A 140,102-nucleotide genomic window follows, 5' to 3' on the forward strand; every position below is an offset into this window, starting at 1 on the left:
TTTGCTCTTCCACATCTCCTATCTGGAGGACCAAGTTAGAGTTCCCATGGGACAGAAGAGGAAACTGAGGTAGGGGAGATGCTTGTGAAATCTTCCAGCACTTGGAGCACACTAACTGTATGAGGACATGGGCAAAGGAAGGATCTAGATCATAACCTGCAGCCCTGGCACTGCCAGGCCCCTGCCATCCCCTTACGCTCTTCACTTGCTCTGTATGTCTCTGTTGCTCTCTCCTTAGGTCAGGTATCAACTTGACTTGAGGTTTATGGAGAAACAGGTTCTCATCAAACCTATTTCCTCTTTTTAGCCACACAGTTAATTATACGACACATCAGACCCCCTGGCATCTGGGTAGGACCACATGGCTAGTTCTTGCCCATGGGATAGGAATGTGCCTTCTCCCTGCTGTCTGACTTTTACCTATCAACAGCAGCCTTGTAGACTGTGTTTGAAGAGGGTGGTGTCACATGATGGAAAGAGCCTGGGTTCCTGAATGACTGTGTGGAGCAGGGGTTTCTCTGCTGACCACATTGGATTGTAATGTTTTGCTACTGATACTTGGGAATTGTTTGTTATAGCAGTTAGCCTAACTCCAACTAATACCTGTGTATTACTAATTCAGTTATTCAATTAGTAATTACTAATACCTGTGTACCTCGATTCAAAAAAGAAGAGGGCTCTTCCCTTACCCAGTTGGGTCAGGGAAGCCAGCCAACAGGCTCTTACAATCTTCCAGACAAGAGGGAGCCATAGAGGTAGAAGTTTCGGAGGTCCTTTTTAGTTTTCATGTTCTGGGGTTTCTCCATTTCCATCTTAATCTCTCAGTGCCCAAGTATATCAACCCCTTGTGGCCACCCCAAACCGTTACTTGCCATTCCCTGGCAGAATGCTTGATTACCCTTTCTCATGCTTGTTGATCCTTTTCCTGGAACACCTGCCCCTCTTCATCACCTTTCAGACTTGACTCCCTTTCAAGTTGCAGCTCAAACACCACCTCCGCAATCACCCCGTGAGGCAGTGAGCCCTTGCTGCCGCTCCTCTCCGGGTAGCACTGCACAGCCGAGCAGATGGTCCTCATCCCCTCTTGAAGCGCCCGTGATCTTTTCATAAGGAGGTCTGAATCCTCTGTTAAATTATGAGGTTCTTAGCAATAACGACATGATCCTCACACTTCCTTGTTTCCTATGTAGGCCTTGCCTTAACACTGTGTTGTTTGTACTGGGCACTCAAGAAGGAAGAGAGGGAGTCAGGGAGGGAGGGAGGGAGTCAGGGACGGAGGGAGGGAGGACTGATTAATGAAATCACAAACAAATGAATGAGCTACTTAGTCAGATTTTCAAGGGCTTAGCACTGTGTTATATGTACCAGACACTCAGTAAATACTTGGTGAGAAGGAAGGAGGGAGGGAGGGAAGGAAGGAAGGAAAGAAGGACAGAGTAATGACATCACAAACGAACGATCTACTTGATTAGATTTTCAAGTGTTTCTGCCATCTGGGCTCATTCCATTTCTCTTCTACTACTTCCAACCACAAAACCCCCATTCCAAATGGGTTGTTCTGTCCACAGACTCATGGGCATGCTGGACTTTTCCTTTCCCCCACTCTCCACCCGCCGTCCCCTCACCCATCCCCCAGCCCTTCTCCACTCCTGTCACCCTTCAGGGTTCAGATGGAGCTCCACCTCCTTCAACAGTGTTAGTGGGCCGGGCGCGGTGGCTCAAGCCTGTAATCCCAGCACTTTGGGAGGCCGAGACGGACGGATCACGAGGTCAGGAGATCGAGACCATCCTGGCTAACCCGGTGAAACCCCGTCTCTACTAAAAATACAAAAAAACTAGCCGGGCGAGGTGGCGGGCGCCTGTAGTCCCAGCTACTAGGGAGGCTGAGGCAGGAGAACGGCGTAAACCCGGGAGGCGGAGCTTGCAGTGAGCTGAGATCCGGCCACTGCACTCCAGCCTGGGCGACAGAGCGAGACTCCGTCTCAAAAAAAAAAAAAAAAAAAAAAAAAAAAAAAAAAAACAGTGTTAGTGATGCCCCTGCTCTGAGCGAACATCTTCAACTGTAAATGATAGGGTTGATCGTCTGCCCCACACAGGTGATTCTCTGTCTCACTGGGTCCTGTCTTGCATGGTTTGTGTCAGTTCATGTGTGTTATTCTTGCCTCCCTAACTAGAATACAGGCTCCTCAAGAGCTGCATCTTCCCCGGCGTGAGCCAGGAGATGAGCAAGGAATAGCTGCTCAGTGTACTCTTGCTGACTGCCAGATTATTTAGAGCTTCCTCACTCTTTTTGCCATTTCAAGTAAACACAGATTGGAGACCAAAAACATACACACCACATCATCTCTTCTTTCCATGCCTTTCTCTTCTCCTGCTTCCCAGATTGGAGCAACTGGGTGGGCTCATTCAGTCTCTAAATTCAGTGAATTTCTGAATCTGCAGAGTCACATGCAAATTTTCAGATCACAGCAACCCCTCGGAGTCTGTTAGTCCAGTAAGAATGCACTAAAACCAGTAGACAACTTTGTTCCCCCCACTTTTTTTTTAAAACAACAAATTACTTTTTTTAGAGACATATTTAGGAGGAGATGGGAACATGCGCTGGGCCTCAAATGATTTGGAGGAGGAAGAAGACCTCATATATGAGGGGTGCCATGGGGTAAAGGAATAGCTGAGAGAGGGGGCATCACCTGGGCAGGAACTGCAGCCCCAGCCACAGGGAATAGTTGTGACACAGCTAATGACCTGGGTGGGCCAGTCCCCAAAGACTTGGATTCCAGCTGATCATCTCTGTGCCATCCTCAGGCAAGTCCCCTCACACGCAGAGCTGAGAAATGTGGAGAAATGAGAAACGAAGCAGGGGGCTTTGGACTTGGTTGATGTGGTTCCGGATTCTCAAGCAAGGAACTGGCCTGGAAAAGGCAGTATTTAGGGCTCTGTTTTGTCATTAGCAAATATTTAGTTTTAGGCTGACTCCCTTTTGTTACCCAACATGCTCTGACTCAACTCTCCCACCTTGGGCACACAGCATGCAAATAAATCACATCATTGCCTTGGCCAAACATACTTTGGGAAGTTACCCCGCTTAGAAACCCATAGAGTATATTCTAAAATTAAACAAAAGTTTTTTTTTTTTTTTTTATCCAGTCCATTCTTTCTTTTCATTAGTGTGGATTTTGGAGTGTGAATAGTAATTATCCATGAGAATAAAAAATTACTTAATTGTGCCTTGTATGAGATTCAAATAAAAGGACCACTTACTTCTCAGGTCTGGTGCCTGCCTTGCAGATACATGCAAATACTTTATTAGCCACTATTTCCACCCGAGCTCCCTGAAGGATTGTAGGAAATCAGTGAACTGTCCTTGTGGTATATGCTAGTCGCTCATAAATTGGAACTATCATACAGTGTGATCAGAATAAGCAAATGGAAAGGGTAATAAGGCACACCAATAATCACTGGTGACCTCAGCAATTTTATTAACAAATTTATTTCCCTAATTGGGTAACATATCTCAGTGCTTGACTCAAGGGCATTGTAATAGGTTTCCGTACTGCAGAAGAAGGAATTAATTAGAACTGTTTGTTCTTATTCCATATTTACACTTGTCCACCAGTCTTGTAAACATTGCCCCTGGTTTCCTCAGTCCTCCAGATTCTTCTGACTCCCCAACCCACCCCCAAAATAAATAAGTAGAAAGCAGAGAGTAGAGCTGGGCATCAGTGGTCCCTTCTTATGTGTGTTCACCCCCACTGCAAGCCGCGTCTCATGGTCAGAATGTGGCAGAATGGGGAACTCCAAAGTCTGTTAAGAGATTCCTCATTTTAAGAGATTTTGGGGAAAAAAAAAAAAAAGGAAAAAAAGTCTGTAAAGGGACCCTCCTTTCCACAGGCAAAAATGGAGAATCTGGGGCCTTGCTTTGCCAGAGCTCATGCCTGGGCTTGGCTCTGTCCACTTGGAAGCTGGGTGCAGAGCGGGTAAGATGGGCAGATCTGTTCCGCTTCATCCTGTCTCACCTAAAACTCTGCTTAGGAAGATAAGACGCATTCATGAGCTCTGCCTGCCCTTGCAGCATGCAGCCCATACAAAGAGAAAAACCATGAACTCATGAACTCACTCTTCAAGGCTGCTTCAAGTCAAGTTTTCTGCCTCACAGCTGGCAGCGGACTGCAGCATGGCAACGAGTAAACATTTTTAGATGCAAATATTCCAGAATGTCACAGCAATGCTGGCCTCTAACTTGGGCTGCCCCCTCCAGTGTACTCCAGAAGGTGCCACTTTATCCTGGCTGTCCGTTCTCCAATGAGCAGCATTAGAGCCTGATGCCAGGGGATGTGGAATCACCTCCGGAGCTGATTTATTCAGCAGCTGTTAACATAGTCTGCCATATATAGAGATGGTTTTTGACGGTAGATAGGACTATTATGAAGATATCTAAGGGGTGTCTGGACTACCCTAGCAATCAACAGGTCCCTTTTTGAGATCTATAGCCCAGAAAAATCCAGATAAGCCCAGGAAGTTTCATTCTCCCTCTTGGATATCCTGCAGGATCCTAATGAGGTTTTCCAGGCCAAAAATATAGCCAGGGTCTGGTCCATCGTAGGTGGTGTGCTCATTCCAGGAGCCCTTGTACGTGGTATGAGCAAAGTCAATCATGCGGACGTCAACCTTGGTGAGACCACCGGGAGAGCTGCCATGGGCTGCCTGGGGAACCTCCTGAGGATGTGGGCTGCCTGGGGCTCTTTCTGGCGGTTCCTGCCCATCATAGATGATGAGGAGAGAGCTAGAGTAGAAGCGGTATGAACTCTGGCTCCTAATAACGGAGAGGAGGGCCTGGAGCTGCTGCAGGATGGGCTCCAGGAGCTCCCTCCGGAGGTGGCTTCCATTATGTAGGAACTGATAGAGGGCTTGTCTGAACCCCTCCACTGAGAGTTTTCTTCCGTAGTACTTGTCTTTGCAGAGAAAGTACTTCTTATCTGTTTGGTAAACCTTATATCAAAAAGAAGAAAGAAAATGTGAAGATTGGAAATTTAAACAAATTGCATCTGGTATGGTTGCAGCATCACAAGCTAGGATAACATATGAACAGATTTTTAGGAGATGTAGGGCAAGAGTGACTGAAATGAGCAGAAGATGATCCTCCATCAAGTGCCAGGGTAGCTTTTACATTTTAAAATGCTTTCTATGCAAGTCTTTAGTAGTAATCCAAGGTCTAAAGATCCTTCACCCTACAGAGGTGACCCTCCACCCACGAGGAAAACGTTTGGATCTTCTTTCTTGTGAATTTCCAATGTCAACCTCCAAATCGTGATTTAAGCCCTGGCTTCTGGCCCTCTTCAATTCAAATATTAGCAAACCCAAGCTAGAAAGCTTTAATAGGAATCTGAAATCACAGCCAATGGCCTTGGAAAGCCAACTAGATTAAAATTTCCCCAACAAAGTTTATAAAGTCCTTTCTCCGCAGATTCCAAGGCAACAGTAATGCCTCTTGAGGTAGAGTGGAGTGAATTGTTTGAAGATAAAAAGATAGGCCTAGGTCAGGTGTGGACAGTTTCCAGGCAGCCAGTGCAGTTGAGGGGAGCCTGGTAGAGGAGGGAGGTTCATGGCAGCTCTATGGGGCTGGTGGCTCCTCTCCTTGGCACCATCTCTCCTCCCCTCCCCTGTTGTGTCTTGGCCACCAGAAGGGAGCAGATGGAAGAGAGATGCTGATGGGGGACAGTGGCAGCCACCCCCGTTTCATTCAGATGGCACAGGCAGCAGCCAAGGTTGAACCAAGGCCAGCAGTGGGCATGGCCGGGGGGCATTGGCACCCCTCTGCCTGGCACACCTAGAAGGGGCAGCCTGTGCCTGGCCAAGACAGTTTCTCACGTCATTCCTGCCCTCAGATTACATGATATGTTTATAGAAAACCAGTGTTGAAAAAAAGCAGAAAGATATGATAGACTTGGTGTTGCCTTTGGAGGGCTGTAGATTGGCTGCTAAATTAGCCGTCATAAATACATGACAGGCATCACTTTCTAAATAAATCAGATCAATTTCAGATGATTTGAGGTCCAGAGAGAGATTCCATTTACACCACAAATCATCACACTCCATTCTCTTGAGGACTGCATTCCCGGCTTTCCAAAGGACATCTGTGCAACAAATTTATAGACTCAACTTCCAGCTTCAAGGGGTGGTAGTTTCAATTAAGGAAAGCTATAACGTTTACCGTCAAATTGGTGTCTGGTTTTGCTTTGAGTAGACAGACTATAAGAGGGAACGAGTAGAGGAAGTTTATTTTCTCCTGTTCTCCCGCAGCCCCTGCCATAAGCCACATCAGAGCCCAAAAAAGAAGGCGTGGAGTCTGAGTTACAGAAAATAACCATTCCTTTGCAGGGTTAGCAGGTTATGACCTTCCCACTTTATTAACCAGAACTGGTAGCAAAAAGCAGCAGAAAAGGTGGATTAAGAAGGGGAAATGGCTAATAGAAATTCAAAGAGCTGACTGCCATACAGCATCTAAGAATGAGAGAATTCAGCTTTATCATTCAAGAGAAGGAGGACTCAGGAAGCCATGGGTTGCACCAAGAAGCCCTTTCTCTTAGTTCTTCCCCCAGCCCAGCCTCACACACTGCCATCAAAGGTCCGCTTGCACCATGAGCAGGAGCCACATGGCCACTGTGGAAAGTTTCAGCTGCCAAAGATTGTGAGACCAAGTTCAAATGTGATGGTTTTTGACATCACTATTCTGAAGGGTACTCTTGAAAAGATCCAGTGTGGGCTGAAGTGGTGGCTTATGCCTGTAATCCCAGCACTTTGGGAGGCAGAGGCAGGTGGATCACGAGGTCAGGAGATCGAGACCATCCTGGCTAACATGGTGAAACCCCGTCTCTACTAAAATTACAAAAAATTAGCCGGGCGAGGTGGCGGGCACCTGTAGTCCCAGCTACTTGGGAGGCTGAGGCAGAAGAATGGCGTGAACCCAGGAGGCGTAGGTTGCAGTGAGCTGGATCGTACCACTGCACTCCAGCCTGGGTGACAGAGCAAGACTCTGTCTCAAAAAAAAGAAAAAGAAAAAGAAATGATCAAGTGTGTCATAGACCAGGGTATGCATTTCTTCATTGGAAGACTGCCTCCTGGCCTCCTCTGTGGCTCCTCCAAAGTGAAGGGCTCTGCAGCGGGCAGTGACATCTGGATAGGAGACATCCCTACCCCACCGTGGACGTGCCGGGATGTTCCCCTACAGCGGCGGGCCCCATGCAACCTACCTGCATGCCACAGATGCGCACACCCAGGCAGGCTGAGGTGCTCTGTGCACACTTCCTCATGTGGCGGGCCTTCTTCTCCTCGGACGCATCATCGCCATGCTGCCGGGTCCCCATCTTCAGATCCAGGACACAGGGATGCGTGTACTGTGACACTACATTTTCCAGCAACAAGAACCCTAGTCACACTATGTTAAGGAAGACTCTGAGGACTTCAGAGCTACTGTTCCCCCACAGGCCGTTTGCATGCCTCAGAAACTGCCTGGAAATTCCCTATTCTGGGCACCATTCTTCACTCCTATTGCCTTCCTTACAGACAAGCTCATCCTTGCTATTAAGAATTCAAAGTATTAGCTTTGCAGGCTGCTTTAATAAGTCCATTTATTTAGGGGGAGTTTATGAGTATGTGAGCTTTCTTTCCTTTTCCATTTTGCTCTGAGGTTGAAATTTAAATGCAAGCGTGAAATCCCTGGCAGGCCATGCCCAATTTACATTTTACGGCAGAAAATCATAAGGCTAAAACCTCCAGTCCTGCTGAATGGACCAATACCTTTTGGGAGAAGTGGGTTGATGTTAGCTTTGGAGATGAGTTGCAGGAATATTAATTTCAGTGGAGTAATTATCCTGCAAAAGCTTCTTAGGGATTATGATTGCAGATGTGTCTTGGTAAATACTATGAAACCAGCCACCCATTTGCAGGAAGGAGCACAGCAGTGGTGACGAAGGGGCATTTCAAACCTAAATTTTCTCCCTGAAAAAGTAGGGGAGGGGCACTTCCCATAGTCCACCCCATGGACACTCCCCTAAGGGAGGAGCCACACTTCCCTCTCACTGTGTGGGCCCCATGGGAAGACACCTGCAGGTAGAATTTGGAGGGATGGAAGGGAGGTTGGGGCTGGAGACTCATCCAGCTCTCTGAGCCCCCTGATGCCCCCACCCAACATGGCATTCATCATTCCTGTCTGACCACAGACACTCGCATCCTAACCCATCTTTACTGCCAAGTGGCCAAGACACAGCCAGGGCCCCCCAAGGGCACTGCGCTCAGTGTAATTCCATCTGCCTTCCCCATACTGTCTAGTTGTTCTTTTGGAGGCACCTGATTTCTTCTAGGACCTGGGTTTGAGGGCTTGTGCCTTCCAGCTCTCCCTCACATCTGTCTCTCCCTGCCCACCCTCCGCTGGCCCCGTGTTTGTGTGTGTTTCCTCTCTCACCTCTGCCCCTCTGTGTCTCTCTATCCGCCCACCCTTGGGACTACACGTGAGGGGGATGGCAAGGATACGATGCCGCTTGTTCTCTGGGTACTCGGAGCACAGGCGGGTCAGGTGGGCCTGATGGCAGTGCAGGCCCCATGGGTTGAAGCTCTTCCTCTCGACCTGGTTCCCATTAGTGTCTTCTGTCAGCGAGGAGGCTGGAGCGTTGAGGTGGGTCTCGGACCTCAGGAGAGCCTTGGCCGGGCTGCGGCGGAGGGGAGCACAGGACAGTCAGAGCACAGGTCTGGGGAAGAGCGCTGCTGCCTGTGGCTGACTGGGCCCTCTGAGACGGGCTCTGACAGGGTGGTCCCAGCTGCTCTCCAGGGTGGCCCTCATCAGGCTGGGGCAACTTCCCTGCCCAACTCAGGTCCTGGGACCAGATTTCACCACACTGTAGCCCTCAAGTGGCTTCTCCAAACCCTGGAGAACTTACTAGAACATGTTGCCCCCCCTCAGAGGACTGAGGTGATTTGAACTCACTTGCAAGTGATCTGGATTATTAATGGTCTTACTATTGAGGTGACACACTAAGGGGCAGTGGCCCTAACCGGAATCACAAGCCTGGGGTTGGACTCTGATAATCCAGCAGGCAGGCCATCACCTCCCTGAGACCTCAGAAGGGCACAGGAGTGGGGTGGGGGCTGCGGGGAGTGCGGACTGTGGCAGGTCCTTTCCTCCTGCCCTCTGGGCATCTTGGCGTGGCCATCTGTGAAATGGAGATAATGGCCTGCTTCCTCACTCCAAGCCCAGAGGCTTAATGAGATCTGTGGCACTCCTTGGGAAGGGAGGCATTTTCATTGTATTAGCTCCCTTTTGTTTCCTATAAATGTTTTAAAAAGCCCCTGGGGAGCCTTTTCACCTGAGAAAGGTCAGCTGACATTGTCAAAGGTTTTGGTAGGGACCTCAGGCACCTGAGCCTCCTGCATCTCCGGGGACCCTCTGAGCATGACATTGACCTCCCTTCTGGCCCCTTCCAACTGCTAGGGAAAGATGATTTCTGAGAGCAATTAGCCACACTTTTCCTCTACATACACTATTCTAGGGTTTCTATTCTGTACATTTCCTCCCCAGAGACACTTCATAGTCTCAGTGAAACAGGTATTTAATTAAACAAATATGTACCGGATACCTACTCAGTAGAGAACTCTGCCTGTGCATCAACTTCTGAGATAAAATGCATCATAATCCTCCCTTCTAGGAGTGGCATAAAGAAAATCCATTCCTTTCTTTGGTGACATTGGTTATTCTAGACAGAGCATTCATCTGAATTTCTCAGTTTTCTCAGCACCAGCCCTAATGGGGAGTGGTTGGCCTTGGGCACAGGTGGGAGCAGTGCCGGTCCCTGCCGAGGGACAGGGTTTCTGTCATCCTGCCCAGTGGCCTCACCTCTCCTTGGGTGAGCGTGCCAGCTGGGGGTGCGGCCACTGGGCAAGGGCGCAGGCGCTGCCACTGCTGCTGCTGGTCTGCTGGAGCGTCTGCCAGATGGCCATTGCCGCCGACTCTGTGGAGACCTTGAAGGGCTCCCGGCTCTCCTTCACTGGGTTGGCAACCAAGCTGAGATGGCCTGTGCTGTCTTTCCAGAGGTGCACTGTGATGGTGCCTGCAAACACACAGGGAAGGGGAGGGGAGGAGCCAGGTGAGAGGGCCACCATGCGGATATGCAGGAGAGATGACAGGTTGGGAATTTAGCTTAATGGTCCAGGTCCACCTCCCCCGTTCCCCAGCTCCTCTCTCAAGGAAGAGCTCTGGGACTGGCCTGGTTTTGCCTGAACCGATGCTGTCCCAGAATGAGCCCCAGAGCTTGGAGAAAATAGCCTTGGGCTGATCTTGACACATCCTCTGCTTTATCGCACTTCCCTGCCCCTTTGCGCTTTAAACAAAGTCAACTCCTGCACATTTTGTCCTCGCATTCCAGTTCCTCTGTGCACAGTTGCACCTCCCAGGCACGCCACAGCCAAGCCAGCTCTGCCCGACCTGGGGGCCTTGGAGCTGGTCCTCTGTGAAGGGGCTTCCCACCTCAGAGTGCCAGTGAGGGAAGTTGGGCCCATCCCGTCCCTCCTCCGTGCCCTCTGCCTCCTGATGACCCTTCCTGTCCCTGCCATGTATCTTTATCGGACCTGCTTCTTCCAGGAAGCCTTCCTCTCACAGCCTTCCAGGGCTCGGGGCTCCCCGTCGCCCCTTCACTCGCCCTCCCTCCGTCTGTCTGCCCTTGAGCTGATGGCCGGCCATTTCCTCTGGTTAGATGCATCTGCATGTGAAGATTATTGGTGGAACATGGTTCTTTGATGAAACAAGCCTTGTGAGGTTTCCCCAACTGTGTTACATCCTACCATCGGTGTTGGTCATTGAGGCACAAAAAAACACTGGTTGTGAAAGTGAAGAGTGTCTGAAATACCTTTACCCTACACGCTAAGGGGCATCCTCCTGGGCATTGGCCAGGCGTGGGTAATTAGCTGTGGCAGGCACATTAGCAGCCCTGCAGCCACCCTTTAGTGTCCTCCCTCTGGTGGTGACAGAGCCCAGGCCTTCCTCCATGGAGTTTGGCTTCCAGTGGTGCCTGGCCTTGCCAGAGTCTTGGTAGTAGCACAGGAGATGGCCACCCTTGTGGTTTTGGGAGAAGCAGAGGTGACAATACATGTCCTCTCTCCTGCAGCTGATGCGCTCATCCTCTCTGCGCCTGCCCTCACCAGCACACTCTGTAACCCCTCTGTCCTGCTATATGCTGAAGGAATGACCTGATGGAGTATACCAGTGGCTCCCTTGTCCTCCATTTTCTCAGTGGATTTGCCAGTGGGGGGCACTGGCAGGAGATGGGAGGGTGGGAGGAGAAAGGTTGAGCATTTATTCCACTGGTTCCCACCCCTCTTCACTGTGTTCATAACCTGCTGTGTTCCTCTGTGGCCCTCCTGGCCTGGGGTGGTGACAGCTTTCCAGTGTTTCTGGTCTCTGGGTCCCCCCAGTTCCTGGTGATTCCCCTGAATCCTGCATATATTTCTGCAAACAGTTCTTTTTTTTTTTTTTTTTTTTTTTTGAGACGGAGTCTTGCTCTATCACCCATGCTAGAGTGCGGTGGTGCGATCTCGGCTCACTGCAACCTCCGCCTCCTGGGTTCACGCCATTCTCCTGCCTCAGCCTCCCGAGTAGCTGGGATTACAGGCACCAGCCACCATGCCTGGCTAATTTTTGTATTTTTAGTGGAGATGGGGTTTCACCATCTTGGCCAGGCTGGCCTCAAACTCCTGACTTTGTGATCCACCCACCCTGGCCTCCCAAAGTGCTGGGATTACAGATGTGAGCCACTGCACCCTGCCAAACGGTTCCTTTTTAAGGTTTTCTTCATTTAACCTCCTTTGAGTATGCCTTTTGTTTTCTGCTGGGCCCTGACCAAGAGAGGGTAGGCTGCATGTTTGTATGTCCTCCAAGGTATTTCTTTCTCCCCCCAGCCACGTGGTCACCTTCTCAGAGTAAGTGGCAATTTCTGCTGAGCCAGCCGTGAAGGCGGCTGATCTCCCAGCTTGCATCGCTGCCGGGCCCTCCTGGACTGGTCAGCGTGGACACTCATTTTCAGGGCTGCTCTATAATTCAGCAAGTCGCTCTCCAGAGCTGCCTGTGCCTAGCTTAGCGGTCTCCCTGGGCCAGTCCTGTCATCTCAGATTTCCAGTGCCCTAATTTTGCAGCCTGAGAGTGACATTCAGTCCTCTCCATCTCCTAAAAGGTGCTGCCTTTCCTCACGCCATCCCAGGCTCCCGTGTCCTGTGAAGTCGTCATGATGATAACCATAACGCTGTCCCTGAACCTGGCATTTTACCATTCACCTGCCACTAGCGTTCACCCCAGGCCAAGCCCACTGTCGCTGTCCTGCTCATGAGACAGGGGCTGGTGGCAGGTTGAGGAAGGAATCACAGATCGTCATAGCCATCCTGTCTTCCACCTGCTGGGTGGCCTGTTACTGCTTTTCCCTTGCTACCTGCTAAGTCACAGTACGCCTGTAAGAGTGTTGACAGTGGGCGCTAAGGCTCAGAGAAATGGGATAACCTGCCCAAGGGCACACGGTCGGTGTGGGATGGAGCTCTGGGAGGGCCATGACAGACGTGGGGATGGAGGAAGGGACAGGCTGTTCCGGAGGGTCTGGTGTTGTCACGCTATGTTTACCCTGAGTTTGCATTAGGGACACTCCTGCTGTGTCCCCCGTCATGTTTGTTCTGGTCATTCTGTTCCATAGGAGAGAACAGAGAGGCTGTGATTCCTCCCTGAGGGGAGGGTCATCAGCACTGAGAACTGGGAGCCCAGGCCAAACCAATGCCTGTCCCGAGCCCATCCTTCCAGGTGTGAGAAGAGGGGAGAGCTGCCAGCCTCGTGCAGGTCCTGGGGAGCCCCGAGGCCTCCCAGCTGCCTGGGGAGCCTGGTGTGCTGGTCCTTTGCAGAGCTCTTTTGGGTCTTGGAAAATTCACGCTGCCCTCCAGCACTCCCCTGGCCTTGCCACATGTGAGGCTATGGTGACAGGACTGCCAGAAACCATAGTCTTGGGAGCCCCAGGCCCAGGAGGCCTTCCTGGAGGGACAGGAAGCGTGACCTTCACCCGCTTCTCCAGGCTCCAGCCCTTGTCTGATCTCATCAGTTCTGAGTGTCTGAGTAAATGGAGGAGAGCAGAGGTGCAAATAACCCAAAACCAATAAAATCCAAAAGTCATTTCCATTTCTCATATTGTCAGAGTTACACAGCCAGGCTCTGCATCTCTGCCTCTCTGTCTTTCTGCGTGCCTCTGACGGGCTGTGTCTGTCTCCAGCTCTTGTCTGTCTTTCCCTCTCACACCCCTCTGTGGCTCAGCGCAGCCCTTCCCTCTGAAGTCGGGGACCCCAAGCAGATAACCCCCTTACAAACAGTCTCCAGTTGCCTGCCCTGGGCAGGAGGGCCTGCCCAGCCCTCCCCATGCATCTCGACCCGAGACCATGCCAGCTGGACAGACGAGAGAGCTTACTGCCACAACTGGCATGCCCAGAGCATCTCAGCAATTTTGGTTTGGCCTAGTAGCTTCCTGAGCCTCCATGAATATTCTATCGTGTATTTATTTTTAAGTTTATGAGAGCATTTACTTGCTGCCGTCTGTAGTATGAATCGGGTCAACCGGGTCAACTGTTAACCAACTGGACCTACGAGTACATCCTCATTGCCCAGTGCTGACCGGCAGCCTGGGAGGAGAGGGGTGCAGCTCCAGGGCACCATCACGCCTGCAGAGCCCAGCAAAGGTCCCGGGCAAGCTCTGACCCAAGAGACTGCCCTCTGGAGTGGCGTCCCTGCCCATCGTCCTCCCTGATGCCATCATGGTGCAGGGCGGTGAGAAGAGAGAACACGCACTCTGTGGCATGTGGTGGCCACTTCAGAAATGGCCCTTCTCAGTGAGGGCTGTTCCTATAGCGGAGAAAAGGGAGACCCTTGTGGCAGCCTTGTGGGGATTCAGGTGCCCCTGACCTGAGGCCCTCGCTGAATGACCCTGGGCAAGTCAGTCCCCCTCCTTCCTTGGGCTAGATGACCCCTGAGCACTGACACCCGAGTTCACCCCTTTAGTAACAGTGTAGCTGAGTGGAGCAGGCCAATGTGGCCAAGAGCCCACAGTCAGGAGCCAGACCTCAGGGCAGAGGAGGGGATGAGGACGACCTCCTGAAGGCCAGGCCAACCTCTCTGCCTCTCCCATTTAGCCTGCGGCTGCCCGGCATCCATCTCAGCCCCAGAGTTGTGTGGAGCAAGAGTGAAATGGTGCTGGCAGGAGGCCACCCTACACACGATCCTGCCACCCCTCTGCTGGGCTAAGTTTAGTTGTGAAGGAACAGACATTAATTCCAGTGTGTGCTCTGACAAGATGGGAAGTGACCCCACAACCAGCCAGGCAACACCAGCCTGCGGGCTGGGAAGACCCCAGGGAGAGGGAGGCCCACACAGGCGGCCCATGGACCATCTTCCCTTGTCTCTCTGTGTGTGACGCTGATCGGTCTTGTCTTAGACTCTCAGGAGTGGCAGGCCGGCCTGAAGTCTAGGCATGTGTGAAACAGTGCTTGGAAGCAATGCTCAAGGCTCCAGGCCCTGGTCCCCCTACCGGCATTAGGTCTGGACCATGCTAATTAAGAATTCCTGGCTGGGCGCAGTGGCTCACACCTGTGGTCCCAACACTTTGGAAGGCTGAGGTGGGTGGATCACCTGAGGTTGGGAGTTCGAGACCAACCTGACCACCATGGAGAAACCCCATAAATTAGCTGGGCATGGTGGCAGGTGCCTGTAATCCCAGCTACTCCGAAGGCTGAGGCAAGAGAATTGCTTGAACCTGGGAGGCGGAGGTTGCAATGAGCTGAGATCGCGCCACTGCACTCCAGCCTGGGCAACAAGACCAAAACTGTTCCAAAAAAAAAAAAAAAAGAGAGAGAATTCCTGACCCTTACCCCAAGACCCAGGGATTCTGATTCACATGTCTGGCATGGGGCGTGGGGACCTGTGCACCTTTGTGCACATACACACTGGATTCTGGTGAAGTTGGTTTCCCAGGCCAGATTGCACTTGAGAAACACCAGGCCCCATCCTTCCCAGTTATCTTGATCATTGAAATGCAAATGTGTGCGTGTGTTTTTTTGTTTTTTGAGACGGAGTCTCGGTCTGTGGCCCAGGCTGGAGTGCAGTGGCCGGATCTCAGTTCACTGCAAGCTCCGCCTCCCGGGTTTACGCCATTCTCCTGTCTCAGCCTCCCTAGTAGCTGGGACTACAGGCGCCCGCCACCTCGCCCGGCTAGTTTTTTGTATTTTTTAGTAGAGACGGGGTTTCACGGTGTTAGCCAGGATGGTTTCGATCTCCTGACCTTGTGATCCGCCCGTCTCGGCCTCCCAAAGTGCTGGGATTACAAGCTTGAGCCACCGCGCCCGGCCTGCAAATATGTTTTTGACTGACTTATTTGGATATTATTGTCACCTTCACCATCAACACTTTGACAAGGGCAGCAGCTTCCAGTCATGGGGTCTACAGTCCTCTAAAGAGGTTATTTCTCTGAGCAGTCACCTCACTGCTGGGGCTGACTACATGGCAGAGTGTGGCTGAGCCCTGTCAGGTTCACTTTCAGAAGGCTGAGTGTGGACAAATCACCCTGTCCTGGGGAGCCTGACCCCTGCCTGGAGGCAGCACCCTCCCCACCCACTTTCTTTCCCCAGAACCCACCTTGTGCTCAGATCGAGGACACATGCTGCCCCATGCAGAAGTTTCCCAGCTACACACAAGCAGCAACCCGTATCCCTGGCTTTGCCTCTTCCTGGGTGAGGGTGGCAGTTCTGGCTTCCCAAGCAAGCCACATCCCAGCATCCCCAAGCCCTGTCCCAGGACTGAGGGTCCTGCCATCCTCCTTGGCTTTCAAGGGGAGGTTAAGGAGGCCCCACTTTGCCCTGTGTTTACAGCCAGCATCAGATGGCTGGCTATGGCACCCGGAAGGCATAGACCAGAATGCCCTCTTGGAGACCGGGTGGGACCAGGGTGTTGTTTTATTTTCTCCATCCCTTGAAGCCTGGTGGCTTGAGCTAATTTATAAGGAAGCCAAACGGCATTACACTCTAGACCTGGAGGCTTGAAGAGTTCAGAGAAACTAGGACAGCGAAGGCCAGCCTTGCTGGGAGAGGGGCGCGTCTCCATGGCAACCCTTATACACACCCACGGCACAGGAGGATGCAGTGGGTGCATTGGATGAGCCGGCCCCCATGTGGCGGCACCCAGACGTGGCCTGGCTGCCCAGGCACTCACCTTTGTACTGTGGGGTGAACTGCTTCATGGCCAGCGGCAGGGATTCATAGAACCTCTGCTCCCGGGAGATGAGGGGCTTGCACACCGTATGCTCGTCGTACTTCATCACGCTCATGTGTCCCCCAACCTGGTGTAGGAAGGGCTCCAGCTGCACGCCTGCCCTCATGTCCCCGGCATCTGCGTTGTTTTGCACAACCATGGTGACACACGGTGGTGGTGGTGGGGTCCCTGCACAGTTTGCTAGAGGTAGGTGTGAAGTAGAACGGGCAGCTCCCAACAGCACACAGGCTGTCAGCGGTCCTCAACTTTCTCCTTCTTGGCCTTTATTGCTGTCATAGCATAGTTGTCCTCCTGTCTGTGGGTTCTCAGCGGGACCTCTGGAAAGTAGGGGAGGAAGGTGGAAGTTAGATGAGGGAGGTGGTGGCTGGGGCAGGGCAGTGCTTAGAAGAGCCCACACAGCCTTGACCCCAGAACAGGTTCCTCACTGGTACCTTAAACGTCTGTGAATATCCATCAATTACTTCTGGAATAATCTGTCATGAGAAACCAGTTACAGTGGTTGCCTCCATGGAGCAGGGATGAGAAGGAGACTTTATTTATTTATTTAAGATGAGGTCTTGCTCTGTCGCCCAGGCTGGAATGCAGTGGCGTGATCTTGGCTCACTGCAGCCTTGACCTCCTGGACTCTGCAGCCTTGACCTCCTGGGCTCAAGTGATCCTCCCTCCTCAGCCTCCAAGTAGCTGGGACTACAGGTGTGTGCCAGCATGCCCAACTAATTTTATACTTTCTGTAGAAATGGAGTCTCACCATGTTTCCCAGGCTGGTCTCAAACTCCTGAGCTCAAGTGATCCACCCACTTTGGCCTCCCAAGTGCTAGGATTATGGGCATGAGCCACTGTGCCCAGCCAGAGACTTTAAATAATGTTTTGTACTTTTTGAATTTAAATATTAAAACATTAAAAAAATTCAGGCAACACACTAAGCTTTGAGGGTGCAGAGACGGTATCTTAACTTCACCTGTCATGTTTCCTGCCTTCATTTGGGAACACTCATCCCAGGCCCAACAAGAAGCAAGCTGAGCCACTGCTACTGGGGCTCTCACTGTCTTGTAGGGGATTATGGGTACAGGAGTGCTTGCTTGCTTGCTTTATTTATTTATTTATTTATTTAGAGACAGAATCTCATTCTGTCGCCCAGGCTGGAGTCCAGTGGTGTGATCTCGGCTCACTGCAACTTTTGCCTCCCGGGTTCAAGCGATTCTCCTGCCTCAGCCTCCCGAGCAGCTGGGATTACAGGCGCCCACCACCACATCCGGCTAATTTTTGTATTTTTTAGTAGAGACAGGGTTTCACCATGTTGGCCAGGCTGGTCTCGAACTCCTGACCTCAGGTGATCCGCCCTCCTCGGCCTTCCAAAGTGCTGGGATCACAGGCGTGAGCCATCGCACCTGGTCAGGAGTGCTTTATTTTTGTACAGCATGGGTGTGCATCATTGATTTACATCATGGCACCGTGACATAATTGCTGTGGGACCTCGGACAAGTTACTGAACCTTTCTGGGCCTCAGTTTCTCCTTCTCGCTCTGTAGAACAGGATAATAATGATACCCACCTCATGGAGTTAGGGACATAGTTGAGATAAGGCCCGTGGAAAGGACAGCCCAGTACCCAGAGCAAAGCATTCAATAAATGTGATCATTATTTCTAGCATTATTGCCATGCTGGCCCTATTTTCCTCACAGCTCTGGGTTGTAGGACAGGCAGGCCACTTTGCAAATGAGGACAGTGAGGCCTACAGTACCATGTGCAGGGTTGCGGCTGGCCAGGAGAGTGGGAAGTAAAGCCAGGGCCTGCTCTTCTCTAGGCCTGGCCCCCTCCTCCCCCTCCTGTTCCTCTTACCCTCCCTGAGGGTGGGCCTATGGGTCTCAGGCAAAAGCTGGCACTCTGGGTTGGAAACACAGCCCCTAAAGATGTCCTGACTTTGTCTCAGGAGAGTGCCAAGGAGACACTGCAAGGGGAGGCTTTTCCAGCCCTGTTCATCCTGTCCTGAGAGCACATTCCCACAGCGGTGCCCGTCACCACCAAGTTATTAATACTCTCTCCCTCTGCTGGACTCCTGGTCATGGATGCCACCAGGCTGGGCAGTGCTGGGCAAGATTAATCCTCTAATTGACCTTCAGTCCAGGCCACAGGCACAGCCGGCTGGATTCATGCACAGCAGTGCCCATCAATCTGTCCAGGCCTCTGGCTCAGAGAGGCTCCTGCCAGCTGCCTGGACCTCTACCTCACTCCGGCATTGAAAACCTCAACACAGCCTGTTCATTCCCTAACACTGGGCCTCTTCTACATTGGCTACTGCCCTGCAGGCCAAAAGTGCCCCTATAGGAGGGAGAAGGAGTGTGGCTTCAGGCTGGTACGTAGGATGAGGGGTGAGGCTTCTGTGACTGGCTGCTGTGGCTGGAGTGACTGGGTGAACTGGGGCTGCTGGGGTGGGAGGATGGAGGCCTGATGGTGAGGGGCTGGGCCTGAGACTCCAGCCTAGGCATTCTTCAGCTCTGCTCTAGTGTGGCACAGAGGTGAGCCCCATCGGGAAGCTGTTTCAGGACCTGAGAAAAGAAGTTGGTGACAGGTATCTGGACACAGGAAAATTGACCCACAAAAAAGCTGCTAACTTCAGTTTGCTAACCCTTCGGTTATGGGACAGGATATACCAGTTGCTTGTAAACCCAATCCTACTTGCAAATTTGGAGAAGGCAAGAAGGAGTAGAGCAGAGAAGCTGAGGCAGCCTGATGCCTCCCCTCTCGCTGGGCTTGCTGGCATGTTGGCCTTTGCCAGCTGACCTGTCCCCAGGCAGAGGTACTTCTGGTGACCACAGGGACAGCTAGTCTGTAAAGTTCATTTATAGCCACTCCTGGAAGGAGCAAGGCTCCCGCCCTGCACACTTGTATCCCCAGGGCTGGCCCCTCACTAGCCAGGCCTGGCCTCAGCGGATACCAGCCCAGCTCCACAGCCTCATCCCAGCCAAATCACACCTGGGCCTCCTGCTGCTGCACTGGGAAGTCCACGCCCCTCATCTTTCCCCGGCTCACCTCCCCAAAGAGCTCTAAGGACGTGGACGTCACCGTGGCAAACTGTGGCAAGGAAATAATGGCAATAAATGTTTACATGCATATGGCGCTTGCTGTGGCCATGTTCTAGTGCTTTGTATAGAGTAACCCATTTAAGCCTTACAACCCATAGTAACCCTGTGAGGCAATTCATGTTACCAGCCCCGTTTTATCGATGAGAAAACGGAGGCACAGAGAGGTTAAGTAGCTTCCCTATCTGCACCTGGCTAGTATGGGAAGAGCAGGGATTTGAACCCAGGCATGGTAGCCCCAGAGTGTGCTCCCTGGCCACACTGCAGGGGGCTGAGGGTTGTTGTTTATAGACTCCAAACTTCAGGAAATTGAGCCACAAGAAGGCCGGGACTTGGCCAAAGTCACCTATAAGTCACTGGTGGTGCTGGGACAGGTTTTCCTGTCTCCCAGGCCTGGTGTACCCCCCTTGGCCCCCATCCCACTTGATGACATTCAGTTCATGTGCTAGGAGTGGGTGGGCTGGAGAGGGGAGCACATCTCTCTCCCACCTCTGCAGAAACCACCACAAGGGATCAGGCGGGAGGCCCACCTAGAGCAGGGGTTGGTATCGACCTTCCCACAGCCTCCTGGCTGGGGGTGTCAGTGAGACCTGAGAGGCGCTGTCATTCCCAGCAGGGAAATGGTTCCTGCTGCAATCTTCCCCTCTGATCTCAGATGTTCTCAGGAGCCCTGACTGTACCTCCTCAGAGAGCGCAGTGTGAGCAGGGAAGACCCCTGGGCCTTCAGCACAGCCTGTGGCACAGCAGTGCAAACTCCCCTGCCCTGGACCTGGACAGATTGGCAGCAATTGTCTACCAGGTAGCCAGCCTGTGAAAAAAAACCTGGACTTGGTGGCTGGGGAAACTGAGGCCCTTTCTCTTGAGGGTCAGCCTAGGATGTAGATTAGGTGACGTCTGCAGGGCCTCCTGCTCCTGAGCTGTGTGGTCTGCAATTCTGACACAGGTTGGTGGGAAGGGGCAGAAGGAGATAGGAGGAGCAGCGGCGTCTGCCCCTGGAGCTTCAGCTGGGGCTGGGCAGCGTAGGTTTCGCCGCTGCTCGGGAAGGCAGTCTGTGGCTTCCCCTTGGCACTGATGCTGACCTCACATTCCCAAGGAAGACTAGGGTTCTTTATCTGTTTCTGCCTTTGTGTGTAGCCTCCAGCTCTGTGGGATTGAGCTGGGAAGGCTCCTGTTTTTCCCATTCCTCACGGGCAAGTCCCAATTAAATCATTCAAGTTGGCAGGACCTTTCTCAGCCCAGACCTTCCTTTTGCCACATGCAGGCACTTCTGCCACAGCGCCCTGGGCCTGTTCTGTTTCCTAAGAGCCTTGGGCAAGGGTCAGAAGCCCAGGGTCTACTCCAGGCACCCCCGGAGCTTGCTGAGGCCTGAGATGAACCGGAGAAACGCTCTGAGGCTTGGCTTGTGGCCCTCTGCCACAGCCTTGTGATGCTCCGATGACAAAGTGCAGACACTCCTTTGTGGAGTCTTCCTTCCAAGCATTGCCACCACGCGGTGTCTGTCACTGCCTGGGTTATTCTCAGGACCGACTCCCATGAGTCAGCTTGGGTGCTGGATGGCAGGTGAAGCGCCTGCTGCCAAATATCCTTGGCTCTCTTTAGTGCTTTGAAGGGAGACAGTTGTCCTTCTCTCCAGCCCACATCTCCTCCCACATCCCTGCAGCTCAGACCCCTTGCCCAGCATCCTTCCCTAGGGCTCCTTGGGGGGGCACAGGGGGAGTAAGAGTGAGGCAGGGAAGAGGGTGAGATGCCCCTAGCCAGAAGAGCTCAACTTAAAGGTTGCCCAACCCCCTGCCACCACCAGGAAGTGGACAGATGGCCCCAGGTCTCTGTGTCCTCCTGCCCTGTCGTTGCATCATGTCCTGAATGAAGTAACGCTGGGCCTCACTCCAGGAGACTCAAGGGCTAATTTCTGCTGATGGGGCACAGCCACCAAGCTGGTTGTTAAATGAGGCCATGGGCTGTCTGTGCCAGTACAGACCCTGCTCCGCGGCCCCACGGGGCCTGAGTGACAGCCAGCCTGTGCTAGCCCGTGAGACACTCCCCAGTCTGAAAAGAGGGTCACTGATAGCAGGGCTGTGAGTGGGTTTGGCTTCCAGAATGGAGACAGATGACCAGTGATTCTAAGACCCCAAGACCTCACTGATGCCAGACACAATAACAGATGCCACCCATCAACCCGAGGCAGATAAGGGCATCATAACTTGTCACAACCCGTCGGCACAGTTTAATTTCCGGAGAGTCTTTGTACGTTATAAGCACTTTCCACATGCTAAATCTGAGTTCATTAACATTACAGAAGATGCATCTCTTTTAGGACTCACACTCCCATTTTAGGGAAGGTGGCAGACGAAACCACAAATCAAACTTGTAGGGGTTCAAAATAGGAATAGATTAGTCATGGACTATATCTTATCAAAGCTTGTTGGCTTCTTATATCTGCAAACAGACTGGCTGACTGTGGCCATTGTCAGGGCTGTTCACAACATTCTGTTTTTCCCTGTGGGAACGTGGTATGATTGCAGCTTTGAAGGTAAGCGTGGCCCACGTGATTTGCTTTCACCAGCATCACGTGGATGGGTGCCATGTGTTACTTCTGGGCGGGAACTTCAAGAGATGTTCTCCCCATTCTCTTTCCCTGGCCATGGTGATCTTGGAAGCACATGCTGAGGTGTGGCCTCTGTCAGCAGGGTCCCTAAGTGACTGTACATACTGGATATATAGCATTATGGAAATAAATCTTCACTCTGTGAAGTCACTGAGATTTGGGGGTGGCTTGTTATGCAGCAGGACCTAGTCCATCCTGCCTGATGCACTGACTCACAGCCAGGCACCCAGTGTGGAGCTCTTAAGTTGAAAGCAACTTCACTTCACCTGGCGCAGTGGCTCACACCTGTAATCCCAGTGCTATGGGAGGCCAAGGCGAGTGAATCACTTGAAGCCAGGAGTTCGAGACTAGCCTAGCCAACATGGTGAAACCCTGTCTCTACTAAAAATATTTTTAAAAGTAACTGGGTGTGGTGGCACGTGCCTGTAATCCTAGCTACTCAGGAGGCTGAGGCAGGGGAATTGCTTGAATCCAGGAGGTGGAGGTTGCAGTGAGCCAAGATCATGCCATTGGACTCCAGCCTGGGCAATAGAGTGAGACTCCATCTCAAAAAAAAAGAAAAAGCAACTTCATTTGAGTCAGGTACTCAAATCATTCCTTGCACAAACATATCCTATATCATTGCCACTCCTAAGGGTCAACTCTGGACCCCTGACTTTACAGTCACACCTCTGTTTCTCCAGATGAGAATTTTCAGATGGCGACACTGAGGGTCAGAATGGTTGCAGAGTTTTCCTGGGGTCCAGAGCTAGCAGGCACTAGTCCTGGGACTCGGCCGTGACGAGTCTTTCTCATTCTAAAGTCGATGCCCATTCTGACCATGTGCAGTCCCTTTGGATGGGGAGTGGCTGCTGAGTTGCTCTGGCTGTCTCTGGGAGTCTCAGAGACCCAGGACCAAGACCCAAGTCAGGCTCTTAGGGCCAGGGTGATGTCTGGGGCCCTCTTTATGCCGTTTGTCTCAGTAACCTGTGTCAGGATAGGCAGCCTTTCAGAAGCCGCCCCTGGCTGGGCAGCAAGGGCCGCACACCCAGGGGCATCATGCTGCTGGTGGCAGTGCCTAACGAAGCGCTTGGCAGTGTGGATTCTTAGGGCCCTGGGTGAGGGCTGTCACCCGGGGGCCCACCAAGACCTTACCCAAATCCTCACCACCAGTCTGCAGAGTAGGAAAGTAATCCCCTAGAGGCACGATAATTCTCAAATGTATGTAAATGTGTTGGTAATTAACAAAATACAAATTCAGTTAAAGGCATTATTGAATTCCTAGTAGTTTTTGTCATCATCACTTTTTCTCAATCAACAGATCCTAAGAGTGTAATGAGGACTGCATAGGGACTGGTAGGGAAAAAACTGTGTTGACAAATGGGTCCTAGAGAAGAGGTTAGGAGAGGTATTGCTCCTGGCTGAGATCACGGGTGGTTTGAGGGGTCTGAGAAGGAGTCCAGGAGGAGGGGAGATGTTGGCTCAGCCTTGGGGAGCTTGGGGGAGGGCCTGCTTCGGGGAGCGTGTGTACAAGGAGCAATAGGGAAGGGCAAAGACAGGGTGGGAGGTGATGGCTGGAGGGGAGGGTTGTGTGGAGGAGGAGGATGCGGGAGTGCTGGGCTGGCCTTGCCAGTGCTGCAGCACCAGGGCGCCTGCAGAGGCAGCCGGCATTGGAGGGGGACGGAGAGTGAGCCTAGCCTGGTCAACCAGAGGAGATGCTGGCCTGGGCCCCAGCTCAGTGCGGGGAGGTGGTCCCCTGAGATCACCAAGGTGCTGAAGCCTTCGGGACCACATCCCGATAAATCTTAGCCATGTGGTGGAGAGAGGGCTTTCTGGGTAGAAGATAATTAAGAAACAGCTTGTAGCAAAAGAAAACTATAATATAAAATGTGGCAGGCGGCAAAGCAGCATGGTTTATGGCCTGCCCTCTCACCTCTGAAGCTCTAACTTACATTTCACAGGCCTCTCAGAGCCAGAGGTTTGGTACAAGTACCATTCAATGTCTTCGTGATGCCCAAGGGAGCATTTTTTAATCTATTAGAGATGAGAGGACCCAAAAACCATTTAAAACCACTTAGGTTGTAATGGGCAGGAGAAATTTGGAGTTTCTCACATGGCTGAGGGGTCGTGCATCATCTGGGGCCATCCAGGTTGGAAGGTACAAGCTTATTTTCCAGGGGGAAAAATGGAGTTTTAAAATCCATTCTAAAAATGACTCAAGGGCTGTAGGATGGTGCGCCCTTCGTCCGTGTGGCTCCCCGGCTCGGGGGGATCAATACCTGGTGCTGGGGGACTTCACACATCACTTTCCCAGCCATGGCTGAAATATGTGGCTTAGGAGAGCATCTGTTTCCTGGGGAAGGCTTGGTTTCTAGAATCACAGAGCAATACTTCATATTCCTCAGTCATAGAAACTTATTTCTATGATTTTATCCTTTGAGAGGGTTTCTTCTTCTTTTTTCTTAACATTTAAAATCTCTCAATGTTTCTCCAGCTTGAGGACCAAATACGATTTTAATACAGCGATTATTAGTTTAGAAGCCCTTCGGCCACTGACAAATGTACTTAGCAGCACCAACAATGTTCTGATCTTGCTGTCAAGGTGGGAGAAATATGGGGGAAAGATGACTCACGAAGTCGAGTGCCACTGGAAGGGCTGCTCTGCGGGAGGCAGAGGCTGCAAGGGCTTCTCCCTCTTGGCCCCCTAATAGATCCTGAACCCTGGACATGCAGCTCCTCAGCCATGGTTAGCAACTGCTCTGACAGCCCCTCCCAGGCATGCTTTTCTCCTCCGGACTTTGCCTCTTCAAGCTGCACCCAGGATCTTGGATGTTGCTAAACACCCAGACCTGCCTACACATTTCCCAGCCTCCAACACCCTGCCCCACACCTGCCGCCTTCCTCTAAGTAATATGACCAGCCACCACCTGTCTTGTGCAAGAGGCCTGTGAGCCACAGACGCAAGGTGTTGCCAGCGGTTAGCATGGTGGTTTTATAGTTGCAAGATGGAACAGCTCTTTAAGGTCAAAACACAATAATGGGACGGAGTGTGTGTGCGTGTGTGTGTTTGCATGTTTGTGCGAGCACATGTGAATGCTTGTGCGTGTTTGGGAGTGTGTGGCTGAGGGAGAATGCAGGGAAGGTCTTTCCCCAGCAGAGGGCAGCAGCGCACACGTTGAGGCTCCAAATGCCTGAGAGGGATTAACAGAAAACTAAAGCCAGCACCCACCTCCTCGCCAAGCGACTGGGGGACACATTCTTGGAACTGCCCTAGGTTTGCCTGGCTTTGCCCAGACCTGTCCCAGAGAGCCCCAACAGCAGCTGAAGTTCTGCCTCCACCAGGCAGGGGGTTTTTGAAAAGCTCAGAAGCCATCATTGAGGTTGGATTCTCCCCGTAACGTTCTATAACATCTCCTCTTGCCCTCCCCTTCCGCTGCTTAACCAGGGTCAGGGGCTGAGGGGGAGGGGTGGGAATGGGCTGGGGGCGGTGGGGCACTTGAGAGCCCATCTGGGCAGAGCAGGACGGGGTCTCCAGCGATCTCCACCCCATTTGTCCATCTCACCCAGGCTGTGGCACCCTGGTGGGTGGGTGAGCCCTCTCAGCTGCCAGCTGGGCCTCCCAGCCCTGGATGAGTTGCAGTAACCAGTATTGAGGTAACACATTGCAACTGCAGCCCACGGGCCAGCACGCCCCTCCTGCTCCCGCTCCCACCCCTCACCTCCCCAGCCAGTCTGCAGGCTTCCTTCCCTGAAGGACCTGATGCTCATAAAGTTTATTGCTGTTCCCTGTGGCTGCTGGTGAACAAGATAGCAACCATCAGGGTTTCTGCCTGGGAAGGATTTGTTCAGTGCTCTGTGGAGGGCAGGAGAAAGCAGGAGATGCCGTTGTCCAGTGGGTGGGCTTGGCTTGGCCTGTGACCCCCAGAAGCAGCAGGGCAAAGACGGGGAGGGCCCCAGAGGCCACAGGAGCACTGAGGGGCAGGGATGCAGGGAAGTGGCCCAGGAGGGGACAGGAGACCTGGTTCTGCCTCAGGCTCCCTGTGCCTGCCTCTCTGGGCCTCAGCTTCCCTATCTGTACTGAGAGCTGTCTGACCCTGCCATGTTCTTACCCTCCTTTGGGACACCCCCCCCGCCTTCGATTCAGCCAGGCAAAGTGGTGGGGAAAAATAACCCATGGTGGCTGGTCGGGAGGTTGGCAGAGGTTCTTCCTAATTGAAAGAGATTTAAGAGACCTGCTGACCCAATGCCTTTTGACTGGATCCTCTTCTAACAAAACACTAACAGACATTTGGGCCAGCTGGGGAAAGGAGACTGTGGACAGGATGCAGACACTCATGGGTAGTTGCTCATTTGTTAGTGGACAGTGGGTTATGTGAGGACATACTGAGGGACTTTGTGGTGGGGGAGAGGCATGCTGTGATGTCAGAACACTCTAGCTGTAGCGTATTTGATGAAACAAATACGACAAAACTTGGGCCACTGCTGAAATCAGGCGCAGGATGTGCAGGTGTTCATGAGATCATTCCCTCTATTTTTTTCTGTATGCTTGAAGTTTTTCGTAATAAAAGGTTAAAAAATAAATGGTAGCTTTTTAAAAGTGTAGAAGCCTGAGTCCCTCTGCATGGGATCAGAATTTCTGGGGAAGAGGCCTGGCATGGGGGGTTTAAGGCCCCCAGGGCCCCCAAGGTCCCCAAGGCAAGCTCAGTTTTCAGGTTCACTAGGGTGCCTAGAAGAGTCATGGGTGGGGGCCAAGACTCCACCACTGCCCAGGGCATCAGGGACCACCGCTTAGTGGAGACATGCCTCCGACCCCCATGACTCCCATCCCATGGTCTACCGCCACCCTGCACCAGGCCCCAGGCCCCAGGCCCCAGGCAGCTGCTGTAGACGTTGACGTCATTGAACCTTGTGCCAGCCTCCTGCCCCCTCCCGTGGAAAGCTAGGGCTGCTGGGCTAGGACATGCCGTTCCGGGGCCCAGGGGATGCTGCTGCCCACGTTTCTTGGACACCTGCCTCTGTTAAGGGTTAACGCAGCCCCCTGTACTTGCCCCTCCCCCCAGCTGCCTCTGCAGTCCCAGTCCACCCTGAAGTGAGAGGACTCCAGGCACCCCTGGAAGGGGAGGGGTGGAATTCCCCTGGGAGAAGGGAGAGGGATGAAAGAGGAGCAGATGCCAGAATTCCTATACGCACTGAACTGTGCCAACACTCTACCCTACCCCCGCCGCACACAGATGGACAGACCTCCACGAAGACGCTGGCACCTCCGTGGGGCAGACTCCTGACCAGCCTGGAATGGAGATGAGACCCCAGGGTATAGACAGGCCCTGTGGACACAAGACCATCTCTCCCCTCAGTCAGGCCCTGTCAAAGGCTCAGCAAGGCTGGCCCTGCCCGTCCCTGCCCACAAGGCAGCACTCACCAGAGCTTCCTCTGAGATCATGGGGATTGTGTGGAAGGCAGGGCCCAGGAATCTTGTCTCTCAGTGCCCACCATGTACAGGCATCAGGCAACAGCCCATCCCAGCGTGGAGCATTCACTGTCCACCAGAGCCCTGGTGTGCGAGGTCTGCCCGGGAGGGCCGGGCTGACGTGGCCTGGGGAGGGAAGGGTCACCTGACCCTCTGGGGAAGGGCTGGTGAGGACTGGCATGTCCAGCTGTCAGCTGGGTGTTCTGCTGCTCTGGGGCAGGGCCAGAGGGGCTGGAAGGGAGGGGACAAAGAAGAGGAGAGAGAAGAGGGGAGGAGGAAAGGAGGAGTGGTCTAAGGCAGGGGAGAGTTCAGCTGAGCTGCCTGCATGGATGTCAGGACCTGGGCACCAAGGGCCGATCACCGCAAGGCCCTGGTTATTTTTTGATTCCTAATTCAAAAGAAAAGGGGTGAGTCTCGGGTTGGGGGTTCATGCTCTCCCTTCTGCTGGGCTTCTTGCCCCATCCTCTCTGCAGGAACCTCACTGCAGCTTACCCCAAGCTGTGGCTGCTAGAGAGAAGGAAAGTCAGGCGGCAAGACGTTCAGGCAACAGTCAGTTAGACTGAGGACAATCAGTCCATCAACAAGCATTTTTTGAGGCCCTCTGCTAGGGCTGACCAAGCACCCCCAATGTCAGGGGATTGCAGTTGGGGGCTCAGCAAGTCAGAGGGCAACTTCAGGCTAAGTGTCTGGTGAGAGAATAGAGGATAGAGGACTTTGCAGAGGGTGAGGAGGGCGTCCTGGAGGAGCTGACCGGCGGAGAGCTGAAGGAGAAACAGGGTCATTTGGTTGAGTTGGGAGGGTGGTGAGAAGGGGCTGTAGCTACAGGAGAGGCTATACAGAGGCCCAGAGACAGGCAGAAGGAGGGTCAGGGAGGTGGAAGCTACAGGGAGTGGGACTGGGGAGAGATGGGGTAGGGACAAGGTAGCCTCACCACCCTCTGTCCTCAGCCTCTGGGAGGAATTAAGGTGCTTTATGCCAGGAAGAGTTGGCTCAGGCTTGTGTCTGAAACTCTCAAAGGTGAGTAGACAGATGCTGTCCTCCAGGAAAGTCCTAGCCTGGTTGGGAGAGGGGGCAGTGTGGGGAAGGAGAGGGGGAGTTCCTGAGATGTTGAGGAATCAGGCTGGTGGACCGTGAGAGAGGGGGTGGGGGCAAAGGACAGGGTTCATCAGGGGACAGGCTTCAGGTCCAAGTAACCCTGGACCAGTATTAGGAAGATCAGGCTACCCTGGACATCTGGCTAAAGTTCCCCTGGGCACTGGTGCCCCACCTGCCTTTCCTGGGCCGCTCCATGTGTGGATGAGGGGCTCAGCCTCTTCTCTGGCCAGAGACACTGCCTGCTTCACTCAGGCCCAGGTTGCCCACTGGTCTGGTTCAGCCTCTCTCAGAGTCATCCCCCAGGACTCCCTTACCCATCTCCTGGTCCTCCTGGTCCCCCCAGATCTGTTGGTGCAGTACTTTCTCCATTTCCACGTGTCCATGGAGAACATGTTCCAGGACGGCCCCTTCTCCCTCACTGCTCATTTCACAGAGGCAAGATGGGGAAGGCGACTGGAACCCACTCTCCTGGCCCTCGCCCGCCAGCCATTGTCCATTCAGTGCCCCTTTGCTTGCTCCAATGCTTGGCACAGCAGGAGCCGCTCAGCAGATGTGTTAGCAGCAAGAGAACAAGGGGTGGCTGGGCACGGTGGCTCACGCCTGTAATCCTAGCATTTTGAGAGGCAGAGGCAGAGGCAGGAGGAATGCTTGAGCTCAGAAGTCATAATTGATCACGCCACTGCACTCCAGCCTGGGCACCACAGAGAGACCCTGTCTCCAAAAAAAAAAAAAAAAAAAAAATAAGAACAAGGGGTGATGGAGAGGCTGCAGCCCGTGTGGGGCTACCTACCTGCCCAGCTGCCCTTGGGTGGCTGAGCTCCTCTCCCATCTCCACTGTGTGGATGGATGTGGGCCTCCCCATGCCCAGAGAGGGCAGAGTCCCACAGATATAACAAGAATTCCTGGGGTGCCTTGAAGCCTGGTTTAAAGTGGGGTGGGGGTCCCATGCTCCCCTTCCTGCCCCATGACTCCCCCTGCAGGGTGACTGATCACATTTCACCAGGGAAGGCACATGGCCTCCTGCGTGCTCTGTCCCTCCCCCTGCCCAGCTGTGTGCTGGGCTCCGGTTACCTGGCCCTGGAAGAGGGTATGACCTCCTTTCCCCCCAGCCCTGCCCCATCTCCCCTCTCCCTATCAGGCTGGACTCACATCCCTATTCTGGGAACCCCAGAACCGCCACAGGGATGAGCAGGAGGCCCTTCAGGTTCTGGAGGGGGAAGGACTTCCTACTTGAGCAAGAGGGCCAGTGAGTGCTGTGGCCCCCAGGTCTCCAGGAGGGCCTGTCCACATTCCACCACCGGCTTTCTGTGTGTGTTTTGCTGCTGTTGTAAAGAGCAAGGTTCCATATTGACTTCTTATTCTTCTATTTATGTAACAACATTTTCGAGCCCCTAATATGTGACCTGAGACATACAGCAGTAAACACACACAGGGGCCCGCCGTCCAGAATCCGTTATCTGGTACTTTCCTTACGCAGTCATATAGGGCACTTTATTGCTGTTTTCCAACTTCAGCCAACTTCTCTCCATGGTCATTTCCCCAAAGCTCAACTTCCCTTCCAAGATGCCTGCTGCTCTACGCTTTCCATGGAGCCATGTCTGGGACCCACTTTGCTCCCTGCCTACCCTCTGGTCCTGGCTTCTGGAAATCAGTCCTGACCAGCATGGTGCTCGCTCTTCTGTGGACTAGGAGCATCCTAGGCCAGCCCTTAGATGCCACCATTTGGAGGCAGAAAACGCCTGGGGCTCATAGGCATGCACTCACTATTTGGTGGGCAGGTCTCTCTCTGACCAGCTCCCCCTTGGCCTCTCCCTCCCCAGCCTGGACTGACCTTTAAGGACTTCCCCCTTCACTGCTGCCTTCCCTGGCTGTTCATCTATCACTATGTCCTGTGGATTTCATGCCCCATACGTTTCTCGAATTGGTCCCCTTTTCTCCATCTCTGTGGCCCTGGCCTGGCCCACCTTGTGGTCATGGATGACTTCAGTAGCTCCTCATGTTCTCCCATATCTCTTTACAGCCTACTCCTACAAGCCATTCTCCCCAGAGTGATGTTTAGAAACAATTCAAGTCATGTCACTTTGCTGCTTAATACTCGTCAGTGGCTCCATCCTTAGAATAAAGTCCAAATTTCACCCCCAGTGTTCAGCCCTTGCCCACCTCCTCAGCCCCACCTCACACCTGGCTAACTCCTCTTCATCCTTCAGATGCCAGCTCCAGCTCCAGTGTCACCACCTCCGGGAAGTCCTCCCGGCCCTTTCTAAAACAGTCCACCACCTAGTCCCTTTTTTTAGAAGTGCTTATGCCAACTGTAGTTGCATATTTATGTGTGTGACTTGCTCCTTGCCTGTCTCTCCTCCTTGGGGAAAGTGACTTGGCTCATTTTGCTCAACACTATGTCCTCAGCATGTAACCCAGCGCCAGCCTTCCAATACTTGTTTGGTGAATGAATGAATGAGTGGATAAACACGTGGACACATTCTCGGTCTCTGGCTTTCCCTCCCGGGCTCGCCATGCTCTGGCTTGCACAACAGCGGTTTCCTTTCCTCTCCCTGACCTGTTGATGGGGGCCTTTGGCTCGGTTGCTGTGGCTCTGTGGCATCATCCCTCCTCAACAGCTGCCCCCATCCCTGCTCCCATGACCCAGTGTTCCTACCCTAGAGACAACAACCTCCACCTCATTCTAGGATATGTCATCACCCCTTCCCACAGTGTAAACATGGGTGGCGGCTACAGACCTGCCCAGGTTCCAGTAAAAGCCCCTCCTACCATGCTGGGCTCCCCTGTCACTGCACCTCAGCTTTTGGCATCTTCCCCTTCCTTCTCCTCCCCGCCGCCCCACTCCCTAGAAAGTGCAGGTTGGAGCATGCCCTGAGAGAGGTCAGTGTCCAGCCCTTCACAGCAAGGGGGACCTTGAGGCTGGGCGGCTTGTGGCTTCCCTAGCATCACATCCCTGCTGGCCTGACCTGGCCCCCAGCTCCCAGCCCCACCCGGGAGCTTCCAGCCTGGGTGTTGGATCCAGTTCAGGGCTCTGCATCAGAGCCTGCCCTGTCAGGCTCCCAAACAGCTGAAGAGACTGGGGTAGGAGGGCCGGCCCAGACCACTACAGCTGGGAATCTGGGAGGTGATAAACTCTCTGGAAGGCAGATGGCCCCACTGACTAGGAAGCAGCAGGGGTGTTACCACTCAGGTCTTCAGGGACAGACAACCTCTGCAGGCCGTGTGTGTGTGTGTGTGTGTGTGTGTGTGTGTGTGTGTGTGTGTGGCCCTGGGAATGGGAGGTGCTGAGGGGAGCCACCATGCCCCCGCTATGGCCATGATCAGTAGAAGCAGGTTAGGGGGCAGAGGGCCGGCCCTGCCCTGAGCTCTTCACACACTTTATCTCATTTGGTCCTCACAATAGCCCTGTGAGGGAGGGGCCATCATTCCCCTCATTTCACAGCGGAGGAAACAGAGTGGCCTAGCCGGGATTTGAATCTGGGGCCCCCACTCCTAACCCGGATTCATTATCAGGCAGCCCTCAGTCACACCTTGGTGCAAAGACACATCTCTACCCAACGGGGAAGGCACGGGTCACTCTTCCACTTCCCCAGCTAAGCCCAGGGCCATTATTTGGGCCTGGGGAAGGCTGGGAGGAGGGGAGGAGATGGCTGCACCTGCACGGGGCCACAGGCTTGGGATGTGGCACTGGGCTAGCTCTCCCAGCAGTGCTGGGTCATTCATCCACATCCCCCAGACCACACCACATCTGGCTGAGGCCCAGGGAGAAGATATCCCTGCTGAGGGCCACACGGGGAGCTGGGACCCAGAGGACCCAGGGCTGCCACCTCCCAGGCCAGGATTCAGGTTCTTGTGGACTTTTAATCCACGCAAGAGCCAATGTGTGACCTTGAGAAGCCAATTACACGCCATTGATGTGGCAGCCTGCATCTCCTTTGTCCCACAAACAATCTGCGTGTAATGTTTATGAGGCCTTCACGGTGGCTGACATCAAGGGCTGCAGGAGGAAGGTGGCCAGTCGGGGCCCCGCCCTGCCCACTGGTCCTTGGAGAAATTTTTGCTGCCCTCTCTAAGGTGGAGGGCTGCTTTCCTGAAGAGAACAGGCTGCCACCTGCCTTCCAGGCAGGAGGGGGAGACTGGGAGGACCCTGCCCTGGGCGTCTCCCCAGGGCATGCCTGAGCCTGCCACTCTTGTGGGTTTGACAGCTTTGTTGGCTCCACTCAGAGCAGTCCTTTAGAGAAAGAAAGAAAATCCTGGAACACCAGAGCTGGAGGGGCCTTAAGAGGCCACCTGATAATAGTCCTTTCATTTTCCAGGAGAGGAGAGACAAAGTTAGGCTGTAAAGAGGTGAGAGACTCTGCCTGGGGTTGCAGGATGCCTAGTGGATGAGCCAGAACTAAACCCCAGTCCCAGAGTGGCCAGTTCTTTCTGCTGCACAGAATCGAGGCTGGACTGTGGATGTGGATTCACCTGGGCTCTATTCTTTACTCTGCCATTTCCTGGTGGTGTGACTGTGGATGGGCATCTTAACCTCACTGGGCCTCAGTTTCCTTATCTGTAAAATGAGGATAATTTTCTTTGGATTGCTGTGATGTTTCAGTGATATAATGCAAGTAAAAAGCATTTAGCACAGTGTATCACACGAGGTTCCCCCAAATCTTGAATATTGTTATTTTTTAATTTTTTTATATTTTAGAGACAAGGTCATGTTCTGTTGCCCAGGGTGGATTGCAGTGGCGCAGTCGTGGCTCACTGCAGAGCTCAAGTGATCTTCCTGCCATCTAAGGAAATAAGACTACGGGTGTGCACCATTGTGGATTTTTTTGTAGAGTTGGGGGTATCACTGTGTTGCCTAGGCTGGTCTGGAACTCCTGGGCTCGAGGAATCCTCCTGCCCTGGCCTCCCAAAGTGCTGGAATTACAGGCATGAGCCACCATGCTTGGCCTATTATTTTTAATAACATGGGGCTTGGTCTCTGGAAGTGAAAATGATGTTGTCATACTGTCTAACTCTAATTTTACATTCATGTCTTGACATGGTTATGTTGTGGCTCAGAATATTTGAATCTGGCATTGTCCCCCAAATCCAGGACACACGTAAATTGCTGTGGGAGCAGAAGGTAGGAGAGATTAATCTACTTGCCATGGGGGTGAGGTGCAGGCCTCCTAGGAGAGAGGGCATCCAAGCTGGGCCTTGAAGGACTCCTGTAGTAATCTCCAAGCAGAGAAGTGAATGAAGGGAACAGCAAGGGGAACAGTATCCACAAAGGCCCAGAGGCCTGAAGAGCATGGCATTTCTGGAAGGCTTCAAGGTGGCTGGGGTGGAAGTGGGGATGCAGGCAGGTAGAAGGATACCTCATCTCTCCTCCCTCTCCAGGGGTGCCCGTTTCAACTGAAGCCAGGACTGCAGCCCCTTGCCAAGAAACACTTTATAGCTCACATGGACTTTTCCTCATTCCACATGGGATTGCCCTGCCCTGGCCTCCCAGAGTGCTGGGATTACAGGCATGAGCCACCATGCTTGGCCTATTATTTTTTGATACAGAGTCTTGCTCTGTCACCCAGGCTGGAGTGCAGTGGCGGGATCTTAGCTCACTGCAAGCTCCGCCTCCCAGGTTCATGCTATTCTCCTGCCTCAGCCTCCCGAGTAGACTACAGGCACCCGCCACCATGCCCGGCTAATTTTTTGTATTTTTTAGTAGAGACAGGGTTTCACCGTGTTAGCCAGGATGGTCTCGATCTCCTGACCTCGTGATCTACCCACCTCGGCCTCCCAAAGTGCTGGGATTACAGGCGTGAGCCACCATGCCTGGCAGCCTATTATTTTTAATAACAGGGATTCCACAGATGAGGACATGGAAGCCCCCAGAGGGAGTGGCCCCCCAGATACACCCAGCTGGGCAGGGGGAGAGCCAGGTGGGGACCCAGATGTGCAGACTCTCCTGCTGGGGGTTGGACTTTCAGACGTGGGTGGTGGGAGCTGGGGAGGATTAACTTGGGGAATGGGGAGGCGCAAGGCAGCATCTCTCTGCTGGAAGGAAGGTGCGGGGCTGGGGCTATGATTGCTGGGCACGGATGATAGCCTGGGGGGCGGCCACGTGTGTTATTTATGGCTGTTTATTTGAGAGTCCTTCAGGGCCGCTAAAGTAATTGAATAAGTGAGGGTGAGCAAATGCGGGCGATCATTTAATTGTGGCAGAAAATGAAGTTGGTTGCAGCTGGGGGCTGCCAGCCCATTACTGTCGGCCCTGGTTTCTGCTGAGCTGGGCTGGCGGGGCTGAAGCTGCTATCCATCCTTGGCCTGCCCACACACTGTGCCCTGGCAGCTGGCCCTGCAACTGGGCAGGTTGGTGGTCAGGGATTTTGTTCTCTGGGCATCCCACTCCCCGTGGCCCCATCTCTGCCCCAGGAAGTCCCCGGAGGCTGCTGTAGACAGTAGAGGGGACTGGGAAAACCCAGGAGGGCAGGGGATGCTTGGAGTCTGGTGGCAAGACCAGGGGTTCAGATCACAACATCTGTAACAGCAACGTCAGCAGACATATACAAAGCCCTTACTATGTGCCAGGCACTGTTATAACCATGAATATGTATCAACTCAAGTCAATCCTCCAGTGACTTTGTGGGGAAAGTGCCATTATTATCCCTTGATTGCACAGATGAGGAAACTGAGGCACAGGCTTCTGACTCCTCACACAGGGTTGAGAATCCCCTGGGAGGTTCTGCAATTCTGGGGAATCCCCCAGGAAGCTGCAGCAGCCATCGGGTGAGACATAGTGAGACCTGGAGCCATCAGGTGAGGCATAGTGAGACCTGGAGCCATCAGGTGAGACATTGTGAGACCTGGAGCCATCAGGTGAGACATAGTGAGACCTGGAGCCATCAGGTGAGACATAGTGAGACCTGGCCACGAGGGTCCCACAGGCTATGGGGCTCTCCTGAGCCCTGAGGACCCTTAAGGCCCTTCAAGCTTTCTCCCTCACACCTCTCTTATTTTAACCTAGCTGTGCCCCAACTGCCTGCACCCCTGGACAAGGCCAGGGCAGAAACCCAGACCCTAAGTTCTGAGGCCTGAGGAGGCCACTTGCAGGCATGGGCCTGCTCAGTCCCCAGAGCTCTTGTGCCCTTTCCAGCCCCTGCAGGTGCAGATAAAATTAGGCCTAGAAGGCGAGAAGCCTGTTCACTTTCCCAGACTGGGGCAGTGACAGTGTCCCCAAGGCAGTGCCAGGAAGGGCAGCCTCGAGCAGATGGGGAGCGTGGGGGCAGGGGTGGGAGGCTGGGTCTAGACTGAATTGTCTAGACTGAATTGGAGGTGACTGCAGGCAAGTCCCTAGAGCTAAGGTGGCCAGAGAGCAAATAGAAATACCAGACGCCCAGTCACATTTGAATTTAATCCTGTGCGACTCAACTTTCAGTGGGGTCCTGTGTTTTGTGTGGCAGCCCTCCCTGCAGCTCCAGGCCTGTTTCTTCACCTGTCAAGCTGGATGTACAGGCTGCCTGCCACACTCACTGGGGGGGATCCCCCCTCCCCCCACTGTGAGGCTCTGTGGAGACGTCACCACATTACTCATTCTGCACACCTGGCTGCACTCCCTCTCCGGGCCAGGCACAGATCTGGGTAGTGGAGTTAAGCAGGGAACAAAACCAATAAAAACCCTTGATGTTAACTGGCAGACAGCTAAAGATGTTTTATTTTTTATTATTTTATTTTATTTATTATTTGAGATGGAGTCTTGCTCTTTTCACCCAGGTTGGAGTGCAATGGCTCAATCCCAGCTCACTGCAACCTCCATCTCCTGGGTTCAAGCAATTCTCCTGCCTCAGCCTCTAGAGTAGCTGGGAATACAGGCATGTGCCATCATGCCTGGCTAATTTTGTGTTTTTAGTAGAGACAGGGTTTTGCCATGTTGGTCAGGCTGGTCTCGAACTCCAGACCTCAGGTAATCCACTTGCCCTGGCCTCTCAAAATGCTTGGATTACAGGCGTGAGCCACCACGCCCAGCCTAAATTTTTTTTTAAAAGTAAAACAAGTAGAAGGTAGATGGTAGTGTGGTAGAGAAAAAAATGCAGTGAATTAATGGTGGGGTGTATTGGGGGTTTCAGTGTTAAAGAAGCGGGTCAGGGAAGGCCTGGCCGAGCTGTCTTTTGAGCAGAGATTTGAGGAGGTAGGTTTGCCGGGGTGTAGATGTGAGAAGAGGAGGCCAGGAAGAGGCACTGCAAGTGCAAAGGCCCAGGGGCAGGAGCCAGGAGGGCAGTGTGGCTGGAGCAGAGGAAGCCAGGGGAGAGAGGTAGAGAAGAGGGTCAGGGGTGCGTGCATGTGTGTGTGTGTGTGTGTGTGTGTGTGTGAGAGAGAGAGACAGAGAGAGAGAGAGAGAGAAACTCTGGCTTCTCCTTTGAGTGGAGAGGGGTCAATCCTAATTTAAACAACCTGTGAAGCCCAGTGCAAAATGAAATCTTAGGGCCCTTCTGAGTGTGGAACTTATTTCGTGTATCATGAAGCCAACCTTGGGGTCAAGGAATGAAATGGGGCCAGTGAGGATGTTTTGCGTTTGTCAGGCTGGAGGTGACAGGGGTGCAGACTGTGGAGGTAGAGAGATGTGGCTAGACTGTCCCCATTTTATAGATGGAGAAACTGTGTAAGTCACTAACCTAAGAGCACAAAGCTAGTAAGTGACCAAACCAGGAAGAAAACCCAGTTCAAGGCGTGTCCCCTGCTGTGTTTGCAACACCATCTTGGTCTCCAGCCCCACCGCCCCCTGCGGGACACTTGTAGGCTCATGCTGGCTGCACTCTTCCCAGTAAGGGGGCCACAGTTACCTCTAGGTCTTCCTCTCCTAACTTCTCTGTCTTCACTGCACTGCTGCTCACCTGCTGCACGGTCCCTCCGGCCACTGCCTCAGCCTTCACCTCTCATGTGGAGGACACCCTTATCCTCTGCACACCTGGCCTCTCTGAGGCACAGCCTTCCTCGTGCTCCTACCCAGGCTGTGGCAGTTCCCCTAGTGATGGGGTGAGTCTGGCCTCAGTCTGAGAGCCCCTCCTCCTTCACCTCCCCACCTGCTCCCTGAACTTGGCTGCCCAGATATCCTTGTCCAGCGATTCCCTCCATCCACCTGTCTCCTCTTCTTGGCCTTCCCATGTTTTACCCTGATCAGCAGGCCATCTCCTCCAGGGAGCCCTCCCTGCTTGTGCAGCTGATGTACTTGCCCTCTGCTGAGTTCCAGAGGCGCCTTGGTGTCACAGCCACCTACGGCACCCGCCCCACACTGAGTTCTAGCAAGGTTTTCTGCACATTTGCTTTCCCTTCCCTCTAACCTGCATCCTCCACCCAACTGGGCCGTGAGCTTTTTGAGGGTAGAGGTTTGTCTCTTTGTCATTCCTTCATTTGTTTATTTATCCATCCATGCAGCGCCTGCTAGGTACCAGGCACTGTGCTAGGTCTCGTGGGATTTATAATAAGAAATCAGAGATGTGCTTCCAGTTAATCCCCACCGTGAACTAAACACTGTATCTGAGAACCCAACTAAATGATAGCAAAGGATGAAAAAGCGTGTGCCTGCAAGGACAGGGAGAATAAGCCAGAGAGGACTGTAGAGGAGAGAGCACAGCTCAGAGAGGTGAAGAGACAGACAGGTGGTAAATAGCTCCCATCCAGCTTTCTCCATTCTGGGGCGGGCCAGCCATCAAGGGGTCCAACAAGAAACAAGGTAAAAGTCTCTGAAACTGGAGGCCCCACATACATCTGCGGCAGGGGGATCAGCTGAAAGCTCTCAGATAATGCCCTCCACCAAAATGAGGACATAAGCCAAGAAAGAGAATGGCATGGCATCTGGGAGGCAGGGAGTCCAATTCTGGAGAGTGGTGGAGGCAAGTTGCAGGGCCTCAGGGCTCTGCAGGCCTTGGGAGCGCTCCAGGGAGGGAAGATGCCGCCAAAGGAACAACAGACTGATCAGATTGCCAGAGGTATGTGACTGCCTGGAAAGGAGGTTTAAAGTCTGGTCAGAGAGTTTGGGGATAAACTGATGAAGGTGCATAGAAAGCCCAGGGGCCAGGGCTTGGTGGCTCAGGACTGTAAATCCCAGCACTTTGGGAGGCCAAGGTGGGAGGGTCACTTGAGCCCAGGAGTTTAAGATAAGCCTGGGCGATTTAGGGAGACCGATCTCTTCAAAAAACGAACAAACAAACAAACAAAAACAAACAAAAAAAACTGGCCAGGTGTGGTGGCGCGTGCCTGTAGTCCCAGCTACTTGGGAGAATCTCTTGAGCCCGGGAGGTGGAGGTTGTAGTGAGCCATGATGGTGCCACTGCACTCCAGCCTGGGTGACAGAGTGAGACCCTGTCTCAAAAGCAAAAACAGAAACCTCAGGGAATAAACAACAACTAATAGGAAAATTAATTAACTTTAGGAACCAAAAAGTTTTGTTGTTGTTGTTGTTTTGTTTTTGAAATAGAGTCTCACTCTGTTCTCCAGGCTACAGTGCAGTAGCGCCATCTTGGCTCACCGCAACCTCCACCTTCCAGGTTCAAGCCATTCTCCTGCCTCAGGCTCTTGAGTAGCTGGGATTACAGGCACCCGCCACCACACTCGGCTTTTTGTGTTTTTAGTAGAGACGATGTTTCACCATGTTGGCCAGGCTGGTCTTGAACTCCTGACCTCAAGGGATCCACCTGCCTCGGCCTCCCAAAGTGCTGGGATTACAGGCGTGAGCCACTGTGCCCTGCCCAAAAAGTTTTACATTAAAGGAAATATAATCCTAATATGCCGTGTGGCTCAGCTAGACTAATGTTTAGTCTATTACATGTAAAATAACTATTACAATATTTACATGTTGTAACACTAATGTAAACATGGGATGCTGAGTGAAAAAAATTGTTAAGTATAGAGGCAGGATGGGGGAGGAGTGGACAATGGGCCAGTTAAATCCACCTGCCTCAGCCTCTTGAGTAGCTGGGATTACAGGCACCCGCCACCACACTCGGCTACTTTTTGTGTTTTTAGTAGACTAATGTTTAGTCTATTACATGTAAAATAACTATTACAATATTTGCATGTTATAACACTAATGTAAACATGGGATGCTGAGTTAAAAAAATTGTTAAGTATAGAGGCAGGATGGGGGAGGAGGAGTGGGCAATGGGCCAGTTAAATCCTTCTAATGGGAAGTTAAAATACAGTCTTTGCTAAGTCAATAGATAAAATCGAAAATAAAAGAACCATGAATTTATTGTGTATGCATATTACTTAGAACCAAGTTGGCCAACAGAGGTGGAAGTAGGCCTGGGGGTAGGGCAGGGACAGATGTTCTTTCTTCATAGCCATGAAGTCCTATTTTACTTTTAAAAATTATGTCCATGTCACTTTTTTCTTTTCTTTTTTTTTTTTTTTTTTTTTTTGAGACGGAGTCTCACTCTGTCGCCCAGGCTGGAGTGCAGTGGTGCGATCTTGGCTCACTGCAACCTCTGCCTCCCGCGGAGAGACTACAGGCATGCACCACCATGCCTGGCTAATTTTTTGTATACACGGGTTTTTGCCATGTTGACCTGGTCTCAAACTCCTGAGCTCAAGCAATCCACCCGCCTCGGCCTCCCAAAGCTTGGGGATTACAGGCATGAGTCACTGTGCCCAGCCATGTGTCACTTTTATAACAAACATATTTTTTAAAAAAAAAGAAGGGAGGGGAAGGCGGGGCGTGGTGGCTCACTCCTGTAATCCCAGCACTTTGGAAGGCTGAGGCGGGCGGATCATGAGGTCAGGAGATCGAGACCATCCTGCCTAACACGGTGAAACCCCGTCTCTACTAAAAATACAAAAAAAAAAAAAAAAAAAAAAAAATTAGCTGAGCGTGGCGGCGGGTGCCTGTAGTCCCAGCTACTCGGGAGGCTGAGGCAGGAGAATGGTGTGAACTCGGGAGGCGGAGGTTGCGGTGAGCCGAGATCGCGCCACTGCACTCCAGCCTGGGCGACAGAGCAAGACGCTGTCTCAAAAACAGGAAAAAAAAAAAGCCCCTAGTATATGAGTCCATGCACCAACGTGGACCCTCCACCTTGCCCTGCTGAAGCACCAAAGGATGTGCAGTGCAGGTGGATCAGCACAGGTGGCGTGGCTGAGGACTCAGAGAGGGACTGAGCCTGCGAGCCTGCGGGAGGTCGGAGACAGATGCCCATGTGAAAAACTAAGCCCCACTGAGGGGTTAATTGCTCCACCTCTCAGCTGTCACAGGGCTCTTCAGCAGCTTGCTGACGCTCCGTGTATATTCACTGGCTAGAAGCTTTGACTCTACATTAGAAAGCAACCCCTGGGTGGGATTTAGCTCACGGCAACCACCCCTGGAGAGGTGTTAGGAGTGCTCGGTGGAGACTGCACCCCTTCCCTTCCCCTATGGGTCAACTGGGCTCAGGGTCTTATGTTTCCCAGGTTCCATGTTGAATGCATGACCTGAGGGGTGAGGGCCCAGGTTTGCATATGTAGTTTCTCATATGCATGTGTGTGCACAGGTGGGCACATGTTGACATGCATGTGAGGGCATGTGCCTGTGTGAATGGTGTCTTCAGTGGAGGGGTGTGAATCTGTCCACTCCCTGCACACAGGAACAGAATGGGGAGACTCAGAGCCCCCCTCTCCTGTTTGTTTTGTTTTGTTTTGAGATGGAGTCTTGCTCTGTCGCCAGGCTGGAGAGCAATGGTGCCATCTCAGCTCACTGCAACCTCTGCCTTCTGGGTTCAAGCAATTCTCCTGCCTCAGCCTCCCGAGTAGTTGGGATTACAGGCACCCACCAAGATGCCCGGCTAATTTTTGTATTTTTAGTAGAGACGGGGTTTCGCCATGTTGGCCAGGATGGTCTCGATCTCCTGACCTCGTGATCTGCCCTCCTCGGCCTCCCAAAGTGCTGGGTTTAGAGGCATGAGCCATCGTGTCTGGCCTCCTGCAGATGTTTTTAGAGCTGGCCATTAGCCAGAGCTGTGTAGCCCGCAAAGGAAGTCCTGGGAGCCCCCAGCATTTTTCTTCACCACAAGGCTATGCATCCTCTCTCTTCTCTCCTTTGACAAACCTACTTGTAGGTGAGACTCTGAGAGGTTTGCATTTTTAAAAAGGACGAAGTGTTAAACTAAAGGAATGAATCTTTAATGGTGGAATTTCAGGCCTCTTCCTCTTAGGAGCGGTTTTGTTTGTTTTGGCTCTGGCTTGGTTTTAGCAGGGAACCTTCCCTGTGTCCCTGGAACCACCCTGAAGCCCTAAGATCCCTCCTGGACACTGTCAGCTGGGTCACTCTCCCCTTTCGACAGAGTGTTTCCTGGGGTGGGAGTGCAGGTGGGGGACATCATCTTCCTTAAGCTCCAAAGTAGCCCACCTGCCAGGGACCCATGCCCTCTCTGCTCAGTCTTCAGTCCGTCCCCTTCCCTCCTGCCTGCCCTGCTCTGATACAGCCTCCCCCAGGGGAGGCCAGGAAAGATGCACCCCCACTCCTGAGGAGCCTGGGCTGGCCAGGCCGCAGTGGGCAGAGGGCATCCCAGCCACCTCCGCATCTGACTCCACAGCTGTGAGACAGTGCCAGCTTTTACCTGGACTTAGCCCACCTCCATCCTTGGGGCTGCAGCTGCACTCTCTGAATGGGAGCCTCCAAGAGTCAGATGCAGAAATATGCCCCTCATCTTCTGCTGGGGCCCCCAGTGGTAGGCTCTGGGGGCTTTGTGTACCAGGGCAGGCTGCAGGGATGTATCAGGCTCTCCCCTCCTCTCCAGAGTGGGGGACAGCTTCATACTCTGCCTGCCACACCCACTTCTCTCCAGGGCAGCCCTGTCTCAGGCCCCATGCTCTGCAGGCCTGCAGGGCCAAAGAGGGAGAAGCCTGGGTGTCTCTGTCTGGCCGAGCCAGCTGGGATGAGGGTCTTCCTCATCCTTCCCAGGGCCCGGTCTCCTCATCCTCGGTCTCCTGGCCCCAGGAGGCCCCCAGTGGAGCTGAGCCGGCTCAGTGCTGGGGGTGGGGCTCGACAGACCCTGGCAGCCTGCTTTGTGGCACTCAGAAGGGGAAGAAGATCTCAGCCCTAGCACAGAGGTCTGGGAGGCTCAGGCACAGAGAGCCTGGTCAGCAGGCCCCATGTTGGCCACACGAGTGACCCTTCTGGGGGCCTGAACCCAGAGCTCTGTCTCCTGGGACGCCAGCAACCCTGCTGCAGCCCTGCAGCCTGCCCAGAGCCCCTGTGTGTTCAGCCTGAGGCTCCTCACTGGAGGCCTCAGAGCTCCCCTCTCCTGTGGCCCCAGCCCAGCCTGGCTGCTGTCTGTGCCCTGGCCTGACCCCTGCAAGACACTTGTGAGAAGCTCTCAGCCTGGGCTTAGGGCCAGTGGCTGAGGACTCTGCCCTGAAGCAAGGCAGCCTGACCCCAGTGTCACTCCTGTCCCCAGAACTGGTGGGGAGATTGGCCTTCCTCCCCTCCTGCTGCAATGCTGACCCCTGCTGGCCACCCTCGCACACCCTCCGCACACAGGCATTTCTCCACAAGGACCTGCTGCTTGAATGCTCCCAGCACAGGGAGCTCAGCACCTTGCACAGCCTGTTCCAGTAAGAGACACTTCTGCCTCTCTGAAAAGTTCTTTATCATTAGCTGAAGTCTGACTATTGGTTACTTCTATCTGTTATTCTTAGTTATACTGTCTGTAGTCACGTGTTTTCATAATAATGATAACAACAACAGATACTGTCTGTGTGCCAGGCGCCGTCCACTATGTCATTTAATCCATTCAGCAGCTGCGAGGTTGGTGCCTGTGTCATTCCCATTATACAGGTGGGAACGTGAGGCCCAGAGAAAGTGTGTCATTTAAGCCCGCCTAGCCAGGAAGTCAGGAAGCCACTGAATTTGGGATTGGAATCCAGGGCCCAGGCCTTGCCAGCTGTGCTGTGGACAGCACTGCCATCCCATGCCCACCATCTGCTTGTCCCTCTCTGGCTGGTTCTTATTTCCCCACCAGGCCCTGTGGCCCCACATGAACTCACTCCTCCTCCTCCAGACCTTGCAGCTGAATTGACTCTGCCTCCTGGAAGCCCTCCAGGGACAGCAAAGTGTGAGAAGTGAGCCACCTACCCCCTCCCTCCTTATCCTCTGACAGGGAGGGGAAAGGAGGGAAGGGGATAATGGGGTCATATCTGCATGTGGTGTGAGTGGGTCTTCAGTGGAGAGGGGTCTGATCCTACTGCTCCCCTCCCCTCCAGACCTGAGGTCCTTACTCAGAGCCTGGCAGGGCCCCAGGAGTCTGCATTTGGCAGGCTGGTCTGGGTCTGGTCTCACACTGACCCTTGGCAAGATGGCCATGGCTGCGGCAGTGGGGGTGACATCTTCCTACAGGTTTGTGCCCCAGCCCTGCCCAGCAGACACCAGGTTCTGTTGGGGTCTCAGTAGTGCTGAGAGGGCAGGGCTGGGGTACAGACTTCATTGCCCCTCAGAGGACAAGGAACAGGGAAGGGCGTGGAGGGGTTTCCTAGGCTCCAGCCTCCCTGGAGCACAAGGTCACATGCCAGGTGAGGAGTTGTGTGGGAGCATGATGGGTGGGACTCCAGGCAGTTCTGGTTCCCAGAGGTCTGGAGTCCCCCTTCCTTTTGTGACCCTTGGCCACACTCAGGGCCACAGGGCTCCAGTCATGCTTAGGAACCCTCAGTCCCGGCTGCTACCCCAAACTCCTTCCATTTCTCAATTTAACTACGGAGACCAGGCAAACGGCTTCCCGGGGAGAGGTACCACGTTCAGGAGGATTTGGATTCCTGTGGGTGAGAAACTCGGCCCAGCTTTCGTCAAAAGCTTGCATAGAATCACACCATCTTGGTGTAGGGCAAGACCTCAGTGCATGCATCCAGCTCTATCCGTCCATTCAGGGCTAGCATCCCTGCTGAGTGACCATGTAACTCTGCTTACATACCTTCAGTGACAGAAGCCTCACTACCTCTTGGGGCAGCCCAAGGCCTTCTTCCTCCTGTAGAGCTGGGGTTTGTTTTCAGAGGCTTTTGCTCACAAAGCCCAGCCCTGCCCCCTTAGGCGTCCTCAGAACCAGCCTAACCTTCCCTCCTACAATGTTTAGGAGAAATGACCATCTTCCTGCTGAACCTTCTTCCCAACCAGAGCCAAGAGAGAGAGCCAGTAAGAACGCCTTCGGAGAACTGGGAGGTGCCCTTCAGAAGGGAGAGAGGTATCTAACTCCCAACCCTCAGCTGCTGCTGAAACTCCAAGCCCGGCCCTCTCAGCTTTGGTGGGAGAGTGGAGAGAAAGTTCTTGCAAAACTGACCTGTTTTCCCTGCACTTTGGGGGATCTCAGAGGCCCAGGCCAGACTTGCAGGGAGTTGTGTAAAGAGAGACGGCTGGCGGTGCCCTGGCCACAGGGAAGGAGAGACAGGGTGTGGAGGAGGCTGTGTCCCTGCCCAGCAGATCCTGGGCTTCAAACCCAGGTGCCCTGACTGCTGAGCCCCCACTGCCCTCCCCAGCCTGGATGCTACACCTTTATTGATGCAGCCGCAGACCAATCCTGCCCCTGCCAGCCACTGTTGCCTATAGAACTGACCATCATCATTAAACCCCCAAGCCCACACCGACCCCAACCCCCCACCCCTCCCCATCTCAGGCCACCAACTGTGGCAGGCATTTCACTTTTTTCCTCCTGTGAGCCTCATTCTTCCCAATTCCTCAGCACGTGGAGGCAGGATACAAATAAATAAATAAGGTGAAATAAACATGTTTGTCCCTGTTAAGTTTCATCTCGTTAGATCTACCCCATCGCTCCGGCCTGTCAGCTTCTCTTTAGATCCCAGCTCTGTCATCTGGCGTATTTGCCATCATCCCCCCCAGCTGTGTGGCATCTGCAAATTTGATAAAGTACATGGAGCATTTTTGTCTCAGAGGAAACCCCTCCCCACACAGGCTGGCTGGAGCACAAGTGTGTGCGTGCGTGTCAGTGTGCCCACATGGGAACATACACACATGTGCACACACACACGCACTTCCCTCTCTCTGGCCTGGGCTCCTCGCTCCCGTCCAGTCACCTTCAAGATCCTGGTGGGGATTCTGGGCACCTGCTCCACACAGGGCCTGCACTGAGCAGCAGCATGCTGTGCACATGAGTCCCTGCGTGGGATGGGACGCTATGAGATGTCCACCCTAACTCACTTCCACTTCCACTGACTGACCTGGTTGGGCCCTACTGGCTTCTTCCACCAAGCTTTGGTCAAGGCTGACTGGCTGGCATGGGCCCTGGCTCTCCTGGGACTGCTGTGTGGCTCTGCCTCCACTGCTAACCTGCCTGTGCAGCACCCAAACGTGCAGCCTCATCCTCCTCTCTGCTGTGGCTCTGGCTGCTGCTGGTGGAGCTGGCATGGCTGCATGGCATGAGGACTCCTTGCCTGTGCACCTACTGCGTGCCGCTTCTTTCATTCTTCTCTTCAGGGGACTCCAGACCTTGTGTAGGTGGTAATTGCATAGCAGGGGTAGCCAGCTTGGAGGGATTGGCTGCAGTGCCTCACTACAGAGTCTGCCAGACACTGCCCTGGTCTCTGTACCAAGGCTTAGCAGAGCCAAAACATCCTAGGGCCTGAATAGGCCTTCCGGAGTTTTCACATCCATTCTCCACCTCCCAGGCACTGGATGCTGGAGGGTAGAGGACTCAGGTGTTCCCCCGCCTCCCCTACTGCAGTGTGAGTATGTGTCCTCCCCTCGGGGAAGATGGTGATAGCTAGTTACCTGTAGCAGCTAGCACAGGCCAGCGGATGCTGCAATAACAAACCCTTGATTTTTGGTGGCTTATGACAACATCACTTGGTTTCTTGATCACACGGTACATTGTGGGGGCAGCTAGAGCTCCTGCTCCCAGTCACTGTTGCTCTGGGACCCAGGCTGAGGGGCAGCCTCCAGCTGCAGCACCACACCCTGGCAGAGGAAAAGAAGGGGCTCTTAATGGTTCTGTCTTGAAGTGCCATTTGTCACTTCCATTCACATTTCATTGGCTAAAGCAAGTCATATAGCCATGCCTACTTTCAAAGGGGTGGGGAAGTCTAATCTTTTCTGGTGCCAGAATTTTGGCAAAAGGCCTCAGTGACTACTCTGCATATGAGCCATTCCTATCCCTCAGGGTTGCCCCCAGTTCCCACAATACCTCTTGGATATTCATTCTGGGTCCAGTGTGGAATGTCCTTCCCCTCCCACCTGGGGTCTGCATGCCCAGGGTTTGCCCTGGGTGCTTGCCTTTGCTCTGCAATGCATGGCTCCCCGCTCTTGTTCTGCTCCCAGTGTCCATCCCTTCCTTTGAGGGTTGCTCCTCTTCCCTGTGCCCTTGTGCTTCTGACCAGCCACCAAGCATGGTTCTGTGCCCTGACCCAGTGGAGGCACGGGTCTCGGTCCTTCCCCCACCCCTGCCCCACCGTGGTGCAGGGGGTGGGTCCCTTCTTCCTCTCAGATGTGTCCTCTAGAAGGGACCTCTAGAAAATGTGGCTCATGCCCAGGACCTGATACTTCCCCTGCCCCTGGGTGGAGCTGCTCTGAGGCCTGCCACCCTGCCTCTAGTGGATTGGTTTACATGAGCCAGCACATTCACCTTGTGCTGAAATTTGTCTGAGCTAGTGTTTCTGGGGGATCTTGTCCATTCTTGTATTAGTTATCTATTGGGAGTAACAGTCTACCCCCAAACTTAGTAGCTTCATGGTGTAACATTTCATTAAAAGTACACACACATACACAGGCACACACATACACACATACACAAAATTGATGAAACCCAAATACAGCCTGCACCTAAGTTAACAGGATTGTATCAAGGTCAGTTTCCTTGTTTTGATACTATGTTGTGGTTATGTGGGATATTATCACTGGGGGAAGCTGGGTGAAGGGTATACACAAACTCTCTGTACTATTTTTGCATCATCTTGTGAGTCTTAAACTATTTCAAGTTAAAAAGTTGTAATAATAGGAATTTGGTGGCATAAGGCAACCATCATTTACTCATGCTTCCACCCTTTGGGCAGTGTGTGGTGGGAACAGCTTATCTCTTCACATGGTGCAGCTGGCCTGGTACAAAGTGGCTGCACTTACGCATCTGGTGTGTCAGCTGGGATGCTGGAACGGTGGGGCTGGCCTGGCATCTCTCCCCACAAGGAGTCTCCAGCTGGGCAGCTGGACCTCTTTCTATGGAGACTCAGGGCCTAAGAGGGCAAAAGGGGAGGCAACGAGGCCTCCTGAGGCCTCAAAGCGGAGCTGGCCAGTGTCCTTCTCACCACATTCCACTGGTCAGTGCAGTCATGGGGCCAGCGCAGATTCAAGTGAGACAAAACAGACTCCACTTCTTGATGAAAGGAGTGGCAAGGAACGTGTGGCATCTTCAACCCACCACCATTACCAAGTATGTCAGGGACTTCTGAGTTTGTCAGCTCAGATCTAGTCCAACTTTCTCACTTGGGATGAGGAGATGGCAGCTGGAGACGGGGAGAGGGTCAGCCACATGGGAAGTGTCATGGACTCAGGGACAGAGCTGGACTTCCAGCCAGGGCTCATCCACCTCACCACGTTGAAGCCCTCAGCTCCACGGGTGGGGCGGCCTCACCAGCCTGGCATAGCTGCTGGATTCTGTTTTGCACATGTTGGTGTTTGCAATCAAAAAGTTCAGCGGTCCTTCCAGTGTGCTTAAATTAGTCCCCATGAAAACCAAATCATTTCATTTGCAGAGAAGGGCTTAATTGCAAGGGGAACGAGGCAAAGGGAATTCTGTTGCCTGTTTTCATTGAAGAAAATTACTGTACTTTCCTCTGTCTCCTTACTAAACAGAAGCAGCTTAGAAGTTGGGCTGTAATCATCAGTGATACCTCCTCTACCCTTTCTTCTCAGAGGTTGTTGTTCAGCTCTTTCCCTGTTCCGAGACTCTGCTCGGGACTGTTCCTGCTTATCTGCCCGGCCAGGGCAGCCCAGTCCTGGTCCCTTAGTGGGTAACACTTTCTTGGTTTGCAAAATAGCCATCCATCCCTGGAATCTCACCACACCTTTGCAATGCTGAGACAATCACCCTGACTTCATGGAGGAGCCTCAGTGATGAACTGGGCCACTCTCTTGGCAGGAAGAAACATCCCATCACTTTCTTTAGAAACCAAGTTAAACCTGCTTCAAGCTCTCACTTACAGGGCTGGTGAGAAGCCATGTTTTAGAGAGCCTCCCTGGCCAGTGTCTTATATAAATCCTGGGGTTTGTGTGGTTCCGTGCCCGGTCTCTAGACCATCTTCACCACGCTGTTTCTGTCATGTGGTGCTGGGGGCTAGGCACGTCCTCGGTGCTCCCCTGGCTGTTCCACTCAAGGAAATGCAAGTAAACACAGCTACTCCTGGCCGATTTGGCCGGTCTGGGAACCTCATCCCATCTCAGAAAGTCCAGCCTGGTCTCCTCTGTGGTCAGAACAAGGCTGCCTTCCCAGAGACAGCCTGCAGGGGGCGGGGTGCGTGCTGCAAGGCAGTGGGAGGGCTGGAACTGTGGCAGATCAGAGTCACTCAGATTGGAAAAAGAAACACGAACAAACAAAACCAGCCTGAAAGGAAACTGGAGGAATCCAGACCTTAGAAACTCAGTGCCAGGCTGGGCGCAGTGGCTCATGCCTGTAATTCCAGCACTTTGGGAGGCCAAGGCGGGAGGATTGCTTGAGCCCTGGAGTTTGAGACCAGCCTGGGCAACGTAGTGAAACCCCATCTCTACAAAAAGACAAAATTAGTCAGGCATGGTGGCATATGCCTGTGGTCTCAGCTGTGCCTGTGGTCCCAACTATCCGGGAGGCTGAGGTGGGAGGATTGCTTGAGCGACGGAGGCTGCAGTGAGCTGTGATTGCACCATTGCACTCCAGCCTGGGCAACAGAGCGAGTCTGTCTCAAAAACAAAACAAAAAAACCTCAGTGCCAGGCTGTCCTCCTTCTGAGATCAAGATTTCCGTTAATCTATTTCTTGAATATTTATTGAGTGCCTCCTGTGGGCCTGGCAATGTTCTGATTGCTGGGGACACAGCAGTGAATGAGCCAGACAGAGGCTTGTGTAGTAACTCGCCCAGATACAGGGATAAAGTGGTTTGCCCAAGATCCAAGCCACTGAAGGCCAGAGCTGGTCCTGAGGATGCTGAGCCCCGGGCCTCCACCCCCACCCGTGTGCAGCGTCACCCCTGGGAAAACATGAGAGTGCCAGGTGGCACGGTGCCCACGGGGTCCTCCCACCTGCCCTCATCCCCTGCCTCTCTGTCCCTGCACATCATGGGACCCTCTGTTCAGACTCTCTGCTTGTCTCTAGAACTTTCTCTGGGGATGGGTGGAGAGGCTGGCCTGGCTGCCTGGGGAGGACTGTTTTGGAACAGTTGGGTGACTTACTGTATAACCACTCTCCTGGGCCTTCCTTCTGGGGGAGGCCGACAGGATAATGGATTTGAGTCCACACACCTGCCTCAGCAAAGGGATTTTTTTTTTTTTTTTTTTTTTTTTAGGCTCAAAGTCAATGGTGTATTAATTAAGGGGGAACAGCTGCTACCGCAGTTCTTATGATAAGTCAGTGACAAATGGCCATGTTTACCGTCTTCTTGAGTCAAGACTCCGGAAGGTGGCCTGGAGCTCCTTGGTGGATGTCCATGGCTGAGATTTGTGGGGTACAGCCTCCCCTTCCCTGCCCCTGAAGCTTCTTTATCGGTGTCCACTGTGGCCCGAGAAGGCTGTTTGTCACCGAGAAAAGACAGGTCTGCAGCCCAGGGAGTGCTCAGAAGGGATTTGGGCAGAACAAGTAGGGCTTCTCAGCAATCACTCCAGCCCAAAGATACCCTCGGACACCCGCCTCAGACAAACCCACCGCCCCATACTGTCCCTTGTGAAATAAGAGCTGCTTGAAAGGGGACTTGGCCCTGAGAAGCTGAGGAAAGTAGAAAGCCTGCTTTGAAATGTCTGCAGCCTGAGTGAGGCCGAGGACGCACCTCGGGGCCTCTGTGCCAAGGCGCTCCGTGTTCCAGAAAGGAAGGAGCTGGGCTGGCAGGGGCCTTTTGTTATTTAGTTTATTTTGATCTCGCTCCTGCTCTCCAAACAGCTTCACAGAAATAGAGCCCTGCATTAGCTCCCTTCTCAGCTTAAAACAAAACGTGGCAGAGGGAGTCTTTCATGAGGAACAGAAAAGGGAGACAGGCTCATTTTTTCCCATGAGTTGTGTTTCCAGGTCCTTTGACTGTGGACCCAACTGTTTTAGTGACGAGGATAACAGGCTGGTGCTCACCGTGAACAGGAAAGGTGACAACAGCCTGCAAGCCCCATGGGGCACGGCAGGACTGGCTGCCTTCTTCTTGGGGTGACTGACTTTGGGGCCTCTGCAAAAGGAAGGACAGCAGTGGGATCCAGAAGCACACTCAGCAGCCCTGGCAAGGGAACCCCCATGTGCCTGCCAGACCGCATGGGTGGGCAATGAGTGGTCTTCCCTATGGTTGGGCCTCAGGAGACAAGAAGTCGGACTCATGAAGGGACGCTACCAGCTGCTGGGAAGCCCCATCCAACCTCACCCTGTTCTTTCTTCCTCCTCCTCCTGGGGCTGGTGCTGAGCACCGAGAGGAACCTCTGGGTCTTGAGGGGAGGCAGAAATGGAGCCAAAGGAAAAAGGCCCCATTGACCCCCACTTCTGACCACCCACTGGGACCAAGCAGCATGTTGCAATCCTCATAGCCACTCTGTAAGACAGGGTCATCACACCATGTTACAAATGTGTAAACTGAGGCTGTGAGAGTTATGCAGAACTGGTCACTGGTGGCAGAGGCCAGAGGTCTGGGAGGAACTGCAGAGCCCATGTCCTGCTGTCTCTCCCACCTTCCCTTCCAGCCACCTCCCAGAGCTGGTGCTAAAGAAGTCCACACATTGCCATTCCTTAGACATAGCTTTGGGGGGAAGGCAAAGAACCATGGGCAAGAAACATCCATTTTTAATAAATAGTTTATTCATCCAGCAGTTTCAGCCCTGATACTGAAGCCTGTTGCAGTGTTTATTTCTCTGGCTGGAGCCTGATTATGAGAACATGGCCTCACCACGGGGCCAGCGCTCAGATTCCTGCCCTGCCGATCATCCAGACATCAGAGGAAATGAGAGTATTGCTCAAATGAGGGAGACTGGAGCTTTATTGAGGAAACAAAAAATACCAATAAGACCAGAGAGAGGTGGTTAATGTTTCTGGAGGCAGCTGTGGCATCTCCTGTTTGCTCCCCCTCTCCTGCCTGCCGCCGATGAGGACACACCGGGAAAAGACTCGCTGGAGAGGCTTCTCGCACTTAATAAGGGCCCCCGTTGGGGTGTTTCTGGAGCCTGCCTCCCAGGGAGCTGGGCTGAGGAGCTGGCGGGAGAGCTGGTGGGCGGCGGCGCGGACGCTGCTCCCGTGTGGCCGGCAGGGGGCAGCCTGCGGCCACTGCGTCTCTCCCGCCGCCAGGAGCCGCGGCCGGGGTAACAGAAACGCCGGCTGCGCTGAAGTTCTGGTTAAACAGCCCCGGGTGGGGGCTGTGGTCACAGTAAAGCAAGGCGATCTTCGCACACAGCAAGTGCCAGGCTCTCGGCCCTGACACAGGGCTCCCAAGCTCCCGGAATCGGCGTTCTGGCTGCAGGCCTGGTCTAGAGTCGCGGCTTCTGTGAGAAGCAACGCTGAGGCAGGCCCACCCCGGGCTGCCCAACCCTCCTCTCTGCTCTCAGCCCGTCCTTACTTCGGGATCCTCCCAGGAGGCTGTACCAGCTGCTCACTCCTGACCTGAGGGCCCGTGTCAGGGCCTGGTTTCTAGACGGTCCCCCTGCAGTCACTTGTTCTAATTTCTAGCACCTTCCCCCTTCAGGATAAAGAGGCCCAGCCAGCCAGAGCACAGGCTTTCTTTCTTCACCCTTGAGCTCCCAGGTAACACCCCCCTGAAGGCACATGGACCAAGCTGCCCCCCATCCCACCACCCAAAACACCATCCCTGCCCCACCTCCCAGGCGTGGCCACGTCCCAGCCCACTGGCCCCATGCTTGTCTGCCGGGCCTGACAGCTGCTGCTCTTGTTTTCTATTCATGAAAACTAAACCCTTCTTCCCGTTTCTGCCAGCAAAACAGGACAGAGTCTGGGTCGTCACCCTGGCTTCTCCCCCTCCCTTTAAAGGAAGCCCAAGCCGAACCGAGCTCCTCTGAAGAGTCTGGCAGACCTTTGGAATCATGTCAGGACAAGGCTGAAAGTCAAGGCAAGTGTGAATTCAGCACCAGCAGGCCTGGTGACCCTCTCGTGCCCCTGGAGTGGGCTGTCCTGGGACAGGCTGACCGGGAACAAGTCCCTGCCTGGGGCTTATCGCTCTGAGTCGGAGAAGGAAGAGGGCTTAGTCCATCTCCACACCAGCATGTCCTCTCCCGCCACGCGGTGGGACTCCGTCTGGATCCGGGATTCATTGGAGGCCAGGAACTCCACAGCTCGGTCCCAGACACGCTTCATGCGTCTCCTGCAATGAGAGGGATGAGGCTCTGCCTGACACTGCTGAGGTGAGCCAGCCTGTGGATGCCCTTCCTATAGAGGGGACACATTTCCAAGCTCCAGCATGGACTTTACATAAGGGAGGAAAAGCTGGTAGGTACTAACATGACAACTGCAGAGGAGAAAAACGTCTCGGGCCATGGAGAAATGATTCCTCCACCTTTACTGATCCAAACACATTCAATTAAAGGGAGCTAAAGGGCCGAGGTGTCTGGAGCACCCCCAGGTCTCTAGGTGTGCAGGGCTGTGCTAGGCTAGCTGACTCTTGCTGGGACCTGTTGCCTGCAGCAGCCCTCGCCAAGCCAGTTCCAGTACCCCCGCCGACTGCACCTTGATGCTGCTCCGGGTGGGCTCATTAAAGAGTGAGCACTGGGCTGTTCCATCTAAGCTCCACAGCACTCCGGGGGATGGGATGAGCTAAGCATCAGACGGGGGAGGCCAAGAAGCTGGAGCTGCTCTAGGAAACCAGAGCCACAAGGGAGGGCCCCTTCAGTGGCCAGAGTCCCTTCTTTACTGGGTCTCTAGGGCCTTGCACCCCCCTGGACAGCCTCCCCTTCATCTCTTCTTTGCCCCTTCCAGACTGGACAAGAAAGTTCCAAAGCCATGGGGAGGGTCACTTTGATCTTTTTCCTCTGTGAACCCTGGTGCACAGCTCCCGGCCTTTTCTCATCACTGCAGACCACCTCCCCATGATCCCACACGTGGAGAGACAGTGAATTTGAGTGTATGCATGGGAGCAGAAGGGGAGGACAAACGGAGGTGGCCAGTGAGTCAGGAGGCAGGGAGGGGGCTAGGGCTTCCCCAGGGGTCAGGACCTGCCACCAACCAAACCGCATGGGCCTATTCAGCAGCCCACACTTGGTGGTCTGGCCAAGGCCACACATTCCCTGGGGACTGAGCTCTGAGGTGCTGGCTCCCTGAGCACGGCCAGTGCTGAGTGGGCAGTGCCTCACTCCAGTCCCTCCTTCCCAGGTCAGTTGCTCCTATCAGCTCCCCGCTTTTCCGACGGAACCAGCTCTTCCCATCTCCCTCAGTCTTTCCCAAGCAGGCCCTCATCTACAGGGCAGACCTGACTGGCTACCCAATGTCTCCTTGACGTAGGGAGCTTGGCCTGGACTGACTGGGTGGCTTGGGAGGTGAGTCAAGAGAGCAAATGGCATGGGCGTCTGGGGTTCACGGGGATCTGAGCCTGAGGGCTGGCTACCTGAGTGGCAGCAGCTCTAGGTGTCTATGCTAATGCACGACGGGTTGGGTGGTAGCTCCGGCTGCAGGCAAGCTGCAATGCCGTCTCATGCTCTCATTTAAGTGAACATGTGTGTGGAATATCATCTAAGCCCAAGGCATAATGGCTACCCTTGGATGATGCCCACGTGCTAGGCACTGACCTTTTTTTTTTTGAGATGGAGTCTCACTCTGTCACCCAGGCTGGAGTGCAGTGACGCGATCTCGGCTCACTACAACCTCCGTCTCCCAGGTTCAAGTGATTCTCCTGACTCAGCCTCCCGAGTAGCTGGGACTACAGGTGCCCGCTACCATGCCTGGCTAATTTTTGTATTTTTAGTAGAGATGGGGGTTTCACCATATTGGCCAGGCTGGTCTTGAACTCCTGACCTTGTGATCTGCCTGCCTTGGTCTCCTTTTTTTTTTTTTTTTTTTTTGAGACAGGGTCTCGCTCTGTCGCCCAGGCTGGAGTGCAGTGGCATGATCTCGGCTCACTGCAACCTCCACCTCTTGGGTTCAAGTGATTCTCATGCCTGAGTATGAGTAGCTGGGATTACAGGCGCATGCCACCATACCTGGCTAATTTTTGTATTTTTGGTAAAGACGGGTTTTCACTATGTTGCCCAGGCTGGTCTTGAACTCCTGACCTCAGGTGACCCACGCGCCTCAGCCTCCCAAAGTACTGGGATTACAGGCATGAGCCACCGTGCCAGGCTACTAGTCACTGACTTAATGAACCTTGAGGCCACCACACTGATACCAACCCCCCTTCCCTTAGGGCTTGTCACTACCTAGATCACATCTTTTCCTTATGCATCTTGTCATCTGTCTCATTCCTGAGAACAAATTCTCCAGCTGGGCAGGGATTTTTGTTTCGTCCACTTCCTGCTGTCTCCCAGTGACCCAGCAGAGTGTCTGGCATATAGTAGGTGCTCAATAAACATTTGTGGAGGAAGTGAATGAATGAATGAATGACAGTCTCTTCATCACAGCCCTCTGCAAGGCAGCGGGATCACTTGCATTTAAGGATAAAGAAACTGTGGTACAGGTTGACTGAGATGCTCAGGGCCAGGAATTAGGTGGGAGTTCAAGTACCCCAAGTGGCCTTCCCTGGGAGGTAGAGGGCCTCACGCTGAAACCAACAGCAAGCGCTTCTCAGAGCAAGCACAGCCTATGCTGCTGAGTCTGCTCACCCTCAACTTCCTGCCTGCCACCTTTCCAGGGGTGGGGTGAGCATGACAGGCACCAAGCATCTTCATGTTTAAGACGGACCTTTTTTTATTTTTTAAGAGACAAGGTCTTGGTCTGTTGTCCAGGCTGATGTGCAGTGGCATAGTTATAGCTCACTGTCGCCTTGACCTCTTGGGCTCAAGTGATCCTCCTGCCTCAGCCTCCTGAGTAGCTGGGACTACAGGCATATGTCACCAGGCTCCATTAATTGTGTATTTTTTGTAGAGATGGGGTTTCGCTATGTTGTCCAGGCTGGTCTTGAACTCCGGGGCTCAAGCAATCCTCCCACTTTGGCCTCCCAAAATGCTGGGATTACAGGTGTGAGCCAGTGTGCCTGACTTAAAGTGGACTGCTAAAGGCTCTATTTTTCTGATTCCTCTTGGGCTGCAGATAGGGATGATGCCGACAGTAGAGCATGGTGGTGAGAGCACAGAAATGCCACTAGCCATGGGACTCCTGAGCACAGTTTCCTTATGTGTAAAATGGGGCCACTTCTGTTGTGTGTGTGAGCCATGGTGAGGACCAAGTGAGTGAGTGTGCACCCGTGGAGAGCTCTGAGCAGAGCCCGGCTCCCAGCAAGCACTCAGCAAGGGTGAGCTCTCAGCATCACCCAGCAGCAGACAATAGCATCTGGCCAGAAACCATAGCAAGAGTCTGCTGGGGAGGGACCACAACCAGAGCCAACACGCAGGACGTCCTGCTGGCTGTCTCCTGGGACTCTGCCCTCCCCCAGCCCGGTTTTGTCAGGACCCCGGTATACAACTCTAGCAGTCACAGCCCACGTGGAAGGCACCTGCAGCTGCACATGACAGTGGCCCTGCCACCCCTTCCCATGAAGCTCTGTGCCCTGGGAGCTGACCCCATTCATGCTGTGAAACTTGGCTTTCAGTTACGTGTACATGCATGAGTGTGCACATGGGTGTGTGGGAATTGGACCATGATGTTGCAGGTAACAGGTGTTTTTGACTGCAGGTCATGGTTTAGAAAGTTTGAAAAACAGTCTCCTTTTCCTTGCCAGTGACTGATTCATAAACAGACTCGTAACAGATTCTGGTCAATAGAGCCTCCAGGAGTATGTCACTGGGGGCGACTGGGAACATGTTCTCTTGCTTCTGAGAGTAGTGGGAGGCCCACTTTCCCTGCTCTGTGACAAGGCGGACAGTGCCCCAGCTGCCGTTGGCCACTATCTGCAACCATGGGGGATCCCAGTCTGCTGCTAACATCCGTGGAGGAGTGTGGGACCATGAGAATCACAAGAGCAATGGAACCAGGAGACCTGACTGCTCTGTGCCTGGAGCCCATGCAGCTCTGAACTTCCACTTACAGAGACGGAGGAGACCCTTCACTACTTGTGCCCTGGGGGAGGGGGCTGCTGTTACTTGGAGCCCAAAGTCTCCCAACTGGTATCACCACTGCCAGCGTTCTCTCTACAGAGGTGTGGGACCGTGCTTTCATACGTCTTCTCTAGCTTATCCTGCTGTAAAGAGCCGAGCATGCTGGGGAGCAGCAGGAGGGGGAGCAGCACCACTCTTGGCCCTGGGGTCTGCACTGCCCTCGGCTGACATCAGATGCAAGGCTCCGGGCTTCCTTCTGTGGAGCTCAGTGGGGTTGGACCCCGTCTCACCCCACACCTAGCGCCCCAGCCAGGGACTCACCGGCTCTGTGGAGGGATCAAGCTGTCACGCACATGCAAGATGCCTACATATGGATAGCGCTCCATGTCCTGCTCCCAGTCCACGTAATGGTCCTGGACCACGTCTGCAGGAGAGAGCACACCGTTTAGGGCAAGGACCTTTCTGGCTGGTGTCGGCAACCCTTTTTTCACCAGGGGGCCACGCACCTATAATCTTCTTCACCATCTCATACATGGCCTGTTCTTCCTCTTCTAACTTTCGCCACCGATATTTTAGGAGAATTAGGAGCCCCCACAAAAAAGCCAAGCCTGTGAGGGAACAAAACACTGTTAATCCCTCACACTTCCTTTGGCAGTGGGTCTCACCATGGACAAGATGCTGTGATGGAGGTTGTGGGGGATCCGCCACATGGGTTTGGGTACCTACTACGTGTCAGGCTCAGGACCAGCATGTGAGAAACAAAAGATATAGAAATGCAGAGGGAGGACAGACTATTAAGTGATCATCTTCCTCCCGCCGGCTGTCACCACAGCGGCATCCCCAGCTGTGGTCCAGATCTCGGCTCCTCCCAACCTCATTCTGGGGCTTTCATCTCCTCCCTTGTGAACCAGAACACGGTGTTTCATACATATATACATGCCGGAGCCCTTTGTATTCCAAGATGCTGCTGCCGATAATGATTTCTGTGCCTGATGGCGTGGGGGAGGGAGCTGTGTGCACACTGAGGCGGTCTGTGATTTGTAGCTCCGACTATCTCTGGAGAGCCGTGGTTTCTGTGACTTGGCCTTTCGCCTTCAGAGACGCCCTGAGGTCTCTGCTCAAAGGCGGCCCCTGATGTCAGGAGGTAAGACTGGTGCCCTCCTTTCAGCGCAGCACCCTGAGTCCTTCTTGCTTTCATCAGGTATCTGCAGCTCTCCAGGAGATGTTTACATTTTTCAGGGAGTAAAATTAGGCCAAGCCCCTACTGTGCCTCCTGTTCGAAGCTGGGCCACACTGGGATCCCTGCAGAGCCCAGAAGGGGTGGGGCCCAGCTCCTGCTCAGGCCAGGCTCCCGCTTAGGAAATCTGCCCTGAATCAAGGACATTTTCTAGTTATCCTCACGTTCCTGCCACCAATCTCCAAAGGTAAAGACAACCCAGGGCAGAGGCTGACTTGTTCATCTCCTCTGTTTTATGAGACAGACCTCAGGTTCACTAGACAGAAATGAACCCTCCGGGCCTGGAATTTCTATAGCTCATCATTCATGCCTAGGAGTGCGCTTGACTGCACAGAAGGGGAGGGAAGGCGGCCGAGGACTTACACCAGAAGAAGATGAGCACGTTGGTGACAGCAGTGAGCAGGGCCCGGCTCAGGCGGCAGCCAACACCCATGCGGGGGCGGGCAGATTCCAGGCAGACCACCTTGTCCACGGTCGTCACCAATTCAGATTGGTCTTCTCCTTTCAACCTGAAACAGGACACAGGGCTCTAAACATGTTGGAAAGTTCCAAGGAGAGGCAGCACAAACCCCACTTCAAACATGAGGAAGCGAAGGAAGGAGGGGATGCAAGACCTCTACTTGCTCATAGAATAGGCTTGGTATCCTGGCTGCACTCTTTCCAGAAATTTCCCACACTGGCTACTTAGAATGAATAAAGCTTTAAAGACGGCAGCAGGCTTGAACCCCTAGTGCTAAAGCGACGTCCCCCTCTGTCAGGTCTTTGACAGCCTCTCTCAGCGTGCAGGAGATTAAACTGTAAATTGGATTCCCACCTCCCAGCACAGAGAAATGGAAATGTTTACTGAATCACTAGCTTTGCAATTGCATGGCAAGAACTGAAAGACAGAATCTGGGAGGTTGCACTTTTCCTCCGTGGCGAGGAGGCACATAAGCTGTTTAAGCTAAAGATCATGGGGCATCCGTGAGGCTCATGGGGAATGAAAACCACCAGGCTCCCCGAGGCCAGACCCCAGCCACAGCGCCTCCACCATGCTCTCTGGCCAGGAGGTGTCAGGACCTGCAGAGGTGTGGACACCGGAGCCTTCTTCCAGCTAGGTGACCCAGGGCGAGAATATCATGCTCTTGAGGCTGCACGCTGGAATGGCTGGCATCCCAAGTGTCCTGATTTCTCAGGACTCACTTTCAACATGGTCATCGCGAGCGGCTCTGCCACCCTCCAGGCTGCCTTCCCCAACAGAAAAGGCGAGTGTCATCATTCTTCTGTGTTAGCAGCTTCAGTGAGCGCTGCTGCTGAGGATAAAATCCGTATTCTCCTCCGCCTTTTCTAACACAGGAAAATTGCTCAGCTACTCGGGGCAGCTTTTTTTTTTTTTTTTTTAATTTAAGCCAACAAATTTTAATCGTGCCATGCATCCAGTTATCCAGCTTGAGGTTGAGCTGCCCGAGGGGCTTCTGCTGGATGCAGTGCTGATGGAATTAGTAATCTGGGTGGATTAGAGGGGAAGAGAACAAAACTCTAGAGGATGTTTTAATATCTTCTATAACCTGAACAGAGACCCCCACAAACACTGAGAGTGGGAAGCGGGTAGGTAATGCTGCTCTTCCAGCAGGGGACAGGTCTCTGAGGCTGCCTGGCTGTGACACGCCCCTCCCCCTGGGCTGAGCCTCCAGATACAGCCTTTCAGCCTCAAGAAAGGGTTTGCCATCTTTCCTAACAGCGTTCACCAGTGATTAAAATGAGGCAGAAACTGCCTGGTCAGAATAAAATCCAGTATTTCCTTATGCGATTTCCATAGTGAGTAAAACCAACATATAGAAAGAATAGTTTCATCTATAAATAAAAACTAGCTTCCGAGGAGAGAAAGTGCAGAAAAATGCCTTCCCCAATAAACCATGTGGTATTGATGAATGAGAAAGGCACAGACTGAGTTACTTGAGACAGGATTTAGCTGTAACACCAGGCTAACATCCTAACACCTGAATTTTGTGTCTCATCTTGAAGCTGCTCCTTACACTGCATTCCAAATGATTCTTGCTTCTGTTGCCCCACTTCCATCCTAGCCCACATGACTCAGCTGGGAGACCCAGCCTCCAGCTTCAGACCTGAGACAGCTCTGTCGGAGCATGGGTGTTAGTGATGAGCAAAGACAGTGGCTGCAGGCACCCATGCTGCGTCGCCACCCTGCCCACACTCACCAGATGCCCACGTCCTTGTTACTGCTCAGTATCCAGGTCAGTGCGGCTTCAAACTTGGCGGAGGAGCTGCTGGTCACATTCTGTGGGAGGGCGCAGGAGAAGATTAGTTCTGCATCTGGGTGGAGCAGCTGGAACAACATTCTGCTGCTGGATTAAGGAAGCCCTCTCCCGTGTCCTCCACAGCCCCAAAACCCCGCTCTGCTAAAAGCACAGCAAACTGGCAGGAAGGAAATTTGGGGTTGATGAAAGCCAAGGAAGAAGCTATAACCAGAGGAGGTGATGCGGAAGCACAAGCAGGAAAACAATGTGGGTCTGAGGCGGCCAAAAGAATATGACTCTCTTGAGGATGGAAGCATCCGGCCAGAGAGCTGGCAGCTCATCTTGGGGTAAAGCGAATAACAGCGTTGGGGCTGGCAGTGGGTGAGCCCAGTGGCCAGTGCAAGTGGTCTGGCCTCAGGCAAGTCCCTGACCCTCTCCAGGCCTGTTTCTTCATCTGTGAAATGCAAATGGAACCAGATGACCCCTAAGTTACTGGACAGGCAGGTGACCTGGAATGCCAGCTCCATAGTCTATATCTACCATCTTGAGGCCACACAGTAAATCAAATGGCCCCCTGGCAGTATGAATGGTAATCATAAGGGAGAGAAGGGACAGCATGTTTCTCCTGAAAGCTGAAGGCAAGAGGACCAAAGTGAACCAAGGGAGAAGCAGGTAACAGGCACACCTACAGTGCAGCAGGTCAGGAGAGAGCCGCCCCACTACACATGGCCTGGCTCTGGGGCAGTCACTACTATGGCTGCCTTAACTTAAGGAAGCCTAGCACAAAAAGCCATAAACCAAACCTTAACTTAAGGTAGCCTAGTACAAAAGCCACAAAGCAAACAAAAAAACAAAAACAAAAACCCCAACAGGGCTTGAAAGACCAATAGGAAAGCACCAGGCCCTCCCAGGAATGGATAAGCACCGAAGCCTACTTACCGCTATGTATTCCTGGGCTTCCATAACAGGAATGCATTTGCTTTTCAGATTCTCTGGATTTCCACACTCAAAATTACCTAGGAGAAAAAAAACCACACACTCAAACACAAAGAGGAAAAATCACTGTGAAACAGACTAAAACATGCAGCAAGAATCAAGCCATCAGCTCTAATAAGGAGCATGTGGCCCAGCAGCTCCTGGCTTCTGTGGGGCATCTTCACTCTGCAGCAAGATCAAAAGCCACTTAGCTTGGATCGATTCCAGATCATTAAAACCTGACCTGCAAAGCAGTGTGGCGATTTGCATTAAATGACTAAAAAGCTGCCCAAGACCAAGGTCTCTTTGCAATTGATCCCTAAAAGGATCAGACAGATAGCTTCGGAAGGTACCGGAATGGCACTATAAATAAACACAGCCTGAGAAAAAAGAAAGGCAGGGAGGCCATGGGCACCACGGGGATTCTGACTCATGACACAGGCAGGCGACCTGGAATGCCAGGTCTATTGTCTTGAGGGGCTCCTTGGAGGAAGAGGATGTCTGTGTGCTGGGCAGTGGGGCCTCAGCACGGCACGCCAAGGGGCAGCTCTCCCGAGTGGCTTTGGAGGCCTGCTCCCATAGGATAGAGCTGGCAGCCTCCCGCTTAGTCCCGCCCAACTTCCTGGGTCCAGCCCAGGGGCCATCTCCTCCGGGAAGCCCTCAGCCCCTGGGGGTCTTTCGTTTGATGAAATGGCCCCACATTTAGTGACCTGCCACAGCCCTTGGTCCTTATTCCTGTGCTGTGGTTTGCCTGACTCCCTGAGAGCAGGGAGGGTCCAGGGCCAGGCACGCACACGCTATTTATTTAACATGTGTGCATGGCCTGACTGCCCGGACCCAGCACAGCCTGGCGGACTTCGGGTGGCCAGTGTCTGTGTTTCTGCATGCTGGGGAAGGGAGTAGCTGAAGGTCATATTTTAAAATGTTGAAACTGAACTGAAGCCTGTCCCCCTCCCCCAACACAGCCAAATCCTCCTACTTCAAAGTTGATTTTGGCCCAAGGGGTCCCCTGAGATACAGGTGGCTTCTAGCATCCTCCCGTTCCCACCAGAACTCTTCCTGCCCTTGCCAGGCCTGCCTGGACCATGTAAATGGCCTCCCGATTCAGCTCCTCCTCTCCCCTTTCCAATCCAGTTGTTTTGTCAATACGCTTGAAAATGATTCTGCTTAAATGACACTGTGCTACTCAAGCTGCTGCCGCATTCGCCTTCCTGGCACCTGGCTCTCAGCATGATACTCCCTTGCTCAAAGCCTCTCTGGCCCTCACTGCCTGCCAGATTGAGCTCTGGTGGCCTGGCATCCAAGGCCATCTATGGTGGGGCCTAACCAACACTTCCAGACTTCACTCCCTCATCTTCCCCTTCCTCCATGAAGGTGCTGCTTCCCAACCGAGATATAACTTCTTGCCGCTTTGCCTTGTCCTTCCCCACATACGCATAACCAGTCTTATCTGGGCTTCAGGGCCTGGCACAGATGCCACCTCCCCTGTAACGCTCTCCTGACTGCTCCAGCTAAAAGGCATTGTGCCTCCCAGAACTTTTGACCTCTTGGTTCTTGTCTAATCACATTTTGTATCACCCAGTGGTCAGGGAGGTAGGTGGCCTGTCTCTTCTAGTAGACCCCAACCACCCTGCAGGCAGGATCTGGAGCTGAGTCATCTCATTGCAAGGCCCTGCACAGTGCCCAGCCCACAGCGGATCCCTAACAGGAGAGGTGGGGAGGGGTTGAGGACTACTAAGGAGCCTCTGTGAGGCACACTCCTGTCTCAGTGAGATATGTACCTTCAAGGCGGCCCCCCAGACTTGTCGGAGGGCAACAGATGCCAGGACCCTTGAGGGCATAAGGCAGGACCACATATGGAGGGTGGGATGGAGGAGAAATATCTACTAGGACCCAATTTCGAGCAGAGCTTCTCAACTTCAGGGTGCACTCAAATGCCCTGGGGATCTTAGGATACAGACTCTGATTCACTGAGTTTGGCATGAGACCTGAGATTCTGAATTTCTAGTGAGCTCCCACGTGATGCGGATGCTATGGGTCCTTGGACCACAATTGAGACACAAAGGTTTAGAACACCCTCTTAGGTCAGAATTGACATCCCAAGCACCTGGGCCATACAGAGGAATTCCTATGATGCTGTGAGCAGGAGCCCCAGTACCTGTTTCTCCTCCAAGTGCTCATGGATGCCTCCCCTACCCTCTCAATCTCTCACTTTCAAGAGGAAGGAGGCAGAAGAGCTGATGCTCATGAGATTGACCCTGAGGACTGAGGGCCCAGGAGAAGTCCACCTGACCCCAATTTCCTAGGGAAACCTTAGACAAGGGTTGACCTCACAATCCTAAGATCTGTCCTCTGACCCCACAGGTAAGAGGCGCCTCTTGAATGTCCTTTAAGATAGAACTGCTATGTCTGGTTCTTGTGTCCAGCATATTTAACACAAGGCGCATACTCTGGTATTCACCTATGTCACGTGCAAGTGATTTTGAGAGCCTCCTAGATGCCTGGCATCGGGGAGGACATAATAATGCAGGTGATATCTCTGGCCTCAAGGAATAACTTCACCAAATAAAACAGCAGGGGATGCATCTTCTGGATGCATTTCCAGGGGCATTTCACAGAGGAGCTGAGAATGCCCTCCTTTAGAGGACAGCACTTGACTCTCATTTGTAGAGAACAGATAGACCCAGGAGCCCTTGGTCGGACAGGGAGATGAAGACCCTGAGAGAATCAGGGACTTTGTCCGAGGTCCGACAAGCAGATGGTGATCAGGACCAGATGTGACACCAGGGCCCACCACACAGGCTGTCTGCACAGGCAAGAGGCCTCTCCCTGGCCCAGCCAACCATCTGGTTCAGAAGGTCCCTCTAGGGGGGAGGACATAGATTCTAACAACACCTGGGGCCTGGCCCCTTCCCATGCCAACACGGACCCCCAAAGCATTAGGTACTGGGCATCCCCAAGAAGGGAGAACAGCTGCAGGAAGGCCTGTGCACGGGCCAGGACCTCCCTTAAGAGGAGCAAGAATCAAATGTGTTTTGTTCAAACACAGGCTTATAAAAGATGTGCCTGAGTTGGGAGGCGAGAAGGTGAGACTTGGCTTCTGAATATGCCTTCTGGGAGACAACCAGGGAGGGTCTCGCCCGCCAGCCGCAGTGTAACTAACCAGCCTGATGAACTGGGTCAGCCGCCCATAGCTCTCACAAGAGGCATCTCAGGACTTACGTGACTTACTCACCAGCTTGGATGGCCAGGAAGTTGTAGAGTTCATGCAGCAGCTCCAACAAGGCTGCCTTCTGCTTGGCCTGACAGAACTGGAAAGGCACGGGACAAGTGGTCAGCAAGGAGGGGTGGGTGGGACGGGTCTGTCTGTCCATCTTTACCTCTCCAGCCACACTGTCAAATACTAAGCAGCAAGGAACATCTCATACTTTTACAAAATAGAAACAAATTCTGCCAAGTGCTGGGCCCAGGGAGAGAGTTGATAAATGTTGGGTTAACTGCCTGAGAAAGACCCTGGAGAAGCAGAGGCAGAGCTGAAAGCAGACACTGTAACCAAGGGGCTGCATCGGAGACTCCTGGCTCCTGCCTTTCCCTTGGAATGACAGCCAGTAAGAGGGCTGAGCAGAGGCGACGTGGTCGGGGGATGATGCAGTCGCTCAGCTTCCTCAGACGGAAGAGCAACTGCTGTCAGAGCTTGCAGAGCTGGGAGAGCTGGGAGAGCTTGCAGACAGGGCAGAATGTCAGCAGCTGCCACCTTGTCTCCCTTTAGGTGGAATCTCAGGGCCCTCATCTGAGTAAGGATTGTGGTAGGATTCGGTGCAAACTCACACACCACTCAGCAGAGGCTGCTACCACCTAAAGGAAACAGGAGGACAGACGGTACCAGACAACGAGACGGCCTGATTAAGACAACACACCCACTCCCAGCCTGTCCCCACGTTTTCGGCAGCACAAAGGCAGAAAGAAAAACACAAAGTGTCACTGTCTTCAATGGCCGAAAAGGGAAAGAACACGAATCTGAAATTCAAATGCCCGTCTGCGATCTCCGTGAGCCTGGAGCTATGCAAAGAATAAGACTTTCAGCAGGAGCCTCACCAAAGCCAAGAAACACATCCCCACCTGCTTATTCCTGTGTCCACCCTCCAGAAAGGCGAAGGGTACCCCATGAAATCTCAGCTCCACAAAGCCTACACTGAGATGGCCCAGCCCCTGCTTTCTGATGCTCTGATGAAGATCTGCATGGTTACACATAGGAATATCTGCATCTGAAGCCCTCGCTGGCAAGTGCTGAATGCTGTCTGTCCACAGAGCACATCTGTAGCAAGGACCTGGAGGGTACCTGTCTGGGCTCACTCAAGCGGGGCCTGAGTGTGTCCAGATCAGAGGCAGCCAGGGAACAAATGTGCCATTCACTTGTGGGTCTGATTAATTTAGAGACGTGAAGGACCAAGAAATAGAAACCATGGAACCATTTTCTAATTAAAAGACAAACAAAACTCATAGCACTGAGAAGTCTTACAGAATGTTATTTTTTCCTGTTTTTGTTTTAAGTCTTCAAATTCCAGTTTTCCCCTCTGGCTGCCTATGTTTCTGGGCCACTTCCTCTCATCATCAACTACAGTTTTTATGATAGAAGGCAGATTAAACTTACTGTGAATCTGCTTTTACAAAACAACTGGGAAGCAAAGATATTTGGTGGATGAATGCAATAAATGGATGTAATAAAACACCCCAAACCATGACACACCAGAAGCCAAAGAGAAATAAAAGTGGTTATCTGCACCAGGATGTCCCCTCATTTACATGGGTCAGTCAGTCAATGCAGGGGTGGCCAGAGGACCATGCGTCATTTTCTTTCCCAGCCCCTGAGCTACCAGAGATGTTAACTAAGGGCTCGGGAGGCCAGGCATTGCACACTTAATAATTAGACTACTAAGTCATGCCCTCTGGCAGCACATGACTGGTACAATTTATGACCTGAAAATGTACTGCCCCATATCTTCTCCAGACTGTCACCAGAACCAGCATCCCAGCTCCTTGATAATGCTGCCTTCATGATTCATAAATGGATGGGGCTGCTCATCCCCAAATATTATTTGTAGGAAATATTAGAGCTTCATAAAGCAAATCTAAATGTGGACTAAGAGGGCTAATTCCACTTAAGATGTGTTCCAAACAAACTCCCTATGTTTCAAATCAGAACAGCATTTTCAGAGCCACAGCTGCACCGCCAGAGAGAGAGAATGTGGAATTGAGAACTTGGCCTCCTGATGCTTAGAAACGCCAGCCCTTCCTCCCCGTGCCAGGGAGCTTGGGGGCGTCCTTCAACAACAACCTACTGTATCCCCCTAGATTGACTCAGGCAGAAGAAAATGCTACATTTGATGGGAAAGCGTCCATAACAAGCCCAGGGTTGGATTTTGGGAGGTCAATTCTATTTCAAGTATTCCTTCACTGCCACAATTGGGCCTGACACAAACATCACAGAACACAATGTGACTCTGGTACATTACAGGAAGCACTCCTTGAAAATGATCCTATTCTTTTTCTGGGGAAGTTTACCTCCTGATGGAGGCTAATATCCTCAGGAGGAATAATAAAAGCCAGAGAAACTCAAACTCACCTCATCTGTTTTTCTCTCACAGTCCACTGGCAATAACTTCACTGAGACCAAGAAAAGAAACACAGAGGAAATTAAGTGTGGGTTGAGAAAGGAAAACAAAGAGACTACTCACAACATTCGGGGGGAGTAAAGCATTACCAAGCCAAGGGTGGGGATTAGAAAGATGTCATCTAAGGAAGGCACTTTTAAAATGCAGACAGCAAAATGTAAGGGTATCCAAATCCTGGATTAGGAATTAAGATAGCTGGGTCCTCGTCCCAGCTGAAAATGATTAGCTCAAGGTTCTTGGGCAACTCAACCACTCTGAATCTCTGTTTCCTCATCTGTAAAATGGGATCAAATGGGCCTTCCCTGCTTAACTCAGGGAGTTAGGCCCCAACAAAACAAAGTACAGGACAGTTTTGTAAACTGAAAACAATGATATGTTAAACAGAGATTAACACCATAATAGGAGGGGAAGTCCAGGTAAATACCAGCATAGATTCTAGCACTGTTGTCTTAAAACATTTCAGCAGTGAGTACCAGTGTGATACTGTTTGACATCACCAGTGTAGTTATAGTACCATGACACTCCCAGGTCTGCTTAATTTCTCTAGCAGGTCGACAATCTATTCACATAGTTGATAAACTGCTCTCATAGTGGGGAAATCATTTGGGTGTCTGCACACAAGTCTGTTGATACCCTTGCCCACAGACTTGTACACTCCCAAACATCCATCTGCCACACCAGCTAAGACATAACTTTAGTTTTTTCCTGTATGTTGGCAGTTCCTGCTAGGCATGGAAGGATGTGGCCTTGGCTGGAAGCTGGGAACAGTATTAGTCACATTTGTGCTTTGTAAAGAGTATTAAAAGTTGGTGAACTACAGTGGCCCTTTATACCTAAATGTATAATGAAATGATCTCTGTTTCTTTTCAGGAAACACACAATTCTCAGCTATTCCGGATATATACTGTATTCTGAAGACCTCTCATTGGCATATCTAACCATGTAACTTAAGTGTGGCCAGAAGGATGGCTGTGAGCATCCTTGAGTTACAGTCGCTCAACACACTCCATGAGGGTGCTACAAGCAATAGTAAACGCCTCCCGTTGCTATCAGTTTAACCTGTCTGGCAAGCAAGGCTGGTAGATTCTCCTGTTGACAAAGCGGCGGCCCTGTGGTTCAAAGAAGTGGAGTGGACTTTTTGGTGCTGCAAAGCTGGGACCCCCAACCAGATCCTATCTGTGGGTCAGTGAAATCTGGAGTGCCTTCAAGCAGGCACTAAATGTGTGAGTAAGCCAGAGGTCAAACGGGAAGAACCCAAAGGGATGGGGTGAATCTGTTAGAAGAGCGTGTGGCTTCCTCTCCAGGGAGAAAACCAGAGGTTGGGGGAGCAGTGACTACAGCTTGTGATTCAAAGGGAGACGTTAGAAGGGAGGGCTGGGGCAGAAAAGGAGAACCGGAGAAAGTGAAGGCAGAAATTATTGCAGATGCAGGAGCCTTGGCCCTCTCTTCCTACAGCTGGAAGAAGGCAGGCCTGGAAATGAGAAGACAGTCAGAGGCTGCTGACAAGGCTGGAAGTGCGCGGCCTGGCGCCGACAGGAACGGGTGGTCGTCCGACAGACACACGCGCCCCCAGGGCCCTCCCCTGCGCCGGCCCAGGACGTACTGTTGTCCTCCGCCTCCTGCGGCGCTGAGGGCTTGCCCATCTTCACCCAGAGGATGCCCAGGAAGACGAGCAGTAGCCCCAGGCTGGCCCAGAGCAGGAGCCGAGACAGCCAGCGCTCCAGCCGGCGCCCCACCTCGGGCCGGGCCCGCGCCGCGCCAGTAGGGCCCGCTCGAGTCGCCCGCAGGCCTGGGCGCGGGTCGGGGCCGAGGAGGGCGGAAGGCAGCCGCGCCGGGGCGGGAGACGCTGCCCACCAGCGGCGGGCCGCGAGACCCGGGCCCTGCGTGGCCCTGTCGGGCGTCCGGGCGTCCTCGTCCTCCTCGGAGCTGCCCCGGACCGAGGCGCGGCGCCTGAGCTGCGCCGGGCGGGCAGGATAGGCGAGGCCGCGGCTCCCTACCCAGGAAGCCGCGGAGGGTCGGATATCGCCGTAGGCCCCAGGGGTCGCGTAGGCCGAGCCCGAGGCCGGCTGGGAGAGCCAGGGCTCCGCCCGCGGAGAGGCCGCGGCGGGCCGGGCGCGCAGCGGCGCATCCTCGCGTAGCCGGGCCTCTTCCCGTAACCGCTCCTCGCCCCGCGGCTGGGCCTCCTCCCGCGGCCGGGCCTCCTCCCGCAGCCGCTCCTCGTCGCGCAGCCGGGCCTCGCCCCGCAGGCGGCGCAGCTTGTTGCGGTAGACATCCCTGGTGGTGTCGGTGATGGGTCCTGGCTGGAAGCCCAGGGCCTGCAGCTCCCGCCGCAGTTCCAGGTCCGACAGGCCGGCCATGGCCAGGACGCCGCCCCCCGCCCGCCCCCGGCGCGCACCGCACCCGGAACTGCTCCCTCCCGCAGGCGCGGCGGAGCGGGCGGGGCCCCGCGCCATGATGGGAAGGTCGGTCGCCATGTTGGGAAGGTTTGCGCTCGGCATATGGGTCGGCCATGATGAGGAGGTCTGACGTGGTTCTTAGAGCCGCCATGGTGGGAAGGTCCAAGGGGGATTTAATTTTGTGTTTTGTTTTGTTTTGTTTTTCCCTCTCTCTCCGCTCTCCCACTTCCCTTTGTTTGTTAGATCAAACAGTATTAATCTTTTGAGTCCTCCAACCCTAGCTTTGCCTCTGGCACGTGGTAAGCATTCAGTAAAGTCAGTGTTGATTTAATGGATGAATTGGTTAATGGTGAACGAAGCCACTTCTGCGAATGGAGAGAGAGGATCATTTGTCTATCTGGGCTTGGGGACTGATGTGTGATCCGGTTTTATTTGGGCCGTATAGTACACGCCAGGCATGCTCCAAGACCCTGTCCCGACTTTGGGCTTGTTAACTGGGCACTGGGCGACACTGAGCACCAAGTAGGTGTGATCCCGGCCTTAGGACAGACACTGGCCCCAAAGGAGCGCCAGCCTGGAGAGGACGCAGTTTCCATAGTGGAGGCAGAGGAGCAAAATGCCCTTGGGCTCGAGTGAGCAATTGAGGCTTCTCTGCGGAGGGCCTGTGTCTGCGTAATGGGATTTTTACAAGGAGACATGAGTGGGAGAAGACTCCAGAGATACACGGTCCTGTAGCCTCACTGGTGGTTTAGGATGTGGGCTTTGGAGCCAGACAGTTCAGTTTCAAATCCCTACTCACAACTATTAGATGTGTGATCATATTCAATTAACGTTTTTAGCTTGTTTGCCAGTAAACCTCAATAGAGTTGCTGTGAGGATTAGAAGAGGTAGTTTGGCTAAGGTGCTTGGGACAGTGCGGGGCACACGCTCATGCGTGTTTATACTTAACCCACATCTTTGCAGTGTCAGTGCTGTGTAGAGTCTCCCACAGGGCAGGTGATTTGGTTACATGAAGGCTCTTAGCAGGAAACCCCTGAGGGAAGCAAGGGAATGTGGCAACTGAAAGTAGAGCCAGTTTATAATCTTCCTTCCACATCCCTCAACTCCCATTCCCAAACATTTATTGCTGGCCCAATAGGTTCCATCTATTTCTATCCCTGCTATTCCATTCTCCGCTTCCCCCAGGCCCCTTCTCCCTGGAATTGCCCCATATCTGTCCCAACAGACCCCTTACCCACTCCTCACTTTATTCCCTCCCCTCCCTGACACAGTGGGCAATGCTATGCTTCTCTGGGTTTTGCATTCCTGCCACTTGCTCCACCTCGGGGGTATTCAACCCTGGCCACAATTGCTGGGAAAATTACAGCCTCAACTTGGTCAGCTTCCACTGTTGGCCTCCCCATCTCCCCCGACTTAGCTGCTCCCATGTGGTGTGATTTCTCTCACCAAGTGTTGTTTTCCTTTTCTCTGTCTGTGTTTGCACGGAATGCCATGAATTTGATATAGTGATTGCCTAACACATATACCACATAATAGTATTTTATTTCTTTCTGAAGCACTGTTTGCATGACAAATGAGTTGGTAACATTTGTGCAGCTCCTTGCAGCTGTGCAGTTCAATATATAAAGAATGAGCCTTTCGGCATCAGTACTGGCCCCACGTATTCTAAGAGGGCTTGAAACTAATGCTTAAACAAAGTTATCGTTACAGCATTTCACAGAGTTATGGTCTATTTTATCACAATGGATCTCAGGGCGATTTAAAAATATGGACTGAACTGGAGCCACCCCCAGTGGTGGCACGCAGTGTGGGCTTTGTCAGCTTCCTTGTGTTTGAGGACACTGCTGCTATTCCACACACCTAGGGTCAAGTGGCCCACAGCCCCTCCCCCAGAACTCTGTTGTCTTCCCTCTGGTATAGAACCCACTGTGCTTGGAGTTGTGGCCTTCGGCCACCCATGGTCAGCCCTTCTACCTCCATGGTGGCTTCTGGCTGTCGATGGCCTTGTCTTGCAGGATCCTACAGGCAGGGCTTTGGGTGTGCACCAAGGGACACCCAGTGACCACTTAACAGCAAATTTGCTGATCAATGCTCCCCTTCCCCACCTCCTCTGAGACGGAACTTCACAAGTTAGTCAGGCGTTCCTCCCAGTTTTTGGGCCTTCCCTTTTCATCCTGGACTCCCAGCTCCAGTCACGTTCCTGCCCAGATTTATAGCCCTTCTTTGGTTTAGTGAAGTTGGCGTGTTCCTTTTTGCTTTCCTCCACACAACCATCCACACGCTCCCCTCCGCTTGGAAGGGCTCAACCTCTGCTCTTCTTTGCCACTGCTGCCCCTTTGGGAGCTGCCCACGAAGCCCACCAGGGCTTCTGGGAGCCAGCCTTTCTGTGCCTTCAGCCTGGCTCTCCTGCTGGGCCTGTCCACGGCAGGAAGGCATATTGTAAAGAAAAGGGCAATGTTGCAAAGTCAGAGGCTGCTCTGCATGCCCTCCTTTCTCATCACTGCTGTGTTTTTTTTTAAGGTGAGCAGCAGCTCAGGCTGTGGTCCGTCTTCCTGATGTATTAAAGGCAGAAGAGGAAAAACAAGCTCCAATATCTAAATCTACTTAGTAACCACATCCACACATTTGGCAGAGGTGAAGGGCTGCTCGGAGCATGCTCTGGATTCCCGGGGGGCTGCCACACTCCCTTCCGTCCCGCTGACCTCTCTCTGTCTTGGCAGAGCCTTATAATAATCACAGCCATAAATCTTTTAGTGGGTTCCATTCTCCTCCTCCTCCTACAAAAAGCCCTGCACACAGTTATCAGGTACTCAAAGATACTCAGGGACCACGGACTCGTCCTTGATCCCCCTCATGGAGGGCCTCAGCTATTCAGGGCTTCCCCACCTACGCCATAGGTGGCATTACAGTGGGGGCAGGGCACCGGGAGATTGTGGTTGAAATGTGGGGCCATTTGGGGCTCAGATTTTGACTGGAATGACCCCACGAACACCCAGCTTCCCGCTGCTCCATCTCAGTGCATTATGGAAGAGGAGGGCACTCTTTTTCTCTCTCTCTAGGTCTGAGGATGCATCGGCTCATGGGGAAAATGGAGTCACAGAGAAATGCCAGAATGGTATTTCATAATCTGTTGAAAATTAAACAAATCCCTCACTCTTTTGACTGCTCTCACACGTTGATATCCATGAGTAAGACTTCCTTCAAAGGCATGGAATATATTACCCAATGTCAATAACAAATTGTGTATGAAGAAAAATGTAATGCTTTGAGAATATTTTCTTTTGGGCTTTGTCCATGATTAGATTATACTAAATTACAGCATACAGATATCAGACAATTACTCTTTGCTTTTAACTATTCAATTTCATGGCAAATCCACATAGCTCAGTAATGCTAAGATCACACTGATGCGGTTACCAAGAAAATACCTCATCATCTCCATTTTGTGAAGCTAGGTTCAAGTTGCACTGTAATGACCTGTGGTCCTGTTAAGTGTAAAGTACATTCCAGATGAACACGGGGTAATCCGTGCCTCTCTGTAATTGCCAGATATCTGGAGAGATTCTTGCAGATGTTGCTGGATAAGCCTGGGTGACGTGTGAAGAGGAATGGTGTCTTTGCTCTCCTGCTTACTCCGGCTACCCTCCCTATCTCTGATCCTGGTTGGTCTCTGGTCCCACTCATTCTATTGCTTTAACCAGGAGCATGTCTCTTTTTCTTCTGTTTTGTGAAAGCATGGTCATTTTCTCTTCACTCAGCTCACAGAATCCTCCCCAACCTCCTCCCAATTTTAATTTCTTCCAAAGCTGTGGATGTCCCATAAGCAATCAAGCTGGCTGTCCTGGAAACTGGAGAAGCTTGTTAGTGAAAAAAGAATTATTTGAGCCGATTGTGAGAAATTGAACAGTGGCAGGAGGGGGAAAACGAGAGAAGAAAGGAGCCGACACATCTAAACAAGTGGCCAGGGCACTGTGCATACAGATGTAGGTGGTAGTTGGGTCCCTGTTGCAGCTCATTACCGAGAAGCACATCCGAGGCCGCGGGGTGAGGGTTGGGGCTGTCGGGCGGCAGCGCTGAGCTTTGAACAGGGCTTTTCTGCAGAACGCACCTTCTCACTTCCCCAGTGCTGTGGTTGCTGGACCAATTCCCACCTAAACAGGCAGACCGCCTGGGCAGAGTCTCCTGGGGACCCCATGTCCCTCCGTGGTGGGTGTCTATTTCAACTAGAGGCACTTCAACACCCAGAATCTCAGGGAAAATGCCCCAGCCAGTGCTGGGGCCCCGCCCCAGAAATGGGCACCCCCTGCTGGTGATGGGGGAAGGCGGTCTCGTTACAGGGGCAGATTCCAGCAGAGGATGAGGGAAGGACACAAAATGCATTTTCCACGGGGAAAGGGACCACCGTGAGCATCTCGTTTCTCTGCTTCTTGGAGTATGTTACAGAAAATGGGGTGAACTGGCTTGGTGGAGCTCGGAAGGGCAGGGAGGAGTCTTGGATCCAGATCTTCCCAGCAGCAGGCTTTATAGATTTCTGTGTCTCCCCCGCCGCCCCCCGCATGCCCTTCTGCCGCAGCCCTCTCTCTCTATTACCGGGCGTCTTGGCAGCATTTCCCAGGAACCTGCAGCTGCTCCGGGATTGATCGGTATATGCTGGAAATGCGTGTGAATGTGCAGCATGGCAGGGGTGGGAGCCCATGGGAGGTTTGAGTGTTTCTCAGGAGAATTCAGAGTACCTCCAACAAGGGTCCCTTGTTCAGCGTTGGAGTTCTTGTTCTGGTAACTACTTTCTGTGGCTAAGCCTGGGTGGAAATGCAGAAAGGACACTGTGTCTAATTGCTGGTAACCTATGGATGGAGGGAGCTGCAGTTCCGATGTGGCCCCAGTTTATAAATAAATGAACATTCATTAATGTAAAATTAAATTAGAATGAAATTTCCCATCCAGTTTTGTTTAGAAGGCAAAAATAAATGGGTTGGCTGTGTAATTCTGCTGCGGATGCTGGGGCTGATAGTCACAAGGTGATAATAGTAATTTGCTCTTTGCTTGTGCCTCCATCCCAGATCTCAAGGCAGATATTACCACCTTGGTTTTGCACAGGCTCATTGAGGTTAAAGGGCTGGTTGGAAGTTACTTGGCAAGGGGTTGAGTGCAGAGGCCCTAAAATTCTCTGGCCCATTAGACCTCCAGCATGTCAGTAAACTGAAAATGGACCGAGACCCGGGAGACCTGAATTCCAGTCCTCACTCTGTCACTGGCTCGGTGTGTGGGCAAAAAAATGATGAGTTTCCTCACCTATAATGGAAGGGCCAGTGAGTGGTACTCTTTTAGTTGTTTGGATCTGAGTTAATATTTGAACTTAGAACTCACAAAAGGCACACAATGTTAATGTAAGCATTATTTATGGCCAACTTTCTCTGAGCTTTACTTTTCCCGCCTTTTTCTTGCGACCTGAGTTTGCCCTTTGGGAATTAAAATATTAAATAAGAGTCATTTCTGTGTATTTCATGCTTTATTTGCTGGAGGGGGATTTGCTTTGGAAAGGGTGTTTTCCTTCCAGGCCCAGCTGGCAGGCTGTGCAAATTCCCAGGGCCTCACTTGCGCGGTAGAGTCCTCCCAAATCTGTCCACCTTCTCCCCAGCATGGCCGTCACTTGGCTGCTGGAGAAAAGCAGAGGTTTGCACTCAGTACCATCAGCAGGTCTGCTTATGAAACTGCCCTCTAAAACCTGCCTGTAGGTCGGAGGGAGGAGGGGGCACCAGGGCAGGCTGGGCGGGAAGGTGGGATGTTTTGCAAGGAGCCCGGAAGCTGTCTATAGCCTGGGGCAAGTCATTTAACCTCCCAGTTTCTCCATCACTAACAGCACTTTCTCGAGTCTCTTCTCTCCTCCTGGGGACTATGAGAAGTAATTAGTGGCTGTTTGTCAGAGGAGATGTAGCTTTGCTCAAGTAACTCAGGCAGACCTTGAACTGGGCAAGGCCAAATGGAGCTCAGGACTTTAATTTGCAGAATGAATGGGGAAGGGAAAGTGCATCAAGGTTTCCTTCGGAGCAACTACCCCGTGGTGATGTTGTGGGAGGGAATTAAAATATCTGGAGCAGGAGAGTGGGGTGGGTTGCTGGGAACCCAGTCTGAGACCCGCCTCCCTGGAGAACTGGGGCTCTGCAGCCACCAGCAGGTATCACAGCATAGCCCAGGGAGAAGACAGCTCCACATTCTCAAGTGCAAAGCCGCCAGACAAATTGCCACCCTGAAACCCTGCCTCTGGAGTATTAACGCCAGGGTGGGCGGAGGCTGGCCAAGCTGCAGAGACGCCTGCCCTCCCCGTACCGTGCTGGGGAAGCATCTCACTCAGCAGCCCTTCCAGAGCGGCCCGGTACTTTTCCAGCTGTCTGGAGTTCATCCTCATTCCAATTTCCAGAGGAGCAGTCAGCTGTGAAATAAGACAGCATTAATAATAAGGGAGAGGTGTGGAGAGGGCCCTTAACCCCTGGGTGCACTACAGGTGGCAGGAGGGACCCACGGGAGCCACATCACCCTGCAGACCCCACTAGAGCCTCTAGGGATGGCTGGGAATTCTGCCACCTTCCCCTAATTCTAACCAGAGGGCTGGATCCTGAAGGTCTCTGAGTCCTGCTGAGAGGATCAACACACCTTCCCTAATGGTGATGCTGGGACAGGAGGGGTGGGGTCAGCAGGAACCCCAGCAGGCTTTTCTCACGAGGAGGGAATTCACTCCCCCCTCAACAATAATAGCCAACATTGTGGAGCCTTACCCTTATTCTATGCTTTACACTTATTCTAAGTGCTCTATGTATATTAACCTCTTAATAGCTCTGTGGGGTAGGGACGGTTAACGTTCCCATTTTGCAAATGAGGAAACTGAGGACAATGAGATTGAGTAACTTGCTCAAGGCCACACAGGTGGTAAGGAGCAGAGGACGAAGATGTTACATCCAAGGGGCCTGGCTCCAGGGTCTGTGCCCACGATCACCAGGCTACCTTTCCTCTTGTTGTCTGGAGGCTCTCCACCAAAGCGGTAGTTGCAGCCTCGAGGCAGAGCCTAGGGCACTGATTGATCTCCCTGTCGCCCCCGCCCCCCCCTCCCCCGCCAGAGTTTCCTGGATCAATACTCTTGCTGCACAAACTAGCCAGCAGACTGGAAGACTCCTGGCCTCTGCCTCCCACTGGGCTCCCTGAGTTCTAGGAATGGGCCTCCTAGACCCTTGGGGGCTCAGGGTGCCTGAAGGGTGTCTGAAGGGCCCCAGTCCCGTCCTGCTTATGCCATTCCCGGCTGTGGTTATGCCTCTCCTTCTAGACCCTCTAGCAGGGTCCTTACTTGAACACGAGGAGGCTGGACTGGGCAATCCCAAAGGGCCCTCCCAGCTCTGTATGTCGTGGTTCTAGGAGATGGAAAGAGGTGAGAGGGGCCCCAACCAAGCCTTCCCAAGAAGGCTTCATGGACATACCATGTCCCTGGGCAACCTTGGAGTTAGTGCCTCAAACTCCGACTCAGGTGCATTTAGGAGGTGATTCTGAGTGTGTTCCTGCTCGCCAGCTGCTGGATTCCCTCCCAGCTCCCTCCTCAGAAGCCCAAGGAGTTCGGAGTGGATGTGGGGGGAAAGGAGCCCCACCTTGCTGAGTGCTGAGTGCGGCGACAGCACCCAGGTTGTTCTCTGGGCCCAACAGCACCGGGAAGGATCACTGGCCTGTGTCCAGTGGGAGGTGGGAGTCCAGCTGTGTTCTGCCCTGACTCCTGTGTGACCGTGACAAGGCCCCTGCTCTCTCTGGATGTCAGTCTTCTCGCCCCTCGGGCCCCTTTGTGTGGAAGTGACCCACACTCAGGCCTGGGTCTCTCCTTCTCCATCCATACCTGTCCCCTCAAATGGCTCACCCACACCTAGCTTGAAATTCCTTCTAACCACGGATGACTCCTACATGTGTGCCTCCAGCCCTCACATCTCTCCTGAACTCCAAACTTGTATGTCCACCTGCTCGGGCAATGTCTCTGCCTGGATGCCCAAGAGCATCTCATGGTTTTCAGGCCCAGTCTGACTTCCTGACCTTCCTCCTGCCATCCTGCAGGCAACCACAAACTACTCTCTCTGTGAGTGGCAAATCCCTCTTTAGTTGTTTTGGCCCAAACCCTTGAAGTCAATTTTCACTTTTTCTTAACATCCTATATCCATTCTTTCAGCAAATCCTGTGGGCTTCTACCTCCAAAATATTTAAAACATCCAACCTCCTTGCCCTGCCTCCACCAAGACCGCCTGAGGCTGAAGTCTCCTCTCTCTTTTTCTCTGTGTCTCATACTATAGCAGCCTCCTCAGCGGCTCCCTAACTCTGCCTTTGTCCAGTCCCTTCAGTCTGTTCTCAGCAGCTGGAGAGACCCCTTTAAAATGTAAATCAGATCCCGTCCCTCCTCTGCTCAAAACCCCCAAGGGCTCCACTTCAGCAGAGTGAATGGAAAGTCCAGTGGCCTGTGAACTCCACAGTCTGTGCCTGCCCCTCCACCAGTCTCTCTGGCCTCCTCACTCTTCCTGAATGCGCCAAGCCCTCTCCTGCCTCAGGAACTTTGCACTGGCTGTCCCTTCCGCCTGGAAGGCTCTTCCCCCAGAAATCCTTGTGGTTCATGCCTTGCTCTCTTCTGGTCTGTGTGCCCCTACCGTCTCCTAGGACACCTGCTGTTGCCCACTGAGATCCATAACCCACCACGGCTCCTTGTGGCTCTGTTTCCCTCCATAGCACATGTCATTTCCTGCCACACTGTTGAGTTTGCTTCCTGTCTTTACCTTGTTTGTGGTCTGTTTCAGTCGTCCTAGGATCTTGTTTCTTCTTCCCTATGGAGTGTGAGTTCCACAAGGGCGGAGATTTTGTCTGTTCGCCACCCTGTCCCCAGTGCCTGGGACAGTGCCTCAGACCTAGGAGGGGCTCATTTATTGATCACCCAAATAAACGAGTCTGTGAAATAAAAGAGCTCACGGGACAAGCTCAAGTTTCTCCCCAGCCCCAACAGTCGCCCTGGGTGTTGAGGCCTGTGGCTGGCTCCTGGGTTTCTGTCTGGGAGGGGAGGAATTGGCACCCTCGCCACCTCTCTCCGGAAGACTGCAGCACCTGCTGCCTGGCCTCCTGCCTCCACTCATGCTGCCCCAGCTCTAAGAGGGCTCCGGTGACTTCCCTGCTTTGAATCCTCAGTGGCGCTGCATGCAGGCCCTGCCTGGGCTGGCCATGCTGCCCTCTCGCCTACTCGGCTGGCGCCTGCCACAAGGGCCTGGCGCCCACCAGTGCTCCTCAGTCTTTGTGCTCACTGTTCCTTCTCCCAGGAGGTCCTTGCTCCAGCTCTTTGCACAGGTGGCTCCTTCCCTTCATTCAGGTTTCAAGTCAAATGTCACCTCCTCCAAGAGGCCTTCCTTGACCCATCTCAGGGACAAAGCAGTCCCCCAAACCCCACTCAGTCACTCTCCTACTTCCTTATCTGGTGCCTGAAATGGTTGATTTATCTCATTGTTGGAGTCGTCTCTCCCTACGAGGATGGAGCTCATTGCCTGGATGTCTTGCTCACTGCTGTATCCTAGGACACTCTGAGGCTCGCTGTGGTTTGTGGGCCCTGCCTCCAGGCCAGGCAGGGGAATGCATGCCCCGCTCTGAGTTTCTCTCCCTTGTCCCGGTTGTCTGCTCACCTTGATCATTTCATTTCCTTCTTCCTCGATGGACTCCGCAGGGTCTACAGGACCTTCCTCCCCAGACCTCTGCCATACACTCAGGGATTTCTTTTGCCCTTTACTCCGTTCCTTTTCCTAAGGGCAGAGCAGAAAATTGCACAAAACTGCCCTCCCTCAACCCACCTTGATGGCCCCTCGCCTGTCTCCATCTGCCCAGGATGCTACCTGCCCCCAGCTCCCTACAGACTGAAAGAACCCTCCCCGCAGGAGCCTTCTGCACGAGGAATCTCCGATACTAACTAGTGGCTCATGGATGGCCCTTGAGATTGCCCACCAAGAGATCAACTTGAAGAGGAATCCATTCCTTTGTAGTTAAAACATTGCACCCAGATTGTTACTGTTAATTAACTTAAAAAGCTGAAAATAATGGCTACCCTTCAAGCATATTAAGTGTGAAAATGTGTCTTTTTAAGCAGAGCGCCTATTAAAAAAGTAGCAAGTCAGCCTAGCCTGGGAGGGCGCCATGGGGTGGCCCAGGAACTCAGAGTCCCTGGGAGGTGATTTATAAGAGGCAAGACAGGAGATAAATTATGGAGGAGGGAGTTTGTAGCTTCTTCATAAAAATCCCGGTGCCTGGCAATTATGAGGAGAAAAGCCATGGAGAGATTAATGCAGTGTCTTTTGCTGGCCATTTTGCTAGTTTATGTTCCACTGGGTTTGACTATTCCTGTCCAGCTGCCAGTCTTGCCCGGCATGCTGCCGGCCAGGTCCCCGAGCACTGAGATCCTCATTCCTTTGCTTTCTCTAGTGACACTCTCGGGACTCCGCTGTTGGCCTGCCCTGAGACGTGGTGATTCTAGAACAAACGGTCATCCTGTGGGGAGCGTGCCAGCGTGGAAGACAGTGTGTTGGGGTCTGCTGTAGTACCTACCCAGTTCCCATGTCTGCTTGAAGAAGGGGATCTGGATTCGGCCTTGCCCCTCAAAAGAGCGCTGTTCACTGGGAATGTGGATCCCCACACACCTCCCCGCATAGAGTGGGCAGTTGCAGACAGGCTGTGCCCCACAGCCTCGAGACCTCCCTGGGCACTAACTCATGTATTCATCCCTATTGGAGTCTCAGTTTCAGACAGGGTGGAGCATGGAAGTCCCTTTCTTCATCTCCTGGGATTAAAGAGAACCAAACATCTGCATAGACACTCAGCATCCCCTGAAGTCTAAAGTAAAAGGCAGCCGGGAGGCAGAGCCAGCAGTTCCATTTTCCTTAGGCTCCACTGCCTGAGTTCCACAAGGCCTGCCTGGTTGTCTTCTGGGCCCTAAAGAGGAGGTTTTGGCCACTGCTACATGGACCACAGCCTTGTTTCCCGCCTCTGGGTGCTGGCTCCCATTGGTCCCTTGCTCCTGATCTCTCAAGGCCCCCAGCTGAGTTCCACCTTTTCCCTGCAGGCTTCCAAGCATGCTCCAGCCCTTGGTGATTCTCCCTCCTCTGAACCTGAGCACCACTGATGGGGCAATTCATCATGCCCTGCCTGTGACGTCTCTCTTTTGTCTGCGACTGTTAGTTAATTTTTCATATGTTCGTGTCTTGGCACCCCAGCCTGCTCCCTGGACATGGGGAGGTGCTGAGATTCTTTTGCATGCTCGGGCCCGTCGCCCAGGGTGGCCTCTTATACTGCAGAGCAGCTCAGTAAATATTTATTGGCTTGTTAATTAAAAATTTCCTCCAAAGGATAAGCAGGGGTGGGAAAGATATTGCTCATATGAGCCACTGACATGTCTGAGTGATGCCAGTGAAGGCGCAAAGGTGGCCAGAGAGGCGGCTGGGACTGGGGGTTATCTTGGGTCCTGGTCCTTCACACTTTCCTTGGTATCGCTGGCATAGGTCATAGTGACCTCAGCCTTGCTAGCAAGGCAGCAGGAGGTTCTTACCTGCATCCTCTGGAGTTCGCCGTAGGTGAAGATGGGGACGAAGGCTTCCGTCTGGGAGGCCAGCATGGCAGCTGCATGCACCACCAGCAGAGCAGCCACAGCCTTACGGGATACCATCTTGGAGCTGGACAATGACAAGGAGCTCTTGTCACCAAGTTTGGGGTATAGTGGCAGACTGCTGTGTCCGAGGCAGTGGCCCTCAGTTCTGGCCCATGCCCCAGCTCTCGCTGTGTGATCTTCAGCCAGAGCTCAGCCTCTCTGGATTTGGGCCTGGCATCAGAGCTTTAGCAGATGAGCTCTCAGCACCTTTCTGCCCCAGAGCTGTGGCAGCTGGCCAAGCTCCTGGGAAAGGCCGTCGAGCCCCTTGCCACACACCAGGGAGGAATCATTTCACTTGTCTGTTCTTCTGTTTTGTTACAGGTGAGGTCTTCTGGGGTCGGCTGGGCTCATAAGGCAGGAGGACCTCATCTTTCAGAGAAGGACTGCCTAGATTATCAACAGACCTGTGCCCCAAGACCGCGGGAAACCTCCCTGCCCCAGTGCCTATTAGAATGGCAAAAGGGGTGGACCCAAGCCCAGATGACCAGGGCTCTGCCTGGAAGTGCCAGGCCAGGACCCTGGGTCTGTAGAACCTCTGTCATTGCAAAGGATGAGCCAGATGGAAAAATTCAGCATGGAGCTGTATCCCTGAGCCAAGAGGGCACCCCCTCCCCTGTTGGGGGAGCGATGGCTTGGGAACAAGCCCCCTGCCCCATGCTCCAGTGCATCTAGCTGCCTTTGGCCACCATCCTGAAACAGCAGGGAGCGGGCCTCCTCTTTCCTCACACCCTGGAACCCAGTGATTGCTGACCAGGAAGCAGGTATGTGTAGAATAACTGGCAGGACATTGGGCTGTGGTGGGCTTTTGGAGCTCCGGTCCTGGCGGGGAGCAGTTAGGCATGGTGACTGCAGGGGTGCAGAGCCTTAAGAAAGCGTCCACTGGGCGACTTTGGGCAGGGACAGGGTGGTCCTGGGGTGGGGGTGGGCGGCCTAGCTGAATGCCAGCCGTGGTTGACTCGTTCAAAGGCAGCAGGGGCTGGAACCTTGGCCTTCTGAGGCCCAGTGCTTTTCCCAATACCCCATTCCACGTTGCCTCTGCCCATAGCAGGTGGAAGAAGGCACAGGGGGCAGGCCTGTTGAATGCATCTTGGGCACCACTGTTCCTGTGCTGGGTGGACTACTGAGTGCAGGGAGGGGAGGCCGAGACAGCAGTAGGGGTAGGGTGGAGGTAGTTACAAGGTTTCAGATAAAGTGCTCCTCCAGTCCTTAGGCAGCCTGGATTCTGTCAGCAGGAGAGGGTCTGCCCTGGAAAGGCCTCGGGGCTCCTCTGCAGGTCTCAACGTGGCTCCCCCTTTGAACAGAACTTTCCAAGGCTGCAGGCTTGCATCCTGCCTCTCAGTCAAGACCTGTCTCCTCAGTCATCTGAAGCCACCCTGCCAAGCCAGACGCTCCCTCTGCCTTCTTACTGTTCCAGCTCTCTCTTCTTCCCACTTCCTATTTTCCCTTCATTTTGTTCAGACTCCATGAACAAGAACAAGAGAGCTCAGACAGCGAAAGCCGCCCCATCCCAGCTGTATGCAAATTCCCAGCAGGCTGAAAGGACCACCTGCCCACTCAAGACCACCTCCCAGGAAGCCGAGGCCCTGTGCGGAGCCTCAGAGGAGCTTGAGCTGAAGGGAGACTGGGTTGAGGTGGGTGGGACCCATCACTGTTGCTCCCGTCTCATTCCTGTGCTTTCCCTGAAGAGTCTCTGGGGCCTGCTTTTCCCCCAAGCAGAGATGGATGTGTCACATTTATAGCGTCCCATTTCCTTCTCAGAGAAGCTATAGATCCTGTTTCATTCTGGTGTATTTAATTCACTCCATAGGAATCAATAAAAACTTTAAATAAAAAAAGGCAAAATCCAATTGCTGCTCATTTTCTTGATCCAACTGACAGTCGGCATGTCACCTAAGTTCATGTGTTCTGGCGAGCTGGAAGTGGAAGAGGGAGCTTTTCATTGTACAGTGAGGCACTAACTTTCCTTTCCCATCATCAGAGATGGGGGGCTTCAGCCTTCAAGTGCCCAGCTCTGCATGACGGAGGTGACTGTCTGCCCTCCCCTGCAGCACTCCTGGCCGGGCCAGCCTTGCCTCCCCGTGTGCTCTCCCCTGGGGTCAACTTCTTCTTTTCTTTTCGTTCTTTCTTTTCTCTCTCTCTTTCTTTCTTTCTTTCTTTCTTTCTTTCTTTCTTTCTTTCTTTCTTTCTTTCTTTCTTTCTTTCTTTCTTTCTTTCTCTTTCTTTCCCTTTCGTTCTTTCCTTTTCTTTCCTTCCTCCTTCCTTCCTCTTTCTTTCTTTTTCTTTCTTTCTTTCTTTTTCCTTCTTTCTTTCCTTTCCTTCTTTCTTTCTTTCTCTTTCTTTCCCTTTCTTTCTTTCCTTTTCTTTCCTTCCTTCCTTCCTTCCTTCCTTCCTTCCTTCCTTCCTTCCTTCCTTCCTTCTTTCCTTCTTTCTTTCTTTTTCTTTTTTTTTTTTGAGATGGAGTCTTGCTCTGTCTCCCAGGCTGGAGTGCAGTGGTGCCATCTCAGCTCACTGCAACCTCCACCTCCCAGGTTCAAGCAATTCTTCTGCCTCAGCCTCCTGAGTAGCTGGGACTACAGGCGCCCACCACCATGCCCAGCTAATTTTTGTATTTTTAGTAGAGACAGGGTGTCACCATATTGGCCTGGCTGGTCTCAAACTCCTGACCTCGTGATCCGCCCACCTCGGCCTCCCAAAATGCTGGGATTACAGGCATGAGTCATCGCAGGGCCAGCTTTTCCTTACCTTTCCAGAGCAAAGCCACCATGCCAAGAGGAGCCCTGCATCCATGATGAGCTCTGGCTTGGGTTCCCGGCCCACCGTGGATGTGCCAGACCCACCCACAACAGACTCTGCTTTGCCAGGAGGTGCACCCACCTGCTTCCCTCCAACCTCTGTGCCTCAGCCCTGCCTCTGCTCACTAATGCCTTGGGAATCAGCTCGGGCACTCAGTGTGAAGGCCGGCTGGGCACTGGACGTAGGTGGCAGAGGGCCCTGGACCAGGCTGGCTCTGGCTTGCACCACCGTTCTGCTTTAGGGCTCATGCCGACCACTCCCCACCCACTTTCTCCGAGGGCTACTTACAGCGTGCGTGTGGTCTGAGTGGGTCTGGAGGAGTCTCTCTGCTTGTCTTCTGGTGTCCCACTGATCTGATGGGTTCTTATATACCTCCCAACTCTGGGAGCTGCCCTTGGAGCCCATTAACCTTTGACCACAGCTTTGGGGGCCCTCAGTGGGGGAGCCTGGATTCTTGAAACTCGTGGAAACCCCGGGCAGGGCTAGCTACGCTATGGGCTTCCAGGGCTTTCCTGGAAGGAACAGCGACAGTCAGATGACACCCAGATGGCATTCTCCCGTCCACTGAAAACTCGGCTGCCTCTCAGAGGTCATTTTAACAAAAGCCTTTTCTTTTTTTTTGTTCCTTAAATATGTGACATTGGTGAGCGTCTGCAGTCCAACGCTCTAGTGATCAGATTTTCTGTTGACCTGTCAGAGTGCTGTATTAGAAAGATAACTTCTCTTCAGTCTTCCCCCTGAAGCCCCTCATGAAAGAAAGTGTTCAGGAGTTTGTGACAGCATTTCAGTGGATTAATGAAAAGAAAATGACTGAGTCCAGATCCAGGGCTGTGTGGGGCCAGATGCCGCAAAGGAGCCAAGGAAATGCAGAGGAGTGGCAGTGTGGGAGGTCTGCATGCCGCAGCCTAAATGGGGAGACGGACACCTACCTGGGCAATGTTTCATGGTAATCATGCAATTCAAACAGTATGTGTAAAGATTCAAAGAGAGAAGAGGGAAGAGGTGAATGTGATCTGGAGTCAGACCTGGGTTGCTGTTGCTGGGGCTGGGTGGGGCCATTTCCAGAGCACAGCATTACTCAGGAAATGCTTGACACGAACATTCTGATTAAACACAGCAACCCCGTAAGGTAGGTGCGTTTTTTTCCCCCATCTGATAGATAAGGAAACAGAGGCACTGCTAAACAGCTCATCTGTGACTCCCCTGCAGGGTCTCTTTATATGAGGGTGAAGGCCAGACGTGGCCAGGTGCAGCAGAGGGCAGGAGTGAGGGCTTCTGGGGATTTAGGGCACACACAGGCTTAGAATGGTGTGGTTGTGTCACAGGAGGTCCCCTGTGTGGTCTGGGAGCCGCTCAGTCGGGTCTGAGTGTGCGGACCCTTAGCAACCAAGCAGAAGGATTTAGATTTGATGGAGGAAATGGAATATTGAGCATCCTCATGATACCTTGAAGGGGATGTTAGGGCAAAAACATCGCTCTGGAAGATCTCTAGTTTTCTGGGTACCTGTGATGGACCAGGCAGAGACCGAGGTGGGGTACAATCAGGATGTGGAATCCTGAGGGTCTGGGTGGGCAGTGGCCATTTTCCCAGGAGACCTACATTGGCTAGTAGCACCTTCCAGAGAGGCTGCCCCACACATCCAGAGGGGCACTACTTCTTACCCAGGAGACCCTGCCCAGCCAGTCCTTGGGTCTGCTCTGGCCCTTCCACTCAGAAACAAATGTTTGCAGTGCTTCAAACCCAGCGCAAATAACTTCTGCCTTCCCCGCTCAGCAACGCTTAATGAAAACAGATGGCAGCTCGGTGTCCTCGCTTCCTGCCAGCGGGGTCTCTGTGTACAGCACTCCACTCTGCACCCACGGTTAGAACTCCAGCACACTTGGCCGGGCGCGGTGGCTCAAGCCTGTAATCCCAGCACTTTGGGAGGCCGAGACGGGCGGATCACGAGGTCAGGAGATCGAGACCATCCTGGCTAACACGGTGAAACCCCGTCTCTACTAAAAATACAAAAAAAAACCTAGCCGGGCGAGGTGGCGGGCGCCTGTAGTCCCAGCTACTCTGGAGGCTGAGGCAGGAGAATGGCGTAAAACCCGGGAGGCGGAGCTTGCAGCGAGCTGATATCCGGCCACTGTACTCTAGCCTGGGTGACAGAGTGAGACTCCGTCTCAAAAAAAAAAAAGAACTCCAGCACACTGGACCAGCGGCTGTTGTGAGATGTGTGGTGTGGCTCTGAGGTCTGAGACTTATCTCAGGAATTAGAGCTCCAAATGCCAGGATTTGCAGCAGAGTTGTCATTCCTTAACCTTGGGCCTCATTGGAGTCTTACTGTCCCTGTTTCAACAGGGGCTTTTAGGAAAAGGTCGCTAGGCTGGGCAAGGTGGCTCACACCTGTAATCCCAGCTTTTGGGAGGCTGAGGCAAGAGGATTGCTTGAGGCCCAGGAGTTCAAGACCAACTTGGGAAACATAGCAAGACCTCATCTCTACAAAAAATGAAAACAATTGGCTGCATATGATGGCATGCCACTGTGGTCTCAGCTACGCAGCAGGCTGAGGTGGAAGGGTCATTTGAGCCTGGGAGATGGAGGATAGAGTGAGCCATGATCATGCCACTGTACTCCAGCCTGGGCAACGGAGTGAGACCCTGTCTCTTTTTTTTTTTTGAGACAGAGTCTCGCTCTGTGGCCCAGGCTGGAGTGCAGTGGTGCAATCTCGGCTCACTGCAAGCTCCGCCTCCCGGGTTTATGCCATTCTCCTGCCTCAGCCTCCCGAGTACTGGGACTACAGGCGCCCGCCACCTCGCCTGGCTAGTTTTTTGTATTTTTTTAGTAGAGACGGGGTTTCACCATGTTCGCCAGGATGGTCTCGATCTCTTGACCTCGTGATCCGCCCGTCTCGGCCTCCCAAAGTGCTGGGATTACAGGCTTGAGCCACCACACCCGGCTGAGACCTTGTCTCTTAAAAAAAAAAAAAAAAAGACAAAGTCACAGACCTTGGTGGGGGCAAAGTAGTCCCTTGAGAGTCAGGAAGTAGTCTCTCAGCTTCTCAGGCTGGGGGATGCTCTGGAGAGCTCCATCCATAAGCATGGGCTGCTGTGATGGGGCACATCACATCTGCATCTCTAGGACCTAGACCAGGACAGGCAAAATGGGCCAAACCAGCCTGCCACTTTTTTTTTTTTTACAGCCTGTGAGCTAAAAACAGTTTTCACACTTTTTAAATAATTAAAATATCAAAAGAATATTTAGTGACATGCGAATTTAATTTCCATGTTTATAAATACAGTTATATTGGAACAGATCCACTCATTCATTTATGTGTTACCTATGGCTGCTTTGGGGCTGTAACAGCAGAGTCTAAGTAGCTGTGGCAGAGACCTGTGGCTTACAAAGCTGAACATATTTATTACATGGACCTTTGTAGAAAATGTTTGCTGGTCCCTGACCTCAACGGTGTCTGGAGCATGTGATAAATAACAGCCAGATGTTACATGCGTCTGCTTTTTATTTAATTAATTAATTAATTAATTTATTTATTTTTTGAGACGGAGTCTCGCTCTATCGCCTAGGCTGGAGTGCAGTGGCGTGATCTCGGCTCGCTGCAAGCTCCGCCTCCCAGGTTTACGCCATTCTCCTGCCTCAGCCTCCCGAGTAGCTGGGACTACAGGCGCCCACCACCTTGCCTGGCTAGTTTTTTTGTATTTTTTAGTATAGACAGGGTTTCACCAGGTTAGCCAGGATGGTCTCGATCTCCTGACCTCGTGATCCGCCCGTCTTGGCCTCCCAAAGTGCTGGGATTATAGGCTTGAGCCACTGTGCCCAGCCTGCGTCTGCTTTTTAGAACCTCACAATAGCCCTGAGGTTCATGTGGTTATTATCCCAACTTACATGTGAGGAAACTGAAGTGGAACAATGGACCCAAGGTCACACAGCTATTCAGATGGCCAGGCCAGGGAGTCTGGTTTCAGAATCAGTTTTTATTTATTTATTTATTTATTTAATAACTCTGTTCTTCTGCCCCTGATTGTTTGGTGAGTGTGCATAGGGATGTTTATAGCTGGGGAAGACACAAAACAATGGCCTGGTTCTATAAACCTGCCACTCTATAAACCTGCCACTGTCTCCTTAAGCCATCCCCCATGAGGTCCCTGAGCATGAGGCAGCCTGAGCTGAGCAACCGGAACAAGTGCCGCTTGTGCTGTGTGTCCTTAGGCTTGGAGAGGCCAGGCTTGGCCTGGGAGGAGGACTGCAGATGGCAGACCAGGCCTGTCCACTGAGCACAAGGAGACATCTGAGGCCACTTTCTCAGGGCCCCTCCATACTAGAGCTCTGAGATCCGTGCCCTACCTCTGCTGGGCCAGTCTGGGCTCTGGTCCAGAGAAGCCTCCAAGACACTCTGTCTGAGAAATGATTAGGAGCCTCCAAGCCCAAGACAGGCCTGTAGTGAGAGATGGGGAGAAGGGAAGTGCGGGAAACAGTAAATAACCCGGGATCAATTCTCTGGGCGTGAATAGCACTAACCTGGATCGCTCCCATGATTCAGTGTTTCTGACCCAAGTAATTTGCAGTATTACAGTGTGACATCTGCAGTTTGGTGTGGAAGGAAGGCAAACCAGGGTTCACAATGAGCTGTGCCTGCTAATGCAAAAGGGGAATGTAGACTCACAGGGGGCTCCAGGTCTGCTTTGGGGTCACAAGCTGCTGAGATGCAGTGGCCTCCGCTCACACCCCTCTGGGCTGCAGGCCGTGTGGGCCAGCCCTTTGGGAACTGTCTCACCAGGAATACGTCTTCTCTACCTTGTTTGTGCCTTGGTCCTCGCTGGGCATTTTCCACTGCCACGGTTAGTGCTTTAGAAATGGAGCTGGGTAGATAACAAGCCTAATAACCACTACTTTGTCTTTGCCATGTACCTTGGCTCTCCCTATAAATGCTCAATTAGTGGCTGTTTCTCTCCTGCTAGAAACTGGACAAAAATAAAAGGAAGGCGTAATCTGATGTTCTTCATTTTCCAAGTGGGAATTGCCACGGATATGCAGCAGCCGAGGCAGAGGGGAGGCGTAGAAACCTAACCAAAGTCTGGGAAAGGAAGTTGACAAAACTCAGAGGAAATGGCTCAAACCACATGTGAGCACTTGACTGCCTCTTTCTCCCACAGCAGGCAGAGGTATTAGCAGCTTAGCTCTCCTTTCCTCATGACCTTGAAAATATTGTTTGCTGGGTACTGCCATAACATCTTCATTAATGGTCTGGAACAGGGAGGCAACGGCATGTTAATTAAATTTGCAGATGATACTAAATTGGGAGATGTAGCAAACATCAGGGAGGACAGAGATCTAATACAAGAAGATGTCAGGAGTTAGAACTGCGTGCTGGAAATGGCCAGGTAGGCTGCTGGACATATGTCACCAAGGCCCTGAGGACACAGGATGGAGGATATGGGTGAGAGGGAGGGACCAGCCAAAAAGAAAAGGTGCAACTGGGGGCTCCCGGGGGCCGGGCAGCTTGAACACTGCCCTGTTCTCCAGACGAGTTCCTCAAAGAGCCAGAGGGTGGCGACCAGACGAAGGCAGAGTTCAGAGGAACCAAAACAGCCTAAGGATTGCAGGAGTGCCAAAGCTGAAGGAATAATAATGAAAAATGAAAGGTTTCAAAAGGTTGGCTTGTCCAGAACGCTGGTAAGAATTAAATGTGCATCACTCATGGTGAGCAAAGGCCAAGGCAAGGCAACCCAGGTGCAGGAGGGAGGGCAGGAGGAGAGAGAGTTGTTGCCGAGACCTCGCGTCTAAAGTCTTTGATGTCCCTTACAGAGACAGAGGTGTGAGACCGGACTCATAAGCAAAAATATGAGTTGATGGTGACAACGCTTACAACTGGGTCAAGCAAAGCTCTGAGAGATGTATTTTGGGCAACAACTGTGCCCTGGCCCAGGGGACACAGGCTTTGGTGACCTGTGGAGTATTTTTATTCTTTTCCTTCTATGACTCAGGATCTTTTTTCAGAACTCACAAATGATTTGCTGAGAAATGATACACAGCAGAAACCATATGCCAAGAGCCCCATGATACAGGCACAGTGCAAGTGGAGAGGAAAACACTGACACAGAGAGGGTCCGGCCAGGATTAATTTCCAATTTGCCGAGCTTCTTGTTTGTGTGTTACATCTGCTACTTGAATTAACATTCCTGCATCTCCAATTTCCTGTTGAGTCCATTCAATGTGCAGTGACAACCTGGACCCGAAACAATCCAATAAAATGCTTTTCTTTTTGGTTCAGCCTCATGGATTATTGACAGTGTGCATACAACCTGGGGACTTGGCTGAGTTTTACAATAACATCCCTGCCGATTTCCTGGTCAATATTTCCCCGGGGGGTTAAAATACTCCTAGAAATGTCCCTGTCACCAACTTGCTTCTGGATTTCCTTTCTATTTACGGGGGTTTATTGCCAAAGCTGCTGCTATAAAACTTCAAGAAGAGATCACATAACTTTTTTTCCAAGGACGGGCTGTGGGTGCTAAGAGCAGGGTCTATGCACTGGACTTGTATGGGATTTGTTTTTTTCCTGTTTCTTCTGGGAATTGAGCTTGTGGTACCAGAGCTCCTTTTAATCAAGTTTTAAATATGTATACTTATATTTTTATGGCAATGATGGATGTGTGTGAAGAGAAAGCAGATTGCTTTGGAAGTGATGAATTAATTCTAAGGAAAGGTTGGCCTCTTGTAAGCCAAAGCTGCTTCTTTCTCTTCAACCCCTTCAGGGCAGGCAGAGCTCCTGGCTCCCCGAGCTGAGGTCACCAGACACTAGAACAGGAGGCAGGGACAGCTAACACATTCTCATAAATGATTAAGGAAGTCTGAAGTCTGTGGTTGAGAAAAGTTTGCACTTTCATGCTTAAGAAGGAAAGAAGTCTTGGTAGAGGTTTTATGCCATGAGGATGGGAGCCAAAGTTGCTTCAAATGTCAGCCTTATCCAGGGTGGATTCAGGTAGAAGACGCAAGCTGTCCAAATTTTTTCTCTTCCATTGCATCAGCAAACCTCAGCTGTTGACTTCCCCACATCTACTGGGCTGATGGCTTTTGGATTTGGGGGCTGCCAGCCGCTACAAATGGAAACAGCGGGCCACACGCAGCCTCTGCCATTGACAGCTGTGGGTCTCCTTCCACTAGCCCACTCTGGAGTGGCAGGAGAAAGGGGAGGATTCTGTTTCCTCTTGCGTCCAGGGATAGGGCTGGGTCGCTGGGTGAGATCTGGGGAAGTGTGAGACACTGGTGGAAGAGGGTGAGTTCACCCAGGAATTGAGTGTGAAATTGTTTGCTGGTCAGGTCTGGTGTAAGGGGCCAGTCACACCTTCCATTTTCTGGGGACCTCAGGCCCCAACCCCTTCACAGATGTCTGGCTAAGTAGAGACCAGATCCGCCACCATAAATGACCACAATCCTCTGTTCCTAATCCTTGTAGTCTGTTGTGTGCCACATCTAACTATGCACCAAATGGGCAGGTCCCAAAATCTCAGGTAGGATAGTAGGGTGAACCAGAGTCATGATCTTGTGTTCACACTGCAGTGTCCAGGACGCAGGCAGGATGAATTTGGAGATAGCAGTTTAGATAGTGGCAAGCCTCAGCTCCTCTTACCTAGAACTAAAACAAGGAAGAACTGCCCAAGGCACTTCTGAAGACAGGGGGCATTAGAGTTCGCCCTTCCCTCCCCTGACACCATCCATCCCTTTTCTTCCTTCTCCACCTCTTAGAATAAGATTTTCCTTGAAAGAGCGACCAAGTTATTAGGAAATTACAGCCAAAAACACTGCAGGACCTTGAGAGAATATCCCCAGCTCTCAAGCAAGACTCTATCACAGAGATCATTCATTTAATCATTATTCACCCAGGGCCCACCTCATGAATGTTGAACTGTCAGAACTGAAATCCATTGCAAAGTAAAGCTCTCCTCAGAGAAGATTTGAGTTGTTCTTTGTAAAAAGGAGATAAAAAAGGGGGAGTTTATTTAAAATAGACACGTGTAAGCCCTCGAGGGACAGAAGGCATAAATTGCAAGAACAGCTCCAATCAAACCCGAATCCTCCCGCTTTCAGGTTTTACCAAGGAGGATGGAAAATGAAAGGGAATGGAGTATCCCCACTCACTTCCAAGTCACATCAAGGCAGTCAGCTTGTGACAGACAGATTACCTGCAGGAGGGCTTTATTTGATGTGAAAAGGGTTAACATCATCTTAGTAGATTAGGAATTCTCTGGCTGTCTTAGGAGGGAGAAGTGAATCAGAGCTTTTACATGAAGGAATGTGCATGAACCCTTTTTAGACACTGGAAATGAAAGGGGGAAATGCCCTTACTCGCTTTGCATTTAACACACAGACTTGTGAGGACCACAAGTTTTATTATTTTCATTTGGGGGATGGCCTTGCTGGGTTGCAGAGAGGTAATGCAGAGTAGGGTAGGACTGTGTTCAGTTCAGGGGCAGTATGTAGAAGGTACAGCAAGAGACCCACTGGTAAGCGGTGAATAATTGCTACCTAGTATTGAGCTCTGTGCTTGGCACCGGGTGGGGGTGTGCACACGGATGTTGTAAGCACAGCCTAGCCCTGCAGGAGCACTTGTTCTGCTCGAGAAGGAAAGATGAACAGCCGGGAATCAATGCTGAATACCAGAAGACGGCACTTAGCACGGGCAGCCAGCTCTGAAGGACTCCAGAGAAGAGAATATCCTTAAGGCCGGAGTCATCAGAAAAGGCTCTTAAGAGGGGGTGGGTGAGCGGACTTCAGCTGGGTGGTGGGAAGGTGTGCAGCCTCAGGAACCTCCATGCCCATGCCATCCTCTTCTCTCCTTCTAGCTTTCTCTTCCCTCGCTGTCGCATCCCTCTGCCCTCAGCATCTCCCACACCCCACCTACACCCTCCCCAGAGACTGGGGACACATTTCAGGCCAGCCGTGTTATTGGATTTTAAATGATGCGATGGCTTTTTAATTCTTGCCTTAATTGCCTTTCCATGCAGGGCACTGAGAATGGTTGATTACCAGGCAACTGGGCCCGGCAGTGACATTCCTTATCCAATGTCCCTTCAAGCTGCAGTCAAAGGGACATGCTCTCAGGGCCTGGAGAGTGAGGTTTTCTTAGGCCTAGAATCCATCTCCTCCCTAGCTTCCAGCCTGCGGGCACCTGGTGGCCTCTTGGGCCCGCGTGCGCTGTCCGTGGTGCTGATGGCTCTGGCCACCCTTCACGCAGCTTTGAAACCTGGAGGGTTGAATAATTTAAACAAATAGACTTGGACATATTTCCCTTTTCCCTAAGGGCAGCCACACATCTCCTGCTGAGTCTCTGGAATGATTACCCCTCATTCAAGGGTACTCAGGAAAACAAGAGATTCAGGAAGCTGGAGAGAGGCGTGTGGGCGGGCTCAGCCTCCCGCTGGGCGGGGGGGGCTTGCTATTAGCTCCCAAGGGAGGGGGCCGATGAAATGGCGAGTACAGCCCTCCCCTCAGCCACTGGCCTTGTCAGGTTGTTACAGGGGTTCAGTTTGTCCCCTCAGTGTTTTTCCAAAAAGCTCATGATGACAGGGCCAAGGACTCCTAAAAGACTCCCAGCCGGCTTAGTGTGTGGAGGCTCCCACAGAGGCCAGCTCCACACAGAACCACATGGACCGATGCTGCATGGGGAGGACATGGCTCGTTAGAGGACAAAACAGCCTGGGCATGGCGATAACCACATGGAGGGGTTTCCCTTCACCCGCCCACCCCCAAGCTGCCATCCCTGAGGTCCCGCATGCCCTCTTCAGGCCTAGGCCCAGCTCAAGTACCAGGGAGGGGCCCTGGCCTCCTCTTCCTCCCACTGCCCCGCTCCGTCTTGAGGCTGCCTCCCTGGTTGCTGTTCTCCTCTCCAAGTATCGTTTGGTCTCCTTCACACCCCATCCCACAGCCTAGCACTGAGTGGCTACCCCCGATGGGCCCTCTTCACAGGCCCCAGCCACCTTTTCCTTCCTCACTGCCCCTGTGTGCTTCACTCGGATCCCTCTAGTGTCCAGCAGGTCCAAAGTCATAAGGTGCTGACCAGGGCACTGAGCATCGGTGGATGCCCAGGAAACAGGAATGCAGTCCTCTCCTCAAGGGCTAACTCGCTCGGGGGTATGGAAGGCAGCAGGGCCACTTTCTCTCAGGAGGTTCAGCCCGAGGGGCCAATCCTGGGTGGCCAAGGAGGCCAAACTCACTGAGGCCACCAGGAGGGAGCGCTCTCCTCCACGGTAGGTGGGGCAGGGGACTTAAGTATAATTTGGTGATGGGAGGGGCTGAAGCAAGAGATTTCTCCCTAAATCACACTGTACTGCTGGGTGGGGAGGGACTATGAGAGCCCAGGGGCCAGAGAGAGCCAAAGGGGAGCCACGGGGTATGAACTCTGGGGCCTCAGCCTGGTGCCGCTGGAGGCCCCTTCCCCAGCTATGCCCCATCCCATCACCACCCACCTGCTGGCCCGGGTGTGACAGGCTCCACCGGCCATCCTGCTTTCATGTCGGCATTTCAATTCGCTGATTTAACATTTCCTCAGAAGGCAGGATTGGATTTTTCCCCCACTTGATTTCCTAGGGTTTGTCTCCTCATTGTTTTTCTTCTTAAAAGAACAAAGGCAAAGACAAGCACCTGTCTTTTATGCTCTCGGCTGAAATTCTGCAGCTGTTGGTGGTAAAGGAGGTTGGGGGAGGCGGGAGAGGATGTGTTTGGGAGATGGGACACAGAGAGGCAGAGTTTCCACAGCCAGTGAGGCAAGCCCTGCCTCTGGGAGAAGCGCCCCAACCACAGATCCCAGGCCTTGGGGGAAGGTGGCCGGCACCAGAGGACGCTCCCTTGAGGGGAGCAGCCAGAGCCCTAAGCTGCCCTGACAACACTGAGGGTTCACACATGCGCTGGCCCAAAGGCTGGATTAGGGTCACCCCACACAGCCAACTGCAGCAAGACCTGGCCCTCCCACCCTCCCTACTGCTCCCTCCAGCAGGGACAGTGGAATGAGCAAGAGGACTACGGACAGCTAGGGCCATGGGCACCACTCCTCTGCCAGGAGCAGCCCTGCCGGGAAACTGTACAGGCAGGGAAGAGTTTGGCTGTGTTCTAGAAACTGACATTCCACATGGTGTGGAGTGGGCCTGGTGGTGTGGTGGGGTGGGTGGATGAGCTGTGGGGAGGAGGAGAGAGAAGCCATCCCACAAGGCCCCAAGGGCCACGTAAGGACACTTACCATTCCCCGATCATCAGCAACCACCTTCCTCCCATCTGGGGGCAGAGGGAGAGAGCCAGAGGGGCTGGACTCATCCTTTCTCTCTCTCCCTTTCAGCTAGGATTTGCCACATAACGTGGCTTGACTTGACTGCTCACTTCTGCCTGGACTTTGAGTCTCAAGTGGCCAAAGATGGGGAAAAAGTCAGGCTTTCTCTCAGTGGTAATGGGAGAGGCTTTGGGGGTGTTCTGCTTAGGCTGTTCCCGCCAACAGATGCCTCTTACCTGTTTTCCAGATCTGCTGTCATCACTTCTGAGCCCCCATTTCTTTTCTTAAGATAGCCAGAAGCAGGGGGTGTTCCACAGGGGCCACACATCCTGATTGACCCTGGATAGTTTGAAGGGGGTGCCACTGAGGGACGTTAGACTGGGGGGAGAAGACATGGTGTGGGTCGGGGTACCATGTGGAAAGAAGATTGTGGGAGGAAATGAGAAGCAGGGACCCCAGTCGGGAGGTTGCAGGCCAGGGGAGGGAGGATGGTGATGATGGAAACCCAAGATTCAGAATATATACTTGGAAGCAGATTTGGTGATGAAAGAATCAAGGGTGATGTTTAGATTTCTGACCTGAGTGTGGTGTGGACGGCAGTGGTATTTACTGAGCTGGAGAAAACTGAGGAAGGAAGAGATATGTGTTAGGCCAGGTGGCATCAACAGTTCTGTGTTGAATATTTTAATGGTGAGAAGCTCTATCAGTGACGGTCCAAGCAGGAAAACAGAGCTTTGCCAGGCAGTTCAATCAGGGAATATAATATGCAAAAAAATTACAGAAGTGCTGGAGGAGCTGAGCAGGAGATGGGGAAAGAAAGACCCGAAGATTGCTAATGGCAGGAATCTGCTCCACCCTAGGTCAGGAATAGGGACAGCCCAGGAGCCAGGCTGCCCAGCGGGAGCTGGGACGCAGAGAAGGGGCTACCCAGGGCCCTTCCAGGCTGGAACTGGAACCGGAATTGTGGAGGGACAAACTCTGGAAGCCAATAAACAGCCACTAGCAGAGACACCCCAGATCAGAGGAGTGGGAAGAAATACCCGGGCTTCTCCTTTTCTCCCTCCTACCAGCCTCCAGCCAGTGGCTGCTATTGGTCTAACCTGACAGGAAACCAGCAGGCAGGGAGCCTGGGAAATGTAGTTTGTGGGGGCAGTCCACTGTGATCCATTGCAGAGCAGGGGAAGGGGGCAAGCACACAGGATCCTCACAGACGCCACCAAAAATCACTCTGAGTTTGACAAGTCTCCCTCCAGGAGTACCTGTATTATTTTTATTTTTATTTTTTTATTTTCATTTTTGAGACAGAGTCCAGCTCTGTCAACCAGGCTGGAGTGCACTGGCACAATCTCAGCTCACTGCAACCTCCGGCTCCCGGGTTCAAGTGATACTTCTGCCTCAGTCTCCCGAGCAGCTGGGACTACAGGTGTGTGCCACCACACCCGGCTAGTTCTTGTATTTTTAGTGAAGATGGGGTTTCACCATGTTGGCCAGGCTGGTTTTGAACTCCTGACCTCAGGTGATCTGCCTGCCTCAGCCTCCCAAAGTGCTGGGATTACAGGCATGAATCACTGTGCCTGGCCCAGGAGTATCTGTATTTCTAACAAGTCCTATTCAAAAGGATAAATCTATAATGAGGAGATTCAGGTACCAGGGACAGGTAAGTTTGGGTACCATGGGGTCGTGAGGGTCCCTCCTACTTTCTCTGCAGAATGTGATCTTTGTTCCATCCAGGCTGAGTCTGCCTTGGAAGTCAGAGCTGGACTTGTTCATATTCTAAGAAAGCCACCCCAGATCTATCACTTCCATCCTCACCTTCCCAGGCTCTATCTTCAACATCCTTCTCCTTTTTTTTTTTCTTTTTTTTCTGCAGGGAATGGAAACAGGACTTGTCAGAAACCTGCCTCCAGGATAAAGAGAAGAAGGGGAATGTGATTAGGAGAGTTGTGAAGTGGTGATGACAGCAGCTGCTTACTATGGAAAAAGGAATCTTAATTATTGCTTGGACAGGCAGGAAGTAAAAAGTCAATCAGAGCCAAGGTGGAGGGCAGACACACATGTCAGGGCGGGCTGCCACCCTAAGAACTCCATGCCTTCTTGAGGTAAAGGGGCCTCTGAGAGGCAAGGAGATGGTGACCAAGGGAACGGGGCCAACCAGCCGCTCAGCCTGGGGGAAACAGGTTCTCCTGAGGAACTGTCAGTGCTGAGGCAGGAGAGCTGCATTCTTATTCCAACCAGAAGAGCAGGGGCTTTGGGAGATGCTGGGCAATGCATCTGGCCTCAGGGGCCTCAGTTTTTTCATCGGTCGTGACCCAGATGTGTCCGACTTCTCCAGTCTATGGGGTCTGCGATTTTCAGCTTGACGATACTCTGAACCCCTCCCATTCCCGCCATGTGGCAAGTCCAGTCTTTTCCAGGTTTCCCTCCCAGGCAATTCTGGGGATCCCCAAGGAATTCTTGCACATCTCCCAAAATCCGTGGTGGCAGCTCTGCCAGCATCTCGCTCCCACTGACAGCTGTTCCTGGTCTCTGCCTGCCACCTCTTCACTGTGGGCATTTTCAGGTCAATTTCTTCCTCCTCAACCCCTTCCTTCCAAGCTGGGACACAGCCTAATTCCCTTAATTTGCAAAGTCTGGCAAAGACCAGGCTCTGGGGTTTAAACAAGCTTTACTTAGGGCTTAGCCAGTGTAAAGAAAAGTTGGCTGGCAGGTGCCCTGATCCTGCCTCCACAGGCACCTCTCCAACCCTTCTCCCGCTGGGTGGCTCTCACCTTAGGTTGGACTGATACCAAGGGGCCACTTAGACCTTTAGTGAAAGTGCCTTTGGCCCTAACCCTGTGACCCAGGCTCCAGATCCCCAACCTCTGCTGAGCTGAGAGAGAGAGGCCACATTGCCTCCAAAATCATGTGCTTCTCATCAAATCCACTCTTTCCAGTCCAGAAGAGTTTAGCTGCACTTTTACACAAAAAAAATTTGCTAAATTATTTTTCTCAGAACAGAAGAGCTGTCTTTCCACAAGAATCAGAGAAGTGCTGACAGCTTTGATACAGAAGTTTGTTCCCATTTCTGGCCAATGAGGTTGCAAAAATGTTGGGGCTTGGCTTGGCTGGAGCCCCTTTTCATGTAGATCATGGGGTCAAGGTCTGCCTTGCTGGGGCGGGGTAAGCATTAAATAGACAATGGATGCCAAGAGCATGGTGTGTCTGGTAGGTGCTCAATCCATGCTGAGGCGTTTTCCCATCTTGACTCGGTTACCTCAACTGTAATATTAATGTAACGAAGGGGGTAGGCCATGCTGGGGGCTTTGGAGGCCTCTCCCAACTCTCTTAGCACTGCACACAGGGAGGAGGGAGTTTTCTGGGTGATGACAAAGTGCTTGGGGGTGGGACCAGACCAAGCATTGTGCACGTGGGGTCTCCTAGAGGCTGGCTGCGTGGACCCTGAAATGTGTTGAAGCTGGATTCAGGTCCAGGCACTCTGAATCCCTGCTGTGCTATGTGCCTCTTGGGCAAAGCACAACCACTCTGTGTTTCACTTTCATCTACTGATAACTGGGAATGTTTGTCTTGTCCAATCCTTCACTTCCTGGGTGACCTGAGAATTGAATGAGACATGGATGTGAAAATCTTTCTTCAACTTAAATGTCATCTCCACCAAGGATGGGACCACCTGTCTGATTCAGGTTTGCGTTGCCAACACCTGGAGGTGAAGGAGAGCCAGGCCAGGGATTATGTGAACCCAGGGGTTGCAGGACCTAACCCACGTGTGGAGGGTTTGGAGAAGACGCCTGCACCCATACATACCTACACATGCATGATGCTGTTCGCGTCATTGCACCCCTGCCGGCCTCACTGTTAGTGGAGTGACTGCCTACCCCTGCACCTGGGACACAGTGGTGCTTACTAAGAGCTTGCAAAATAAATGGATTTGTGTGTGAGAAGCTCTGGCTTAAAAAGGAAGAAAATGATCAAAGGGGTAGAGAAAATCAATAAGGATGGAAATATCTCAGCAAGGAAGGCACATCTCCAGGTAGAAATATGGTCTGCTGTTTGTTCAGCTGTAAGCAGTTGCTGAGAGCTTTCCATGGGGGATGTGGAGATAGACTAGGTACTGTCCCTGCCCTTCAGGGTCTCACAGCTACATCGAAGGGGAAGCAAATGATTCAACCGCAGTAAAGGGTGGGCCAGGCAAAGTCCAGAGGACACAGAGGATAAAGGTAAGTGGGCCTTTTGTGGTAGATGGGCTCCAGGAGGGCTCCCTGGAGGAGGTGGCATTTAGATGCAGAGCAGAGAGGAGGGTGCTTACGCACAGCTTTTCACAGGACCTGATGGAGTGGCACAGAGGTCAGGCAGATAAGACCCTTTAGCAGAATAGTTGGGGCTGTGGGCTCTATTCTGGATACCTAGAGGGGGAAGCTGACTGCCCCCACCCCCGTGCTGGACCTGGACCCTGTCCCTGTGTGTCTGCTCCTGCTGGGGGTGGGATGCCCACTGCTTTTCACTACGCTCTGAGCTGAGGGCGATCTACACCTGTGTTGCAGCATCAGCAGTGCAACTCAATTTGACTGAATACGTGTTTATGGTACAGCCACTGTGGAGCCCACAGCAGCGGCCCTGACTCGCTTCTCCTCTGGGGGTTTGGAAGGGAAGAGGATTCTGACTCGGTTTCTGGCCCAAGATTGTTCTTACCTGCCACGATGGGGAGGAGGTTGGGTGAGGAATAAAAGGCAGGCACAGTTATGACCAAACGAGAGGGACACACAGGCCAGTGGATCCCACCTTTTCAAGCATGAAGATCCATGGTTGACAAAAAAGTCTCAACTGCTTTGAACACTGACTGGATGTGGAAGAATTACCATTAAGCTTTTATCTTTAAGTGCAATAATGGTGTTTTGATTCTGTTTAAAAAGAAAGTCCTTATCTTTTAGTGATCTATAGTAAAAGATTGAAATAGGAAAAGATACAGTGTCCGGGGTTTGCTTCAAAATAACTGGGCAGGGGACGTGGCTGGGATGTAGATGCAATGAGACCAGCCAGGAGCTGAGGGCTGCTGATGCTAGGGAAGGGGTATCTGGGGCTCCCCACGTCTCTCTGCTTGTATGTGTGCATGTGTGTGTTTAAATTCTCCAGAATAAAAAAGTTAAAAAGAAAATCAAAAAAGAATAAAACCCAGCATCACTTTGAAAATAAAAACTTTCGGCTGGGCGCGGTGGCTCAAGTCTGTAATCCCAGCACTTTGGGAGGCCGAGGTGGGTGGATCACGAGGTCAGGAGATCGAGACCCTCCTGGCTAACACGGTGAAACCCCGTCTCTACTAAAAATACAAAAAACTAGCCGGGCGCCGTGGCGGGCGCCTGTAGTCCCAGCTACTCGGAGGCTGAGGCGGGAGAATGGCGGGAACCCGGGAGGCGGAGCTTGCAGTGAGCCGAGATCGCGCCACTGCACTCCAGCCTGGGCGACACAGCGAGACTCCGTCTCAAAAAAAAAAAAAAAAAAAAAAAAAGAAAAAAAAAAAGAAAATAAAAACTTTCAACTGAGCTTTCAGTACCAGTCACTGTGTAGGAAATTCACAATGACAAAAATCCACTATGGGTTCAGCAACGTTTTGGATGCATTTGCGTTTTATTAATCACAAGAGCATCATTAGACATCTGAAAAATGGCAGTGCAAGTGTGTGGGACAGTACATTCAGGCTGCAGTGTGAGATGTAGGAGATCTTTGACAGTTCTCAAGCCAGCTGGGGCTGGGTGTGCCGGCTGAGAGCACCCCTTGGGGAATGAACAGCAGTGGCCTCAGGCTCCCCAGGAGGGGGACAGTGGGGTGACAGGGATCGTGGGCCAGTTCCTGCCTCAGACCTGCCACATCTGGTTGCTGTGCGTGGTGGGGAGTGGCTTCATTGACACTTTGTAACCCCATTCCACCTGCTGTGCCTCACTAGGCAGGTGACACATATTCTTCAGGCTCAAGGGAGAGCCAGGGATGTGGAGGAAGATGGCTCTCCCAGGTCCCTGCCCCTGCCAGAGTGGGGCTCTGGGCACTTCTGGGGTTGAAATTTGGGGTCGGCCCAGTTTTCCCCCTGACTGTCCCCTCTCCTCCCTGTGGGCAGGCGCTGGCGCTTTCTCCACTTCCCAGACTCCCCTTTGTTTTTTCTGGCTTCTTCTCCTGTCATTGCAGTCCCAAGGCAGGGCTCAGGAGGCCAAACAGGGAGAACAGAGGGAGATGTTCCTCATCCCACCTTTTCTGTTCTCATTTGTGTCCTTCCATGGAAGTCACTGAAACAACCTGAGGACTTCCCTGGGGGATTTACAAAGAGGACACAGGGGAGGGCAATGCTCAACCCAGAGGAATAACAGCCGTGGAGGAGGAGGGAGGGGCAGGGAAGCAGGGGAACTGAGGGAGGTGTGAGAGAGACGGGAGGAAGAGAAAAGGAAGGATGGAGTGTGTGGAGGGAGGGAGAATTGGTACAGAGCAAGGCAGGAAACAGAGGAAGTGGAGTTTCCTGCTGTCGCCCAGGCCCTGAGTGGGCTTGGTCCTGACCTGGGGAGACTCCAGTCGCCGGGGCATCTGTGTCCTCTTCTGCTGCAGCATGCTGCCATCCATTTGCATCCCAGTGGATCAGACTAGGTCCCTGTCACTGCTGTGACTTCCACTGTAACACGGCAGTGGCTGCCTGCCACCAAGGAGCGGTCTACAGGCATCTGGGCTGGCCCACCAGAGCCTCTTTTCTCTCTGCTTTCCCTCTCTTCCCCATGTGGCGGGCAGCTCGTGGCTGGCACTGTGGAAGGAGGGCTTAGAGAACCCCACCACCCACCCCCAGGCCAGATGGGAGGCAGCTGGAAGTGGGAGCAGGAAGGCATTTGTCTGAGGCTGTGAGACTATGGTGCTGCTAACCTCCTGCCCCCCACCCCAGGCTGGAGCTGAAGGAGTTTCTAGGAGTGGGTGCACCAGGCATGCAGGGCTTCTCAGACTCAGTACCCACGGAAGTCTACACGGGGCTCCAAGTCAGCATTTCTGGGCCAGTCCGCTATGTCCCATATAGGTTGGGAGATTTTGCCACATGGAGGTCTGCCCAGCCTGGCTACCTCCCCAGGAGAAAGAGGCCTGAATTTGGGGTCCTGCGGGACCACTAACTGGCTGTGTGACCTGAGGTGAGTTGCTGCCTGCTGTGGTTTGAGTATGTCCCCCATAGGTCACGTGTTGGAAAGTTAATCCCTGATGCAGCAGTGTTGAAAGGCGGGACCTTTAAGAGGAGCTGAGGCCATGAAGGCTCCACCCTCGTGAATGGATTAATGTAATTATCAAAGGAGTGGGTTAGTTATTTTGGGAGTGGGCTTGTTAGAAAGGCTGGTTCAGCCCCCTCTTACCCTTGCTCTCTTGTGCCCTCTTGCCCTTCCATCTTTGGCCATGGGATGACACAGCATGGAGGCCCTCACCAGATGCCAGCACCTTGATATTGGACTTCTTGCCCTCTAGAACAGTGAACCATATAAACTTTTATTGTTTATCAATTACTCTGTCTGTGGTATTCTGTTATAGCAACACACAATGAACTAAGATACTGCTCTCCCTGGGCTCATTTCCCCATCTGCTGAGAGGCCACACACTCCCTACCAGAGCTACTCTTGGGACCCCAGGCTAGAGAGGTGAGGAGGAGGGAGTTGGAGCCCCTTTCCAGAGGTGCTGGGCTGCACTGGGGCTCCTCCCCAAGAGGGCTGGAGAGGAAGAGATGGACTTTGAGGGCCTGCCTGCTCCCTTCATGGCTTCTGCTTTTCCTTCTGCCTATCCAAATCCAGCTGTCTTCTCTAGGAGGTCCTCCTGGATTGCACCAGCTCTTTCTGCCCTCCTTTCCTCCGACTACCAGGCTGAGTCCCCAGTCCTGTGCTGGGAACAAGAGGGTGCAGGTATCAAGGCTGAGGCCTTAGTTATATATATTTTGCAAAGAATCCTCTAGAGCGGGTCTCTGGCAGAATCTCAGTGCTGCCCCCCTCATCCCTGGATTCATCACCTAATTGGATCAGGTGCCTGGACATGGACAAACCAACTGTGGCTGGGGAAATAGGGCAGGACCACATGATACAGGTCCTGGAGCTGGCATACCCCTGTGGCTGAGCTGGGAACTTCAGGGCGTATCCACCCCTCCCTCTCCCTCCTCTTCCCTCAGGCCTGGAGTCAACAATATCTGTTCCCAGTGCTGCTGCTCTACTGTCCCCAACCCAGGACCCCATCACCCCTCTCCGGGATATCCGCACCTGCTTTCTCCCTGGTCTCCAGCCTCTCTTCTCCTCCTCCTGCCAGCCCATTCACCCTCAGCCTTGTTTCTGAATGCCTGACGGCACCTCTTTCTGCTTCAGGACTTTGAGAGCTTTCTGTGAAGTCACAGCCACTTATGGACTTTCAGCACCTGCCCGCCACCTGCTTTTTCTGGCCCACCTCCAGTGTCTTCCAACCCCCATATCTGAGGCCACCCAGCACCCCAGGCTTTTGGTCCAGTTCCTTAAAAATGCAGATCCTGCCTTCTCTAGGCTATGTTCATGCTGTTCTCCTTGGCTGGGGTCCTTCAAGTCTGAGTGAAAATGCTACCTTTCCTCTGGCTGCTTTTCCTGACTCTTCAGGTGGAATTAATTGCCACCTGTGTCCCCATTGTATCTGTGAACACCTCTAGCCTGGTTCCTCCTCCTTTCTATTAATGCTGTTTTATCTGTCTCACTCCCCCTCATGGCTCTGTGTCTAGACAATGGGGACTGCCTCTTATTCATTTAAAATTTTGGCCTGCACACAGTAGGCACATAATAAATGCTTGTTAGGTTGAATAGATAATTGCCATTCACACCATGCATGAATTGTTCGTTTTCTTTTAAAACTTTGAAAATAAGTTTTAATAAGAAATAATCTCTACAGGTCTTTAAATGTTCATAACAATGCCTAAGTGGATAAATAAAAAGCAAAGGCCCCTCATACAGCCTAGTTCCCAGTCCATTTCCCCAGTGTGAGCCTAGGAAGAGCTGGGAGTGTTTTGTCTAAGCCAGTGGTTCTCAAAGCTGGTCTTCCTCCCGGCAGCATGAGCGTGTGTTAGGAATGCAGATTCCTACTCAACCCCATGCTCGGGGCCCAGGAGGTAGTGCTCTCACAAGGCTCCAGGTGAGAGCGCGGGCCCAGGTGGTCTGGTTTCCAGCCTGAGAACCAGCTCTATTTGTGCAGAGCCTCCTGGGCCTGGGACCTTCCCCAGAGCCCCAGCTCCAGTTTTGGATCAAAACTCCAAAGTCAGCCCCTTTTCTGGTCTTTTGCCTCTCTCAGCCTCAGTGGGTGGCAGAGAGAGCCAGTGTGGGCATGGCCAGTGCCCTGGCCTGGCGCCTGCGGTGGCTCTGGCTGGGCCACTGACTTGCTGAGTGGTGACACTGTGGGAGTCACTGCACTTCTCTCCTCTCAAAAAGGCAGGGTGTTCTCTGAATGTTCTCCAAAAGAGATGTGAGCAAAAAATATTTGTTCTTGGAGCTCTCTGAGGGCTTATGCTCTGGATAAAGAGAATTCTATGGAGAGAGGCTACCATTTTCCAGATTTTCTAGGAAAAGGGGCGAGACCTCAAAGTGGTATGAAAGACCTCCCTTCTGCCCTGCGCTTTCCAGTGCAGAACAAATCACCTCTCCTCGGTTGCTGCGTGTGTGTGGATCAAGGCAAGAAAAACTTCTACTGCATAATTCACTCTGTAAAGAGCTGGGTTTAACAAACATTCACTAAGCACCTACTCTGTGCTGGGCACCGTTCAGATGCTGGGGATACAGCAGAGAAGAAAACAGACAAAAACAGTCACCCTGACGGAGTTTACATTCTAATCAGGAGAAATAGACAATAAACCAAAAAAGAGCTCAAATGTGTAGAGCCAGTGGCGCTAAGGGCCGTGAAGGGGAATGAGGCAGCCGCTCTCCGTGCTTAGGGCCGGGAGGCTGGGTGCGGAGCGCTGGGTTGTGAGGCTCCTCCTGTGAAACAGGAAGAGGGAGTTGCCAAAGGCTCTTCACAGGAGCCAGGACGAGGGCCGCTCTGCCCTTAAGGAACTCCCAGTGTGTTTGGAGAAAGAGGGCAGGCCAGCCCCAGGGCGTGGTGGGTTTCTTGAAGGACAGGATGTCGTTTCTGAGCTGGCTTTGGGCAGCGCAGGGAAGGTGGGGGACCTAGCCCGGAAGGCTCAGAGTAGGCTCTGGAGAGGAGGTGGCATCTGTACCGGGCCTTGAGAAATGAGTAAAGTCACAACTGCTCGGGAGGGAGAGGGCACTCCATGTCAAGGTACAGTGTGCACCAAGGGTGGCAGGGGCTGCTCCCCCTTGGAGGAGGGCATGGGCCACCCCAACCCCAACCCCTGGGCTGAGCTCCGCAGGCACTGCCGCCTTTGGGCCGTTATGAATTACACCTTGTGTAACACTGCACGCTCACTGCCACAGCGCCTTGTAAAGGCCCGTGATGACAGCCTCTACCCTTGGCAGCATATTGACATAATTCCTCTGTTTCCTGCAAGGACCCCTGTCTCCCTCCCACTGCCACCAGCCTCTCCTCTCTGTCCCCTCGTAGTCGTAGACAACAAAGAACTGTTTCGGACAAAAATCAAAAGAGAACGTTTTCACTGGGGGAGTGGGTTATAGGAAGGCACAGAGAGCCATTTCTCTTTTCTTCTAGGAGGCCCAAGGTCAACTCTGGTCCCAGGAAGCCCCTGAATGGGTGGGGAAAGCCAGTACAAATGAGTGGGTCTGGTGGTCCAGAAAGGGGTGGAGAAGTCTCCTGTGCCTCAGTGTCCCTTCTCGGGGCTGTGTTGTGGAGCTGGGTGGAACCAGGGCCAGGCTTGCCAGAGAGATGCCCGGTGGTGGGGGTTTTACCTCCACTCTGCAACTCGTTGCAGGACTGTGGGCATGTCTGGGCCGCAGGGACCCCGGGTTAAATATGGCCCTGTGGAGGAAGGCTTGCAGGTGCTGAGCCTGCTGAAGGTGGTCGGCCATTACATAACCATCCTGATGGGCTTTGCACTCCCAGTGGAGACATTTTTGCCGCAATTGCCAAAAAAAAAAAAAAAAAATTAAATGAAAATATAAAAATAATAATAATGTGGTGGCATCTCCTCCAGTCATTTTTACTTATTCCCCATAAATGAAAAGGCAGGATGTTTCCCAGAAGTGTTGCAGCTAGAATCTCATTTCTCCCTGGCACCTGAGAGCCTGGGATGAAGGGAGAGCACTGCATGCCCCTCGGGCCCACCCTCCCTGCCCACCTCCTCCGTGACACCCAGGCTGTCCCTGGTCCCCAGCCCCAGACTCTTCCTCACTTTCTCCTTCTCCCACCATCCCACAGTTATGACTCTGGCTGAGTGCCCTTCTCTTCAAGGTTCCCTGACTGCCTCTCTTCGCCCTGCCCTCTCCTCCCTTGCCTTCTCTTTCTGCCCCTCCTCCTTTCACCTCTCCTTTTCAGTGCTCCCCCCCAGGTCTCCTGCACAATATTCTTCCCCATCCCTCCACTCCCCTTTCTCCCGACCCTTCCTTCTCTCCCGCTTTCCAGGCTTCTTTCCATTTTGCAGATGAGCAAAGAGACCCAGAGAGACAAAGGAGCTTGCCCAAGGTCACAGAGCCCATCCACCTGTGTGTTCTCGCTCCAGAGCCCAGCTGGTGATGGTGGCATTGTAGGTGCTTGGCGTGCCACAGCTGCTGTCCATCTCATCTGTGAGATGAGGGGCTGGACAATGGTCCCTCTAGCCAGGCTGGCTGTGTTGCAGTCACCTGGGGTGTCCACCCGGGAAGCCGCAGGTCTGGCTAGACCAGCCTCTTGCCCTGTGGCCCAGAAGCGTTGGCATCACCTGGGGACTTGGTAGAAACGCAGAACCTTTGATTCAGTTTCAGTGTTTTAAGGACACACCCCAGGACATTCATGGGCACACGAGAGTTTGTGCTAGACTCTTTTCTTCAGGGTGGGGAGTCCATATTCTGCTATTCTTGCCTGTAGGAGGGAGATATACAACTTTCAGCCATCCCAGATGTGTGTGCAGGGTGATGGACCAGGCTGGGTGGAGCTGTGTGCTCACAGTCACGGGCAGCAACCCCTCTCCTGGCCTTCTTCTGTGTCAGGAAAAGCACGTCAGAGTTCCCCACCCAGGCTGCCTGGCTCAGAGTGGGGCCGCAGTGGACAGGTGATCAGCTGATTGCCTCTGGGTCTCCTGATCCCTGGCCATGCCCTGAGAGATAAAGGCTTGGAAACCAGAACCTGGCATTCATGGGCAGGGCCTGTCCACCTTTGTCCTGAGTGTGGGTAGGACACATGGGTGGCTCTGGCCCAGAGGCAGAGGCAGGATACCAAGGGGAAGGGCTGCAGACCAGGCTCCTGCTCTGTGGTGCCTCCCAGCCAGCCACCCCAGCCCTGTCTCAGGGCTCCCACCCGAGGTTCTAAGAGTAGCTCCTGGGAGGAGGAGACATTCGTCTCTTGGACCCCATAAGGAAGCTGCTGCCCGCCCTGTTGCTAGTGTCCCAGGGCTGGAAGAGACAACTGTCTTCCCATTCAGACCCTTTGTTTGACAGGAAGAAATAAGACCTGTGAGGGAGGGGGCTTGGACAAGGCCCACAGCTCGGCCTCTGGAGGGTAAGGTGAGCGAGAAGCAGTTGCCTCACTGGTGGCATACACCAGGAGGTAAGTGGCTCAGGCCAAGAATCCTGGAGTCACCCTCGCCTCACCTCTTTCACACTGTGTGGCAGAGTAATGATGGCCATAAGTTCTTTGTTCTCCCCGCTGAGAGATGGTGGGGTCTAATTCCTCTCCCGTTGATCAGGGCTAGCCTTGGTGACTCACTTGACCAATAGAAGGCAGTAGGAAGTGATGTTCTGGGATTTCCGAGGCTAGATGGTAAGAAGCCCTGCAGGTTTTGCCTTGGATTCCTGAGATGCTTGCTCTTGGAACCCAGGAGCCCTGGGAGAGGCCCACATGAGGAGGGGCTGAGACCTCGGGTGGATGGGCCAGGCCAAGCCCTAGTTGCAGCCATCAGCCTGCACCCACCAGCCATGTGAGACTCACCCTGCAAGTGGCTCCGCAGCTTCCCAGGCCATCCTGCTGACATCATGTCATGCAGAGAGGAGCCTTCCTCACTGAGTCCTGCCCGCATTTTGCAGATTCATAAGCAAAATAAATGCCTGTGGTCGTTTTAAGCCACCAAGCATCGGGGGTGGTTTGTTGTATAGCAATAGATAACTGGAACACATCCCGAATCCAATCTGTCAGCAAATCTCGTCAGCTCTGCCGTCTAAATATATCCACAATCCAGCCACTGTCATCTTCTGCTTGGAGATTACAATGGCTTTCTAATGCGTCCCTGCTGCCTGCCCTTTGCCCCTGCTGTCTGTTATCCTGTTAAAACCAAAGTCAGGTCACCCCTTTCTGCTCAAACCCTCTGTAGACTCCCCTTCCACTCAGAGTGGAAGCCGAAGTCCTTTCCATGGCCCAGAAAGCCCTGTGGGGTTGGAGGCCACTTCCCTCCCCGCACCTACCTCCCTCTCGCTCACTGTCTCCTTCCACTCCAGCCCTGATCTGCTTGTTAGTCTGGGACCATCCGAGTCCCACCCTGGCGGGGCCTTTGCACCACTGCTTGGCGTGCTGAGTGGAAGGAAGCTTCCCGTAGGTGCCCCCAAGGCTCCCGCCCTCATTTCACTTAGGTCTCTCGTCACATCTGTGCAGAGGGATTTCCCTGCCCACGTGATAGAAAGCGGTATTCCTGTTCATTCCAACCTCCTCATTCTGTTATATTTTTCTCTGTGGCGCTTAGCACCAATGTCATTCTATGTTTATTTTGTTTAATGTATTTCTTCCCTCACTAGAACGTAGACTCCTTCAGAGGAGTCTGTTTTGCCTGTTTGCTTCACTACTCAGCAGGTGTTTATGGGGCAGAGGAATGAATGAAGCTGGCTTGGGTTGGCCAGGCGTCCTGCAGGGCTTGGGCTCCAGGGCCCTGCTCTCCTGGCCTTCTCCTGCAAACCAGGCTTCCCAGAGCCCCTTGCTTCCGCTCAGGTTGGAGGGGGTGAGGAGGGAGCATAGTGTCTTGTACAGTGGGGCTCTCAAGCTATACTGCCAAGCAGGTCCTTCAGCCTCCTCTCTGCCTGGAGTCTCCCTCTGGAGATGCTGGCTCACACCTGCTCGCACCCCTGACCCTGTGGCCAAAGTAGCTTTCTCCTGTCTCTGCTGTTTGTTGAAAGAGGCATGGATCTCAGTATCATCCCCCTGCCACCTGCCCCACAGGAGTCTGCTGAGATGGCCATCTGGGAGCTCAGCAAGCCTCTAGGGGAGCGATGAGAGCCAGCATCTGAGTGCAGTGTCAGGGGCTCCCTGCTGCTTGTGCCAGACGAGGCCCATAACATGCTTCTCCTCCACTCAGCTCAGCATCCGGAACCTCCCATCTTGCCTCTCCTCCAGGGCAGCATTTTCTTTCTAAATTCCCAGGCTTTTTACATTTGGCTGCCCCATGGGGCTAATTCTCTCACCTCCAGATGGTGCCCATTAACACTTCAACAGTCCTCACCTGGAGCTGCAGCCCCAAGCCCTCTTCCCTGGAACATCTGCACCCACGTTCACATGGCTGTCATCGCCCCAGCTGCTGAGGCTGGACTAGCTTCAGCTACTTTTATTTAGGCTTCAGAAGGAGGACCTTGGCCGCCAGCAGCTGAGGTCTGCAGGGCACTAGAGGTAAACTTCTGCCCTGAGTCTCCAAAAATAATTTTCTGTTTGGCTCCAAAACATGGTTCTGCTCTTCATCTGCCTGCAGGAGGCCTTGGGAGGGCCCAGATCCTGAAGCTGCCCAGTGAAAGCCTGATGCAGGGAATGCTGAAAGCAGCCCAGCCTCTGGTCCCCTCCCTTCCCCTCCCTCACTCCCTGGGTGCTGAAAGCAGCCCAGCTTCTTGTCCCCTCCCCTCCCCTCCCCTCCCTCATCTCCCTGGGTGCTGAAAGCAGCCCAGCCTCTGGTCCCCTCCCCTCCCCTCCCTCACCTCCCTGGCTGCTGAAAGCAGCCCAGCCTCTAGTCCCATCCCTCTCCTCCCTCACCTCCCTGGGTGCTGAAAGCTGCCCAGTCTCTTTTCCCCTCCCCTCCCCTCCCCTCCCCTCCCTCACCTCCCTGGATGCTGAAAGCAGCCCAGCCTCTAGTCCCTCCCTTCCCTCACCTCCCTGGATGCTGAAAGCAGCCCAGCCTCTAGTCCCTCCCCTCCCTCACCTCCCTGGGTGCTGAAAGCAGCCCAGCCTCTGGTCCCTCCCCTCCCCTCCCTCACCTCCGTGGGTGCTGAAAGCAGCCCAGCCTCCGGTCTCCTTCCCTCGCCTCCCTCATCTCCCTGGGTGGAGAGGTTGGTATTGCCTCCCAGGTGAATGCAAAGTACCAGTCTCATCAAATCTAGGATACCAGTGATTTTTAAAGGAACCATTATTTTACCATGAAGGGGGAAAATGCTGCTGATTAAACTAGGATATGCCACCAACTGTTAGACAGATTTCAATTTCAGGGACATTAAAGTGTGAAACAAATGTGTTCCTTAGGACAGATGAAATAGAGTCTAGGGGGAACAGCCCCTTCGTCTCGAAGTCAGCACTCTCTAGCTCACACTTTCCCTGGAGAAGAAGAAATGAAGTGTGCTTCAAATCCAAAGGATTTCAGCTCTCACTCCTGCCAGCGCTGTGTGTGTGAGAGTAAACAGGGGTGGTGGGGACATCAACAGAGGACTGAGGTAAGAGGGGATCCTGTCATTCTGCCACCCACAGAGCCTGCTGAATGATAGTCACAAGCCCCCACCGCTGTCTTGTCAGCCCAGAGCAAATCAGACTCCGCCCCTGTCCCACTGCTCTGAGTCACGAAGGACCTGCAGTCAGAGGGGGTGTCCCACTGCTGAGTCACGAAGGACCTGCAGTCAGAGGGCGTGTCCTTGTCGCTTCGCCCATGACTCAGCACCTCTGTGTTCAGAGGTGACTTCGGGCCTCAGGAGGGGCAAGAGAGAGGGTGCTGGAGGGAGCCTCACCCTCTGGCTTCCTGCGAGGGAATCTGAAACCTGCAATATGGAGCCATCCACGCCAGCTTAAGGCAATGGTTTGAAGCAGGAGGGACAGACAGGGGAGCAGGGCTCAGAAAGACTCAAGAGAGGGGACTTCAACTGCAGCAGGAGGGACGTGAGTGAGGCCTACAGCAGGAGGGGGTCAGGCGCCTCATCCTTTGGAGACTATAGTGGCCACCTAGGTGCTGCCCACATACTTCCCTTCAGGACCCCAGTGCCCATTCTCCAGCCATGGGGGACGTGGACAGCTGACTGCGCCAAGCCGAGCTCCTCTTCCTTGTGGTTACCCTTGGCCTCTTCCTTTGAGGTTGCAGCGTTTTCTGGGGATAGCCAGGATCCAGCTGCTGGTAAATGCACCAGTGTGAAGGCAGATCCCCTTGCCCCATGTGGGATAGGCTATAGGGCCTCCTCCCCTCCTCTGTCCTCCCTGGGGTGGCTGAGGCCTCTGCTGTGACCACAGAGCAGCCCAGTCCCTCTGTCTGCCCAGTCCTGCTTGTGTCACTCTCTACAGGTGTTCTTCTCAGAAAACTTCCTGCATGTAATCTTCCTCTGAATTGTCTTCGAAAGAACCTGACCTGTCAGAGACCTTGAGAGGAAAGGAGGGAGGCAGCAAGTGGCTGCCAAGGGAAGGAACATCCTGCTCCGAGGCTGGGCAGTGGCCCAGACAAGCCCTGGAGACCTCTCCCTAGCCTGTGGGTAGCTCTACGAAGTTCCCCTAGGAGTGTCCTCCTGGCCAGCCCCAGCTCTCTGCCCACCCACAGAGCCAGGGAGAAGGCAGCAGGTACACCAGGGGCAGGACCATGGCAGGGGCAGGGATGCCAACAGAGCCCAGGCAGGGGGGCTCAGGAACTTTTAACAGGCAATACAGCTGCTGGGGGCCCCAAGCATGGCTGGGGGCAGTGCAGGCCCCCATACCTATGGGCAGAGCAGAGCACACAGAGCATATCTGAACTTCATACAAAGCCTGGTCCTGGCCAGCGTGTAGGTCTGTCTACGACTGCATGTATAGGTGTATGTGCATCAATGCATGTGTGTATGTTCATGTGTGTGCATGTATGATGGTAAGAGAAGACCCATGTGTCCTTATGCCTGGTATGTCAGCTTGTGTTTCTGAGTGCATGGTTTTGCATGTACGCATAGGTGTAAGTGTGTGCACACAGGCCTGGATGTTTGTGTGTGCCTGTGTGTGGGTACAGGCAGCTCATAGAGGAAATGCGCCCTGTGTCTTTTCTCCCTCACCCGCTGCAGCTTCTGTCTCTTGCCACAAACCCTCTGCCTAAGCTGTCTTGAGATTGCCTCCTTCTCCGCCTCCTCCAGGAAGCCTTTCTTGGTGAAGCCAACATACACTCCAAGCCACCCTTTCTTGTTCTCACCAAAGCAATTTACTTGTAGGCTTGGCCATCTGTATTTGCCTGTGTCTGCATCTCACTGGGAGTTTCCTGAGGGCAGGGTTGTGTCTCCATCCTCACACTGAGAAGTCCCCGAGCATGGGAAAGACCTCTGCCATCAGGCCAGGATCTCCTGGGGACTGGGACTCTGATTCTGTCTTCCAGACTGAGCTGCATAAGCCCCACTACTAATGCCCTGAGAGGGGGTGGAGAACTGAGGACCGCACTCCCAGCCCTGCACTCAGCCCTTTTCCTGGACGCTGAGCTGTGGGCTGGCTGCCGGGGGGCCTGGGTTCCAGTCCTGGCTCTGAATGTGACCTGGGAAAGCTTTTTGGCCTCAGGGCACCTCAGTGCCCTGTGTTTGCCTACAGACCTCTAGTGAAGTTCAGTCTCCAGAGTCCTCTGTGGCCCCTTGCTGTTCCCCATGACTGTTGCCCCCCTCCCACCCCCATTTTAAGCTTGTGGGTGGACGTGGCTGCCAGCGGTACCCTCCCCCTTAGCCATGTGGGGGGAATGACGAGTTCAGCGGGCCACATGTCCTGGGTAATTACATTAAATAAGCTGACAAAAGCCATCAGAAGATATATCGTTTAATAGGAGATTAAAAACCAACAAGAGCGGCTGGGGTTCTGACCTGAAGTCTCTGTGTTTTTAATTTAATTTCGTTTGCTGCTCCAATCACAACATTCTAAAATGATAAAAGTAGCTGTGTTTGCTCAAGGGTTTTATCATTAATTGATTTGGCTGAAGTTTTCCCAAAAGTCACATCTTTTGGAACATGCTTCTTATTTTAGGCCTCTGACTCAGTGGGAAGGGGCCGTTCGAAGCCCACGGGGGTAGGAGCGAGCGGCGAGGGATGCCCTTGGCCAGCGCCTCCCCACAGGTGAGCAGGCCCAGGCCCTGTGCGGAAGTCCTGCTGGGAATTGGTCAGTGTTGCTGCTTCGGCCTCAGGAACAGGCTTCTTTGCAGCACTGGATTTAAAGGGTCAGAGCCAGGGTCTTCCCCAGCCCTGGGCACATCAGGGCCTGGTGGGTGCCCTGCAGAAGGTTGGCAACCCTTGATGGTAGGGGCAGGTCTCTGGCCGGGCCTCATCCCCCCAGTCTGTGCGAGTCAGTGGAGCTCAGAGCCGCGGCTGTCTGGACACGTGTGGTAGGTCTGGCTGCCTACACGCCCTCTCCGTTTTCACTCCCTTCCTCTCTCCCTTGGTATTTGTTTCTTGGTCGCAGGCTGTTCGTCTCTATGAGGCAGGATTACTGGCCTCAGTCCTCACATTTTCATGATCGACCAGGAAAGAATTGCTCTCCTCCTCCAGTTAAAAAGCCCAGAGAAGGGCTCTGATTGGTCTGACTGGGTCACGTGCCTAACCCTGGACCAATCCCTGTGACCTGTGGGTCGGGATCAGGTGAGAGTTGGGCTCCAATCTGGACCACACGGCCGGAGCAGGTGGGAAGCTGAGGGGATGTTTTCCAGACAGGGGACGCTGATAGGGCCACCACAAACGAAGTGTCCTATTACTATAAAAGAGAAATAAAAAATGTTAAGACACTGTTGACATTTGAGTGTAATTCGTGTGAATATGTTTTCCGTTCAAAAGACAAATACCTCAGTAGAGTGGTCAAAAGCATTGAACAGAAGAGGAAACTGAAGGGGACATGAATGTATGGCAAGTGTATGGAGAGCCCTGTAAAAAGGGAAATGTACATCAAACCACATGGCGAGATACAATTTCCTACCCGTTGGATTGTCAAAAACGTCTCCCTGTTGAGGATGTGGAAAATGGAAACTACTCACCTTTTTTGGGGGGGAGGGGCGGGGAGAGGGGATGCAGTCTTACTCTGTCGCCCAGGCTGGAGTGCAGTGACGCGATCTCGGGTTAGTAGCCTCTACCTCCTGGGTTCAAGCAATTCTCCAGCCTCAGCCTCCTGAGTAGCCAGGACTACAGGCACGTGCCACCACACCCGGCTAATTTTTGTAATTTTTGCATTTTTAGTAAAGACAGGATTTCCCCATGTTGGCTAGGATGATCTTGATTTCCTGACCTCGTGATCCGCCCTCACTGGCCTCCCAAAGTGCTGGGATTACAGGCGTGAGCCACTGTGTCCCGCCAACTACTCACTCTAAATACCACTCCTTAGGAGCACAATTCAGCTGCACCTTGTAGGGAAGAAGACACACACGTCCTGCACCCGCTACTGCGCTTGGGGTGTAAACCTCTGGGGACAATCTCATGCGTGTACACAAGGAACCATAAGAGCTGCAGCATTTTAGAGTAAGAAGTATTGCCAATGAGCTCAGCGTTTATTAACCAGAGAAAGGATATGTAAAGTGTGGGACACTCAGAAAAGGAATTCTTGACAGCAGCTAAAATTAATGAACATGTTATCAAGATGGACTGAAAGCAAAACATATGGTTGGTGGAGAAGAGACAAATTGCAGGAAGCCTCATCCTACAGATTAAAATGTAGAGATGTGCAAATATGATGCATTACTTATGGATACATATATAAGCACTAAGTATTTAAAATCATACATGGGGATGATACCAACTTAGATAAGGTAGCTACCTTTGGAGAGGGAAGGAGTCTATGTAAGAAATTGAGGGGAGGTACACAAAGGATTTCAACTGCATGTGTAATGCTTTGTTGCCTTAAAAATTATCTCAAGCAATCATACCACTGCACTCCAGCCTGGTTGACAGAGCAAGACTCTGTCTCAAAAAAAAAAAAAAAAAAAAAAAAAAAAATTATCTCAAGCAAAATTTTTTAAAATGGAGTTTCTTTTTATATATAAATATACAAATCCATGTTTATGTGTGTGCATGAATTTCTTATTGCTGTCCTGCCTTTCACTTATTTTATAATAAGCATGAAAATATAGTTTTAATAGTTACATAATATCCCCCCATAATTTATGAACACATGTCCTGTGGTTGCATATATAGGTTGTTTCTATTTTTTCACACTGCTGTGACTGTCCTTATAAAGATTATTTTCTTAGGGCAGAAAGCTGGGATCACTGGGTCAAAGATTTGAGCTATTTTTAAAGTTCATAATAATTACTGGGTGAGAATGTTAGTCAGAACACTTTGGGCTGCAAGTGACAGAAAACCAGTTCAAACTGGCTTAAGTAAAAGGGGAAACATGTTGGCTTATGTTGCAGAAAAGGCTAGGGAGGGAAGGCTGCCTGCAGGGTGACCCAGTGTCCTCAGGGCTCTCCCCAGCCCCCTGCACCCCTCTCCACCCCTCAGCTCTGCTTTCTTCTGGATCTGCTTCAGGCTTCCCACATCCTCTCCACATGGCACAAAATGACTCCTACAGCTCCAGCACTCACCATCTGTATTCATTTCTGGGGAGGCTATAACAAATTATAAGAAACTTGGTGGCTTCAAACAATAGAAATTTATTCTCTCACAGTTTTGGAGGCCACAAGTCTGAAATCAAGTTGTCTGCAGGGCCATGTGCCTTCTGAGGACTCCAGGGAAGACGCTGTGCCTTGCCTCTCTCAGCATCTGGTGCTGTCAGCATGTCTTGACTTGTGGCCACATCCCTCTTTGCTCAGTTTTCACATTGCCTTCTCCTTTGTGTCTAACTTCTCCTCTCTGTGTGTAAAGGACACTTGTCATGGCATTCAGGGCCAACCCAAATTATCCAGGATAAGCTTCTCCTCCCAAGATCCTTAACTTAATTACATCTTTTGCCATATAAGGCAATATTCGCTTTTTTGGCAGGTAAGGTAATATTTGCAGGTTCCAAGTATTAAGAAGTACATATATCTTTGGGAGAGAGGTATTTTCTTCACTCTACCACACCGTCCTTACAGCTCAAATACCAGAGGACCAGTTCAGGCAAAAGTCTCAGGACAGGGCTCTAATTAGCCAGCTTCCATCATGTGGCCACTATTAGAGAATTGATGCATAATATAGCTTGGCAAGAATGTGGGTGTGTGTGGGAGATAGCCTGGAGCGGTTTGCTGGGGGTGAGCCTCAGAAAGCCTCTGAGATAAGGCTGAGGCACTGGGGCTCCATTTAGCCGGTCATGGGGGGATGGGAGGTGTCCAGGGGTGTTCAGCAGGGGGACCTTCCAGGGACAGGAGAGAGGGGAGCTGCAGGAGGGCTGAGGGAGGTGGCTGGTGTGTGATAAAGGTAGGGGAGTGGGTCCGAAGGTAGGAATGACAAGCAAGGGCCACATCGGAGAGAAGTCTCAGGGGATGGAGCAGCAGGTCTCCGAGACTGGGGAGGGGGCTGTGACACAAACAGGGAAGGCTGGAGGAGGCAGTAGTTTGGGGGCAGAGGGAGGAGGGGTCATTCCCTTGGGGACATCCTGAGTTGAGGTGATGGGGATGAATCCTTCATTAGCTTCTGAGGCTCTGTGAGACTCTGGCCAAGTCCACCCTGATGTCAAGCTGGGCTAAGATCTTCTCCAAGGCAGAGGAGCAGAGAGAGCCTGTCTTGTCTTCCTGACACATTGCGGAACGCAGCCTCCCTTTCCCGGGTCTCCCTGCGGATTGCATGCCAGGGCAGGCGGGTGTTTGGCCTGGAGTGTGTGCTCCCTCCCACCTCCCCACACCTCCGGAGTGGCAGCTCCTTCATCTTCCAGGAGCGGGGAGTGGCAGCAGACAAACTATTTAACAAGCAAAAGGGAGAGAGTAGTTCCACAGGCAAGGGTTTCTGCTGAGGGAGCTGCAGCCACAAGGCTGAGCAGCTCCTGGGGCTGGCATCTCTCAACCCCTCAGTCCTGCCCTGGGCTAGCTGCCTGCAGGGAGGGCCCCCTGTCAGGCAGAACTGAGCCTCAATGAACCTCACCCCAGCAAAGGTTCCCCCAGGGAACCCGCAGCCACAGTGTGTGTCACAACTGTACTTTGAAGAGAGGGACATTCTAGGTACCCTTGTTTTGTTAATACAAGATGCTGGGATCCCCAGAAATTAGCTAAAGGATAGACAAAGACTTCAGCCTCCCCTGAGAGCTGATCAGAGATGGCTGTGCTGACCCAGGGTAGGCGGAGACTGGGAGTGGGTGAGGTCTACCCCACCGCTGACTTCCCCACTGGACGGGAGCCTCCGCAGCTGCTGGCTGCTCCTGTTATAAGAGGTCCTGTGAGAATGTCGGGAGAGCTGGGCTTCATCTCACAGTCCTTAAGATCCACCCCCACTCCTCTTCCCCAGACAGGCACATGCAGGTGCATATGTGTGCACACACTCAGTCACTCACTTTGCTCTTCAGTCCCCACTCCCCTTCCACTGCCCCTCCTGTATTTACACAGCTTTCCCCAGGCCAGGCCTTAACCAAGGGCAGTCAGTCCACACTGGCTGCAAAAGATGGGCCACGTTCGCCTCTGGGGTCTCCTGGGAATCTGGACTTGGGCTCTGAGGTATGTGCTTGGACTCAGCATCCATTCCATGCCTTCTGCTGCTGCAGAGGCTACAAGGCTAACAACAGTGTGGCTCCCGTGCACCTAGGGTTTTCGTTCATGAGGTTCTGCTGAATGCAGACACCCACATGAGGCCTGCAGGGCGGAAGAGAGGCAGAGCCAGCTTCTTCATCCAGTTAACTATTTGCTGGTGTCAGGTAGGCTCATGGACACACGAGTTTTCCTTCATGGCATTCCAATGTCCAGGCACCAGCTTTATGGGGACCCAGACGTCGTATGGTGGTGACAGCAGCTTCAGATGATGGATGGCAGCTAGAGTGGTGTGTCCGATGGTGGCTCTGATTCTTTCCCTTCCTGATGGGGCCAGTTCAGCTGTTTCATACTCATTCCTGGATGCAAGCCTAATGCCGACTGCTACAGCACCTCCAGTGACTTTGTAAGCACCTAATTCCCCATGTTAATTGCCTATCTGCTTAAAATCCCCGCATGCCTTTTGTTTCCTGCACTTAAACCCTGACTGAAACAGATACAAACGTACTTTGTACAAACAGTCGGACTTTTAGCACTAATCTTACAGGTCATGAGTGGCCCAGGCCAGGACAGCCAGCGAGGGCTCCACAAAAATGAAATCAGGAGCACAGAGATCTGCAGAGAGGTCCCCCTCCACAAACACACACCCCTCCCTTGCAGAGAGGTGCTTTCTCCCTTCCTGATGCTTCCGCATTTGGGGTCCTGGGCCACAGGTAACCTTGTGTGACAGGATAACAGATGGGAATGTTAATTCATATTCCACGGCTCCTCTCCATCCCCAACCTTGGCCGCTTCCCTTCAGTAGTCAGCAGGACAGCTCAGCTGTTGTCTCAAGGAAGGGATGACTCAGCATAAAGAGAGAGACAGCAGTCTGTGCTTGGGTTCTGAGTTTCCAAACCCAGGCCTCAAGGGGAAACGGAAATGACTCATGTGGATAAACAGTTTGGTAGCTTGGGGGCATGTGGGATGATAGAGAGCAAGTGTAGCATCTTCCTCCCCTCTTCCACACACACACAGAGGTTTCTGGATCCGGAGTTGAGGGAGAGGCAGGGGAAAGTAAGCAGGGTCTGGAGAGTTTGGCCTCTGAGAAAGATGAGTCCTGAGGTTACCTGGGAACTTTCAGCTTGGCTCACTCTGCTACCTGATTGGGTTTTTCAAGATCCCAATTCCAAATTCCTTGCATCTAATTGGCATAGCTCATCTTTTCCAGGCAGGTCCCAAGTCAGAGGTCAGGGCCAGGCTATGAGGAGATAGCCTGGCTCAAGTGACCGCCTCTGGCCTAATCACCCGTGGCCAGGAGCTGCATCACATGGACTGAGGAATGGAGTGTCAGAGGCTGGGCAGGGCAAAGGCAGGGAGAGGGTTCTCCTAGAATGGGAACAGCTCCTGGCACAGACAGCGAGTCCCTCAAGGCAGGGCCTGCAGGTTATAGGTGTTTTTGTAGCTCCTTCACCTCATCCGTCCATAATGGAGCCACTAAGGTGTCAGCTCCAGGAACTAGGAGTTGAGCCAGATGGAATATTTGTTTGCTTTTGAATTCTTCCATGTTGCACGACCGCTTTGTTAAGAATGCCAGGTACTCCAGCAGTAAATTTCATGCTCCAGTCTCTGTTAGTGCAGTGCAAGGCTGGGCCTTTCACCTGGTTGCGCTGTGCCTCAGTTTCCCAATTTATAAACAATACACCTCTTGGGAGGCTTATGTGAAATTCATCAGCATAAAATGCTATGGAAAAGCCTAAAGGAGACCCTACAAATGCAAGGAATGGTCAGTCCTCCTCTTCCCTGTCTCTCTTCCAGCTAGGTCCCTAGTCCCAGGCCCCCATTCCCATGCTGCCCTTGGCCCCCTCAGACCCTAGGTGGAGAGAGGAGGAGACCCCTTCACCCCTGGGGCAAGCACAGTGAGGGGCCCAGGCTGGGCAGGGCAGTGAGGTGCTGACGAGCCTTTCCCGTGACGGATGGCCCGCCAGTTGGAGCTGCAGTTCCAATTTGCTCCACATTTAGACAGCGCTTTACCCACAATTCAACTTGTCAGGCCCACAAATCACTCTGCACAGTCAGACCAAGGAGGCAGTGGGGGAGACAGGAGAAAGAGGTCCAGCAGCTCCTGGAGGACCCCGGGCTGGGGAGAGGGGCTGTGGGGTTGGGGTGCACACTATGTGAGGTCTGGCTCCATCCTGGGCCCTCTTTCCCTCCAAGCCATCTCCTGCAAGCTCTAGCCACCCCACGGTTCCAGATGGCGTGCTCCATTGGGTCCTAGCCTTGTGCCCTCTTCCCAGCCCCCACTTCCCCCTGGAAACAAGAACAAGGGACCCTGTGCTTATTGTCCCACTGCCCCAGACCATCTTCTGTCCAGCCCACCCAGTGCAGCTCCAGCTGTGTTGCAAGATCTCCAGGGCCTCCCACTGCCTCCCACCCCTCCATGGGACAGACCCACGCCACTTCCAGACCACAGTAGTTGGGACAAGTCAAACAGTCATTCACTCATCCTTTCACTTATTCCTGCCAAAAACATTGATTGAACATTCACTGTGTCACAATGGTGAGCAAAACCTTGAAGCCCGTAGTCCAGTGACATTAATGAAACAATCAGAGAATTGTACAGCTTCAAACCAAGACAGTGGCTGAGGAGAAAAAGATCCTGGGAGCAACGAGGGCATGGAAGTGAGGGGTCTACCAAGGTCTACAGTCTCTCTTGACTCCCTTCCTTTCAAGCTTTGTTTAGGCTCACCTCCTCCAGGAAGCCTTCTCTGAATGCCTCATCTGTCTATCATTAATGGGTACTTCATGATGGGTCTCTGGATTCAAGACTCTCCTGGTGTCTTGCCTTTCTGTTAAGTCTCCCATAGGTGAAGACACTCCAAATACACAGGGTTGGCCTACCCAAGTGTGGCCTAGTGTACCTACCACTTAGTGTGCCTACCACCTAGTGTACCTACCACCTAGTGTGCCTACCACCTAGTGTGCCTACCACCAGTGCCTCCTCAGGACTCAGCTCAGAGGCTTTCTCCAACAGGAAGCCTTCCCTGGCATGTGACCTGGTCCTGGAGACCCTCTTCTGGCCTCCACAAGCCCCTGGACCCAGAGGACGTTGGCACTGCCCCCCTCACCTCCACCAGATGCCTCAGGGGCATCAGCTCTACTCTTGGGGACGCAAAGAGCTCTCCTGCAGTCCTGTACCTGCCCCGTCTTCCCCCACCTCTGCCCTTTGCTAATGATGACGTAGAGGCACAGAAAACAGCTTTGATCTACAGCAGCTGCCTCCCTTCATGAAGGATTTCCCTGCCTCAGACATCCCTTTGGTCTTGGTGTTCCTGGGTTCATCTCACCAAAGGCCCAGTGCTGCTGTTACTCCGAGTGAACTGGGAGGTGGCTCTTCCATCATCTCCACCCAGCCAGGCCCTCGGAGGACATGCCAGTGAGGGAGTCAGGCCCCCTTGAAGGCGGGGGCCGGGCCCAGAACTCACAAGGCTGGTGGAGAAAGGCGGGCTGGGTGGTGGTAGGGGCAGGCCTGAGGCGGCTCTGAGTGCCTGCCCATCAGCTCACCTCTCTGCGGAATGGGTAGAGAGAGGCGCCCGCACTTTTCCCCCTTGGAGTTACCAGAACGTGGAGAAGAGAAGCAGAGAGGGAAGTGTGAGTGCTGGCAACCTTCCCTGAACCTGGGGGGCTGGGAGGCAGATGCAGCTCATCACCCACCCTGGCACGGCCAGAACATCCTCCTGATGAAGCTTCATAGTCAGAGTTGGCCCACTTTCAACTTCTTCAATGTGTGCGTAGCCAAGAGTCACGTCGGGGACAACTATGGTCTGTGGAGAGGAACTCACTCTAGGATCCTCAGCGATGCATTTTTTCCTGGTGAATTTCAATGAGGACTCCTTTGCCTGGCACTGATTTATGCTCCCAACCTTTCAGGCACTCATGGCTTGCATAAAGGGAGGGCTGTGCACATCAGAGGTGGGCCTGTCTAGCTGAGCTCAGCGGAGCTCCATCCACCCACTGGATTGTGGGAGCTGGCAGGAGCAGGGAGGAGGCCGGCTCCCTGTCTGTGCTGGGGCCACACCCACATGTCTGTTGCCCAGGGCGGGCCGTTCTGATACTCACAGATCTGGTGGTTTGGGGAGAGGCAACAAGCCCGTGCATCTAGCAGGGTGCAGAGAAAAGCTGCCTCCAGGCTGGAGGCTCCTCTCTGCTCTTACCTCTTTCAAGCCCCTCCCTTTGGAGGACCTGTATTTTCATCTCTCCTCCCTGCCCTTCTGCTTCCCCCAGCCTCCTCCCAAGCCTCCCACGCCAGGCAGTCTCCATTCCCCTCAGCTGCTCCTGCCCATCTCCACCCTGCGAGTGTGAGTGTGCGGCTGCACCAGCTGCTCCCTGACCAGGGGCCTCTGACGGGGTTTGGCCAGTGGGAGGCACCAGCAGGAGATCAGAGGGTAGGGGGACAATGGATGGGGTGGATCCGGGCCTGCTGGGCTGACAGCACCGAAGGCCCTGGCAGCTGCTGCTCAGCTGGCTCCTCCACACCCACTGATATGGGTTGGCTGTGTCCCCACCCAAATCTCGCCTGGAATTACAGCTCCCATAACTCCCACATGTGGTGGGAGGGGCCCAGTGGGACATAATTTGAATCGTGGGGGCGGTCTCCCCCACACTGTTCGCGGTAGGGAATAGGGCTCATGAGATCTGAGCCTTTGGCCCCCATTATCTCTTGTCTGCCACTGTGTGAGACGTGCATTTCACCTTCTGCCATGATTCTGAGGCCTCCCCGGCCACGGCCACGTGGAACTGTGAGTCCATTCAACCTCTTTTTCTTTATAAATTACCCAGTCTTGGCCGGGTGCCGTGGCTCACGCCTGTAATCCCAGCACTTTGGGAGGCCGAGGCGGGCGGATCACAAGGTCAGGAGATCAAGACCATCTTGGCTAACACGGTGAAACCCCGTTTCTGCTAAAAATACAAAAAATTAGCCTGGGTGCGTTGGCAGGCGCCTGTAGTCCCAGCTACTCGGGAGGCTGAGGCAGGAGAATGGCGTGAACCCGGGAGGCGGAGCTTGCAGTGAGCCGAGATCGCGCCACCGCACTCCAGCCTGGGTGATGAGCAAGACTCCATCTCAAAAACAAACAAACAAACAAACAAAAATAAATAAATTACCCAGTCTTGAGTATGTCTTTATCAGCAGCGTGAAGACAGACTAATACACTCACCCTCTCTGGGTCCACTCCCTCCCTGGCCCTTCAGGCCTAGGGCTGGTCATGACTCCGTGCTGCTGGCTCCTAGGCACACTCCACCTTTTTTTTTTTTTTTTTTTTTTACCTTTTGAGTTCTGCTCTTGTCGCCCAGGCTGGAGTACAGTGGCACAATCTCAGCTCATTGCAACCTCCGCATCCTGAGGGATTCTCTTGCCTCAGCCTCCCAATTAGCTGGAACTATGGGTGTACACCACTATATCCAGCTGATTTTGTGTTTTTAGTAGAGATGGGGTTTTGTGATGTTGACCAGGCTGGTCTCAAACTCCTGACCTCAGGTGATCTGCCCGCCTTGGCCTCTCAAAGTGCTGGGATTACAGGTGTGAGTCACCACACCCAACCTGCTCCATCTTTGTTGGTTTTCCAAAATCCTGTGCACACCTTTGGTAAATAGTCCCTTCATGAAACCCTCCTGGCACCCCTGTTGAGGGTCTCTCTGTTCTTCACTGTTTCCTTCCTCTCTGGTCCTTTCCCCTTCCTTCAGTTTTTCCCTTTTCTCCCTCGCCTTTTCTTCCCAGATTCCTTCCTCTTTTTTGTCCCTTCCTGGCCTCACTCCTGCTGGGAAGGGGCAGGCTTGTTAAGGACCAGGCTCCAGGGATGACAGTGGCTTGGTGGAGCCTGAAGTCCCTGGCGTGATGAGGCCTGCCAACCACTTGGAAAGTTCTGAAATTCAGTTATAGTTGATTCGTTTAGCGGGGCCCAGGCCCAGGGCGATTGCTTCAGGTTAGAAAAACCCTCAGGAAAGAAATTTAGAAAACAGATCCCTCCCCTCATCATATCTACTGAGGGGTCATGTACCTGGGGAGATGAACATTTCCAGTTATTGGACCAGGACACCTCCTTCCAGAGAGAACACCTTGGGGCAGGTAGTAGAAATTTGGTTCCTCACAGCAATTTCCATAAAACATTAGTCTCACACAATGCCTCTTACAAGAGGAGGTTCCACAAGTCAAATAAGTCAGAGAGACTCTGCATTTGGCAGATCCCCATGCTGCCGTTCTTTCAAAGGCTCTGAAAAGGTCTGCAGTAAACAGTGTCCTGTTTCATATGTGTTTTGCTCAATGTGTCCAAAGCTAGACGAGGGAATCAAATTCATTTTTTTTTTAATGCAATCATTCCCTGAGCCCAAGTCAGCTTCTTTATCTCTAAAAGAGGAAGAATTCATTGCTCTGAAGATTCAAGATGCTAACCATATCTTAGATAAGACTCTCTTGGTTGGAAGGACAGGATTCACATTATACATAAAGGGGAATTTATTGAAAAGCTGTTGGTCATCTTTGGGGGCCCTCAAGGCAAGGCCAAGGGTGAGGGCCAAGAACCAGGAGGTGCAGCGTATCTTAGTGTCACACTCCACCCCTTCTCACTTCCGCTTCCTCTGTCTTCCTCTGCAGGCTTCCAGGGCTGTGGGGCCAAATGTGCCCTCTCTTGTCCTCATGGCAGCCTCAGCTCCTGAGTTCTCATCATTTCTTCCTTGCTACAATCAGAACTGAGTCTAGCACCCTTCAGGACAAATCCAGATCCCCAGGAGAGACAGCCTGATGAGTTCAGCTTGGTAAGGGTCTGTTCCTGTCCAATCAGCTGTGGCTAGTGTGCCAGGGTCACGTACCAGTGCGACCGCCACACCACGGCCCATCTGTTCAGGAGTAGTTCTCAGTAAACAGGCTCCAGCTGGGACTCAGGCTGAATAGATGTCCACAAGGATGTCTGCTACAACATGTAAAGTGCCCCACAGCAGGACAAGTGCTCAGCAAGTGTGGCACATATGATTAAGGGAATTCTGTGTCTGTCTGAGAAGAAAGTGGCAATGAGCAATAACAAGGCCTGTCACCCGTCTGGAAGAACTCCAGCCACCCCCTCAAACTTTCAGGCGCATAGAACCACCTGGACATAAGACACAAAAAGTGTTACCTCAAAAATGAAAAAAATTATTTCATTGAAAATAAAAAATATTTAATAAAATTATTTTATTAAAATAAAAAATTTGTTGATCAAAATACATCATTAAGAGTAAAAAGGCAAGACACCAAGTTGAAGAAGACATTTGCAATACACATAGCCAGGAAAGGACAAGAACCCAGAATATATAAAGAACTCCTACAAATCAATAAGAAAAAGACAGACAATCTGATTAAAAAGTTGGCAAAAGATCTGAAGAGGCACTTCACAAAAGAGGATGCCCAAATGGCCAATAAACATAAGAAAATGTGCTCAACATCATTAGTCATCAGGGAAATGCAAGTTGAAGCATAAAATGGTATCACTCCACACCCACAAGCATGGCTGAGATGAAAAGAGAGATGCGCCCAGTGCTGACGAGGATGTGCATCAACTGGAACTCTCAGACACTGCAGGTGGGTGTCTAAATTGGTACAGCCATTTTGGAAAATTGTTCAGCTGTATTTGTTAAACCTGAACACAAGCAAACCCTATCTGTGATGCAACAGTTCTGCTGATCGACATATCTCCATCAGAAATGCATACAAATGTCCACGGAGATACATGTCATCGAATTTTCACGGCAGCCCTCTTTTGATATCCCAAAGCTGGAAACAACCCAATGCCCATCAACAGCAGAATGCATGCAAATTGTGGTACAATCATAGGCTGGAATGCTACTCAGCAGTGAGAATAAACAAACCACAACTGCATATAATGGTATGAATGAGTCTCACAAATAATGTCAAGTAAAAAAAAAAAAAAGCCAGACACAGGTGTCTGTATAATTCTATACATGTGAAATTCAAAAGCAGACAAAACAGAACTGAGCTGTCAGGAGTCAGGATAGTGGCCCTGTTTGGAGAGGTTGGTAACTGGAAGGGACATGAGGGGTTTATGAGGGCCTGTAAATGTTCTATTTCTCTACCTGGGTAGACATTAAACAGATGTGGAGTTTGTGAAAATGCAAGTAGCAACTCACTTTTTACTTCTACACTTTTCTACATTTATGTATCCACTAATATCATTTATGGGGGAAAAAAAAACCAGGGAGTTCATTCTAAAATGCAGATTCCTATGACCCACTCCCAGAGATTCTGAATCACCAGGTCCGGGGCAGTACCTAGGAATCTGCATTTTAACAAGTTCCCTGGGTGATTCTGGTGCAGGCTGTGTCACAACCACGTTTTAAAAGCCTGGCCCTGGGCCGGGCACGGTGGCTCACACCTGTAATCCCAGCACTTTGGGAGGCCGAGGTGGGCGGATCACCTGAGGTCAGGAGTTTGAGACCAGCCTGGCCAACATAGCAAAACTTCATCTCTACTAAAAATACAAAAAATTAGCCAGGTGCCTGTAATCCCAGCTACTTGCGAGGTTGGGGCAGGAGAATCACTCGAACCTGGGAGGCGGAGGTTGCAGTGAGCCAAGATTGTGCCACTGCACTCCAGCCTGGTGACAGAGTGAGACTCCCTTTAAAAAAAAAAAAAAGAAAAAAGAAAAGAAAAAAAGAAAGCCCTAGCCCTGGCCAGTTCTGGGCAGGTTGGAGCTTGACCATTCTTGGCAGCCCACCCAGTTGGCCTTGGCCCAAGGTGCTGGGAGAATGGTTGAGGGTCCTCAGTAGGAGATGGGGAGGCAGAAGGGGCAGGCTGAAAGGCACAGGAGGAGCCAGGCACCCAGGGGAGGCTGGGGGAGCCACTGTTCTCCGGAACACTCTCAGTAGAACAGATTGCATGTGTACCCTTGGGCCATGTGAAATGACCCTTGGAGGGCCAGTCTTTCTCAGGACAGGGTGGGTGACAGAGGATTCCATTCAATGTCCTAATTAAGTAACTTTCTGGGCCTCAGTTTGCTGCTTTAGCATGGAGAGGCCCACTATTGACAGGGTTCTGATTCTGGCTCTGACCCTGAATAGCTGTGTGGCCTTGTGCCAGCCACCTGCCCTCTCTGGGCTTCAGGTTGTTCAACTTGTAAAACAAGGAGTGGGACTATATGACCCTGACCTCTCAGTTTACTGGCCACCTCTGTGTGGCTCTCCCTTACCCCCGAGCTGAGACTCTTCTCTCCTACCTCTTGGAAGGTGCTGCTGTTGTTGACAGTACTGGCCATAGAAGGCTCTGGTTATGGTCAGTTTCATGTCTATTTTCTCCCTCCTACTCCCTGCGCTGGCCAGCCCTGCCCAAGCTGAACGTGGACTCCTGGAGGGCAGAGCTGGGGTCTTACCCATCTCTGTTCCCAGCACCACACACAGTAAATCGTCCTGGACAGTAAATAAAACTTCTTGGAGCCTTCCTGCCCTGAAATGCAGAGATTCTGCTTCCTTCTTTTCTGGGAATAGTACATGAACACTCCAGTCCCCAGGGACAAGAGGGACTGTTGTGCTTTCCCGCCTCCAGCTGGCCTGTGATGTGGCTTCTGGGGAATAAAGGGATCCAAAGAGATGTCCCCACCTCTCCCTCCTGTCCAGAGCCCTGGTAGGCAGGCGGATGGATGAGTGGGTGCTCCTGGCTGTTTCTCTGTTGAGTCCATTACAGGGTGAGCTATTAACTCCTGGTTTGGGCAGGGCAACTGGAGCCCTGGGTGCCCTTTGGAGCCGACATGGGCAGGCCTGCTCTAATTGAAGGCTTAATTAATGTTCCCAGTGGAGGCCGCAGCCGGTGCCTTCCCTCTGCCATCTGGCCATTTGTCTTTCCCTGGTGGGATCCCCTCTGCCTACCCAGGAAACCTCGACTGCTACTGCTCCTCCTTCTGGGGCCTGAGCACTGGCCCCATCACCCCAGGGGCCCCTTCTTTGGCCCCCCTGCCGGTCCTGTGCCCCGGTGTCACTCTTCATTCTTCAGCCTTCAAGGCTACTCCAAGCTTTGGATGTTTCCACACAGCCCCAGGGCCTTGCAGATACACCTGAGTGGCCCACCAGAATGTTCCAGAGGTGGGCAGGTGGACAGGGCTAAATACTCTCAGCTGGTCTTCCAAGTTGCTTCTAGGGACGCAGGGTGTCAATCTTCACACCCCACCACTACTTGCATGAACAAAGCACCTCCTCAGCCCAAGTTCCAGAACTGAGTGGATGGTACTGGGAGGTCAGCTGGGTCTAGAGGTGTTGCTGAAAGATGACTCTTCTCAGACACAGGGTGGTGTAGATGGTATAGATGGTAGAGGGAACTAAAGTCAGGGAGCTCCTACAACGAGCCAGGTGCTGAGCTGGGGCTGTGCATCCATCATCAGATCTCAACACTCAGCAACGTCTTGGGGAGCCGCATGGTCCCATCTTACAGGCAGGGAAGCGGGAGTGCAGGGCGGTAACCCGTTTGATCAGTACCCCACTGTTGGCAAGCAGGGACTCCGGATTGGCTGCTCTGGAGCCCAGGTAGCCTCCCGATTAAAGGCAGCTGAGCTGGCATTGCCATTCTGGGGCACTTCTCCAGGAATGAGGATGGAAATCAGTATTCTGTCTTCTGTGATCTTGCAGTTTCCTGTGTTATTTTTTCTTCCATACCTGACTTGCCTGCTCAGCCCCTATGGAGTGGGAAGGAGGCAGGGTGGGGCCACGGGAGAGCCTTGGGTAGACTGTCAGGGGACTTGGTCTCTTGCTCTGCTCTGCCACTGACCTTAGCCTTTCCCCTTGGGCCTCAGTCTTCTGATCTGCAGAATGGAGATGAATGATCTCTGAGCTGCCCACCTCTCGAGACTCTGTGGGGCTCCTGTGAGGCCGTGTGCTGTCAGAGGAATGCCTGTGGAGGGGCCACCATCTCCCGGCACCTTCCAGGCTTCCTGCTGTCCACCCCACCTGGAGACTCCAGAGTCAGGGGGACCTGAGCTCCACAGTCAACTCTGCTACTCATTCCTGTGTGACCTTAGGTATGTCACCTAATCCCTCAGACCCTGCCCTGGGGAGAGGGGGTGGTGGACCCAGACCTCATCCTAGGGAGGGCTTTGCTGAGGGTTAGGTGCTGGACACTTCTGCACCCAGGGCCAGAGCTGGGACTGGTGTGGGCTGGGGAGATTGGTGTCAGGGTTTGGTTTAGGGACTGAAATTCAACTGGAATTGGGGTAGAACCAGGATTCCTGTCAAATTCAAGACCCAAAGGAAGCTTTCAGCCAGGGTGGGGATATATGTTTTGAGAGCTGCTTGGTTAAGAACTGGGGTCAGGACCAGGTTGGGGACTGCATGAGCAGGTGCTGTGTTGAAGGCCAGGACTTGAACTGTGGCAGTGCTGGAAGGAGGGAAAATGGGAGTAGGGAGTGTGAGCTCCGGTCCCGGCTCTGCCCTGACCCACCCTGGGCCAGACATTTTGCGACTCTCAGCCTTAGCCTCAGCCTCAGCCTCCTCATCTGTGAGGTCATCCCTCTGCCCTGCAGCTCTCGTAGGACAACCCTGGCCGCCATGCTATCCAGCAGTTCCTGCATTAGGCTCACTGCTAATGCTCTCCGTGTTATGGTCTTTAATCATAACAAAGAGAGAATTGATGCCAAATTAGCATAAGCTACAAGCAGCTATTAGCTGGGAAATATGTAAAGTCTATATTGGTGTCAGGCATTAGGTTCCTCCTGCTTTCCAGGTAAAATCAGCGCCTTCCAGTTGTGCCCCAAATAACACAGAAGTTTGTCCTCATGGGCGGGATTCTGGCTGCAGACACTTCCTCTACCCCACTCCTTCTGAGCCCTGGGGCTGGGAGAGGGAACCAGAGCTGCCTCCCAGTCTCCTGAGAGGCTGTGGGGAGGACCCCCCGCCCCTGATCACTGCTACCACCTCTCTGCTCCACCAGCAGCCCCCAGGACCTCTGGAGACCCTTCCTGTGGTAGTTTGAGCTATTAAATTGGACCATTGCAGCATCCAGACCCAGGGTGACCAGCACTACCCAGTAACTGTGTTCTAGCCACTCTAACCCCTCTGCTGGTGCAGCTTCCAGCCATAGAACCCTGAGGTGAGGGAGGAGAGCTGGGCTGGGTGCCTGTTCCTCCCTCCCAGCACCTGGCATGCTAGTGACATGTGCACTTTGCTAAGAGACCTGCTAAGCTGTGTCACACAGCCTGTCAGCCTCTCAAAGCCACTCTCAGGGGGTGGGGGGAAGGTGACCCTGGGCTCCACTGACAGAAGCCATGGAAAAACAGACTTTCTTTCTGGCCCCGAGTCCAAGGTATGGGGCCTACCCCCACTTCTGCTTAAGGCTTTAGACCTGCCCCTTCTCCTGACAGGGACAGATGACAGGTGATGTGAGAATGACCTTCCTTTCTCTTGCCTGGAAGCCCCTGAATTGTTTGCTTCTCCATGGGGGTTCTGATATCATCACTCAGGGTGGCGGCTCTCAGAGCCCGCTCCCAGGAGCCCAGCACAGTCACCCGGCTCCAGCTGAGAGGCCTCCCTGGGTCCCTCTGGCCACAAGGTCTTTGTCCTGGAGACTCGCTCTGCCTGGAAGGCCATTGTCCCAAGTATCCATTCTTAGGTCCACTTTCAGAGGCTCTGGGGCAGAAATGAGCCTCCCTAAATCCACAGAGATTCCATCTGGCCAGTGGTAGTGGTGGCACTGGGAGCCATGTGAGCCCAGCTGCAGCAATTGATTCAGGGGCGTCACCAGGTCTCTGTAAACCAGATGCCAACTGAGTGTCAGCCAACAGAGTGCTCACCATATACCTGCACCAACCCTGGCATCATTGGCCCGGTTGCCTCAGCCTTCACATCTGTGATGATGATGGGACCCTGAGCTCCTGGCCCTGACATTCTGAGTCAAGAGACTAGCTGGGATGGGGCCAGCAAAACTTAGGCACAGAATGGGAAGGATCGGATGCGAGGGGTGAAGGGGGTGCTAGAGTGGGAGGTTGGGGCTTGGGGGTGGTAGTAGGAGGGCAACCCGGGGCCCTTAGGCGGGGAGGTGAGGTCGAGGACACCCTCTGTCTTGCCTCATCATTGTGTTTGGGACTCACGGGGTGTCTCCCACCTTTTTCCCAGCAGGCAAGTGGCTTCAAGCCTGAGGAGCCTGAGCTGTGCCCCAAGCAGACACTAGAGGACACTGGGCTCCTTGCAAACTTGGCTGCATTTATGTTCCAGTAAGGGGCAGATGGGGAGGGGCAAGTTCAGGTCCTGCTTTCTGGGGTAGATGGGCCTGGTTGGCCAGCTTGCTGGTGGGAGGCAAGCAGCCGGCTCCCTGTCCCGGGGCCTGTGCCTGCCGGACCCCTAACCACACCCCTGTGGGAATGGCCTCGGCTCATCCCAGCTGCCTGGAGGCACCAGCCTTGGGTCATCCCTGGTGGGGATGAAGCACCCTGAGGCTCAGGGGCTCAGACGGGCTGAGGGGAGATATGGGGGCGAAGCTGGGGTGAAAGCAGCCACCTCGGCCAGAGGGTGCCTTGCCCTACAGGTGCTGGGGCATTCGTGTTTAATACTACTTTCCCGCACCCCCTGTGCCATGGAGTGACAGGACGGGGCCTCTGGGAGAGCATACTGATCAGGCGTCCTCTCAAATTTGGGATTTTTTGGCTGGGCATGGTGCCTCATGCCTATAATCCCAGCATTTTGGGAAGCCAAAGAGGGTGGATCACTTGAGGTCAGGAGTTCAAGACCAGCCTGGCCAACATGGTAAAACCTTGTCTCTACTAAAAATACAAAAATTAGCTAAGTGTGGTGGTGCATGCCTGTAGTCCCAGCTACTTGGGAGGCTGAGGCAGGAAAATTGCTTGAATCCAGGAGGCGGAGGTTGCAGTGAGCCAAGTCATGCCACTGCACTCTAGTCTGGGTGACAGCGGGATGTCTCAAAAAAAAAAAAAATTGGGGATTTCTCAATTACAAACTGGGGCTCAAGAACTGAAAAGGAATTTCTGTTCTGTTCTTGGGGTAAAGCCATGTGGGAGAAAGAATCTGGGTGCCCAGTGCTGGCTTTTCCAGGACATGTCAAGGGTTATGGGGGCAAGAGAAGGATACTGAGGGCCCTGACTCTTGTCCACTGGACCCTGCCTCCAGCCTTATGGGGAGGCCCTCACTTCTGGGGCCAGAGCCTTTGCTGTCAAGGAATGGGAGAGGGGATGGTTCAGGTTCAGGGCTACCCCTCACCCCTGCAGAGAGCCAACGGTCATGCTGAGCTCCTGCTGGCCCTGACATTCCCCTCAGGGTGCTCCTGAATGGAGATGAGCCTAGGCCATGGCCCAGCCCCTCTGCTTCGGAGTCAGTCATGGCTGGGTACCTGGGGCCCACTAGGTCTGCTGCCAACAGCCCTGGCCTTGGGGGCCCATGGAACTCCTAGGGACCCCACAGGCACGTGGCTCTGCACTGTCTACTGGCCCTAGCCTGGTGTTTGAGCATCTGGTCTGAGCCCCTCTCTGTGTGGAATTCTCTCCCTCCAAGACAGGGCCTGATGGTTCAACCGTCTCCCTTTTGCCTGAAAAGCACAGCCGCCAAACTTTTCACATGTAGCTGCTAGCTGGGGGCTCCAAGCACCGGGGACCTGAGTGAGTGGTGGTACAGAGAGGCTCTGCGGTCATCCTGCCTGGCCGCAAGCCCTAGCACTGCTCCTTAGAGCTGAGGGTTGGAGGCCTCAATTTCTTCATCTGTGAAATGGAGAGAATAGGAGAACCCACCTCCTGGGGTTATTGGACAGACTACAGAAGATAATGTAGGTAAGGCCCTTAGGGGACTGCTGGGTGCACTGCCAAGTGCCCAGTCAAATTTAGTTCTCATGTTTAGCAGATCTGAGAGTGGAGAAGAACAGCACAGAATTTGAAGCCAGATGAATCTAGGTTCAATTTTTGGCTCTGACACTTGCTAGCTATGTGACCTTGACCAGGTCAGTTAACCTCAGTTTGCTCATCTGTAAAATGGCGCTTAAAAAACTACTTACCTCTGGCTGGGCACGGTGGCTCGCGCCTGTAATCCCAACACTTTGGGAGGCTGAGGCAGGAGGATCACCTGAGATCAGGGGTTTGAGACCAGCCTGGCCAATTTAGCGAAACATCATCTCTACCAAAAATACAAAAATTAGCCGGGTATGGTGGTGGCACACCTGTAATCTCAGCTACTTGGGAGGATGAGGCAGGAGAATTGCTTGAACCCAGGAGGTGGAGGTTGCAGTGAGCGGAGATCGCACCACTGTACTCCAGCCTGGGTGACACAGCGAGACTCCGTCTCCAAAAAAAAAAAAAAAAAAAAAAACAAACAAAACCCAAAAAACAAACTACTTACCTCCTTAGGTTCTTGTGGGATTTGAGGGTTCACCTCTGCTACTTGGGTCTGGATTTAGCACCTAACTGGTCTTCAAAATCAGCTCCTCTTACCTTCCTTCCCCCGACCCAGAATCTGAACATAGCCTACCTAGTCCCCTCTTGCCACTGTGCCTCAGCCCATCTCACTGTCTGGTCCCTGAGTCCTGCCACACTTGTCCGCTCTCGGGCTGCCACAAGTCAAGACTGCCCCTGCCCTCTGCAGATGCCTGGAGCCTCACCATTGGGCTTCTTGTATTCAGTCGCAGCACCTGCCTCCCTGCACTGTTTTGAAATCAGATGAGATAACAGGTGGGAAAGCTCTTTGCCAACCATGGAGGGCTCTCTGCACGTGCCAGGAGTTAAGATGCTGCCTGTATTGGATGCACCGGGACGGAGAGGACATATCAGTGGCTGCCTCTGCACAGAGCCCTCTGAAGCAATGTCCTTGGCCCTCCACCCCCATCTGAGCTGGTCTGGAGGCTGCTCCCCGCCAGTGCTCTTGCCTCTTCATTCTAAATGCCATTTCCCTGTCTGGGCTGGAGCTGCTGCCTGCTGTCTGAGGCGGCTGGAAATTTCTCAAACGTCGCTTTGATTTATGGCTCTAGTTAATTCTCGAGGAGGCCCGTGAGATGCCCTGAGCTCTGGAACCTCAACGGGATAAATCATTTAACAGGTGGTTAAATATTCTTTAAGGTCTGGGGAGCACAGGCAGGGTTTAGATTTGGGGAGGGGACCAGGCTGGGGGAGACTTGGCACATTTCTAAATGGAAATAGGGAAAACATTGCATCCACTTCAGGGCCTGTGGAAGCAATTTGTTATAAGCCGTGGCTGGAGGCAGCACCTGTGGGCTCCTTCTTGCCCTCAGGCCCCAGAGGCTGGGGCTCCTGGATACTGGGGAGGGGCAGAGGCAGCTGGCTGCAGGTGGGACGGGTTGGCCCCTGCCAGCTGTGCACTCCAGCTGTGTGGTCTCCCAGTTGGGAGCTGCCCACAGGACCCAGAAGCTTCCAGAAGCTTCTGGAAGTGAGGGTTCTGACACCACCAAACTCAGGGCCAGCCTCCAAGGTGGATGTCCGACACAGCCGGCCAGTCTAGGAGGTGGGCAGCGGGGAGGCCTCGAGCAAGTGGATGCCACGTGCCCTACCTGACGGCAGCGAATATGAAATCACACGGGGCAGCCAAATAGAGCAGCGCCGGGCTGTCACTTTGAGACCCCAGAATCATGTAAAGCTTCTACTGCACATCTGCAAGGAGCTTTCTGACTTTAAGCCCCGTTCCCATCTTTGATAACATCTAACCTGCACACAGGAACCAAGGTCAGCAGGGCAAGAGAGGTTACCCTGTTGTCCAAGGTATGAACAGGCTCAGAGAGGCTAAAATCCTACCTGAGTTAGCAAAGCTGGGTAGACACCAGATGGAATCCACACTGGAGCCTGAGAGGATACAGCTCACCCAGAAGGAGAAAGCGCCTGGAGAATCAGGAAGGGGCCCTAGAGGTCACCGGGCCCAAACATCCATTTTCCAGGTGAGGGCAGGGAGGGGAGTGGTGGAAAAGGAAATGAAACCGCAGGGAGGAGGCCCGAGGGTGGGTCCCTGCCTGCCCTGAGCTGAGTCCCCCTCTCTGGATCTCAGTTCCTGTAAAGGAACGTTGCTAGTACAGTCTGAGGAAGGTGTGAAAGGGAAATGGTAGTCCAGCAGGGAGGGAAGGAAGCAGTGGGAGTCCCCAAACAAACTTCTCTCCCTCCCTGGCCCCAGGTTGCACGCTGAGCTCAGTTCTTCCTGGTCTCCCCAACTCCCTTCTGTCCAGTGCAGCTCCAAGGTGCCAGGTCCAGTGAGGCAAGGCTCTGTGCTGTGAAGATGCATTCCTCCGGTGTGGGCCAGGGTCCACGGGCTGGAGAGGATTTGGAGAGGCCTAGGCGTCAGAGCGCTCCCTGGGCTGAGCTTGGACCTCGGGTCCAGAGAGATCATACCCAGAGAGAAAGGTTGGCTTCACGGCAGCCCAGCTGGTGCGGACGGGGTCTGGGCCTCTCCAAGAGTGACTCCCACCTGCAGCCCTCTGACCAGGCCAGAAACCTGCAGGAAGAGCTCGCGTGGGCCCAGGGCCCCATGCAGGTACAGAGTGGGTTGCCTTCTTCTGTGTAGCTACCTCCTGCTTCCCATCAAAAGGCTACAAGGAAGGAGGTTGTTGTTTAGGTGGATAAACTGGACCCATGGCTGACAGTGGCCTCTGAGGTTACAGTAGTATCTCCCCTCAGGTAGTTCTGAGGCTCGGGAGGCAGTGGGAGAAGCTCAGGTGTAGGGGTGGCACTTGCTTTCAGGACACAGCTACTCAGCCCTTTCCTCTGCTCTGGCAAACCCCCGGGGGCCCTGGAGCAGCGATGGACAAGTGCCGGGGTGGGGAAAGGGGCTGGGAGATCTCTGGGGCATCCCCTCTACCTGCTGCAGCCCTGAGCATGGGGAGGGCTAGGGACAGAGGTGACAGGCACATGCCACACTGCAGTGCCCACATCCGCCTCTCCACTTCACTGAGGCCTCTCTCTGCGGTTGCCTGCTGTGGTCTGGTTTGAGTTTATCACGCCTGTGGCTAGGTCCTGTGGCAGGGTGAGGTCTCAACCCCAGTATCTCCTGGGCTCCCCTGATATTGGGCTGGGTCCTGGTAGAGGCCCCACAGGTATTTAACACTCATGTCAGAGAATGCCACCTAGCCCAGATGCATTGCCAAGACCAGAGAGGGCAAGGGAGGGCCCCAGAGTCCCCCAGGCAGCTGGGCCAAGACCCCCTGGGCCCGGGCGGGGCTGGGGTGGGAGAGGAACCAGTTCCTCTGGATGTCAGTGGGAGGCAGCACCACGTGCTCCCCTTCCCCCCAATCTGGGCACCTGCATCCTCTGAGCTGTCCCGTCCCTCTACCCCTTATGACAAATGGAGGATGAATAATTCACGGGTGGCTCTGGCTTTATGAAGTATTCATCTCTCCCCGGCCTCCAGAGTAATTAAGTCTCCAGCCAGCACAGTGAGCATCTGCAGCAGCCCATTAGCAGCGCCTTGCCCTACGTCAAACTGCCTCTCTGGCTGGCCCAGGGTGGATGGGGTCTTGGTTCCACAGCCTGGGTTCTCAGCCTAGAGCAAACTATTAGATTTTGCAACGAGTTGGAGGGTTGCAGATTAGACGGCTTCCAGAGGGAAGGGTTGAGGTTAGGGAGGGTTTTCCGCCTCTGGGGCCAGTAGTGACTTTAGAGATCTTTCTTCATGTGTAGCTGGAGGGGTCCAGAGTGGGGAGGTTGCTGGTTCCAAACTTCATGCTAGTCAGTGGCAGATAGGGGAGCCCCAGTCCAGTGCTCTGGGCACTAATGAGGCTTCCTGCCCGTTTCCTTGTCTTGCTCGAAGCGCAGGAATGTCTCCAATGGGGTGCTGAGAGACCCAGACTACCCCTTTATCTTGCTCCAGGCCGCCTACCCCAGGGTGCCTGGGAAGGCGGTCTGGCCTAGTGGTAGGGAACAGGGGTACAGCAGGAGTGTCTAGTATTTCCCTGACCAGGGGCTGGCTCAGCGGGGCAGCAGGCCTGGCTGCCCTCCCCAGGCCCCTCGACATCTGGATCCACTCACTCAGCACTTCCCGCTTCCCTACCAGGTTCTGTGGGCACTATCCCTGTCCTCCTGGAGCACTGGTGGGCACTGGGCAGGCTGGCAGCTCAGAGGCTCAGAGCTAGGGTGGAGGGGGCACCGGGGCCTGCAGGAGCCAGAGGTCAGGCCCAGGAAGGAAGTGGGCAGCCAACAGCTTCCCTCACTCTGGCTGAGGGCCCACAGCCAGCCTGGAGTTGTTGGCTGATGTTTGGGATCCCTTTCCCTGGCTGGAGCCAAAGGGATGGGGAATGAGGGGGAAGAAGCCTACTCATCTTTCTTTTTTTTGATACATATTTTTTTGGCAACCCTTGAACCAGAATAGGTTCAGAGACACTCCCTGCCTACTCATCTTTCAAAGCTCAGCCCACAGTGGTTGCCTGGGGTGGGAGTTGGGGAACAGTGACTGGAAAGGGGCGGGAGAGAACTTTCTGGAGGGAACTTTCTGAGGGAGATGGAATTGCTCTATATCTCGATTGGCATGATGAGTACCCAGGTTTGCACATTTGTTAAAGTTCATCCAACTGTTCACTTAAAATGGGTACATTTTATTATTTATAAATCATACCCCCAGTAAGTCAATTTCAACAAGAGCTCCGCCCAGGGTCATCGTCTCCAGGAAGCCATTCCGGGTGCCCAGACTGGGCTAAGAGCCCTCTGCTTGGCTCCAGCAGGACCCTAGACCACTCCTGCCTCAACATGAACCAGCCTGGATTATCAGTATCCGATTGCGGCAGCCTCCTGTGGCCTGCGGCCCCCTCCCCTTGAAATCTCCAAGCCCCAGCAGCGCTGCGTATGTGGGAGGCACCCTGGTATTGATGTGCATGTGGAGTGGGCATGGTGTGAACATGCCCCCTCTTTCTTGGGCTTCGGGGTAAGAATCTGGAGTCAGACAAATCTGGGTTCAAATCCCACTTCTGCCACTCACTCGCTGGGTGGCCTTAGGTAAGTGACTTGTTCTCTTTGAGCCTCAGGGAGAGATGCTAATGAGCTGACCTCCCAGACAGGTGTGAGGCTTAGAGGTGTTAATGCAAGCACTCAGCGCTGCCCCAGAAGGCACCACTAAAGTGCTACCCTCCTCTCTATGCCAGGCCTTCTTCCAAAGGCCTTTCTTGCATGAACTCATATAGGACTCACGGCCACTTTGGTATTGTTGCTATCCCCATTCGATGTGTGAGGTAATGGAAGCACAGGGTGGCTGAGCGCTTTGCCCAGGGCTGAGCTGGTGGAGGCAGCGGAGTGCATGCTCAGGCAGTCTGGCTCCAGTCAGTCCATGTGGCTGCTCTACTGTGTCCAATGGATGGTAGCTGCTATTTGTGTTATATTATTTCTTCTCCCCCGGTCACCAGAACCAACTCCAGTCTTCAAGGTCACGGTGACAGTTAACGGGAAGCTTGCTCAGACAAGATCTTCTCACTCTCCACAGCGTTTCTGAGTGTAAAACAGGCTAGGCCCCATTGCCAGGCAAATGTCCTCATGTTGACAGGAGCCTGGCAGATTAGCTACGCAGACGGTTCAGCTCAATTCCCAAACATTTAGCCAACACCTACGAGGTGCCAGGAAGTATGCTGGCTACCAGGGAGCAGAGGAGGGCTGGGAAGACGGAGGACACACTCTAAGCCTGCCCTGGAGGGGCAGAGTATACTGAAGAGGGCCTGGCCATACCCCAGCCATATCCCAAAGTTTCTTGTTTAACCCTCATCTGGTCTAGGCTTTGGAGGTGATGTTTGTCATTCTCTTGACCACTCAGACCCTGAGAAGTTGGAGGAAGCCCCTGCTCACTCCATGTGCCCCTGTTTCCCACTGTGGAATCCTAACAGCTGCTTTCCCAGACTCTGGTGTGGCCAGGGCAGAGACACAGAGCCACGTTCCACCAAGGGGAAGCTGTGACCCTAGAGAAGGGCCCCTGAGCAGGCTGCTGAGGTGAGGGTGGCTGCAGGCACGGTGGCATGGCAGGGGTTTCAGTGTCAAAGCCTCAGTGACGGTGGGTGAGATGGGATGCCGGGACCTGCTCCCATGACAGAGGGGTCTCTGTGATCTAGCCCTGCAGTGATTTCAGACGATATTCCTGGTAGTGTAGTTACTAAAGGGCCTTAGGCCCTCCCAGTGACTCTGTGACTTGCTACGTATCCCAGAATAAATTCCTTTTCTGCTTAAACTACTTGGAGGTGGCAGTGGGGGTGGTGGTTCAGCAGCTGGGCTGGTAGGGCCCTCATCCTACAACCACCTCACATAGGGCTGCGGTGCAAGCCACATCGAGGGGCATGGGACAGGGCCTGCCGAACCCACAACCCTGCTCCCCACCCTGGAACCCCCATAGGACTGACGAGGAAAGCAGAGAGAGTGGAAGGGATGTGTAGTGGGTACAGTGTGCTGGCTCACTCACTTCCTGTTCCTGTTCTCCTCGGCTGGGCTTCCCTTTCTGCCCTGGGAGTCTGGAAAGCTAAAACTACGCTTCCCAGACTTTCTTGGGGTTCTTGGGTTCCAGTCATGTTGAGATTCTGCCAACCTGACACAAGAGACTTTGGTTTGAAGCTGAGCTGTGAGGGCAGGGAGGAAGGGCATGAGGTGTCCATTTTACTATAGCCAGTCATGGCATCAGACTTTTGAAGGCTGCTTCTCTATCTTGCAACTTCCGGATTCTGCAGTGGCAGCAGCCCCCTTGCCGGCCCCGTTCTGGGGTGTGCTGTTCGGAGTTGTTCATGGAAGCTCAGTTAGTTTGTTTATTCAGATCTTCCAGTGCTTTTGTGAGTCATCCACACCCCTTGATAAATGCCCTTTTCTTAAACAAGAATCATGGGATTCTGTCATCTGCAGCTGAGAACCCCTCCACCCTGCCCAGCAGAGTCCCAGCCTTCATCTGTCCTCCCCTGGCCTGGCGGCCCCTCCTGCTGCCACCGCCCAGTCAGCTTCATCCTCCTCAGCAGAGACTTCCTCACGGCTGTTGCCAGTGCTCAGCTGTTCCCCTAGACACCTTCTGAAGACCGGAGTCATAGAATTCTAAGACTCCCCAAAGGGCACATATGCTGGGGCCCTACAGCTGTTCCCACCGGGCTCTGGCTATGAGAGTTTACAAGCAGATGGGCTTTCTACCTGCAGACAGGATGTTGTCCAGGATTTAACTGGATAGAGAACACGCCTCTGTAGCTAGTTTAAGCAGGAAGGACTTACTACTGGATATTAGTTTATACAGAATTGTCAGAAGGGCTCATGACATAGACTCTGGGTTGG

At 53.0% G+C, this 140,102-nt stretch overlaps 3 protein-coding genes across 5 annotated transcripts; all 3 read right to left on the bottom strand.

Annotated features, from left to right (window-relative positions):
- Positions 1 to 3,459: 3,459 nt before the first annotated feature.
- IP6K3 (inositol hexakisphosphate kinase 3) lies at positions 3,460 to 27,649 on the bottom strand. The gene is made up of 6 exons (XM_010359087.2): positions 27,410 to 27,649; positions 16,268 to 16,644; positions 9,887 to 10,100; positions 8,530 to 8,705; positions 7,251 to 7,426; positions 3,460 to 4,989 (listed from the first exon to the last, which is right to left on the bottom strand). Exons 2-6 carry the CDS (start codon positions 16,464 to 16,466, stop codon positions 4,522 to 4,524), a joined length of 1,233 nt encoding a protein of 410 aa, XP_010357389.2. The 5' UTR covers positions 16,467 to 16,644; positions 27,410 to 27,649; the 3' UTR covers positions 3,460 to 4,521.
- Positions 27,650 to 51,472: 23,823 nt separating this feature from the next.
- On the bottom strand, positions 51,473 to 69,344 carry LEMD2 (LEM domain containing 2). Its single transcript, XM_010359073.2, has 9 exons — positions 68,546 to 69,344; positions 66,894 to 66,934; positions 64,506 to 64,581; positions 61,235 to 61,311; positions 60,257 to 60,336; positions 58,422 to 58,567; positions 57,328 to 57,429; positions 57,143 to 57,245; positions 51,473 to 53,004 (listed from the first exon to the last, which is right to left on the bottom strand). Exons 1-9 carry the CDS (start codon positions 69,297 to 69,299, stop codon positions 52,854 to 52,856), a joined length of 1,530 nt encoding a protein of 509 aa, XP_010357375.2. The 5' UTR covers positions 69,300 to 69,344; the 3' UTR covers positions 51,473 to 52,853.
- A 5,487-nt stretch (positions 69,345 to 74,831) lies between these two features.
- On the bottom strand, positions 74,832 to 84,157 carry MLN (motilin). Of its 3 annotated transcripts, none has more exons than XM_010359043.2 (5): positions 84,106 to 84,157; positions 80,926 to 81,049; positions 79,016 to 79,132; positions 75,666 to 75,768; positions 74,832 to 74,995 (listed from the first exon to the last, which is right to left on the bottom strand). In XM_010359043.2, the coding sequence occupies exons 2-5, from the start codon at positions 81,040 to 81,042 to the stop codon at positions 74,985 to 74,987; spliced, it is 348 nt and encodes a 115-aa protein (XP_010357345.1). In that variant the 5' UTR covers positions 81,043 to 81,049; positions 84,106 to 84,157; the 3' UTR covers positions 74,832 to 74,984. The 3 variants fall into 3 exon arrangements, with proteins under 3 accessions (XP_010357345.1, XP_010357362.1, XP_010357354.1); XM_010359060.2 differs by having other exon boundaries at positions 74,833 to 74,995; positions 75,687 to 75,768; positions 84,106 to 84,150; XM_010359052.2 differs by having other exon boundaries at positions 74,833 to 74,992; positions 84,106 to 84,150.
- Positions 84,158 to 140,102: the final 55,945 nt, after the last annotated feature.

This window comes from Rhinopithecus roxellana, chromosome 4 (genome assembly GCF_007565055.1).
Source record: "Rhinopithecus roxellana isolate Shanxi Qingling chromosome 4, ASM756505v1, whole genome shotgun sequence".
Taxonomy (NCBI): domain Eukaryota; kingdom Metazoa; phylum Chordata; class Mammalia; order Primates; family Cercopithecidae; genus Rhinopithecus; species Rhinopithecus roxellana.

Excerpts from the sequence above, each read along its gene's own strand:
- IP6K3 (XM_010359087.2), bottom strand. The coding sequence starts at position 16,466 with ATGGTTGTGCAAAACAACGCAGATGCCGGGGACATGAGGGCAGGCGTG. Across the intron at positions 10,101-16,267 it reads GTTCACCCCACAGTACAAAG|GCACCATCACAGTGCACCTC; the intron begins GTGAGTGCCTGG and ends GTGTGTTTGCAG. Across the intron at positions 7,427-8,529 it reads CCCAGAGAACAAGCGGCATC|GGTTCTTGTTGCTGGAAAAT; the intron begins GTATCCTTGCCA and ends TAGTGTGACTAG.
- MLN (XM_010359043.2), bottom strand. The coding sequence starts at position 81,042 with ATGGTATCCCGTAAGGCTGTGGCTGCTCTGCTGGTGGTGCATGCAGCT. Across the intron at positions 79,133-80,925 it reads GCGAACTCCAGAGGATGCAG|GAAAAGGAACGGAGTAAAGG; the intron begins GTAAGAACCTCC and ends CTCTGCCCTTAG. Across the intron at positions 75,769-79,015 it reads AAGGAAATGAAATGATCAAG|CTGACTGCTCCTCTGGAAAT; the intron begins GTGAGCAGACAA and ends CTTATTTCACAG.
- LEMD2 (XM_010359073.2), bottom strand. The coding sequence starts at position 69,299 with ATGGCCGGCCTGTCGGACCTGGAACTGCGGCGGGAGCTGCAGGCCCTG. Across the intron at positions 61,312-64,505 it reads CTTCCTGGCCATCCAAGCTG|GTAATTTTGAGTGTGGAAAT; the intron begins GTGAGTAAGTCA and ends TTTTTCTCCTAG. Across the intron at positions 60,337-61,234 it reads AAGCCCAGGAATACATAGCG|AATGTGACCAGCAGCTCCTC; the intron begins GTAAGTAGGCTT and ends GCCCTCCCACAG.